The 108,175-nt window shown below is 43.3% G+C and overlaps 2 protein-coding genes, 1 long non-coding RNA gene and 1 pseudogene across 12 annotated transcripts; 2 read left to right on the top strand and 2 right to left on the bottom strand.

Moving 5' to 3' along the window:
* Window positions 1-26,133: 26,133 nt before the first annotated feature.
* Window positions 26,134-26,601, top strand: LOC100429823 (proline-rich protein 13 pseudogene; annotated as a pseudogene).
* Window positions 26,602-26,823: 222 nt separating this feature from the next.
* On the bottom strand, window positions 26,824-49,070 carry LOC114670784 (uncharacterized). Its single transcript, XR_003720517.2, has 4 exons — window positions 48,805-49,070; window positions 45,486-45,683; window positions 27,403-27,526; window positions 26,824-27,137 (listed from the first exon to the last, which is right to left on the bottom strand). It is a non-coding gene; the product is annotated as an uncharacterized LOC114670784 (long non-coding RNA).
* On the top strand, window positions 48,407-75,577 carry PHC1 (polyhomeotic homolog 1). Of its 3 annotated transcripts, none has more exons than XM_015151025.3 (15): window positions 48,407-48,676; window positions 51,484-51,641; window positions 53,938-54,048; window positions 55,204-55,284; window positions 55,811-55,960; window positions 56,891-57,022; window positions 64,298-64,790; window positions 66,415-67,199; window positions 67,727-67,874; window positions 68,132-68,343; window positions 68,993-69,107; window positions 70,736-70,844; window positions 71,056-71,206; window positions 71,656-71,887; window positions 73,422-75,577. In XM_015151025.3, the coding sequence occupies exons 2-15, from the start codon at window positions 51,528-51,530 to the stop codon at window positions 73,574-73,576; spliced, it is 2,988 nt and encodes a 995-aa protein (XP_015006511.1). In that variant the 5' UTR covers window positions 48,407-48,676; window positions 51,484-51,527; the 3' UTR covers window positions 73,577-75,577.
* M6PR (mannose-6-phosphate receptor, cation dependent) lies at window positions 74,470-83,994 on the bottom strand. 8 transcript variants are annotated; one of them, XM_077953597.1, is made up of 9 exons: window positions 83,817-83,994; window positions 81,049-81,157; window positions 80,558-80,737; window positions 79,759-79,925; window positions 79,383-79,471; window positions 77,893-78,002; window positions 77,497-77,627; window positions 76,525-76,651; window positions 74,470-76,049 (listed from the first exon to the last, which is right to left on the bottom strand). In XM_077953597.1, the coding sequence occupies exons 6-9, from the start codon at window positions 77,989-77,991 to the stop codon at window positions 75,927-75,929; spliced, it is 480 nt and encodes a 159-aa protein (XP_077809723.1). In that variant the 5' UTR covers window positions 77,992-78,002; window positions 79,383-79,471; window positions 79,759-79,925; window positions 80,558-80,737; window positions 81,049-81,157; window positions 83,817-83,994; the 3' UTR covers window positions 74,470-75,926. The 8 variants fall into 8 exon arrangements, with proteins under 8 accessions (XP_077809723.1, XP_077809720.1, XP_077809721.1 ...); XM_077953594.1 differs by lacking the exon at window positions 79,383-79,471 and having other exon boundaries at window positions 81,041-81,157; window positions 83,461-83,994; XM_077953595.1 differs by lacking the exon at window positions 79,383-79,471 and having other exon boundaries at window positions 83,461-83,994.
* Window positions 83,995-108,175: the final 24,181 nt, after the last annotated feature.

Below are 108,175 nucleotides of genomic sequence, written 5' to 3'. Positions count from 1 at the left end.
TTAACAAACTGTGCCTCCAACAAAGAACTAATACCAGAATCTATAAGGAACTTAAATCAGCAAGAAAAAAACAAATAATTCCATCAAAACGTGGGCAAAGGGCATGAGCGGACACTTCTCAAAAGAAGAGTACAAGTGGCCAATAAACATATGAAAAAATGCTCAACATCACTAATCATCAGAGAAATGCAAATCAAAACCACAATGAGATACCATCTACACTAGTTAGAATGGCTATTATTAAAGTCAGAAAATAATGGATGTTGGTGAGGTAGCAGAGAAAAGGGAACTCTTAACACACTGTTGGTGGGAATGTAAATTAGTTCAGCCACTGTGGAAAGCAGTTTGGTGTTTTCTCAAAGAATTAAAAATAGAATTACCATTCAACCCAGCAGTCTCACTACTGGGTATATACACAAAGGGAAATACATCTTTCTACCAAAAGGACAAATGCACCTGTACATTTTTCGCAGCACTATCCACAATAGCAAAGACATGGAATCAGCCTAGATGTTCATCAATGGTAGATTAGATAAAGAAAATGTGGTCCATATATTCCATGGAATACTATGTAGTCATAAAAAAGAATGCAATCGGCCCAGTGCGGTGCCTCATACCTGTAAACCCAGCACTTTGGGAGGCCGAGGTGGGTGGATCACCTGAGGTCAGGAGTTTGAGACCAACCTGGCCAACATGGCAAAACCCCATCTCTACTGAAAATACAAAAACCTAGCTGGGCGTGGTGGCAGGTGCCTATAATCCCAGCTACTCGGGAGGCTGAGGCAGGAGAATTGCTTGTACCCAGGAGGTGGAGGTTGCAATGAGCCAAGATCGCGCCATTGCACTTCAGCCTGGACATCAAGAGCAAAACTCTGTATCTAAATAAATAAATAAATAGAATGAAATCATGTCGTTTGCAGCAGCATGGATGCAGCTGGAGACCATTATCCTAAGTGAATTAATGCAGAAACAGAAAACCAAATACTGCATGTTCTCACTTTAAGTGGGAGCTAAACATGTTGTACACATGGACACAAAGATAGGAACAATAAGCACTGGAGATTCCAAAAGGGAGGAGGAAGGAAAGAGGGCAAGCATTGAAACCTACTTTCAGGTACTATGTTCACTATTTGGGCAATGGGATCAGTAGCTCAAACCTCAGCATCACGAAATACACCCATGTAACAAAACCTGCATATTTACACCCTGAATCTAAACCTGCATATGTACCTCGTGAATTTAAAATTAAAAAGGCCAGGCATGGTGGCTCACTCCTGTAATCCCAGCACTCTAATAGGCCAAGGTGAGCGGATCACTTGAGCTCTGAGTTCGAAATCAACCTAGGCAACATAGCAAAACTCCGCCTCTACCAAAAATACAAAAATTAGCCAGGCATGGTGGCGTGTTCCTGTAGTCCCAGCTACTCCGGAGGCTGAGGTGGGAGAATCGCTTGAACCCGGGAGGAGGAGGTTGTAGTGAGCCGAGTTTGCACCACTGCACTCCAACCTGGGTGACAAAGTGAGACCTTGTCTCAAAAATAAATAAATAAACAAATAAATAAATAAATGTGTGTACTGAAGAGAATATTTCCCCAAGCCCAGAGTCACAGTTGCATTAATTGTTCTGTCCTTTTCTCTTACATCCTTGTGTCTGTCCTGGTCCTTCTAGGAGTTCCTATAGTGAGGGCAGATGGGGGAAGACATGCAAAGGAGGTCATTCCCTGGCTTGCCTCTCGGCTATCAAAGGAAGAGAACAGAGGGAACTCTGAAGAAAAGGTAGTTGCCAGGCACGGTGGTTCACACCTCTAATCCCAGCACTTCAGGAGGCTGAGGCGGGTGGATCACTAGAGATCAGGAGTTCAAGATCAGCCTGGCTAACATGGTGAAACACTGTCTCTACTAAACATCCAAAATTAGCTGGGCGTGGTGGCGCGTGCCTGTAATCCCAGCTACTCGGGAGCCTGAAGCAGGAGAATCGCTTGAACCTGGGAGGCGGAGGTTGCAGTGAGCTGGGATTGCTCCGCTGCCCTCCAGCCTGGGCGACAGAGTGAGACCCGGTCTCCAAAAAAAAAAAAAAAAAAAAGAAGGTAGTCATGAAAGCCCCTTCCACTCACTAAAAGCTCCACCCCACGTACATTTTGGGTCTGCAGCACTTACCAGAGCATTCCCTCTTTTGGAATAAAAGGAAATGGTGATCCTCAAGACTTAAGTGGGCCTGGCGCAGTGGCTCACGCCTGTAATCCCAGCACTTTGGGAGGCTGAGGCAGGCGGATCACGAGGTCAGGAGATCAAGACCATCCTGGCTAACACGGTGAAACCTGTCTCTACTAAAAGTACAAAAAAAAATTAGCCGGGCATGGTGGCGAGCGCCTTACTCGGGAGGCTGAGGCAGGAGAATGGCGTGAACCCGGGAGGTGGAGCTTGTATTGAGCGGAGATTGCGCCACTGCACTCCAGCCTGGGTGACAGAGCAACACTCCGTCTCAAAAAAAAAAAAAAAAAAAAAAAGAAGTGGGCAGAATACATGTTAAATGATTAGGAAAACTTTTTATTCTTGTATCTTTGGGATTTCAGATGGGATAAAAAGAATATTCTTATGCTTAAATTATCAACTACGCTGAATAAAAGGATGTTAATGAGAACATGTACATTGTCCAACTCATTGAAATATAAACATTTGTGCATATTTGAGAAGGCAATTGTGAGGATTAGGTGGCATTTAGCATTCAAGTGACACTTGGTATTATAGTACTTATAGTAAATGCTGATACATACATTTATTATATGTCAGGTATTGTACCAGGCCTGGGAATACAAAGATAAATAAAATGAAGTTTCTATCCTCAAGAAACTCACAGCCTAGTGGAGGGAGGAAGGAAACAAACAAGTTAACAGTTATAATACAATGTGACAAAAAAGAATGATAGAAGAAAGCACAAAAAGCTATGGGAGGCCGGGTGCGGTGGCTCACGCCTGTAATCCCAGCACTTTGGGAGGCTGAGGCAGGCAGAACACCTGAGGTCAGGAGTTCGAGACCAGCCTGGCCAACATGGTGAAACCCCGTCTGTAGTAAAAATACAAAAAATTAGCCGAGTGTGGTGGCAGGCGCCTGTAATCCCAGCTAATCGGGAGGCTGAGGCATGAGAATCACTTGAATCTGGGAGGTAGAGGTTGCAGTGAGCAGAGATTGCACCACTGCACTCCAGGAGCCTGGACAACAGAGCAAGACTCTGTCTAAAAAAAAAAAAAAAAAAAAAAAAAAAGAGGTGAGAGAAAGCACAGTATTTCACCCAAGTAATTCAGTGTACTCATGGATTGTGTGTGTGCATGTGTGGGGTGGGTGGAGGGGGTAGTGTGTCTTCAAAGTTAGACTGGGAAACAGAGATTGGATAATGACTTGCTTTTCAGAAAGATCGTTCTAGCAGTAATGTGAAGAATGGGGTGGAGAAGAAGAAAGCCGAGTCCTTGAAACCATTTAGGAGACCGCTACTGTTATCCAGGTAAAAGCTGGTGAACGGGCAGTGGGAGGGAAAGGAGGGGACGTTCAACAGCTACTTAGCTTAGGAGATAGAATCAGGAATGACTTACTGACATCAAAGACAAAATGTACCAGACAATTACAGAGGTGGTTTTATTCGGGCCATTGCAATCGAAAACATGTTCATTAATTAATAACATCTCAGGGAAAAGGAAGGGGATCTGAGGTTTCATAGAGGCAGCGAAACAAAAGAGTCATACATGAATCTTATAAGGAAGGATGGAGATGAGGCTTTCTATGGAATATGTGTGAGCAGGGTGGTTCTTTGCAGTTAGCTGTTTCGTTGGAACACAAAAGGTTGGAGGGTTTTGGAAAACAAAACGATGGGTAAATTTCTTAACTCACCTGTTTTACAGCAGCACAGGGCTCAGGTGGCTCACCAGTGTCGGAGACTAAGTGAATGCAAGACACGAGAGTAAGGGAAGAGGCTGGGAAGACTGCCAGAATTCTAGACGGTGGATTACAGACAGGAGAAACCCTTTTCCTCTACCTGGTGGGTTTAGTATCTGGGGCCTGCAAATGAAACTGAGAAAAGGCAGACGAACGGAAAGGTTATTTCACAAGCACGTGAGAACTTCACAGGGAAGAAGTGAAAACAGGAGAAGCAATTAGGAATGGGGGCTTATATGCCATTTTAACAAAGGACTAGTTGTGGATACATAACAAGACAAAGGAAGTGGGATTTGGGCATCTAGGGGCAGTAAATTATGGGAAGGTAAATATATGGGAGGCACTAATGGAAAATAATGGCTATTTTAGTAAGATTTGTTTATGCAGATTCAGGATGGTGCTGACTTTCTGTCTCTTGTGATATGAGTTATTCTCCTTCTCTTGATATGGGAGAGGGGAAGAGAGACACTTTCCTTCGTAAGGGGAATTTTATACTCTGCTTTTAAGTGTTTCTTAATTGCCTTCCAGCTCAAAATCATACTTATGCCAAAGTGGCACAGTTTGGACTGGCATATTCTGATCCCTTTTAACTGGGTGGATGGTGCCATCCATGCAGGTAGAGAGATATAGAAAGACAGAAAATAGTGTGTTCAGTTTACTATATTAAGTTTGAGAATGTGTAAGGCCTGATGGTGAAGATGTTGAGACAGTGGGATATAAAGGGTCATGTCAACCACTAAAGAAAGAAATCTGAAGATAAAGATGGGCAGTTAGCAGCAAATAGGTAGTGAGAAGCCAAGGGTGTAGAGGACTAGCTAGGGAACAGGAAATGAGAAGAGGAGAGAAGGAAAGGGAGGGCCAACATTTCAACAGCAAAGGAAGAGAAGGGACTTCAGAACCCAGGATCCCACCAATATTTCTTCCCATAACAATGGCTTCTTGAAGGGTTTCCCTTCTCCTACCTCCCCCTTGAATTCCCCTCTTCATCAAGGATTTGGTAGGAAGTGGAAAGGAACCAGTATCAGAAAAGAAGCCCACGTTTTTTTTTTTTCTTTCTAAGAATCCTACCTTAATAAGCAAACTATGTCCCATTTGGAGCACAGAGAACTTTCTATCCTTCTTCCTGTAGCCCTGATTGAAATATTTGTCATATCCCATCTAGACTGTTGCAAAAACCCTGTTGCTGCTCCTTCTATGTCAGAACATTCCTCCACCCCATGTCTATTATTATACTTCACATATTCTCCATGCACATGACTGCCTCCATTCAACTAACCCTTATAATTGTGTCAGGTGATGTACTGCTAGCTATTTAAAATCTGGGCCAGGTGCAGTGGCTCCCACCTGTAGTCCCAGCATTTTGGGGGGCTGAGGAAGGAGGATCGCTTGAGCCCAGGAGTTCAAGACCAGCCTGGACAACATAGCAAGACCCCATCTCATTCTTTTTAAAAAAATCCTAATCTGATTATGTCATTCATTTGTTTAAAACCCTTCAGGAGCTCTTGGGGGTAAAGCTCTATTCCTCTTCATGGCATACCAGACGTTCATGACTGTTTTCTTCCTGCCCCCTCCCCGCCGGCTCCATGTTCAGCCTTTGACCCTCACACCTCAGGAACACCGAACATTGGGTTCCCAATTTCCACTGAAATCTCCGATAACTTTGAAAGACGCTTTCTATCAAGCTTGAAAAGCCTTTCTCTCTTCCGCTTGGAGGACTTCCGCTAGTCCTTCAAGGAATGGCCCCCAAGGTGTGTTTCCTACTCTGGCAAGGCTTCCTCAAGACCTCTGTGCTCCTACAGCACCTGTGATTCCGGCGGAGGATTTACCAAGCTGCGTTACTGTTTTCCGTTGACCCTCCCATCTCCCCCATCAGAATATAAGATCTCTGGAAGCTTCGACCCTGGGCTGGGTACTTCCAACTCCCCCCCACCACACCCCATTATCTGTTCTCTTTATCACTGACAAAAAGTACAATTTTATTTGGAGCAGCAACGTGCCCAACTAAAATCGTCACCTTCTCAGAATCGCTTGCAGTTAGGTTTGGCCATGTGGCAGAATTCCAGCCTACAAAAAGTAACCGGAAGTCCCTGGAAAATATTTCCTTCTTCTTCTTCTCTCTTTTTTTTTTTTTTTTTTAAGATAGAGTTTCACTCTTGTTGCCCAGGCTGGAGTGCAATGGCATGATCTCGGCTCACTGCAACCTTCACCTCCCAGGTTCAAGCGATTCTCCTGCCTCAGCCTCCCAAGTAGCTGGGGCTACAGGTGCCCACCACCACACCCAGCTAATTTTTGTATTTTGAGTAGGGACGGTGTTTCACCATGTTGGCCAGGCTGGTCTCAAACTCCTAACCTAAGGTGATCCACCTGCCTCAGCCTCCTAAAGTGCTGGGATTACAGGCGCTAGCCACCGCGTCCAGCCAGTGTTTCCTGCTTTAATAAAATGACAAAGCCTCATAAAGCTTTTGGTCCTTCCACCTCCTTACTGGAGCAAGGACAAGATACCTGGAGGAAGAGCAGTCATTTTGCAACCACACTGGTAAAAACCACACGCTGAAAGCCGGGCATGGTGGCTCACGCCTGTAATCCCAACACTTTGGGAGGCGGAGATGGAAGGATCACTTGAGATCTGGAGTTCAAGACTCACCTGGGCAACATAGCAAAACCCCGTCTCTACAAAAAATAAAAAATTAGCTGGGCATGGTGGTGTGTTTGTGGTCCCAGCTACTCTGGAGGCCGTAGTGGGAGAATCGCTGTGAGCCCGGGAGGCTGCTGCTGCACTCCAGCCTGGGCGACAAAGCCAAACCCCATCACAAACAAACAAACAAACCAAACAAACAAACCCCCAACACCAAAAAGCCATACACTGAAGGTAAGAGGGCAGAGGGACCAGTAGAGCCCAGCTGCTTGAGGACCTCATAGATTCAGCCTGGATGCGTACCCTTATACATCTTGGATGATCAGTGAGAAAAATTAATGGCTTCCTTTTTTTTTTTCTTTACCTTTTTATTGAAGTATAATAAACAGAAAATCTATATAAGTGTACTTCAATGAATGTTCACAAATCGAAAACACCCGTGTAACCAGCATCCAGAACATTTCCAGCTTTCTTCTTTTTTTATTTATTTAATATATATATATATATATATATATATTTTTTTTTTTTTTTTTTTTGAGACGGAGTCTCGCTCTGTCGCCCAGGCTGGAGTGCAGTGGCCGGATCTCAGCTCACTGCAAGCTCCGCCTCCCGGGTTCACACCATTCTCCTGCCTCAGCCTCCCGAGTAGCTGGGACTACAGGCGCCCGCCACCTCGCCCGGCTAGTTTTTTGTATTTTTTAGTAGAGACGGGGTTTCACCGTGTTAGCCAGGATAGTCTCGATCTCCTGACCTCGTGATCCACCCGTCTCGGCCTCCCAAAGTGCTGGGATTACAGGCTTGAGCCACCGCGCCCGGCCGTATATATATATTTTTAATACAGGTTCTCACTCTGCCACTCAGGCTGGAGTGCGGTGTCACAGTCACAGCTCACTGCAGCTTCAACCTCCCAGTGTCAAGCGATCCTCCTGTATCACTTTCCTGAGTGGTTGGGACCACAGGCTGGTTCCACCAAGCCTGGCTGATTTTGGTATATTTTGTAGAGATAGGGGTTTTGTCACATTGCCCAGGCTGGTCTTGAACTTCTGGGCTCTAGCCATCCACCTGTCTGAGCCTCCCAAAGTGTTAGGATTATAGGCGTGAGCCACCATGCCCAGCCTCCAGCATTCTTGAAGCCCACTCCCCAGTTTTGGTCCAGTCTCCAGGAAAAACCATTATACTGATTTCTAAGAGCATAGATTAGATTTGCCTGTACTTTTTGCCTATAAAAACAGGCATAGGTACAAATTTTTACTTTTATTTCTGGTTTACTTCATGCGACAATATGTTTGTGATATTTATCAATATTGCTGTAATTATAGATTACTCATTCTATTGCTACATAGTATTTCATTGTAAGAATGTGCCTCAATTTATTCATCCATTATATGACTGATGGGTAGTTTGAGTGTTGCTACTGTAAAGCAAAATAAATCTCCCCAAAATCACTAGGTCAAAGGGAAAAGTCAAGATGGGCATTGCATGGGGCAAACCTGCCTCTCATTCTATTCCTAAATAAGATACATACAAAGATTAAAAAAAAAAGAAGAAGAAGAAAGAAAGAAAAAAACGAAGGAAGTTATATACCTCCCTCACAATTTGCCCACCAGGAAATTCCTTGTGGAAAAAGGATAGGCAGAACTCAAAGTCATCCGTCTGCTCTCATGAGACAAATGCATTTCTGATTGCTTCCTTTGTCCTGTTGTTTCACTAAACCAGACTAAGGCATAAGTGACTATTCTTGTAAATTGTGCGTTCAGTGAAAGGCTAATCAGAAACTCAAAAAAAATGCAACGTTTGTCTCTTATCTACCTATGACCTGCAAGCCTCTTCTCCACTTGGAGTTCAGTCCTGCCTTTCCGGACTGAACTAATGTACAACTTACATATATTGATTGATGTCTCATGCCTTCCTGAAATGTATAATTCCAAGCTGTGCCCCAACCACCTTGGGCACGTGTTGTCAGGACCGCCCGAGGCTGTGTCACAGGCATGTCCTTAACCTTAATAAAACTTTCTAAATTGATTGAGACCTGTCTCAGATACCTTTTGGTTTCCATTACTATAAGTAGCACTGCTACGAATATTCTAATACATGCCTTTTCGTGAACATATTATACACCTTTATGTTGGGGACATATCTAGGAGTGTAACTGCTAGATCATAGGGTATATGTGATTTTTGCTTTCGTGGATACTACAAAATCATTTCCCAAAGTGTTTGACCAATTTACACTCTCAATAAGAATGTACAAGATAATTCCAGTTATTCCACACCCTTGGCAACACTTTGGTAGATCCTGAGTTGTTTATTTTAGCCATCATGTTAAGCGTGCACTGGTTAACAGAAGACTGATTTTTAATTGTATTTTCCTGGTAAAATAAAGTTGAATGCTTTTTTAAAAAAGTTTATTGCTCATTTGGATATCCTCTTTTTAAAGAAGCAGTTCTATTAAGATACAATTTACATGCCACACAATTCTCCCATTTAAGGTGTACAACTCTGGGCTGGGCGCGGTGGCTCACGCCTGTAATCCCAGCGCTTTGGGAGGCCGAGGAGGGCAGATCACATGAGGTCAGAAGTTTGAGACCAGCCTGGCCAACAGGGTGAAACCCCACCTCTACTAAGAATACAAATCATCCGGGCGTGGTGGTGTGCGACTGTGAAAATAAAGTGTACAATTCAATGGCTTTTTTTTTTTTTTGAGACAGGGTCTTGCTCTATTACCCAGGCTGGAGTGCAGTGGCGCAATCTCAGCTCACTGCAACCTCCACCTCCCGGGTTCAAGCAATTCTCCTGCCTCAAACTACTAAGTAGCTGGGATTACAGGCATGCATCACCATGCCTGGCTAATTGTTTTGTATTTTTAGTAGAGGCAGGGTCTCACCTTTTTTCCCAGGCTGGCCTCAAACCCTGACCTCAAGTGATCCTCCCACCTTGGCCTCCCAAAGTTCTGGGATTGCAGGCATGAGCCACCGCGCCTGGCCAATTCAATGGTTTTTAATAAATTCACAGATGTGTGCAATCATTACCACAATTTTAGAACATTTTCATTGCCTCAAAAAGAAACTCCATACCTTTTCACTATCATCCTTTATCTCCCCACTCCCTGTGCCCAGCCCCTAAGCAACAAATAACTTTCTATCTATGAATTTTCTTATTCTGAACTTTCAAATGAGTGTAATCATATAATATGTGGACTTTTGGTGGGGTGTGGTAGCTTATACCTATAATCCTAGCATTTTGGGTGGCAGAGGTGGGCGGATCGCTTGAGCCCAGGAGTTTGAGACCAGCATGGGCAACACGATGAAACCCTGCCTATACAAAAAGTGCAAAAATTAGCCAGGCATGGTGGTGGGTACCTGTAGTCCCAGTTACTCAAGAGGCTGAGGTGAGAGGATCACCTGAGCCCAGGAGGTCAAGGCTGTGGCGAGCCATGATCATGTCACTGCACTCCAGCCTGGGTGACAGAGTGAGACCCTGTCTTAAAAAACAACAAAAAGTGTATTTTTGTGACTGGCTTGTTTTCATTTATAAGGTTTTCAAGGTTCACTGAACTTCTAGTATCAATATTTCATTTCTTTTTTTTTTTTTTTCTTGAGACGTAGTTTTGCCCTTGTTGCCCAGGCTGGAGTGCAATGGCGCGATCTCAGCTCACTGCAACCTCCGCCTCCCAGGTTCAAGCGATTCTTCTGCCTCAGCCTCCCTAGTAGCTGGGATTATAGGCATGCGCCACTACACCCGACTAATTTTGTATTTTTAGTAGAGATAGGGTTTCCCCAGGTTGGTCAGGCTGTCTTAAACTCTCGACCTCAGGTGATCTGCCCACCTGGGCCTCCCAAAGTGCTGGGATTATAGGTGTGAGCCACCGTGCCCGGCCCTCTTTCATTTTTTTTATGGTCAGATAATATTCAATTATATGGATATGCCACATTTTGTTTATTCATTAGTCTGTTGATAGACACTTGGATCCACCGTTTTGCTATCACATACATGTATATGTGATATATATATGTGTGTATATATATGTGTGTGTATATATATGTGTGTGTGTGTGTGTATATATGTGTGTGTGTGTGTGTGTGTGTATATATATATATATATTTTTTTTTTTTTTTTTTTTTTTTTTTTTCTGAGACAGAGTCTCACTTTGTTACCCAGGCTGGAGTGCAATGGGTTCAAGCAATTCTCCTGCCTCAGCCTCCCGAGTAGCTGGGACTACAGGCATGTGCCACCACACCTGGCTAATTTTTGTATTTTTAGTAGAGAGGGTATTTGGCAATGTTGGCCACGCTGATCTCAAACTCCGGACCTCAGGTGATCCGCCTGCCTCAGCCTCACAAAGTGAACCACCGCGCCCGACCAGAATTGTTTTTTACCTTTTATTTTAGGTTCGGGGTACATGTGCAGGTTTGTTATATAGGTAAACCTGTGTCACGGGGGTTTGATGTACAGATTATTTCATCATGCAGGTACTAAGCCTAGTACCTAGTCACGTAGAAGTTTTTAAGTGCATGTATGTTCTCATTTCTCTTGGGTGTATATGTAGGAGTAGAACTGTTGAGTTATATGGTGACTCTGTGTTTAATCGTTTGAAAAATTGCTAGACTGTTTTCCAAAGTAACTATACCATTTTACATTTCCACCCACAGTGTATAAGCTGACTCCTCCACATCCACTTTGATACTTGTTACTACCTGTTTTTTTTTTTTAATTTTATTATGATGATTATTTTTTGAGATGGAGTCTTGCTCTGTCACCCACGCTGGAGTGCAGTGGTGCAATCTCGGCTCACTGAAACCTCCGTCTCCCGGGTTCAAGCGATTCTCTCTGCCTCAGCCTCCCGAATAGATGGGATTACAGGCACGCCCCACCATGCCCAACTAATTTTTTGTATTTTTAGTAGAGACGGGGTTTCACAATGTTGGCCAGGTTGGTCTTGAACTCCTGACCTCAGGTGATCTGCCCACTTCGGCCTCCCAAAGTGCTGGGATTATAGGTGTGAGCTACCACACCTGGCCTGTTATTTTTATTTTTAATTTTTGAGACAGAGTCTCATTCTGTCACCCAGGCTGGAGTGCAGTGGCACGATCTCGGCTCACTGCAACCTCTGCCTCCCAGGTTCAAGCAGTTCTCCTGCCTCAGGCTCCCAAGTAGCTGGGACTACAGGTGTGCACCACCATGCCTAGCTAATTTTTGTATTTTTAGTAGAGACTGAGTTTTGCCATGTTAATCAGGCTGGTCTTGAACTCCTGGCCTCAAGTTACCTGCCCGTCTCGGCCTCCCAAAGTGCTGGAATTACAGGCATGACCTACCGCGCCTGGCCCTGTTTTTTTAATTCTAGCCATCTTAGTGGGTGTGAAGGGGTATCTCATTGCGGTTGGATATCCTCTGATGAAAAATGGTTTGTTCAAGGCTTTTGTTTATGATTCTGGATTCACTTTCTTTTGAAATTCTTTTTTGTTTGTTTGTTTTCTTCTTTTTTTAACTATTTTCTTTTTTTTACTTATTTTAGGTTTGGGAGTACACGTGAAGGTTTGTTACATGGGTAAACATGTGTCACAGGGGTTTGTTGTACAGATTATTTAATCACCCAGATATTAAGCCCAGTACCCAATAGTTATCTTTTCTGCTCCTCTTCCTCCTCCCACCCTCCCCCATCAAGTAGACCCCAGTGTCTGTTGTCCCCTTCTTTGTGTTCATAAGTTCTTACCATTTAACTCCCATTTAGAAGTGAGAGTGTGTGGGATTTGGTTTTCTTTTCTTTTCTTTTTTTTTTCTGTTTGAGATGAAGTCTCGCTCTGTTGCCCAAGCTGGAGTGCAGTGGCGTGATCTCGGCTCACCACAACCTCCACTTCTTGGGTTCAAGTAGTTCTCCTGTCTCAGCCTCCCGAGTAGCTGGGACTACAGGCATGTGCCACCATGCCTGTGCGCCACCATGCCTGTGTGCCACCATGCCTGGCTAATTTTTGTATTTTTAGTAGAGACGGGTTTTCACTATGTTGGCCAGGCTGGTGGGATTTGGTTTTCTGTTTCTGCGTTAGTTTGCTGAGTATAATGGTCTCCAGCTTCATCCATGTTCCTGTGAAAGACGTGGTCTCATTCCTTTTTCTGGCTGCTTAGTATTCCATGGTTTATATGTACCACATTTTTTCTGGCTGCTTAGTATTCCATGGTTTATATGCACCACATTTTCTTTATCCAATCTGTCATTGATGGACATTTAGGTTGATTCCATGTCTTTGCTATTGTTAACAGTGCTGCAGTGAACATATTCATGCATGTGTCTTTATGGTAGAATGATTTATATTCCTCTGGGTATACATTCAGTAATGGGATTGCTGGGTTTTGAAATTCTTTACATATATAGATTAGAGGACTTTGTGAGATTTTCAGATTTGCAGAAAGTTCAGAATAAACTTCAGTACTACAAATATCTTCTTCAGTCTATGGGTTGCCTTCTCACTCTTTCAGTAATGTCTTTTGGTGAACAAAAGTTCTTAATTTTAATATAGTTTAAGTGAGTGATTTTATTATTCTATTTAAGAATCTTGCCTGGGTGTGGTGGCTCACGTCTGTAATCCTAGCACTTTGGGAGGCTGAGGTGGGAGGATAACTTGAGGCCAGGAGTTTGAAAGCAGCTGTCTCTACAAAATCAAAATCAAAATCGAGAGAAAGAAATCTTTACTTCAGGGTCAAAAAATGCTTTCCTTATGTTTTCAAATAAAAGCTTTTTTTTTTTTTTTTTTTTTTTTTTTTTTTTTTTTTTTAGAAAAAAGGGTCTCACCCTCTCACTCTGTCACCCAGGTTGGAGTACGGTGGTGCAATCTCAGCTCATTGCAACTTCTGCCTCCTGGGCTCAAGCAATCCTCCCACCTCAGCCTCCTGAATAGCTGGGACCACAGGAGGCACATGCCACTTCGCCCTGCTAATTTTTTCTATTGTTTTGATAGAGTTTGATAGATTGTTGCCCAGACTGGTCTCGAACTCCTGAGCTCAAGCAATCTGCCTGCCTCGGCCGCCCAAAGTGCTGACATCACACTGCACCCAGCTGAAAGCTGTTTTGTTTTAATTTTATCTGATATTGCTTTTTGCACATAGTATGAGCTAGGTCAAGAGACCTTGTTTTCCTACATGGATGTTTTTAATATGGCTCAGATCATCTATTGAAAGACCATCCTTTTCCCACTACATTATAGCATGTTGCTTTTATCATAAATAAGGTAGCCATACATGGGAGAGTTTATTTCTGGATTCTGTTTTGTATCATTGTTTACTTTGCCTATCCGTGCAACAATATCACACACACACACACACACACACACACTAGAGTTTTATTATAGTTCTTGGTCTGGGGTAGTGCAATCCTCTAGGTTTTGTGATTCTTCTTCAAGATAGCCCTAGCTATTCTTGGCATTTTGAATTTCCATATAAATTTAAATCAGTTTGTTAATTTCTTCAAAAAACCTGCTGGGGATTTGGGAGGATTGCTTTGAAGCTGTAGAGTTGAAGATGACTGACATCTTCATAATATTAAGTTTCCAATTTATGAACATGCTCTATCCTTTAAGTATTAAGTCCACCTTCAATTTCTCTCAGCAGTGTTTTGTAGCTTTCAGTGTAGTGGGTGTTGCACATCTTATATTAAATTCATTCCCAGGCCGTTGGTTCTTTTGATGTTATGTAAACAATTTCAGTAATAACATCTAATTTCCTATTTATTTTGTATGTGGACCTTGAATCCAGCAACTTTGCTAAATTTGCTTATTGTCCGGTTTTTTTTCTTAGGTTCTTTTAAATTATCTTGGTACACAATTGTGTGGTCCATGAATAATGACAGCATAGTGGACTTTGTGGCACAGCACCCAGAACCACCCCCTTTCAAGACAGAAGCATTTATTCCTACAGTTCCTGGGACTGTTAACAGCTGACAGCTACCAGTTGTGGCCCCTCTGGACTTTTGCCCATAGCGGCCTATCCCCTGTGATGATGCATTGGTAACTCTCTTCTTCCTCTTCTAAAGACATCAGTCGGGCTGGGCGCGGTGGCTCAAGCCTGTAATCCCAGCACTTTGGGAGGCCGAGACGGGCGGATCACGAGGTCAGGAGATCGAGACCATCCTGGCTAACACAGTGAAACCCCGTCTCTACTAAAAAGTACAAAAAACTAGCCGGGCGAGATAGCAGGCACCTGTAGTCCCAGCTACTCGGGAGGCTGAGGCAGGAGAATGGCGTAAACCCGGGAGGCGGAGCTTGCAGTGAGCCGAGATCCGGCCACTGCACTCCAGCCTGGGCGACAGAGCGAGACTCCGTCTCAAAAAAAAAAAAAAAAAAAAAAAAAGACATCAGTCACATTGGATTACCCACCCTTATGGCTGCATTTCACCTTGATTACCTCTTTAAAGGCTCTCTCTCCAAATATAGTCACATTGGGGGTTATGGCTTCAACATATACATTTGGAGGGCAGGTGTGGTGGCTCACACCTGTAATCCTAGCACTTTGGGAAGCCAAAGCAGGAGGATTGCTTGAGCCCAGGAGCTAGAGATCAGCCTGGGCAACACAGGGAGACTCATCTCTACAAAAAAATAAAAATAAATAAAAAAAAAATTAACTGGGTGTGGTGGTGCATACTTGCAGTCTCAGAAACTTGGGGGCTGAAGTGGGAGGATCACTTAAGCCCAGGAGGTCGAGCCGAGATCACGCTACTGCAGCACTCAAGCCTGGGCAGCAGAGCGAGACCCTGTCTCAAACAAAACAAAATGAAACAAAAAAACAAAACAAAAAAACCCATATACATTTTGGGGAACACATTTCAGTTCATAATAAAATGGAAAAATTAAAAGAAATTAAATTTACAGTTTAAAGTTAGGCTAGAATTGGTGTGAAGTAGCCCCCCCGAAAAAAGAGTTAAGAAAGAATATTAACTGCTCCTCTGTAAGGTCTGTAAAGCATTAACCATCTCTCTCCCCAACATATTTTGTAAGTTCTGTAAGCTCCTGTTTTTCTTGCTGTGCAGCTGCAAAGTCACAAGATAGATAAGCAGCAGTTGCGAGACATGTTTTACCAAGATGTAAGCTGAGTCCTAAGAATGTCACCTGATAATTAACTGCTTTGTTCTCGCTTTTGTAAGCCAGCTTCCTGCATCATATAATTCCCGCCTCAAAGTGCATAAAAGACATTCGTTTTCTTTCTTTGCTGCTCAGACTTTCAAGATGCATGTCCGCTGAGCCAGTGTACACTTAAAATATTCCCCCCTGAACTCCACTTAGCCTCTCCAGCCTCTGATTTCCCACTACAGTAACACATCCCTGAAGAGATTTTGGTTTGAGCAATCAAAAATAATAATTGTGTTTTCTGTGATGCAGACATGAGGAAACATATGGACTCAAACATTTTTTATTACCTACCTCCTAAAATAATTTTTTAAAATAATTTTTTAAAAGCATACATTATTTTGCATATTTTCAGTCAACATCTAATTTTTTTTTTTTTTTAAGACAGGGTCTCTGTCACCGATGCTGGAGTGCAGTGGTGCAATCATGGCTCACTGCAGTCTCAACATCCCAGGCTCAAGCAATCCTCCTGCCTCAGCCCCCTGAGTACCTGAGACTACAGGTGTTTGCCACCACATCAGGCTAATTTTTGTATTTTTTGTAGAGACGAGCTTTCGCCATGTTGCCCAGGCTGGTCTCAAATTCCTGGGCTCAAGCAATTATCCTATGTCAGCCTCCCAAAGTGCTGGAATTACTGGTGTGAACCACCGTGCCTAGCTTTCATCCACTTTTATCAGAGAATTTTATTTAATATGTTTTTATGCTTAAAAGTTTTATTGGTCATCTTATCAAAAGTTTCGCCATAAAAACATGTATTTAACTTCAGATATCAAAGCATTTTTATTGTATAAGGCTCAAATATATTCAAGGCTTCTTGCGGATTGAGGTGACATCACAATTAGACATATTGGATCAAAACAGCATGCATTTTTAAAATAAGAAGTTAAAAAATATCACTTATTTTGTTTTGAGATGGAGTCTTGCTCTGTTGCCCAGGCTGGAGTGCAGTGGTGTGATCTCTGCTCACGGCAACCTCCGCCTCCCGGGTTCAAGCAATTCTCCTGCCTCAGCCTCTCTAGTAGTTGGGATTACAGGTATGCGCCACCACACCCAGTTAATTTTTTGTACTTTTAGTAGAGAGGGTGTTTCACTACATTGGCCAGGCTGGTCTCAAACTCCTGACCTCAAGTGATCATCCCTCCTTGCCTTCCAAAGTGCTGGGATTGCAGGCATGAGCCACTGAGCCTGGCCAAAAAAATTACATATTTTGGTAAATATTAGACATAACAAAAAGTAAAAATTAGAAACACATTTGCTAATTACATGAATGTGGTTGGGATTTTTTCCAATTATCCAATAATATATTAGTGAATACCTTCACAGATAACTATTGCTTATTTCTTTTTTTCTTTTTTTGACACAGAGTCTCGCTCCGTCCCCCAGGCTGGAGTACAGTGGCACAATCTCAGCTCACTGCAATCTCCACCTCCTGGGTTCAAGTGATTCTCCTGCCTCAGCCTCCCTAGTAGCCGGGACTACAGGTGCCTGTCACCACACCTGGCTAATTTTTGTGTTTTTAGTAGAGATGGGGTTTCACCATGGTGGGCAGGCTGATTTTGAACTCCTGATCTCGAACTCCTGATCTCAAGTGATCCACCCACCAAAGTGCTGGGATTACAGGTGTCAGCCACCATGCCTGGCCGATAATTTGCTTATTTCTAGAATGAAACAAGAATCAAGATTAATTGTATTCCAATTTTTAATTTCTTTAGGTATCTTATTTGAGAAATCTCACTCATATAAATAGGAATAGAAGGCATTTAGCTTTAGCAATGCCAGTGAATTTTGTGAACTCTTTCAAGTTATATACCAAAACCTTATGATAATCTTTCATCAAAAACTGATTTATCAGCACTCAACTTGATTAGATGTGCCTTTAATTTGGTTAAAAGAATTATAAATCTTGATTTCCAAAAAGATTTTTCATTAACGTACTTTACACAAAGTGACAATATTTCCAATTATCTTTGGTGGTCAAGAGGTTGTGTGTGTGTGTGTGTGTGTGTGTGTGTGTGTATGTGTGTGCGTGTGTTTACCCTAGAACAACATACCATAGAATGAATGAGAGTGGCAGTAACCTTCTGTAAAGTGAGCAGGGAGAGGGGAAAGAAGATGCTTTGACACGTAGAGAACATTCTTGGCGAAGTGTCAAGATGGAGACTGCATGTGGAAGTCAAAAATCTGGAAATTTCAGCCCGATCCCTGTTGGAAAGGCTTTGTACACCCCAGAGATACATGTACTCCAGTTTGAAAATTGCTGATGTAGTATATATCTGGTGTCAATCAGCCTGTGTTCAAATAACAGCTCTACATCTTGCTAGCTGAATGACTTTGGGTAATTTATTTAATCTAACCATACCTCAGTTTCCTCCTTGGTAAAATGTGAGAGATAATATCTCAAAGAGTGGTAGTAAAGACAAAATTATCTACGTAAAGTACTTAAAACTGACAGGGAGGAAGGGAGGGATTGCAAATTAGCACAAGAAAGCTTTGGGGGTGATACGTTCCATTATCTTGATTATGATGATAGTTTCATGGTTGCATACGTTAATATTCATCAAATTGTACACTAAATATGTGCTGTTAATTGTATACCAATTTTACCTTAGGAATGCTGTTTTAAAACTGGGGGCGGTGGCTCACGCCTGTAATCCCAGCACTTTGGGAGGCTGAGGCAGGCGGATCACTTTGAGGTCAGGAGTTCGAGACCAGCCTGGCGAACATAGCGAAACCCCTACTAAAAATATAAAAATTAGCCTAGCATGGTGGCGCACGCTTGTAATGTCAGCTACTTGGGAGGCCAGAGATTTGCTTGAACCTGGGAGGTGGGGGTGCAGTGAGCCAAGATCACACCACTGCACTCCAGCCTGGGCGACAGAGCGAGACTCCGCCTCAAAAAAAAAAATAGGGACAGGGTTTCACCATGTTGCCCAGACTTTTCTCTGACTCCTGGACTTGACGGGTCCACTGGCCACAGCCTCCTGGGCCACTGTGCCCGGCCTGTTTTAAAAATCTTCATTGGCATTTAATATGTATTCAGTAAATATTAGCTATTATTGTGAAGAGAGATTCTGGACCCTTCTTGCCAGGAGTTAAAATTTCCAGTCTCAATCTAGGTCCCCGCTGTTTCCCCGGGGCCTTTCCTCTCTACAGCTTTCCCCTTTCCCAGCCCCAGGAAAGGTGGAGGCGACACCTTCCGGTCAGAGAGGAGATTACACAATGGTGTCCTGCATTTAAACTTTTTGTTGTTTTAGCATTTATTTTCGAATAGACAATACGTGCCCACGTAAAAATTCAAAGGTCCAAAAAGACACCTTCCACATTTCTTCTCTCCGTTCCCTCCTCCGATGTAACCTATACTATTAGTTTTGCCAAATGTCAGCGCCCTGAAATACCACCCGAAATCTCACAGATAGGCAAAGCTGAGTTTATCCATGTCATAGCAAGGGAGCACACTGCCTTGCGGAACTTTAGCTGCATCTGGGAGGAGAGGGCAAAGGGAGGGTATTTATGAGGTTCTAGGCTGGATTAAGGTGGGTCTTTCAGTGAAGGGTTCAGATTAAGTTTGGGTACGGATCATGATTTAGCAAGGTGAGGGTTTATAAAGGTTTTTTTTAGCATGAATAATCATTTGATAACTGTGTACTGGAAAGCTAAGCAGTTTAAAATACGTTGTCTGGGTATTCCTGAAATGAACAATAACATTATTTAAAAGTTTTATTTTAAAAAGTGTTTTAAACTAAAATATATATATATATATATATAAAGGGCCGGGCGCTGTGGCTCATGCCTGTAATCTCAGGACTTGGGAGGCCGGGGTGGGCGGATTACCTGAGATCGGGAGTTGGAGACCAGCTTGACCAATATGGAGAAACCCCGTCTCTACTAAAAATACAAAATTAGCCGGGTGTGGTGGCACATGCCTGTAATCCCAGCTACTAGGGAAGCTGAGGCAGGAGAATGGCTTGAACCCGGGAGGCGGAGGTTGTGCTGAGCCAAGATCATGCCATTGCACTCTGGCCTGGGCAACAAGAACGAAACTCCGTCTCAAAAAAGAAAAAAAAAAAAGCATAAGAATGATACAATGGACTTTGGGGATTGAGGGGAGAGGGTGGGAAGGGAGAGAGGAATAACAAACCACAAATTGGGTTCAGTGTATACTGCTCGGGTGATGGGTGCACCAAAATCTCACAAATCACCACTAAAGAACTTACTCGTGTAACCAAATACCACCTGTTCCCCAAAAACCTATAGAAATAAAAAGTTTTAAAAAAAATTTTATTTTGTGAGTGCAGGGTATATGGGATACATGAGATATTTTGATACAGGCATGCAATGTGTAATAATCACATCAGGGTAAATGGGATATCCATGACCTCAAGCATTTATCCTTTGTGTTACAAACAATACAATTAGGCCAGGCACAGTGGCTCACGCCTGTAATCCCAGGACTTTGGGAGGCTGAGGTGGGTGGATCATTTAAGGTCAGGAGTTTGAGGCAGCCTGGCCAACATGGTGGCAGAGTGAGACTCTGTTTCAAGAAAAAATAATAATGATACTATTGTACTTTTAGTACTTTTAGTTATTTTTAAATGCACACTAAATTATTATTGTTTAGAGTCACCGTGTTGTGCTATCAAATACTACATTTTATTCATTCTATTTTTTTGTATCCATTAACCATTCCCGCTACAGTTTTTATTTTTGGGGTATGAGCTTCCTGAAATACTAAAGTATTGTTGGTAAAGACAGTGGAATAGCAAAGTCAAGTTAATGTAGACAGTAAAGTGTGTGGGTGTGGCTTGGCTAATTCTCAGTTTCTGGTATATCTTTTCAGAGATATTCTGTGCTTATTCAATTATACATGTATGAATTTTTTTTAAAATCTTTTTATGGCCGGGCGCGGTGGCTCAAGCCTGTAATCCCAGCACTTTGGGAGGCCGAGACGGGCGGATCATGAGGTCAGGAGATCGAGACCATCCTGGCTAATACGGTGAAACCCCGTCTCTACTAAAAAATACAAAAAACTAGCCGGGCGAAGTGGCAGGTGCCTGTAGTCCCAGCTACTTGGGAGGCTCAGGCAGGAGAATGGCGTGAACCCGAGAGGAGGAGCTTGCAGTGAGCTGAGATCCGGCCACTGCACTCCAGCCTGGGTGACAGAGCAAGACTCCGTCTCAAAAAAAAAAAAAAAAAAAAAAAAAAAACTTTTTATTTTTTTTGAGACAGAGTCTTGCTCTGTCACCCAGGCTGGAGTGCAGTGGCGAGATCTCAGCTCACTGCAACCTCCGCCTTCCAGGTTCAAGTGATTCTCCTGCCTCAGCCTCCCAAGTAGGTGGGATTACAGGCGTCCACCACCACACCTGGCTAATTTTTTTGTATTTTTAGTAGAGACGGGATTTCACCATGTTGGCCAGCCTGGTCTGAAACTTCTGACCTCAAGTGATCCTCCCCTCTTGGCCTCCCAAAGTGCTGGAATTACAGGCGTGAGCCACTGCACCCAGCCTACACATATAAATTTAAGAAATGTGATATTTTTCCTTTTACTAGTTGTTGCAGAAATCCAGAAACTGAGTATGAGATATTCCTTATATAATGGCAATCCAACAACATTGCTCTGTGGTGATACGTGATGTACTTTCCCAAAGTATGTATATTTAAGTATTTTGTGTTGAATGGAATGAGTGTTTGAAGTATTGTGTTTTCCCTCTCAGCAATTTATCTAACAGATTATGGTTTTGGCAAAATCTGTGGGGCACATTTTCTTATTCCTGGTTTCCTCTTTTCCATCACAAAGCAGAGTACAGGGCTGAGTGGCAGGGGACAGAAATAATTATTCCATAAGCACTGAAATCTGAAGGCCAGCAGAGGGGCCGTCATTAAATGCAAATCTGTTGGGCACCCACTAAGTGGCAGGCACTGCGCTGGGAACAGGATGAGTGTGAGAGCCACACTCCCTGCCCTTCCCAGGCTCGCAGCTTAGTGAGGGAGAGCAATACTGCTTGGCCTTCATGAGGGGGATGGATGTGACAAAGCACAGTCAGGTTGTGGGAACCTAACCTATCTTTGGCTGAAGTAAGAATTCCCAGAAATGACACTTGAGTTGCAAGCTGAAGAATCAGCAGGAATGAGACAGGTGAGGGGTGGGATGTGGGAGGATTGTTCTAGTAAGGGGAGACAGCCTATGAAACCTTCTCTGGAACTGAGATGACTTTTCTCCGTTTTTCTGGTTTCTGTGTTCAGCCATTCGTTCTGTACATCTTGTGGTCTGCTTTCCAGATAATTCTAAATGTACACAGAGAATTTCCAAGTGAGGAAGTCACCATCCTAAATACAAAAGAATCCATCCTGTACTAAAGTCCCTCCTCAGCGAGAGCCTCTCATGTTAGTGGTCCTAGGGAGACAGGACCCTGTACATTTTTTAGTTCTCAGCAGATGGAGTGAAGACTATTTTCTGCATTCTTGATAAAGTTCAAGAAATGCCCATCACTGGCAGAAAATAGAATTATAATTTCTTAGAATTGGAAGTGTCTTTAGAAATCATGTAATCAGGGCCGGGCGCGGTGGCTCACCCCTGTAATCCCAGCACTTTGGGAGGCCGAGGTGGGCGGATCACGAGGTGAAGCGATTGAGACCATCCTGGCCAACATGGTGAAACCCTGTCTCTAATAAAAATACAAAAATTAGCCAGGTGTGGTGGCCTGCACCTGTAGTACCAGCTACTAGGGAGGCTGAGACAGGAGAATTGCTTGAATCCGGGAGGCGGAGGTTGCAATGAGCCGAGATCGTGCCACTGCACTCCAGTCTGCCAATAGAACAAGACTCCGTCTCAAAAAAAAAAAAAAATTCATGTAATCAGGTCTCTTCAACTGGAAAATGACGAAAATAAGACCCAAAGTGCAGAATTCCTTTCTAAAAATTTTAATTATTTTAAAATTATTATTTTATTTATTTATTTATTTTTGAGATGGAGTTTCACTCTTGTTGCCCAGGCTGGAGTCCAATGGTGTGATCTCAGCTCACTGCAACCTCCACCTCCCGGGTTCAAAAGATTCTCCTGCTTCAGCCTCTTGAGTAGCTGGGATGTGCACGCCACCACACCCAGCTAATTTTTTTGTATTTTTAGTAGAGACAGGGTTTTGCCATGTGGCCAGGCTGGTCTTGAACTCCTGGCCTCAGGTGATCTTCTCGCCTCTGCCTCCCAAAGTCTTGGGATTACAGGCGTGAGCCACTGCGGCCGGCCATATATATATATATTTTTAAGAGACAAGGACTCTCCCTGTCTTCCAGGCTGGAGTGGAGGGTGTGATCATGGCTCACTGTAGCCTCAAACTACTGGCCTCAAGCATTTCTTCCACCTCAGTTTCCCAAAGTGTTAGCATTACTGGGGTGGATCACCTTGTGGTGCTCCGCGGTACAGAATGTTTTATGATATCCAGGAGACCCGAGGGCTACAGCAACTGAACAGGTTGTAATCTTGCAGAAAATCAGATGTGCTGATCAAATGTCTCTCTCCTCATTAGCCTTCGGGGATGTGTGGGAGGTGGGGGCAATTTGAAAGAAAGGATAAGGTAGCTGGGTGCAGCAGCTTGCGCCTGTAAGGCCAGCATTTTGGGAGGCTGAGGTGGGCGGATTGCTTGAGCCCAGGAGTTCCAGACCATCCTAACATGGTGAAATGCTGTCTCTACAAAAAAAATACAAAAATTGCCTGTAATCCCAGCTGCTCGGGAGGCTGAGGCAGGAGAATCGCTTGAACCCAGGAGGTGGAGGTTGCAGTGAGCCGAGATCGCGCCTTTGCACTCCAGCCTGGGTGACAAGAGCAAAACTCTGTCTCAAAAAAAAGTAACCAGGCATGGTGGTTCATGCCTATAGTCCCAGCTACTTGGGAGGCTACGGTGGGAGAATCACCTGAGTTTGGAGAGGATAAGGCTGCAATGAGCCGTGATGGAGCTACTACTCTCCAGCCTGGGTGACAGAGCAAGACTCTGTCTCAAAAAAAGAAAAAAAAAAAGATAAGGTGTCCTAGACATTTTTTTTTTTTAACTGGAAAAATGGTCACTTTACAAACAGAACAGTAGGTTCCATATTGTCTATATTAACAGAGGTGTTATTGTCTGTATTAACATAAGTACAAAAAGACTTCCCAAGAGAGAAATGGGAGTATTAAATTCTTATTTTTGCTGTAACACATTACAACAATCTGAGTAGCTTTAAACAGCACACATTTATGACCTTATGGTTCTGGAGGTTGGAAGTCTGAAATAGGTTTCACAGGGCAGCAGCCAGGGTGCTGGCACGCCCATGCTGCCTCTGGAAGCTTAGGGAAGAATTCTGTTCCTGTCTTTTCTAGTTTTCAGAGCTGCATTCCTTGCTTTCCTTGGCTCATGGCCTCCTGTTTCCTCTTTGAAGGCCACAGCAGAGCATCTGTGAATTTCGATGCCTCCATCAGTACATCACATTGTGTCCCTCTGATCTCCTGCCTCCCTCTTACAAGGATTCCGTGATTACACTGAGCCCATGCAGACAATGCAGGATAATCTCCCACCCATCTCAAGATCCTGAATTTAATCACGTATGCAAAGTTTCTTCTGCCACATAAAGTAACATTAATGGGATTAGGATGTGGACAATATGGGGATGATTATTCAGCCTACCATGATGTCATGGATTTTTTTTTTTTTTCTTTGAAATAGTCGCACTCTGCCGCCTTGGCTGGAGTGCAGTGGCAAGATCTCAGCTCACTGCACACTCCACCTCCCAGGTTCAAGGGATTCTCCTGTCTCAGTCTCCCAAGTAGCTGGGATTACAGATGCTCACCACCATGCCAGGGTAATTTTTGTATTTTTGGTAGAGATGTGTTTCACGATGTTGGCCTGGCTGGTCTCAAATTCCTGACCTCAAATGATCGCCTTCCTCGGTCTCCCCAAGTGCTGGGATTACAGGCATGAGCCACCACGCCTGGCCTGGCATGGATAATTTCAAGGAAAACAATTCATAAACTCAACTTCCAAAGGCACTTTCCCAAAACTGCCCATGGGTGTGAAGAGAGTGAAGCAATCAGGTTGTTTCTTCCTCTTCACCTCCTCTTTCACAATTGCCTCCTCAAGCTTTGCGAAAGAAAGGCTTACCTCCGTCTGGGCTCACGCCTGTAATCCCAGCACTTTGGGAGGCCGAGGCGGGTGGATCACGAGGTCAGGAGTTTGAGACCAGCCTGGTTAACATGGTGAAACTCCATTGTCTACTATAAGTACAAAAATTAGCTGGGCATGGTGGTGCGTGCCTGTAATCCCAGCTACTTGGGAGGCTGAGGCAGGAGAACTGGTTGAACCCAGGAGGTAGAGGTTGCAGTGGGCCGAGATTGCACCACTGCACGCCAGCCTGGGCAACAGAGTGAGACTTTGTCTCAGAAAAAAAAGAAAAAGAAAAAAAAGACTTCTACATGACATCCATTTAATTGAGCTTCATTTCCTTTTTTGTTTAATAATAATTTATCAAAATTTGTATCATTATTGTTTTCATCTAATTATGTACCACTAATAATTGTAATGATTACTGAGTCTGGAATGTACTGTCAAGACACTTCGACCTTTAGGATGACAAATGATTTCTTTTCTTTTTTTTTTTTTTGAGACAGAGTTTCGCTCTTGTTGCCCAGGCTGGAGTGCAATGGCACGATGTCGGCTCACTGCAACCTCTGCCTCCCAGGTTCAAGCAATTCTCCTGCCTCAGCCTCCCAAGTAGCTGGGATTACAGGCATGTGCCACCACGGCCGGCTAATTTTCCTTTTTTTTTTTTTGAGACGGAGTCTTGCTCTGTGGCCCAGGCTGGAGTGCAGTGGTGCAATCTCGGCTCACTGCAACTTCCGCCTCCCGGGTTCACGCCATTCTCCTGCCTCAGCCTCCCGAGTAGCTGGGACTACAGGCGCCCGCCACCACGCACAGCTACTTTTTTGTATTTTTAGTAGAGATGGGGTTTCACAGTGTTATCCAGGATGGTCTCGATCTCCTGACCTCGTGATCTGCCCACCTCAGCTTCCCAAAGTGCTGGGATTACAGGCGTGAGCCACCACGCCTGGCCACAACCGGCTAATTTTCATATTTTTAGTAGAGATGGGGTTTCACCATGTTGGTCAGGATGGTCTCGAACTCCTGACCTCAAGTGATCCGCCCACCTCAGCCTCAGAAAGTGCTGGGATTACAGGTGTGAATCACCGTGCCCGGCCATGATTTCTTTTTTAAAAAACATATTTTATGGGGAGAACTCATCAAGCCCAGGCGGTGGTGGAAAGAGACAGGGTTTCACTATCTTGGCCAGGCTGGTCTCGAACTCCTGACCTCGTGATCCACCCGCCTCGGCCTCCCAAAGTGCTGGGATTACAGGCATGAGCCCCTGCACCCGGCCAGAAAAGAGACATTTCTTATGTGGAAGTCCTGGTAGCTCTCCAGGCTGGAGGACACACCTAAACATGGAATTTCAATGCCGGGCAGCCAGGGCCAAATCCATATCCCCCCAACATCGGGTACCTTGGAGGTTCCAATCCCGCCACCTATCAACCCACCCTTTCCGCCAGGCCCCCGTCCTCCTCCCCCAGGATCTCCCCAGGGCAATCCAGCTTTCCCCCCAGGTAGGCCCCTCATCCTGTGCCGCAGCCAGGGTATCCAGGATGCCAACCCTCGGGTCCCTACCTTCTCTATACCCACCGCCTGCCCCTGGAATGCCTCCTGTGAATCCCTTGGCTCCTGGCATGGTAGGACCAGCAGTGATAGTGGACGAGATGCAGAAGAAAATGAAGAAAGCCCATAAAAAGATGCATAAGCACCACGAGCATGGCAAACATTCCTCCTCTTCCCTCTCTTCTTCCATCAGTGATTCTGACTGAATACAGGCCCTGGACCCTTCTCTCAAGTCTCACCAGTTCTGCTCTCCCATCAAGCTTCAGAGGCCATGTTGTACTGGGAAAAGTAGCCCTTGTGCTCTCCACCCCTACCCCCACCTGAGCCTCGCCCTGCTGTTCAGCCCTGAGCGGCTAGGGAAAATGGGAAGAGGATTGCCATGGCCTGGCCATCTTCTTGCTGCTTGGATAGATCATATAGCTAATGAGTTTAGCAAGGGAACTAGTTTTTGAAGGTGATGAGCTAAATATTGAAGACAAGTTTGAGATCTGTAAAACGTGGTTTTTTACTTCTGCTTATAATACTTGTGATTGGGGAGGTTTGTGGAAATTTAATTATGATGAAAAACCTCTATCTTTTTTGTAATGTTGGCATACTTGGGGAATTTAGCGGCAAATACATTCCCCAGCAGGCCTTTTGTTGGTTGCACTAACTGCAAGGTTGCTGGGAAGTAGAATTCGTTTGGTCCATGAGCTTTGACTGCCGTTTGGGAACCTCACCTCTCCTCCTTCGCCCAATACGCTGTCTCAGGTCCTATTCTCATTCTCCAGCTCTCAGTCCAAATAAAGTTATTTCTCCTGGAAAAAAAAAATGTTATGGATGTAGTTTCAGTTTAGTTTCTAGTTCTGCAGGTCAGAAGTCTGAAATGGGTTTCATTGGGCTGAAAACAAGTTGTTGGCAGGGCTACACCCTCCTTAGGCTCTAGGGGAAAAGGCGATCAATCCAAGCATAAAATAGATCATGATAAAATCTGTGAGAAAAATGGAATGTGAATACTAGATCAAGGAGGAAAAAATGACAAAATTTTAATGCTAAAAATAACACTTTGATGAAAATAAAGACCTTTTTAGCTGCTGTGGTGTCTTGTGACTGTAGTCCCAGAACTTTGGGAGTCTTGAGGTGGGAGGATTGCTTGAGCCCCGGAGTTCAAGACCAGCCTGGACAACATGGCGAGCCACTGCCCAACCTACAAAAACAAACAAGTAAATAAGTACTTTTTCATGTATTTTTAAATTAGGTGATAGCCTCTGGCCTCTGTCTTTTACATGTATTCTACTGAATATATTTATAAGAATGATGTTTAATTTACAAACAATTTTTACAAATCTGCCAGTAATTACATGCTTTGTAACTATTTACATTTGTGATGTCAAATTTTAGATGTCAACTTAAAAATGTATAAGGGGCACATTTAAAGTATTTTATTTTGATAAACACTTTAATATTAAAAAATTAATTTTGCAAATGGTGATTCTCTGAATTCTCATGTTAACTCTTTAAAATTTTATTTCCTTTAGGGGAAATACATTACAAACCACAGAGCTTCATCTTAAAACATAGAGATGCAGGCCGGGCGCGGTGGCTCAAGCCTGTAATCCCAGCACTTTGGGAGGCCGAGGCGGGCGGATCACAAGGTCAGGAGATCGAGACCACAGTGAAACCCCGTCTCTACTAAAAATACAAAAAATTAGCCGGGCGCGGTTGTGGGCGCCTGTAGTCCCAGCTACTCAGGAGGCTGAGGCAGGAGAATGGCGGGAAGCCGGGAGGCGGAGCTTGCAGTGAGCCGAGATCCTGCCACTGCACTCCAGCCTGGGCAACAGCGTGAGACTCCGTCTCAAAAAATAAAAATTAAAAAAAAAAAATAAAATAAAAAAATAAAACATAGAGATGCTGTAGAAATGGATGACATTTACTTAGCTCTCTCTCTTTCCCATTGTGACCACAAAAATGTCAACAAATAGACAAAAGAGCTATACAAATGTCTATGATAAGCAGCAGATTGATCACTCACAGCTATAATTTCTAACTGGGAAGTTTTTTGTTGTTTTGGGTTTTTGTTTTTTGTTTTTGTTTTTTTTTTTTTTGAGACGGAGTCTCGCTCTGTCCCCCAGGCTGGAGTGCAGTGGCCAGATCTCAGCTCACTGCAAGCTCTGCCTCCCGCGTTTACGCCATTCTCCTGCCTCAGTCTCCCGAGTAGCTGAGACTACAGGCGCCCGCCACCTTGCCCGGCTAGTTTTTTGTATTTTTTAGTAGAGACGGGGTTTCACCGGGTTAGCCAGGATGGTCTCGATCTCCTGACCTCGTGATCCGCCCGTCTCGGCCTCCCAAAGTGCGGGGATTACAGGCTTGAGCCACCGCGCCTGGCCTGTTTTGGGTTTTTTAGATTACTTTAGAAAACCATTTATTAAAGGAAGAGTGTTTAAACATTAATTTAGGTTAACATAAAGAGTGTAGCCACTCCCTAGATCTAGGAATAGATTGCCAGTAACCCAGGATTCATATGTACCTATTCGCCATTAAATCCCCTTCCCAGCCCCCAGAGGAAACTACTACATTGACATTAGCAGTAATAATTTCCTTGCTTTACTTTCTGGTTATAATGCCCATGTATGCCTTTCCAAACGTCGAAGTTTAGTTCTGCCTGGCTTTGAACTTGATATAAATGAACAAGTATTTCAGACAGCATGTATTCTTTTGTCTGGGCTTCCATTACTTAATATTAGGTTTTCAAGATTCATATATATTGTTGCCTGTAGCTATACTTCATTCATTTTCACTGTAGTGTCAAATTTTTACCATTGTATGAACAGATGACAATGTAGCCATTTAATTGCTGATAAACAGTTGCTGTTGCGAACATCCTTGTACATGACTCCAAGTGGACACAAGCACAGGTTCATAAGAGTGAGATGACTGGGTCACAAATAGTTGAATCTTAAATTTTACTAGATAATGTCAAATGCTTTTAACTCTTGGCATTATCACATTTTAAAATTTCAGCTAATTTGGAACATGTGTAATGATATTATATTTCATTATGTTTTTATTTGCACTTCTACCTAATTTGATTACTAATAAGGTTGAGGAATTTTTCTACATTTTTGACTATTTGGATATCATATTTTGCTTGAATCCTTTGCCCGTTTTTCTTTTGGGTTCTCTGACTTTTTTCTTTTCTTTTCTTTTTTTTTTTGAGACAGAGTCTCACTCTGTTGCCCAGGCTGGAGTGCAGTGGCGTGATCTCAGCTCACTGCAAACTTTGGGTTCAAGTGATTCTCATGCCTCAGCCTGTAGCTGGGATTACAGGCATGCAGCACCACGCCTGGCTAATTTTTGCATTTTTAGTAGAGATGGGGTTTCACCATGTTGGCCAGGCTGGTCTCGAACTCCTGACCTCAGGTGATCTGCCCACCTTGGCCTCCCAAAATGCTGGGATTACAGGCGTGAGCCATTGCACCTGGCCTAGGAGTTCTTATATATTCTTATATATTTGTGGCTTGCCACAAAGCAAAACTCAAAATGTTTTCCACAGCCACTCTTCCGTTTTAAATTCCTACCAGCAGTATGTGACAGTCCTGATTTCTCCACATCCTCACCAACACTTGTTATCATTTGTCTTTTTGATTCTAGACATCCTAGTTGGTGTAAGGTAGTATCTCATTGTGGTTTTGATTGAAATTTGTGGCTTGCCTTAATGGTGCCTTAATAATTAAATGCTTTCAACTTTAACGCTCAATACAACAATCTTTTCCTTTATTGTTAGTATATTTAATGACTTAAGAACTTCCTTACTCCAAGGTTATGAAGATAGTTTTCTGTATTATCTTTCAGAGGCTTTATTTATTTATTTACACAGATTCTTGTTCTGTCATCCAGGCTGGAGTCTAGTGGCACAATCTTGGCTCACAGCAACCTATGCCTCCTGGGTTCAAGTGATTCTTGTGCCTCAGCCTCCCGACTAGCTGAGACTACAGGTGCAGGCCACCACGCCCAGCTCATTTTTTCTTTTTTTTTTAGTTTTTAGTAGAGACGGGGTTTCACCATGTTGACCAGGCTGGTCTTGAACTCCTGAGCTCAAGTGATCCACCCACCTTGGCCTCCCAAAGTGCTGGAATTATAGGCATGAGCCACTGCGCCTGGCCTGTTTAATCACTTTTATCAATCTAATAAATATCTATCTAATATCTATAATATCACTTTTATCTTTTTTTTTTTTTTTTTTTTTTTTTTTTTGAGCCTGAGTTTTGCTCTTTTCGCCCAGGCTGGAGTGCAATGGCACGATCTTGGCTCACTGCAATCTCTGCCTCCTGGGTCCAACTGATTCTCCTGCCTCGGCCTCTAGAGTAGCTGGGATTACAGGTGCCCGCCACCATGCCCAGCTAGTTATTGTACTTTTAGTAGAGACGAGGTTTCACCATGTTGGCCAGGCTGGTCTCGAACTCCTGACTTCAGGTGATCCGCCCATCTCAGTCTCAGAAAGTGCGGGGATTACAGATGTAAGCCACCATGCCCAGCCCACTTTTATCTATTGATCACCATACATATTAGTTTCTCTCTCCTTTCCATATGCAAAATACCCCACAAAGAGAGACAACCCTCAAATCCTGTCCAGTTACAGGATTAAGCTCAAAGTTCAGAATCTCTAGGTGACATGTGATAGCCCTTATATTTGGGAATGATGCGAGGCAGTGCTTGTACCATGTTCAGACGTGGCTGTTTTTGATCCAGAGACGTACGAACTAAAAAGACAAGGTATCTGTGCCCCATCTCCCACCAATGTACAATGGTTGAATGGGGCCAGGAAAACCCTCCCATTAGGAAAGGGAAATACAAAGCATTCTGTAGAAATTCTAGACAAATGAGCAGATGGTTTCTTACCCTAGGAATGAGGAATTTCCTAATCAGGTTCCAATTTGTCCCCCAGGAAGGGCTCACCAGTTGGTGTTCTCTGTGCCTATCGCTCCACCCTCTGGGAGATCTTCCTTGGTCATATCTAAAGAGGGTTGCCGAGGAGGAAAAAGGTTTTTCCTTTGCTCTATCAGGGTTTTGCTGTGTTGGCCAGGCTGGTCTCTAACTCCTGACCTCAGATGATCCACTCGCCTTGGCCCCCCCCAAAGAGCTGGGATTACAGGCATCAGCCACCACGCCTGTTTTATTTTATAAAATGGCCCCAGGTTTTATTTTATAAGTTTAATGTGGCAAAAGGTGGGGGTGATCCATAGAGAAGAGAAGAGGCAGCGAGGCTTGGGGGTTTTTATGCCATTTAGAGGAAGGACAATAAATGTATAGAGAAGTCACAAGGCAAAGGAAAGGGGTTTCTGACTTTCTGCTTCTAGGAGGTAGTAAATTGTGGGGAGGTAAATATATGGGAAATACTAAGGGGAGATTAGGGCTAGTTAGTAAGGTGTATTCATGTAGACACGTCATCTCTTTCTTGCCATTTCCATCTCTGGGGATAAGAGCTGTTCTTCCCTTTCTGACATGGGAAAGGGGGCGGTCGCCTGCACAAGGAGAATATATGCCCTGTTTTCATATAGGGAGGGCAGGGAGCTTGCCCTGTGTTTGGTTTTTCTCAATTGCTTTCAGCTCAAAATCATTCTTATGCCAGAGTGACATATACTTTCCTGCAGGAAACTGAACTGAATGAGCAGGTTTGACAACTTGTTCATTGCCTGTAGTAGACTAAGTGCTTGGGAGTCATTTTTCAGTCTCAAGTGGTCATACAAAGTTAAACTATAAACTAAGTTCCTCTCAAAGTTAGCTCAACCTACACTCAGGGATTAAGAAGGGCAGCTTGGAGGTTAGAACCAAGATGGAGACTGGGCATGGTGGCTCACATCTATAATTCCAGCACTTTGGGAGACCAACCTGGGAAGATCCCTTGAGCCCAGGAGTTCAAGACCAGCCTGGGCAACATAATGAAACCCCAGCCTCACAAAAAATACAAAAAGATTAGCCAGGTGTGGTGGTGCATGCCTGTACCCCAACTACTAGGGATGCTGAGGTGGAAGGATTGCTTGAACTTGGGAGATAGAGGCTGCAGTGAGCTGAGATCATGCCCTGGACAATAGGGTGAGACCCTGTTTCAAAAACAAAACCAAACCAATTTTTTAAAAATAAGAATTTTAAAAGAAAAAGACAATTATAAAAATTTTAAGGGTTAGACAATAAGTCATCTAACACAGGCTGGGTACAGTGGCTCATGCCTGTAATCCCAGCACTTTGGGAGGCCATATGCCTCCTATTCTACTACTGAGTTCAGGAGTTTGAGACCACCCTGGCCAACGTGGTGAAACCCCGTCTCTACTAAAAATACAAAATTAGTTGGGCACGGTGGCTGGCGCATGCCTATAATCCCAGCTACTCGGGATATGGAGGCAGTGGAATCGCTTGAACCCAGGAGGTGGAGGTTGCAGTGTGCCAAGATTGTGCTATGGCATTCCAGCCTGGGTGACAGAGTAAGACTCCGCCTCACCGGGTGCGGTGGCTCACACCTGTAATCCCAGCACTTTGGGAAACCGAGGTGGGCAGATCACGAGGTCAAGAGATTGAGACCATCCTGGCCAATATGGTGAAACCCTGTCTCTACTAAAAATACAAAATTAGCCAGGCGTGGTGGTGCATGCCTGTAATCCCAGCTACTCAGTAGGCTGAGGCAAGAGAATCACTTGAACCTGGGAGGCAGGGGTTGCGGTGAGCCTAGATTGCGCCATTGCACTTCAGCCTGGGCAACAAGAGTGAAATTCCATCTCAACAGCAAAATAAGAATATGATAGCTCTAGATATCCTCTTATAGGATAATCTCTGAAGTTTATTCTTAGGCCAAAAACTGTGGAGGCTCCTCTGTTTTTTCTCTTTTTCTCACATCCCACATCCACTGTGTCTCTAAATCCGGTTGACTCTAGCTTCAAAATATATTCAGAATCCAACTACTTCTCACCACCTCTATTGTTACTCCTCTGGTCTACTGCAACAGCCTCCTAACATTTACTTGTTTCCATCCTTGTCTCTCAGGCCTATTCTTAACACAGCAACCACAGTGATGATGCTAAAATGTTAAGTCAAATCACATTACTACTACTCTATTCAAATCCTTCCAACAGTTCCCAGTCACAATAAAAGCTGTAAAGGTAAAAAAGTGTGATATCTTTCCTCACCCATCATAAGGGTCATGGCTGGCACTCCCATAATAAAAGAAAGGTGAATAAGAGAAAAGCATAACAAATGTACTTCATCAAAGTTTTAGGTGACGCCAGAGTCTTCAGAAATGAAAACCAAAAGACCCAGAGAAAACTGTGTTTCTGTGCTTGGGTCTGATGCAGAACGGGCAGCGGTGTAGGAATGTGATTGGACAAAAGGGTATGATCTAATGGTAACGGACCAAGCGGGGAAACCCAGCAAGGCCTGTCTGTTCAGATCCTTCTTGGCCTCTCTATGCAGCATTCTTTCCTCCTAGGTTTGGGGCAGGACCCTTTTGGAATGAGGGTCTTCAACGGAGAACATAGAGAGTGACCTTTCTAGGTTTTATGGCTTGTTCGTGGGGAGAGAAGTTCTAGTTTCTGTGATAAACCTTGGGGAAGAGGAAATACGGTTTCTGTGACTCTTCAGGGGACAAAGGAAAGCGAGAGACAGGAGGGCAGGAGGTCAGAGAGACTTTGCTTAGAGGCTTTTTAGTCTCTGAAGTACTCAGCATGCCAAAGTGCCATCCTTTGGGGTATCATTTTCTGAGCTCCAACAAAGCTAAAGTCACTTTTTATAATTGTTATTTGCTCTCTTCCTCCCCCTTCTCCTCTCCCCTTGCACTCCCCACACTTTGTCACAACTCTGACCTTACTTCCAGCTCCTCTCTTCCTGGCTTACTGTATTCGCCCATTTCCACACTGCTAATAAAGACATACCTGAGACTGGGAAGAAAAAGAGGTTTAATTGGACTTACAGGCCGGGCACGGTGGCTCACGCCTGTAATCCCAGCACTTTGGGAGGCCAAGGAGGGCGGATCATGAGGTCAGGAGATCGAGACTATCCTGGCTAACACAGTGAAACCCCGTCTCTACTAAAAATACAAAAAAATTAGCTGGGCGTAGTGGTGGGCGCCTGTAGTTCCAGCTACTCGGGAGGTTGAGGCAGGAGAATGGCGTGAACCCGGGAGGCGGAGCTTGCAGTGAGCTGAGATCGTGCCACTGCACTCCAGCCTGGGCGACAGAGCAAGACTCCGTCTCAAAAAAAAAAAAAAAAAAAAAAAAAAAATTGGACTTACAGCTCCACATGGCTGGGGAGGCCTCGGAATCATGGCGAGAGGCAAAAGGCACTTGGTACATGGCAGCGGAAGAGAAAAATGAGGAATAAGCAAAAGCAGAACCCCTTGATAAACCCATCAGATCTCATGAGACTTATTCACTATCACCAGAATAGCACAGGAAAGACGGGTCCCCATGATTCAATTACCTCCCCCTGGGTCCCTCCCACAACACATGGGAATTCTGGGAGATACAATTCAAGTTGAGATTTGGGTGGGGACACAGCAAAACCCCGTATCATCCTGCCCCAGCCCCTCCAAATCTCATGTCCTCACATTTCAAAACCAATCATGCCTTCCCAACAGTCCCTCAAAGTCTTAACTCATTTCAGTATTAACCCCAAAGTCCACAGTCCAAAGTCTTGTGAGGAAAAGAAAGAGAGATCAGACTGTTACTGTGTCTATATAGAAAGAAGTAGACATAAGAGACTCCATTTTGTTCTGTATTTGAGATGCTGTTAATCTGTAACCCTACCCCCAACCCTGTCCTTGCAAGAGACATGTGCTGTGGTGACTCAAGGTTTAACGGATTTGGGCTGTGCAGGGTGTGCTTTGTTAAACAAGTGACTGAAGGCAGCTTGCTGGTTAAAAGTCATCACCATTCTCTTAATCTCAAGTATCCAGGGACACATACACTGCAGAAGGTCGCAGGGACCTTTGCCTAGGAAAGCTAGGTATTGTCCAAGGTTTCTCCCCATGTGATAGTCTGAAATATGGCCTCGTGGGAAGGGAAAGACCTAATCGTCCCCCAGCCTGATACCTGTGAAGGGTCTGTGCTGAGGAGGACTAGGATAAGAGGAAAGAAGGCCTCTTGGCAGTTGAGATAGAGAAAAGCATCTGTCTTCTGCCCGTCCCTGGGCAATGGAACATCTCCGTGTAAATCCCGATTGTATGTTCTGTTTACTGAGAAAGGAGGAAACCGCCTTAGGGCTGAAGGTGGGACGTGCTAGCGGCAATACTGCTCTTTTTTTGAGACGGAGTCTTGCTCTGTGCCCCAGGCTGGAGTGCAGTGGCGCGATCTCGGCTCACTGCAAGCTCCGCCTCCCGGGTTCACGCCATTCTCCTGCCTCAGCCTCCCAAGTAGCTGGGACTACAGGCGCCCGCCACCTCGCCCGGCTAATTTTTTGTATTTTTTAGTAGAGACGGGGTTTCACCGTGTTAGCCAGGATGGTCTCGATCTCCTGACCTCGTGATCCGCCCGTCTCGGCCTCCCAAAGTGCTGGGATTACAGGCTTGAGCCACCGCGCCCGGCCAATACTGCTCTTTATGCACTAAAAAGGTTTATGGAGATGTTTGCATATGCATATCAAGGCACAGCACTTTTCCTTAAACTTATTCATGTCACAGAGATCTTTATTCATATGTCTTACTGCTGACCTTCTCCCTACGATGATCCTATTATCCTGCCACTTCCCTTTTTCTAAGATGGTAAAGATAATGATCAATAAATACTGACGGAACTCAGAGTCCTCTGTATGCTGAGCGCCAGTCCCCTGGGCCCACTTTTTCTTTCTCTATACTTTGTTTCCGTGTCTCATTTCTTTTCTCAAGTCTCTCGTTCCACCTAACAAGAAACGCTCACAGGTGTGGAGGGGCAGGTCACCCCTTCAAAGTCTTATTTGAGACAAGGCAAGTCCCTTCTGCCTATGAGCCTGTAAAATCAAAAGCGAACTAGTTACTTTCTAGATACAACTGGGATACAGGTATTGGGTAAATACAGCCATTCCAAATGAGAGAAATTGGCCAAAACAAAGGACTTACAGGGCCCATGCAAATCCAAAATCCAGTGGAGCGGTCAAATTTTAAAGCTCCAAAATGGTCTCCTTTGATTCCAGGTCTCACATCCAGGTCATGCTGATGCAAGAGGTGGGTTCTCATGGTCTTGGGCAGCTCCACCCCTGTAGCTTTGCAGGGTACAGCCTCTCTCCTGGCTGCTCTCACAAGCTGGCATTGAGTGTCTGCAACTTTTCCATGCGCATGGCGCAAGCTGTCAGTGGAACTACCATTCTGGGGTCTGGAGGACGGTGGTCCTCTTCTCATAGCTCCACTAGGTGGTACCCCAGTAGGGACTCTGTTGGGGGCTCCAACCTCACATTTCCCTTCTGCACTGCCCTAGCAGAGGTTCTCCATGAGGGCTCTGCCCCTGCAGCAAACTTTTGCCTGGGCATCCAGGCATTTCCATACATCTTCTGAAATCTAGGCGGAGATTCCCAAACCTCAATTTTTTTTTTTTTTTGAGATGGAGTCTGCTCTGTCGCCCAGGCTGGAGTGCAGTGGTACGATCTCAGCTCAGTGCAACCTCCGCCTCCTGGGTTCAAGTGATTCTTCTGTCTCAGCCTCCTGAGTAGCTGGCACTACAGGCACGTGCCACCACACCCAGCTAATTTTTGTATTTTTAGTAGAGACGGGGTTTCATCATGTTGGCCGGGCTGGTCTCAAACTTCTGACCTCAGTTGAGCCACCCGCTTTGACCTCCCAAGTGTTGGGATTACAGGGGTGAGCCACCACACCCAGCCCACACGTGGGAATTCTGGAAGATACAATGCAAGTAGAGATTTGGGTGGGGACACAGCTAAACCATCTCACTCACTCTGGTCCAGGCACACTCTGCTTACTGTTCTGACACACTGGGCACACAATCCTCCGCCTGAAGCAGATACGCACATGCCCCCTCTCTTGTTCCCTTTACATCTTTTCATAAATGCCACTTACTCTGTGAAGTCTTCCTGACCACCCTGTTAAAATTCTAAGCCCCATCTCCCAATTCTCCTGATATTTTTCCATTAAAAAAATTTTCCCACAGCAGTTCTCATCATCTGAATTCCTGTGGATTTTAGATTTTACTGATTTGTTTGTTTTCTCCCCCACTACAAAGTGAACTCCATGAGGGTAAACATTTTGTCTTGGCCGGGCGCAGTGGCTCACGCCTGTAATCCCAGCTCTCAGGGAGGCAGAGGCGGGAGGATAGCTTGAGCCCAGGAGTTCGAGACCTGCCTGGGTAATATAGCGAGACCCCGTTCTCCACCAAAAGGAAAAAAAAAACCAAACCAAAACAAAACATTTTTGTCTGTTTTGTCTACAAATGGCCACTCATGACAGAAAAAAAAGTGACTGTCTTGGGGGGCCCTCAATGTATTTTTGTTGAATATTGAATAAATGGATGACTCAGATGTAGGGGGTGATCTAAAGAGAAGAGTCAAGAATGACTTCAACGTTTCTGCTTGGGCCATTGGGATTGCCACTTTCCAAACCAGGAAAGTCTAAGGGAGGAGCAGGTTTGCTGAATGTGTGATGACTGGCTATCTCCGGTGTCGTCAAGAAAAAGAACTGAGGCCGAGTGCACTGATGGGGCAATCCATTCTCTCGGACTCTGGGAACTCTTAACAGTTTCCTTAGTCAGATTTATATTTGCCACAAATATTCTCTGAAAGTTGCAAAAGGAAGAGGTTACTGTCTTCTTTCAGTTCAATACTGGGCTTGTGTCTTTGATTGATTCCCAACAATTCAGTTACTTCACAAGTCAGAAGAGGCAGAGATTAACTCTTAGCTGCAACTGGCTGCTGTCTGGTGGTGGAAAGGATAATCCTGAAGGTTATGGTTCATGGTCCTATAGGACATAAACCATTTTTGTATCCAACACAGCAATCTTACTAACATTCCTTTGTTAAATTGCCTAGAAACACCCATGCTTCTCAAATGCACTTTGAACTGATTTTGATATCTTATAGATTCTTTCATTAATTAACAAGTTGTATAAAATCTTTGACATGTATTCATTTTATATTTGCATGAGTTATGATTCTAGCTTTTTGAAAATTATATTTTAATATTACTTTTACAGAACTAAAATGCTGCCACTCAAAATGATACCTGAGCACTTACTCATTGATTAGTCCAACCTTGTAACAACATGAATTTCTCTGCTGCCAGCGCACTAATGCAGCTGGCAACTGGCTAAACTTCAGGCAGCAGAGAATGTTTAGTGCTTGCTGCTTTTTGAAAAATTTAAAATAAAGGGCTTCATAATATGCCACCCCAAAATATGTTGTTTTGGTATATTCATTTGAGCTGAAGGTACTGGAGAAATAGCTGATGCAGGAAAAGCTCTCTGATTCTCCCTTTCTACCTGAAAGCAGGTCATACAATTTTCCATGAGAAACGTGCCCTCTGTGTACAAGGAAGAGAACATTCTTATCACCACAGAAAGGGAATTGACACTGAAATAGACCTATACAAACAGTCTTACTAAAATAACCTTTAACTTCCACTGGTTCCCCCTTTATATTTCCTAGTCACTGTCCCACAATTTACTGCCATTACACGAAAAGCCCCTTTGTCTTGTCACACCCCCATAATTTATAATTCTTTGTGTAAAAAGGTATACAGTAGTTCCTTGGTATGTACCGGGTATTGGTTCTAGTTGCCACCCCCTGCATATGCAAAAATCTGAGGATGTTCAAGTCTCTTTTATAAAACGGCATAGTATTTGCATACAAGCTATGCATGTCTTCCTGTATACTTTAAAATTTTTTTGAGAGAGGGTCTTGCTGTCACTCAGGCTGGAATGCAGTGGTGTGATCTTGGCTCACTGCAACTTCTGACTCCTGGGTTCCAGCGGTTCTTGTGCCTCAGCCTGTAACTGGGATTGCAGGCATGCACTATCACACCTGGCTAATTTTTCTATTTTTAGTAGATGCAGGGTTTCACCAGTTGGACAGGCTGGTCTTGAACTCCTGGCCTTAAGCAACCCGCCTGCCTTGGCCTCCCAAAGCGCTGGGATTATAGGCATGAGTCACTGCACCTGGCCCTCCTGTATACTTCAAATCATCTTTAGATCACTTATACCTAATATAATGTAAATGCTGTGTAAGCTGTTGTTATACTGAATTGGTGTTTTATAAATTTGTATATTTGTAGTTTTTCTTTCTTTCTTTTTTTTTTTTTGAGATGGAGTTTCACTCTTGTTGCCCAGGCTGGAGTGCAATGGCGCGATCTTGGCTCACCGCAATCTCCGCTTCACTGCAACCTCCACCTCCCAGGTTCAAGCGATTCCCCTGCCTCAGCCTCCTGAGTAGCTGGAATTACAGGCATGCGCCACCACACCCTGCTAATTTTGTATTTTTAGTACAGATGGGGTTTCTCCATGTTGGTCAGGCTAGTCTCGAATTCCTTACCTCAGGTGATCCGCCTGCCTTGGCCTCCCAAAGTGCTGGGATTACAGGCGTGAGCCACTGCGCCCGGCCTATTTTTTATTTATTTCTAAATATTTTTCATCTGAGGTTTGCTTAATCTATGGATGTGGAACCTGCAGATATGGAGGGCTGATTGCCTCTTTGGGTCTTTTCATTTTTTTTCCTGAGGCAGAGTCTCTCTCTGTCACCCAGGCTGGAATGCAGTGGCGCTGTTAACACTGGAAGGTATGCTGACAATTCTGAAGGCATTTCTATTTTTATTCCGCCAATAATTTTAAAGCTAGCTTATTAAGTTGCACTTTAAGTCACGTGAACTTGAAAATTGCTTAGACTTACTTACTTAATTTATGAGTGCACTTTTACTTACAAGCCAATTTGGTAGACACAACATAAAACAGTAAGTGTACATACAAATAAACACATCTAGACATGCATACCCACACATCAACAAAGATCCAATACTTTGGAACCTCAGCCATGAGATAGCAATACAAGCTTGTGGTTTTACTCCAATCTAATAGAAAATACAAGGAAGGCTCTGTACCAAAATTTCAGATAAAGCAGTCTCCATGGCAGTTTGATATTGAAAGGCTAAGCCTCCCAGTCTCCCTAGACTTCCAGGAGCACTGGGGCCAAACAGTACCAAAGGAGGGCGTCACATGTTAACCAGGCCCCCTGCTTAGAACAGCAGCACAAAAGCCTGGATACATGCAATGTCATCACACTTTCCTATTAGACAGTAAATTTCAGATTCTAAACAATTTTCGGGCCAAGCAGCATTGCAACTGTGAGATAATTTTTTTTTTTTTTTTGAGACCGAGTTTGGCTCTTTCGCCCAGGCTGGAGTACAGTGGTGTGATCTCAGCTCACTGCAACCTCTGCCTCCCAGGTTTGAGCGATTCTCTTGCCTCAGTCTCCTGAGTAGCTGGGACTACAGGCATGCGCCCCTACGCCTGGCTGATTTTTTTGTATTTTTAGTAGAGACAGGGTTTCACTATGTTGGTCAGTCTGATCTCAAACACCTGACATCAAATGATCCGCCTGCCTTGGCCTCCCAAAGTGCTGGGATTACAGGCATGAGCCACCGTGCTCGATCTGCAAGAGAAAATTCTAAGGAGGGTTTAATACTAGACCTTAGAACCTCTGCCAAGAGTGTCCTCTTTGGAGAGTTTGAGGTCCGCAGAATCCACAGAGCATCCTCCTGTAGGGTCCAATCTTGGAGTTCCAGACGTCTCTGGCCTTAGGTGGGTGCATCAAATGCAGGTTTCCCCTCCAAAGCATACTATGGGATTTATAAGAATAGCCAAGAACTGTAATGAGAACTGGATGCCGGGTAAGCCTTTTGTTCCTTAGCCAGTAGAGTACGACATGGGAAGAATTTAGCATATGAAAAGAAGGTTTAAGTTGCCTGAAATATGTGCAAGTTTGCTCTGAACTGCGCAGCAGGTAGAGATCATGGGCCATGCGTGGAAAAGATTAAAAAAAAAAGTCTTCCCCCTTTGGGGCAGGGCAATTCTTCCCATTCCCTCCTCGGCCTTCAGGCAGTACCAGGGAGTGACCCCAGCCAATTGCCCTCAATTTCAAGGAGCTACTAAGAAACAGCCACTGTAAGACTGAAAAAGAAAGAGAAGAAAAAAACATAAATAAATAAAGACCCAGATTCCGTAAGTGATCTGGGCAATGGTGGTTAGGCTTCTCCACTAGGAAACCCCTTAGTTTCACTGGCCACGGCCAGAAACCTGCAGTTGCTTCCAGGTTTAGGCACTGCCCACCAAGGGTCCCAAGTTGGAAAGTCCCAAATCTGCTCCATGGATGGAGCAGGAAGGAAAGGGAGAAAAATGAATCCCAAACTTTGGGCTTACCTCTCCCTCCTGGCTGGTTTGCCAAAACATGTCAACGGTGGAGGATATCCAAGTTCTTCGCGTCTTGAACAAAGAATTGGACAAAATGCACAAACAAACCAAGGAAGGAATGAAGGGTTTTATTGAAAATGAAAGTACACTCCACAGTGTGGGAAAGGGCCTGAGCAGAGGGAGTCAGGCACTGTTACAGAGTTTTTGTGAGTTTAAATACCCTCTACTTGGGGTATGCCCTATGTAAATGAAGAGGATAAAGTAAATGAGGAGGACAAAGTCATTTATGGCATATGCCCTATGGAGAGGATATTTCCTGTTATAGCTTAAGTGTGAATTAGCCTTATGCCCCCTGCCTCCAGACGCTATTTTCCTGCCTCTGTGCAATCTCAGCTCACTGCAACCTCCATTGCCCAGGTTCAGGTGATTCTCCTGCCTCAGCCTCCTGACTAACCTGGATCACAGGCGTGAACAACCACGCCCAGCTAATTTTTGTATTTTTAGTAGAGACAGGGTTTCACCATGTTGCCCAGGCTGGTCTCGAACTCCTGACCTCAGGTGATCCACCCGTCTCGGCTTCCCAATGTGCTGGGATTACAGACATGACCCACTGCGCCCAGCCTTAATCTATATTATCGTGATTCTGGTTCATTGCAACCTCTGCTGCCTCTCGGGTTCTCTGCCTCCCAAGTAGCTGGGATTAGCTAATTTGTCAGTTTAATTCTTAAACCAGCTGCAGAACCTAAGAGAGTAGAAGGAAGTTTTCCTTTCCTGTACTAGGTGTATGTTAATTTTCTGTTGTCACTGGTAGTGATTTGAGACACAACAATAAGCCACAAATTTAGTGGTTTAAAACAACAAAAATGTATTATCTTACAGTTCTGTAGGTCAGAAGTCTGACATGTGGCGGCGGCTAATTCCTCCCAAATCCCAACACTTTGGGAGGTGGAGGCAGGCGGATCACCTAAGGTTAGGATTTTGAAACCAGTCTGATCAACATGGAGAAACCCAGTTTCTACTAAAAATACAAAATAAGCTGGGCCTGGTGGCGCATACCTGTAATGCCAGCTACTCGGGAGACTGAGGCAGGAGAATCGCTTGAACCCAGGAGGCGGAGGTTGCGGTGAGCTGAGATCGTGCCATTGCACTCCAGCCTGGACAACAAGAGGGAAACTCGGTCTCAAAAAAAAAAAAAAGAAAAGAAAAAAAGAAAAAGAAAAAAGGCCAGGCGCGGTGGCTCAGGCCTGTAATCATAGTACTTTGGGAGGCTGAGGCAGGCGGATTGTCTGAGCTCTGGAGGCTGAGGCAGGAGAATCTCTTGAACCCGGGAAGTGGAGGTTGCAGTGAGCAGAGATCGTGCCACTGCACTCCAGCCTGGGCTACAGAGTGAGACTCTGTTTCAAAAAAAAAAACAAAAAACACCTCTACTGAAAATACAAAACTAGGCTGGGTGGGGCATGGTGGCAGGCGCCTGTAATCCCAGCTACTTGGGAAAGTGAGGCATGAGAATTGCTTGAATCTGGGAGGTCAAGGCTGCAGTGAGCTGAGGTCACACCACGGCACTCCAGCCTGGGTGACAGAGTGAGACTCAAAAAAAGTCTCAAAAAGAACATAGTAAAAATTAAAATAAATAAATAAATAAGAAAAAAAAGGAAGTCTGACATGCCTCTCACTGGGTGAAAATCAAGGTGTCAGCAGGGCTGTCTGTGTTCTTTTCTGGAAGCTCTGGGGAGGATCCATTTCCTTGCTTTTTCTGGCTTCTGAAGGCTTCCCACATTACGTGGCTTGTGGCCCCCTTCCAGTGTCAAAGACAGAAATGACAGGTTAAATACTTCTCATATCACATCACTCAACCTGTCTTTCCTGCCTTCCTTGTCTACTTTTAAGGACACTTTTGATTACACTGGGTTTGCCAAGGTAATCCATGATAATCTCCCTATTTTAAGGGCAACTGATTAACAACCTTAATTCCAATTGCAACTTTAATTTTTTTTGCCATGGAGCATAACATATTCAGAGATTTCACAGATGGGGACATCCTTGGTGGGGGGGCATTGTTCTGCTTACCACAGTTTATCAGTAGATGAGAGAGAAAACAGAGAATTTAGGGAAATCATATATACATCTCTATTTTCTGCTGAGACATCTCCACAGTGTCTTTACAGACTGATAACTAGAGCTATTTCTCTAGTTAACAAAGGCAGACTGGGCCTTCCATTTCAGGTATTTACCACAGCAAATGCCAAGCTTCTTTGTGCAAACGTTTATGTGTGTGCTAAGCATTTTAAACAGACCTTTTGCATCACTCTATTTTCACACTGTGAAGGACGTAACGTAGTTATGAGCTTTGAAGATGGACAGACCTGAATTTAAATTCCGACTCCATTACTTATTACCCCTATGAACCTTGAGCAATTTACCTAATCTTCCAGAGGTTTAATTTCCTCATCTGTAAATTAAGGATTAAAAACAGCTAGCAGAAAAGGTTATTGAGTGAGTTGAATACAATAATGCATGTGAGGCCATGAGCAGACGCTCTAAGTATATTTTGAATCGTTTTTCCCTTTAGATGTTTTCCCAGATACCTGGCTCTCTGGGCCTAGGACACATAGTCCCAGAGGGTATAAATCTAGTACTTGGTTCCAACATGGTTTTGCTCCCTAAATACTCAAATAGTAGACAAGAAGATATACCTGAAGCCTGAAGGAGGCAAATGTAGTTTACAAGGAAGGGAATACTCTTTGTCATATAAAATAACAGTAAGTTCACTAAACTAATTAATGCATAAACTCAACTAAAATTGTGAGTTAATAAGGTTGTGATGTAAACTGAATAAAATATAAAGAGTGGTTTGTTCTATTTGGTGATCACAAAAATATATTAGTAAGGAAAATTAATAATAGCTTGTGCTATGTGTCAGGTCCCAATGTGAAGTGCTTTACAAACATCTCATTTATTTCCACCAACTACCAGGTGTTATCCCTGTTTTACTGAAAGCAAACCAAAGTTAAGGAAAGGTGCATAACTTGCCATCATTATAACTGTCTAAACTGATGAAGAGTATGTTATCGTCAAGTCTTACGCTCTTAAGGATGTGGGGGTACATCTATATCTTCTGCGGGCAATGATGGATGGAATATTGGGCTGAACCAATTAGTATGTTAATTTTAAACTTCTCCTTGAAGAAAGGATCTATGGTAGGTATTAGTAGCGAGAGATGAGAGGTATCCTCATATCTTTTAATTTCATATTCTTTTCCTATGAGAGAAGGGCAAGAATCTAGGACATTAATTCAGTTAACTAATATTTATTGGACATTTTCTATTTTCCAGGGATTACGACATATCCCTCTTCTACATTTATCATTTAGACTTCAATTTTCTTCACTGAAAATTGAGGGGCTTAGTTTTAAAGTTCTTTTTTTTTTTCCCCCTTTAAATATCTAAGAGCCTATAAATCCACTCAATCTTCATTTTCTCCCAACTAGACCTAAAGTGGCATGCAGAATTACAGTGAGATACAGGTGGGCTGTATATGGTAGTTCACAGCCACAATTGGTGGTGGGGAGAGTAAAGGTTATGATTTCCTTTTTTCTCTACTTCTTCCTATCCATATTTGCATAAAAACATGGTCACACATTCTTACTTGATTACTTGTAGAAAGACACATTCCAATGATACTAACACCTTTAGGGTAAAGGACATCTCTTCCTTCACAATTTATTGCAGAATGCTGAGTTTACAGGAGAAGCTTGAGGAATGCTTAAGCAATGTTCAGTTGATATGAAAAGTTTTATTAGCTTACCTTCTAGTCTATTTGCTTTAGTTGCTGCCAAACATCGATAGCCTTTCAAATCAGGATCCTTCCTTAGAGAAGTTTGCAGGAGGGCTTCAATTTCCATACACCAGATTAAATGCTTTTCCTTCTCACCTGTTTAGGCTAATGGCCTTCAGTGTTATGCAGAGTAAAGAAATTCTGTAGCCTCCATTCAGAAGAACCATTCTGTTTGAAAAAGAAAAGGCTAATTCCAGCAGAGTCATTAAATGAAAATGAGACACTTCAGAAAAATTCAAAAAAAAAGTTGAGTATTCTTGAGGAAACGCAAATTGTTTTGCTGTTTAGACCGAGATAAGCTCTTCAAAGCCTGTTCTCAAGCTGATTTAGTCTATGAAAATGATTTCTTATGTATGGAGGTTTTCCTATAACTTTACTTTGCTGTTGATAAATTTCTTTTCTTTTTTTTTTTTTTTTGAGACGGAGTCTCGCTCTGTCGCCCAGGCTGGAGTGCAGTGGCGCGATCTCGGCTCACTGCAAGCTCCGCCTCCCGGGTTCACGCCATTCTCCTGCCTCAGCCTCCCGAGTAGCTGGGACTACAGGCGCCCACAACCGCGCCCGGCTAATTTTTTGTATTTTTAGTAGAGACGGGGTTTCACCGTGGTCTCGATCTCCTGACCTTGTGATCCGCCCGCCTCGGCCTCCCAAAGTGCTGGGATTACAGGCGTGAGCCACCGCGCCCGGCCAAATTTCTTTTTTATACTAAATATTTTTTGGTGGAAACTGTTTAGACCTATAACCTTAGAATACTGGCCTGACTTGGAGAAAAATGAACTTGAAAAGAATCCTGTGATATATGGAGCACACACCTTTACATATAAAAATTAAACTACTGGCCCATAATCAATATAGCTTGCCTCATGATAGATTATTCTCTGGCTAAATTTATAACAGGCACTCAACAAAAGTATCCATCGTTTATCCCCTAACATTATGTAGTAGCTGTAGAAGCTAGTGATCAAGTAAGTACGAAAAGAATCTTTAGAGGTGGAATGTAACTGTATGCAGTAGCAGTCAGTAATTCTGCTCCATTTGTAAGGAGGGTGAAATGAGATATGGTCATGTATCCTCTTGGTACACAAGTTCCATAGGCTATTGAAAAACAAGTGTATACCCTCTTATATCTGCATTCCTTATTCTTGGAAGAGCTTATAAATCTTCTTTAGACACTTAACAGTTATAATTCTCCCAGGGAAACTAAGTAAGCACATGAGTCATGTTTCTTGACTTTGATGTTGTATAATCTGAAAATTATCTATAGATGCTTTTTTTTTTCCATTGGTACTAGAAAATTCCGCTTAGGCTCAATCAGTATCCATTTCTAAACTTCTGCAAGAAAAGCTTTAACTCCTTTGACATGCCAAAAATCCAGGTGTGAATTAAACAACGAATGCTTTACTTCGTTTTCACCACTGGTTCTCCAGTCAGAATCTTTTCAATTCATCCTCAGCCAATGCCTGTCATCCACGGCCTGGCAACACACCCTTTCACCTCCTCATACCCCGTGTCTTCACTTTCCCAGTCCTTTGGCTGCCCTCCGGTTTCTTCCCTCACATACCTGTCTGACTAGTTCCCAGAAGCCTGCAGAGATTGTTCTCCGATTTTAATTTGGCTGCCACAAATAAAGAGCTTGGAGTCCAAATACTCCTCTCTCAAAGAAAAATCTAAATGGATATAATTTATAAGCAAAATAATACTTGTTTTTTTCTCTATAAACAAATCATGCATGGGCTTTTAAAGGAGAGAAAGAAGAGTGCATTGACAGAGAAAATAACTGTCTAGGATAGAGGTTAGGAAGACTGAGAGAGCAAGAGAAAAAGCATCAGTCCCAGTTGTTAATCCACGAGGCATCCCCCAGACCCTTCTGTAAAGGTTAATGAAGGCAGTAAGGCAGTTATCTTTGTTTTGTGCACTGATGCAATCCAAGCTTCCATGATTTAGCACATAGTAGGCGCTCTACAAATAGTTATTGAATGCTGAACGATGAGCGAATAATTAAAAACCGGTAAGTTGGTACCATAAATACAATGACAAAGGCTCCCCGATCAAATGTTTAGTGTTCCCAGAAACAGCCCTATTGTTCTACATCTCTATACTCTGGCCTTTTCCCGTTTTTGTCATTCGAACTCATATACATATTTCAATCGAAGCACACACAAATCTCTGAAATGACAAACTTAAGTGTTATCCAAAGGAAGTTATATTAGGTTGCTGCTTTGAAAATGAAGTCAACTCCTAATGGGTTAGCTGTTTCTGCAGCATTCGTTCCCGCCTTCTTGGAGTTGAGGTGGGGGATTAAACAATCAACCTTCTCCCTCCTTTCTCTCATTCTCAAAGTTTTTCTGGCCTTTTCTCTCCTTTCCTTTGCCTCATTTCCTTTCCCAGTCTATCGTTTCTCTAGGGGTCGTAGCTTTGCTGTTTCTCCTTCACTGCCTCTTGGTCCCTTTGATCCTTTCTTTCTATCCCTTATTCCCAGCAGCTCCAGAAAACACCTTCTTTCTCCCCTTCTCACGTCACTTCCCTCCCTTCTCCCATCTCCCTCTCCTCTCCGAGAAGTGCGTTCCCCACTAGAGGCCAGCACTTTGTTAGTGTTCTCCCTCCAACCGGCGAGCAGAACTCGGAGAGAAAGAAGGGGGTAAAAAAGAGGAGAAAGAGAGCGAGAGAGGAAAAAACCCCGGGGCCTGGAGCGCAGAGGCCCGGGAGCTGCGTCGCCATGGCAACGGGCGCCGGCAGGAAACGAGGGACTCGCGGGAGGGAGGGGGCGGAGGGCGCCGAGGGGAGGCGGAGGGACGGGGGAGGGGTCCGGCTGCCCCGGAAGCACCTCCCCGCAGCCCCCTCCTCCAGCCCGGCCCGCAGCCCCCGGCCTGCGGCCCCCACCTCCTCGGCCGGGCAGGAAGTGACAGGCCCGGAGCGAGCTCCGGAGGCCTGGCTGAGCCGCTGCCGGGCCCGCACCCGGAGCGGCGGGAGGGGCGGGGAGCCGCGGCCGCGCCGGGCGCCTCCCACCCCGCCCTCGGCGCCCCCGCCCCTCCAGGAAGGGGAGGAGGCGAGGGGAGCCCGCCGCGGAGGCCGAGCGAGCCCCCAGCCCAGCCTGGCGACTGGGGACCCCGGCACATGAGGTGGACGCCCCCGGGGAGGACTTGGGTGCAGAGCCAGGCGAGAAGGTAACCGGGCGACCGAGGGCCGGGGAGGGGCAGGACCTTTGGGGGCTTGGCTGCGCGGGGATGTTTCCTCAGCCACCTCCATCTGTGTAACGCCCCAGGTACCTCCCCCAGTTGCTTTCCCTGCCTACCTCTGGCGCTGAGCTCTGCGGTCCTTCGGCTCTGCCTGTCCGAGTCTTCTGGCTATTCATTCTGCTGCGCTTCATGCTGTCTGTCCGTCACCCTAGCTGCCTCTGACTGCTCATTTTCTTATTCATTTTTCCTTCTCTGACTTTGGTCCTTCCAGCCGAGCATGCTGTCTAGTTATCTCCCTGCTTTCGTGGTCCGCTGGGTTCTTCAACCTCCAGTTCGTTGACTTCTGCCTGTCTCCCTGCTATCTGTATGCACATGTCCCTGCTCACTTGGGTCAGTTCACTCTGGGCGCACCACTGGATCCACCCCCTTCCCCCGGTGTATTTGATTTCTCTTTGAAACATCATTTTCATCAAGGTTCTATATAGAACCAGGACCCCTGGGCGTCTACTCTCCCTGTTCTCTTGATTATTACCATGTCTTTGGCACAGTCTTCCCTGAACCACCCCCTTCTCCCGTCCCCCTTCCTGTGTCCCATCCTTTCTACATGATAAGAGTTTCGTGCTTAGGGATACTGACTTTCTCCAACTCTCGACCCAATACTAAGTCCACTTCAATGTCCCTTTCTAGCTCCCTTCGGTAGGTCTGTGCGCCTACCCAACCCCATGTATACCCCACATGCTACCTTTTAGGATGACCGTGGCTTAGCTACTTTGGGGACATCTGTGGATCAGCTTCTCACTCTCTTCCAGTTTAATTTTGAAAATTTTGATTCCTGGTGCTGCCGAAACTGCTTGTCTCCATTTTTTGTATTTAATCTTGTAGTCATAGTGTTGATCACAAATGAATACATTTATGTGCCTGGGATCCAGGAATCCTGGTTTTGGTGGCAATTTCCCTCGATTTTATTGAGACTTTTAAGTTGGTCCCTTTACATTTTTATTTCTAGTTCACAATCAAAATAAAATTGTTAATAAGAATTCAGTTTTGGGGAGACGAGGGGTGATACAGTTTGTGAGTATTTTCACATGTGAACGTAGGAATTATGGTCTCTATACCTAGCAAAGGGGTCTCAAGTCTCTGAGTCCAGTGAACTAAATCCAGTAATCTATAAAACTGTGCCGTGCTGCCTCTAATCCTTACCCACTTTTTTTCTTCACATGCTGATAATGAGGATTCATGGGTCTGTATCTGTTTAGTGCTTTGATATTTTGGCAAAAGATGTGGGGAGAAGGTAGACTAGTTGAAGCTGATGTGATTTTTCCTATGTACTTTTTGGGTTATATACATGTTTGCAGTGACATTTGCTAGTCCTAAATGAAACTAAAGATTTGGGGGTGGGATAATGGTGTGATCGGATGGTACTGGGAATGAGATAATAAGAAATATCCTCAGCTTTATTGCCAAGGCCAAGCAGTTTGATTTTATTTACTTTGCTTGTTTGTTTGTTTTGGATGCAATCGCTATGACCAATCCATTCACCCTAATAAAACTGTTGACAACACTTAGCAGAAATTCTGGTTTGATGTTTATATTCCTAAGCCAAATAATATTTTGGTGACCTGATATTGGCCCAGTGCCTCAGAAGTAGAGAAAATAGTGTGAAGCTTAACAAAAGAGAAAAACAAAAAGAATGAGTAAAAACCTTATTGTCATTTAGTGCTGCTTTGGAAGAATATTTCTTCTTCTCATCTCCTGTCTCTTTGCTTGGTTCTTAGCAATGTTTTCATATGTGTCTTTTTGCAAATTTAAGTGTAGTCCCCAGTGGGTAAATTCTGACATTAGTAGACTACAAAGTTGCATCTTACTTTCTTGAAGATTTTCATTGTGTGTATTTCTATGTTGCATACCCCGGAGTCATGTCTTAAAATGATATATTACATTCAGTATGAAGCCGTCTTTGCAGTGAGGAAACAGGTATAAGGAGGAAAACCGACATGCCTGAGGTGTTATTAGTAGCCGGAGCTGGAACCAGGCAGCTATTTGGGCTATGTGGGCTGTAGGTGAGCTCTTCTGCCTCCTAGTATTATGACCTTTCATGACCCACTAAATGTGTCTGTATCTTAAGGTCCTCCTCCATAGAATGAAGATAACGAGTACTCACTATCATAGTGAATGACACTGCCTTAATCAGAGTTTGGTTTGAAGAAGCATGCGTTAGTCTAAAGACTTGATACTTACTAGGGCAACTTCTTTAATCTCAGAAAACCTTATTTCTTAAATTGTAAAATAAGGATAACAGTGTTAACAGCACTGCTATGAGAGAGAGAGTATAGGTGAAGTGCCTAGCCCAGTGAAAGGAGGCAACCAGTGGCTCCCCAGTATATGGTGACTCATTTGGATGATAATGCGATGCAGATGGAGACGAAAATGAGACAGCCAAAAGTTTTAAGTGGGTAGATTTTAAACTGTTAAAAAATGCTATGGGAATGTAAGGTAGCTTTGGTATTGTAAGGTGCCATCTCACATTCTGGCCATTTTACTTAGTGACATCCATGAGGGAATATGTAAAGGCTGTTTCTTTTGAGACTGCATAGCTTCAAAAGATGGTAATATTGGGAAGACATGGTTGCAAGAGTATACTGAAGATTTGGGAGTTTTAAGATGAGAAATCATGGCTTATGGAAGAGGAGGAAGATTCTCAGATACTTAGGGATTTCTTGTGTTCTTGAATAATAACATGAGATAACAGCTTGGGATCAAGATATAAGTTTTAACCTTTTACTGCTTCCATCTAGGTCTTGAGTCAGAGCACCAGCCTTGGGGACCCTGGACCGCTATCATGGAGACTGAGAGCGAGCAGAACTCCAACTCCACCAATGGGAGTTCCAGCTCAGGGGGCAGCTCTCGGCCCCAGATAGCTCAAATGTCACTGTATGAGCGACAAGCAGTGCAGGTGAGGCTCAGCTCTGAGGGGCCGTGGTCTGTGAGTCTTGGCTTGTGGTAGGCAGTGATGCTGGAAAATAATTGTGCTCAGTTCTTTTTCAACAAATTGGGGAGAGTTGGGTTAAATGATGACTAAGCTGTCTTCCAGCCCTGAGAATCTTAGGAGTTTACAAGGTTTGGGCAAGCAAACAGTGAAATCCGGTCTTTCAAATAAGGATTTAAAAAACAACATTCAGTCCATCTAGCTAGATTCTAACTAACCCTTTCTCATCCTGGATTGCCAGGTTTTTAATCTTTGGCCATTCTTGTAAATCCCCTTGAGTAATAGAAGTATCATGGAACTCTTTAGAGATTTATTTTTAAACAAACAGCAAATTCCATGTTTGTATTAATTCTGTTAGGGAATGAGGTCTTTTAGTAAATATTTTGGTTACTAGAATAACTATGCATATCATAAAAATAGTTCCAATTATTGAAGAATAAGAATTCAGTAAAGTCCAGTTAGCACTAAAACCAAACTACTGTTCATTTTATAAATCTGTATTAGCATACTGTAAATATGTAAAAATGCCAATTGGTTGAATTCGTTGAAAATTTTACCTGATGGAATCTTTTAGAAGCCACTATTTATTTTTTCATTATTTCCAACCCATTAGGGCTCTATAACCTTTACTCTCTATCTAAAATATACTTTTACATTTTCTCCTTTTCTTTCTTTTTTTTTTTCTTGAGACAAAGTCTAGCTCTGCTGCCCAAGTTGGAGTGCAGTGGTGCGATCAGGGCTCACTGCAGCCTCAGACTCCCAGTTCTCTCATCTTATCCTCCTGACTAGCTGGGACTATAGGCACATGCCACCATGCCCAGCTTTTTTTCTTGTTTTCTTTACATTAATCGGCATCTTGTTTATTTTCACCCTGTCTAGTCTTTGCTATGGCATGTATTTCCAGCTCCCAATTGGAGAAATAAGTTTGTGTAAATTGCACTGCTTTGCTTTTCTTACATTCTATGGAGAATAAACCATAGAATTACAGTCATGCGTCACTTAATGACAGGAATATGTTCTGAGAAATGTATTGTTAGGCAATTTTGTAATTGTGTGACTGTCATAGAGTGCACGTACACAAACCCAGATTATATAGCCTACTATACACCTAGGTTATATAGTATAGCCTATTGCTAGGTTATATAGTATAGCTCTTGTATATGTGGTCTGCCATTGACCAAATAGTGGTTATGTGGTGCATGACTGTGATTGTTTCTTCCAGTTTTTAAAGGACCATATAGACTTACTGAGGCAGAGGCAGAAGGATTTTTTTTTTTTTTTTTTTGAGATGGAGTTTTGCTCTTGTTGCCCAGGCCGGAGTGCAATGGCGCGATCTCAGCTCATTACAACCTCCGCCTCCCAGGTTCAAGCGATTCTTCTGCCTCAGCCTCCCTAGTAGTTGGGATTACAGTCCCGCCACCATGCTCAGCTAATTTTTTGTATTTTTAGTAGAGGCGGAGTTTTCACCATGTTGGCCAGGCTGGTCTTGAAACTCTTGACCTCAGGTGATCCGCCCTCCTAGGCCTCCCAAAGTGCTGGGATTACAGGCATAAGCCACTGTGCCTGGCTCAGAAGGATCTCTTGAGGCCAGGAGTTCAAGAGCAGCCTGGGTAACATAGCAACACCCCATCTCTAAAAATAAAAAAAATTAGCTAGACATGGCGGTGCATACCTGTAGTCCTAGCTACTTGGGAGGCTGAGGCAGTCAGGAGGATTGTTTGAACTAGGAGTTTGAGGTTACAGTAGACTATGATCACGCCACTGCGCTCCATCCTGGGTGATAGAGCAAGTTGACCTTGCTCTAAAAAAAATGAAGGAAAAGGCTGGGCGTGGTGGCTCATGCCTATAATCTCAGCACTTTGGGAGGCTGAGGCAGGCAGATCACCTGAGGTCAGGAGTTCGAGACCAGCTTGACCCCACATGGAAAAACTCTGTCTCTACTAAAAATCCAAAATAAGCTGGGCACGGTGGCGCATGCCTGTAATCCCAGCTACTTGGGAGGCTGAGGCAGGAGAATCACTTGAACCTGGGAGGCGGAGGTTGCGGTGGTTGCGGTGGATTGCGCCGTTGCACTCCAGCCCTGGGCAACCAGCGAAACTCTGTCTCAAAAAAAAAAAAAAGGAAAATAGCTGTTGAAGATTTAGCCCAAACTCCCATCTCCTCTGGTTTCTGTCCTTCCCATGGCCACACAAATATAGTGATTTACATAGAATAGGAGCTAGGAGTCCATTCTAAATATTTTATCCTCTCTGTCTTTTCCTAGGCTCTGCAGGCACTGCAGCGGCAGCCCAATGCAGCTCAGTATTTCCACCAGTTCATGCTCCAGCAGCAACTCAGTAATGCCCAGCTGCATAGCCTGGCTGCTGTCCAGCAGGTGAGAGGTCAGCAGCCAGCTGGCCCGAGAGGGAGGGGACAGGCACTACAGGTGGGTAGGGGAGATTTTTTGGGGCATATTGCATCCTGTACTAAGCCAGGCTGCAGGCAGCCTCTTCTGCCTCCTGTCTCCTGTGGGAGGATGGATGCATCTTAGCTTCTGGGGTTGCAGTAAGAACTATAAAATCACTTTTTAGATGTAGAGTGGCTATGTTCTAGACCTGCGCTGTCTATAATCTAGACCTACACTATCTAATATCATAGTCACTAGCCACATATCGCTATTGAGTGCTTGAAATGTGGCTAGTCTAAATGGAGACGTCCTATAAGATTTTAGAGTTAGACTACTTAGTACAAAAGTAAAATATCAGTAATTAAAAAATATTAATTGCGTGTGAAGTGATATTTATATTGGGCTAAATAAAATAAATTATGAAAGTTAACTTTTCCTGTTTCACTTTTTAAAAATTTGCATAGTAGTAAATTATATATGTGGTTCACATTGTATTTATATGCGATACCTCTGGACTAGACTTGCATTGACTCATGATATGACCTGACCAAAAGATCTTTTTCCGGCTGGCCACGGTGGCTCACGCCTGTAATCCCAGCACTCTGGGAGGCTGAGGCAGGTGGATCACTTGCAGTCAAGAGTTCAAGACCAGCCTGGTCAATATGGTAAAACCCCCTCTACTAAAAATACAAAAATTAGCTGGGCGTGGTGGTGTGCGCCTGTAATCCTAGCTACTCTGGAGGCTGAGGCAGGAGAATCACTTGAACCTGGCAGGCGGAGGTTGCAGTGAGCCGAGATCATGCCACTGCACTCCAGCCTGGGTGAAAGAGGCGCGACTCCTTCTTAAAAAAAAAAAAAAAAAAAAACCAAAAAAAACACATCTTTTCCACCTAAAAGAGAGTGGGAACTGGAGGGCAAGTTGCCTCTCTGCCCCAGGAGGGTTATGTGGGACTAACTGGTTAGCATATGTGGTAATGTGAGGATTATCGGGCTAGTGAATATACTTTTCTTTACCCTAAAGTGGAATCTCCCTGTTTATAAAGTCAAATCTCTATGTTTTGTGCTTGTGATTTATTACTAGAAGACTGAGAGCTTTTTCCTTCACTGTCTTTGCTACTTCTTGTTTCCCTTCCCCTTTAACAGGCCACAATTGCTGCCAGTCGGCAGGCCAGCTCCCCAAACACCAGCACTACACAGCAGCAGACTACCACCACCCAGGCCTCAGTGAGTACTGCCTCTCCCACTGAGAGGCGTCTCTACCTGGGTCTTTGTCCCTGGGTTAAATTACTTTGTGCCGCTGATCTGAGAGTGTGTATCGAGCCGTCAGTGGATAGTTACTGCTCTTAAGTAGAGAATAGTAGTACAGGGGAAAGTAACCAACATTAATCTGTATTGGAGTCTCTAAAGAGGAAGTCTAAGGAAGAAAGAAAATTCTGGGGAAGAAGAGGAAATAACGAAAGGGACTAATCCCTGAACTCTTCAATGAGAAGTAAAATCTGTTCTGTTTCAATCTTTTGTCTTCTCAACTGTTAACACTAGTGGTTAGAGGCTGTTGGTTTTTTTTCACTTCGGTAATACCCTAAAGTAACCAGGATGACAGTTTTGGATAGGAAGACATTATTCATTTCCCCCGGCTCCATGAAAGTGAAATATTCTGTTCTTGACTGTGTAACTCTGATTTGGTCAGTCATGTACATTTCCTTTTACTTCTCCCAAATCCTTAGTCCTGGTTCCTTTCTATACCACACAGATCAATCTGGCCACCACATCGGCCGCCCAGCTCATCAGCCGATCCCAGAGTGTGAGCTCTCCCAGTGCTACCACCTTGACCCAATCTGTGCTACTGGGGAACACCACCTCCCCACCCCTCAACCAGTCGCAGGCCCAGATGTATCTACGGGTAAGCCACAGATGCAGCCACCATTGCCCCAGGGGCATGATTGTCTGGCCCTGGCAAATAGTTGAGTGAAAGCCGGTTTTATTTTTTTTGTTTGTTTGTTTTTTTTGAGACAGAATCTCACTGTGTCACCTAGGCTGGAGTGCAGTGGCACAATCTCGGCTCACTGCAGCCTCTGCCTCCCGAGTTCCAGTGATTCTCCTGCCTCAGCCTCCCAGGTAGCTGGGATTACAGGCACGCGCCACTACACCTGGTTAATTTTTGTATTTTTAGTAGAGACGGGGTTTCGCCATGTTGGCCAGGCTGGTCTGGAACTCCTGACCTCAGGAGATCCACCTGCCTCGGCCTCCCAAAGTGCTAGGATTACAGGCGTGAGCCACTGCGCCCGGCCAAAAGCCATTTTTTAAAACCATGGTTACCCTGATGTCTTGAGAGAAGCTGGGACCTACTTCCCATACTTTACTTAACCTAGAAGTGATGCTCTCTGTTCACAGGTAGCCTGTAGATTAAATTAAGATATTATGCTAGAAAATACTGGCTTAACATTTGACTAAATTAGTGTTAGATATAGTCAACCTTTAAACCTTTGGCACAAGTATACACATTCTGTGTTATCGCCCAGCCTACTGAGCGATATATATAAGTACTTGTTCTAAAATCCTAATTTTCTCTATTTCTTCGACGTCTGACTCTTTGACATCAATCTGTAGTTTTCTGTGCATTCTAGGTTTTCTTCTGGATGGTTCATCACATGTGGAGAGTATGAGGCTCCTGGGTTGGTGTGGAACAGGCAGGGCTCAGCTGTTTAATATCTTCTGTTTATTTTGTCTTGTGGTCCTTCCTTTCCATCTCTTCTGTCTCTTCTTTCCCTCTTGTCCTCTTTGCTCTTCGTCTTCCTCTCCTTGCCAGCCACAGCTGGGAAACCTATTGCAGGTAAACCGAACCCTGGGTCGGAATGTGCCTCTAGCTTCCCAACTCATCCTGATGCCTAATGGGGCAGTGGCTGCAGTCCAGCAGGAGGTGCCATCTGCTCAGTCTCCTGGAGTTCATGCAGATGCAGATCAGGTTAGTGGCGATGACTTTACCTGTGGGTGGGCACTGGGTAGGATGAAGGGAATGACCATCGACCTGGGTCCATCCTTCTGCTTCATTACACTTTTCAGAATTCTTACTTTTTGTGTTTTGTTTTTCCTTCCCTTAATCACCATAGAAGTTGAATCCCGTATAACCTTTGAGTTAATTTGAGTTAGAAAGACAAGGAGATTTGCCTGAAAATAGTCTTGTGGATTTGGGAAATCTTATTTTCAAGATAGGGTAAATTTCCTTACCATCCTTCAAGTCTCCTGTGAGTCTGTTTTATTTGGAGAGTCTTAATTCTCTCATAGTACTGTCAGAAGAGAAGAGATTGTTGAGAGAATTCTTCTGTTACTTAGATCTAAAGCTGACCTGGCTGAGGAATGACCTTACTGGAGGAATGTTTGGTTGCTTCTGTTTGTAAGTTACTCTAGTTCTCAACTTTCACTCTCCTCTTCCTGTTCACTGTTTTTCCCAGTAAAGGTCTTCCTCACCGTTACTTCCTGTGACTTATTCCCAAAATACATGTATTTTTGAGCCTGAAATTTTAGCTTCTTATGGATGGGACACAACCTCGGATCTTAGGATAATTACTCCATCCTTTTAGTTTATCAGTAAGCTGGTAAATGTTGAGTTCTTCCTGTGTGTACTTTTGGCCCTCCCTGTTTGTGGGTCCCATACCTGCAGGTTCTGCATCTTTGGCTTCCACGTCCGCAGATACAACCAACTGCAGATTGAAGATATTTGGGGAAAAAACCAATTAAAAATAGCAATACAAGAATAAAAAAATACAAGAATACAGCATAGTGTAACTATTTACATAGTACTTACATTGTATTAGATATTATAAGTAATCAAGAGGTGATTTAAAGTATACAGGAAGATGTGCTATGTGCATAGATGATATGCAAACACTGCTCTGTTTTATAAAAGGGAATTGAATGTCTGCAGATTTTGATGTCCATGAGCCTGGAACTAATCCCCTGTGGATACCAAGGAACAATTGTATTAGAAATTTTGCAGGTTTGAAAAAGAAATGTGAGTCAGGTCTTCAAAGAGCTTAGAGAATGAAAGTGCCCTAACTAGGCTGGGTGTGGTAGCTCACTCTTGTAATCTCAGCCCTTTGGGAGGCTGAGGAGGGTGGATCACCTGAGTTCAGGAGTTCAAGACCAGCCTAACCAATATTGTGAAACCCCGTCTCTACTGAAAATACAAAAATTAGCCGGGCTTAGTGGTGGTGTGCCTGTGGTGTGCCTGTAGTTCCAGCTACTTGGGAGGTTGACACAGGAGAATTGCTTGAACCCGGGAGGCAGAGGTTGCAGTGAGCCAAGATCGCGCCACTGCACTCCAGCCTGGGCGACAGAATGAGACTCCATCTCAAAAAGAAAAAAAAAAGTGCTAAACTAAATGGTGCTAACTTTGAGTGAAACATGAGTTTGGAAAAGAATTGGTTACATGACTTTGCAATGCCTTATTGGGATACTTGAGCAGAGTCTTGAAGGGTGAGTGGATTTGATTTGGAGTGAGAAGAAAACTGGAGAGAGAACAGCAAGCGTAAGAGCATAGTCATGTATTTAAATATGAGTATGTGTGGTGGGCGTTGGAATGAGGGAATAAATAAAATAGAATCAACAGGCCTGATGATAGAAGAGGTCATTGCTAGGGTGGAGCATAAAAGCCAAGTAAAGGAGGTTGTAGTTAACTTCATAGGTCACAGGGATCATTGCAGAATAACAGGATGAGGAAAGTATTTAGGAAGAACTGTAGGGAGAAAACTGTTCTAATACTGTTCTAATAGTTCCTGGAGAAGAGAAGTTAGGGAACCTGCTAAGAAACTCTTGGGGTCCTCTAGCTGTAAGGCAAGCCTTTGTTTTAGACTTGGTGATAGCAGTGGGAGCCAAGAATGAGGTTGGTTCCATTTCCATATCCAGTTCTTTGGTTTATCCACTCATTCCTTCATCAGATATTTGAGTGTCAATATGTGGAGGAACAGAGGGCAGTAGTTAAAAATACGCATCCGATGGGTCAGATTCCAGCTCCACTACTTACTGTGTGACCCTGTGCAAATGATCTGACATCTTTCTGTTATCGTTTTTTTCGTCTGTAAAACAGATATTGTAATATACCTACCTCAGGATGTGTTGTGAGGACTAAATGAGTTGCTGTGTTTAACTGCTTGAAGAGTGCCTGGACGTAGTGAGTGTCCAGGAAGAACTGCTATTATTAATGTATCAAACATTCCTTAACCTTGGGTGCCCAAGAAAGTCATAATCACTTCTTTTGTGGAGCTCATAGACCATTGAAACACCAGACATTAAACTAATAGTCACCTGAATGGGGAAATAATTGAGAAAGTACCAAGTGTTCTGAGAATTTAGAAAGGGACTTAATTTAGCTTTGGCATGGGGTGTAGAAGTCAGGGAGGTGACATTTAACTTGGGGTGTGCAGAAGTTAGCCAGATAAGGATGTGAAAGGAGAGTGTTGGAGGCAGGAGAAGAGTGTGTCCAAAGGCCCTGAGGAGGGCAGGAACTTGATTTGTTTGAGGATTTGAAAGTCTTATATTCTTGGAGTTTGGCAAAGTGGGGCTAGATGGGTAGGAAGAACCTTATCTTGCAGGGCTTTGGGGGCTGTGTTTAGGATTTTGGGCTTTTTATAAAAAGCAATTGGAAGCTATAGAAGGATTTTAAATAAGGAAGTGTCATGGAGAGATTTGAATGTATTTTTGTTTTGTTTTGCTTTTTAAATACCATGTTCATTTCCTCTTTGGAGACTAAACAGATATGGTGTGAGTGTGACTGTCAGGAGAATAACTGTTCTAACGGTTTAAGGGAAAGATGATGTTTGTATTGGGGGTAGCAGTGGAGATGGACAGAAACGCATATATTTGAGGATAACTTGGAAGAATCATTGAAGAGGGTAAACTAATTTAATAGATGGGGGAATTAAGGGAGATGCCAGATATGAGATCTGATATAGCAGTGGGGTGGCCGGTGGTGCTGTTTATGAGACGACGAATGTAGAAGTGTATTTAGAGTGAAGTTCAGTTTTGGACATACAGGCTTAGAAGTGCTTATGAGCCATCCATGAGGAGATACTGAGACTGCAGTTTTATTATGTGGTTCTTGAGCTCAGAGAAGAGGTCTGGGTTGGAGATAAACATTTGAGAGTAGTAGACATATAGATGATAATTGAAGTCCCCCATCTACTAAATTAGTTCACCCTCTTCAGTGTTTAAAATTGCCTGGGGAGGCCGGGCGCAGTGGCTCACGCCTATAATCCCAGCACTTTGGGAGGCTGAGGCGGGTGAATCACCTGAGATCAGGAGTTTGAGACCAACTTGGGCAACATAGTCAAACTCGGTCTCTACTAAACATACAAAAAAAATTAGCTGGGCATGGTGGTGTGTGCCCATAGCCCCAGTTACTGGGAGGCTGAGGCAGGAGAATCACTTGAATTTGGAAGTTGGAGGCTGCAGTGAGCCAAGACCGTGCCACTGCACCCAGCCTGGTTAACAGAGGAAGCTCCATCTTAAAAAAAAGGCCCGGCGCTGTGGCTCATGCCTGTAATCCCAGCACTTCGGGAGGCCGAGGCAGGTGGATCACCCGAGGTCAAGAGTCTGAGACCATCCAACCTGATCAACATGGTGAAACCCTGTCTCTACTAAAAATACAAACATTAGCTGGGTGTGTTGGTGCACCCCTGTAATCCCAGCTACTTGGGAGGCTGAGGCAGGAGAATCACTTGAACCTGGGAGGTGGAGGTTGCAGTGAGCTGAGATCATGCCATTGTACTCCAGCCTGGGCAACAAGGGCGAAACTCCATCTTTAAAAAAAAATGTTTGGGGAGATAGTACAGATTGAGGAGAAGAACGTTTAATATGGGGCCCTGAGGTAGGATGAAGCCCCACTTTGGAAAAGCAGTTCAAGATGGATAGAGGGTAATGGGATGGCAGAGGGAATGGGAAAGAGCAGCAGATAGGAAAATCTGGACTGTAGTGTCATGAAGACAAGGGAACGAAATGTTATAAGATGTGCGTGTGTGCATGCGTGCGTGCATGGGCAGGGGGTTTTATTAATAGGGAGGGAGAGTGGTTTCAGTTGAGTTTGGGGGGTGGTGAATCCAAAGTAGTATGATGAGTTTGAGGGGTGTGAATGGCTGGTGGGAATGAATACGGTGACTGTAAATAGCTATTAAGAGTTTATCAGCACCAGGAAAGGAAGGTGGAACCGGGGAGGGGAATGTGCATTTCATACATGGTGATGAGGGAGCCAGTGGAGAAGGAGAAGTGGAAGAGGAGGCAGTGGATCTTATATGCTCCTTGAGATGGCAGGAGGAGATGGGATGTAGAGCACAGAGAAGGATTGATTGCCTTTTGATAGGAAGGAGAGAAGGGAGAGAAGGGAGAAGTGATGAAGTAATGCTCATATAATGGTTTTTGTTTTCTTTGAAGAGGTGAGGAGGAGGAGGAGAAACAGAAGGTAGCCTGAGGTATAGGGAGAGAGTGGGAAAGTTTGAAATAGCCATTATGGAAATGAAGCTGATTGGAAAAACTATATATTAATGATTACCAGATAATATTATATACTAAAGCACCCAATCCTGATGATTCTTGTTAATATCTCTCAAAAGCCATCACCTCTTCTCTACTGCTTCTCCTCCTGCCTGAATTCAGGTTTTAATTATTTGAACCTGTTCTGTACTAGTTTTCTTTCTTTTTTTTTTTTGGAGACAGAGTCTCTCTGCTGCTCAGGCTGGAGTGCTGTGGTGTGATCTCGGCTCACTGTAACTTCTGCCTCCTGAGTTCAAGCGATTCTTGTACCTCAGCCTCCTGAGTAGCTGGATTACAGGCTTGTGCCACTATGCCCGGCTAATGTTTTGTATTTTTAGTTAGAATATGGGGTTTCTCCATGTTGCTCCTGCTGGTCTCGAACTCCGGAGCTCAGGCAGTCTGCCCACCTTGGTCTCCCAGGGTGCTGGAATTACAGTCGTGAGCCACTGCACCAGCATATTGTACTAGTTTTCTAAATGGTCTTCTTGACTTCAGTCTTATCTACTTGTAATTCTTTTCTGCATTACTATCAGGAAACTTTTACTAACTTCTTTTTTTAGAATAAGAAAATATATGTTGTTACTACTAATTTTTTAATTGTACTTCTGGTACACAGAATTTGCTAATATTATAAGCCTTGGGTCATGACACTCTCTCACTGTTGGTCTCGTCATAACCTTTTAAAATTTATTTACTCAGTAACTTTTAATAATGTAATAAGCAGTGTGCAGTTCCATCTATTGCCTTCCCTTACCCATAGTAAGGAGCCTTCTGATTTCTAAGTCCATTCTTCCCTGGGGTCCTTTTTTATATAGTTTTATTGCATCTCTGTATTTCTAAAATGCCCTTTTTATTATAGAAAATTTTAAACATATACAAAAATAGAAAAAGTGTGAATTCCTGTGTACTTACCATCCAGCTTCAACAATTATCAACACATGGCCATTGCATTCAGGCCCTTCTCCGCCTGTGGAGTATTTTGAAGCAAACCCCGGACACCATATATATTTTTTAATTGTATTGAAATGTATAAGGTACTCATGCTGTATGTACACTTTTGGAGAGTGCTTTCTTAGTAACATTGTCATGATCCATTTGTTTTGTTGGAGTCATTGTAGTTTATTAATTGTAGTTTCTACATACTGTTCCATTGTATGAATATACTATAGTTTATTCATCTTCTCTTCTGTAGATGGCCCTTTGGGTTGATTCCAGGTTGTGGTTGCTATGAATAGTGCCACCATGAACATTCCTATACATGCCTCCTGTGGTACATGGCAAGAGTTTCTCTTGTGGAATTTCTGGGTTAGAGAGTGTGTGAATGTTCAACTTTAGGATATGATAACAAATATTTTCTAAAATAGGAAGTGTATTGATTTATACTTCAATCAGAAATGTATAAATGTATAAATGAATGTTTATTTTGATTAATAACCTTTATTGGCTTCCTATAATCCGTTAAGCGGGCATCATTCTTTCCCTTTATCCATATTTTAGAGTACTGACTATGTGCCAGAACTATGAAGGTGCTAGGAATATAACAGTGAATAAGACAGATAAACTTGCTGTTCCCAAACTAAAGTTCAGATTCCTTATTTCAACACACCAGGCCCTTAATGGCCAAGCACCTTTCTACCTCGTTATCCACAGCCTGCCTTCCTAGCTTCGTTTCTTTCCATTCCTTGTAATTTACCCCAAACATAATATTTATAATTTCTAAAAATACAGTCTTTTTAGAAATTATACATATTTTCTATAATATTTAAAAATAATGTCTTTTTTTTTTTTTTCCCCTCCACAGACAGGGTCTCACTCTGTTACCCAGGCTGGAGTGCAGTAGCATGATCTCAGCTCACTGCAATCTCTGCCTCCCAGGCTCAAGTGATCCTTTCACCTTGGCCTCCTGAGTAGCCAGGACTACAAGTGTTTGCCACCATACCTGGCTAATTTTCGGCATTTTTTGTAGAGGCAGTGTTGCCCAGGCTGTTCTCGAACTCCTGAACTCAAGCAATCTGTCCATCTTGGCCTCCCAAAGTGTTGGGATTACAGGCGTGAGTCACAGCGCCTGGTCTAAATAATAATCCTTTTTTGGCTCTGGCCTTGCAAATGCTATTACCAATATCTTTAAACCCCCACCTTCACCATTGCCTACTGAGTGTCAGATCAGCATCACGTGTTTTAGGAAGCCCTTTCTTGATCTCCCTAGTCTTAGTTGCTCTTCCTTCTTTGTACTCCTATGGTACTGGGTGTATATCTATACATCTTATATCGTAAGTGGTAATTTTCTTGTCTTCTGTAGTAGAAAGTCATCATTAAGAGCAGAGACTGTGTCTTTCCTCTGCATTTCCAGTATCCAATGTAGTACCTGAGGCATAGTAGGTTTTTGGGAGGTGCTGAATGGTTGAATGGCGAGGTTTTGGGAGGTGCTGAATGATTGAATGGCGAGCAAAGGGGTAACTGAAGAGAGATTTTGAAGGAATAAATGACCACACTTGATGACACACTTGCTAGTGAGTGAACGTGGCTGAAAAATTAGATATGGTTCCAGAGTTCCTCCCTAGGAGGTAGGAAGGCCTTAAAGTATATTGTAAAGGCAGAGATACGAGCTGAGGTATTCTGTGGAATATGACACAATAGCTATCCTGGCTGCTTTTGAATCTTTGACCTTAATGCCTCCAGTCCTCCTTTTCTCAATCTGTTTTTTCATGTCTTTCAGGTGCAGAACTTGGCAGTAAGGAATCAACAGGCCTCAGCTCAAGGACCTCCAATGCAAGGCTCCACTCAGAAGGCCATTCCTCCGGGAGCCTCCCCTGTCTCTAGCCTCTCCCAGGCCTCTAGCCAGGCCCTAGCGGTGGCACAGGCTTCCTCTGGGGCCACAAGCCAGTCCCTCAACCTTAGTCAAGCTGGTGGAGGCAGTGGGAATAGCATCCCGGGGTCCATGGGTCCAGGTGGAGGTGGCCAGGCACATGGTGGTTTGGGCCAGTTGCCTTCCTCAGGAGTGGGTGGTGGGAGCTGTCCCAGGAAGGGCACAGGAGTGGTGCAGCCCTTGCCTGCAGCCCAAACAGTGACTGTGAGCCAGGGCAGCCAGACAGAGGCAGAAAGTGCAGCAGCCAAGAAGGCAGAAGCAGATGGGAGCGGTCAGCAGAATGTGGGTATGAACCTGACACGGACAGCCACACCTGCGCCCAGCCAGACACTTATTAGCTCAGGTAAATTGTCACTCCTAATGTCATTATTCTCTCAGAATTAATGTGAAATTTTCCTTTTTTTCTTTTTTTGCCTTTTTTTCTTCACCTTTTTGTTTTTTCCCCGCTTCTGTTGGTCCTTGAATAGAGGAAGGAATGGGAATCATATCAGCCTTGAACATATTATTTCAGGGTCGGAGGACAAGTGACAGATACAGATCTTATCTGTTTCTACCAGGCAATAGTCAGCTTACAAGTTGCCCTGTCCGCTTTCTTAGGCTGTTAGTTCTTCAGTTTATCACTCTGTCTATTCATTCATCACATCTTACTGAATTGCTTGCTGTTTTCTAGGAATTACTGGGGATACATTTTTGAAAAGCAGATTCCTTGTCTTCATGTAACTTAGCATTTACTATAAGGGATGAATTCTCTCCTCACTGTTTAATGTGGTTACTTGGTCCAGCGTAGAGCAGATATAGTACAAATGCCTTAGAGCACTTAAGACTAATAGAGAGGTGGGGTGCGGTGGCTCACTCCTGTAATCCCAACACTTTGGAAGGTCAAGGCAGGTGGATCACTTGAGGTCAGAGTTTCAGACTAGCCTGGCCATCATGGTGAAACCCTGTCTCTACTAAAAATACAAAAATTAGCTGGGCATAGTGGTGTACGCCAGTAGTCCCAGCTACTCTGGAGGCTGAAGCAGGAGAATAGCTTGAACCCGGTCGGCAGAGGTTGCAGTGAGCTGGGATCGCACCACTGCGCTCCAGCCTAGGTGACAGGGCAAGACCGATAGTTTATACTTGCTTTCAGACTGCGGGTAAGATGTAGTTAGATGTGTGTATCTTATTTGGTCAAGCTGATTTTTGCCTTTTTTGTTTCTAGCACCTTAGTTGTTGATATACTTAGATAATTTACTCACACAAAAAATTAAAAGTTAGTTATTATTATACTTGGTATTTACATACTCTAGCAGTTATATTTCTAAAGTGCTTTATCACATGCTTTGATCTCTGGACAATCTGGTGCAATATGGAGAAGTAGAGTTTGTCAATCCCAGTTTATAGTGGAGGAAACTTAGGTCAGAGCTGACAGGTGCTGACTCCTAAGACTTAGATAGTGATCTAAGCTGATGGTTTGTAAAATCCAAGTCATTCATGGGAAGATGTTGGTATCTTTAACTCTGTGAATATCTATTTTTTCAGTGAATATTAAGTGCTTCTGAAGTGTCAGGCCCTGAGCTCTGTATTAGGGATGTGAAAATAAATAAAACATTGGATTCAGCCTTTGAGAAACTCCAATCTAATGGAGGAGGGGCTAACCATTCTTCTTTGCTGAGTACAGAGTAAAAGAGTACAATATTTAAGTATGGCAAAGATAAGAGACACAAGAAATTACTGAGGCTCTGAAATGATTGAGCAAGGGAGTTCTTTCTCTGGGATCTTTAAGACTAGTGGTAGTTGATAATGTCTGATTCAGTGGAAAGAGTATGGATGAAGTGATGTCCAAGTTTCATACTGACTAGATTTATTTTCACCGCATAATTCCAAAGCTAGGTATACCTTGGAAAAATGATTTTACTTTTAATTTAGAATGGTTATTATTCTCTGCTCTTTTTTCTCTTTATTCTGTTCTGGGATTGTTCCTACAGCCACCTACACACAAATCCAGCCCCATTCACTGATTCAGCAACAGCAACAGATCCACCTCCAGCAGAAACAGGTGGTGATCCAGCAGCAGATTGCCATCCACCACCAGCAGCAGTTCCAGCATCGTCAGTCTCAGCTCCTTCACACAGCTACACACCTCCAGTTGGCGCAGCAGCAGCAGCAACAACAGCAGCAGCAGCAACAGCAGCAGCCGCAAGCCACCACTCTCACTGCCCCTCAGCCACCACAGGTCCCACCTACTCAGCAGGTCCCACCTTCGCAGTCCCAGCAGCAAGCCCAAACCCTGGTCGTTCAGCCCATGCTTCAGTCTTCACCCTTGTCTCTTCCACCTGATGCAGCCCCTAAGCCACCAATTCCCATCCAATCCAAACCACCTGTAGCACCTATCAAGCCACCTCAGTTAGGGACTGCTAAGATGTCAGCTACCCAGCAACCACCACCCCATATCCCAGTGCAAGTTGTAGGCACTCGACAGCCAGGTACAGCCCAGGCACAGGCTTTGGGGTTGGCACAGCTGGCAGCTGCTGTACCTACTTCCCGGGGGATGCCAGGTCCAGTGCAGTCTGGTCAGGCCCATTTGGCCTCCTCGCCACCTTCATCCCAGGCTCCTGGTGCACTGCAGGAGTGCCCTCCCACATTGGCCCCTGGGATGACCCTTGCTCCTGTGCAGGGGACAGCACATGTGGTGAAGGGTGGGGCTACCACCTCCTCACCTGTTGTAGCCCAGGTCCCTGCTGCCTTCTATATGCAGTCTGTGCACTTGCCGGTGAGTGATGTCTGATGGTTTTGAGGGCACTATTATGCATGAGAGTGGACCTGGGGCTGAGTGGAAATAGAGCTTAATTTAATAGGGGAATAAAGAGTTAAGAGGGTTAATACTGGTATTTATCTGCTTTTTCTGTAAGAGAGTGACACATTAATATGTATAATATCTGAACTTTATACTCCTAAATTTGTTACTGATACTATTCTGGGTTTTGGGTATGTAATAAGTTAGATCAAGATAGCCTTAACCAAATCAGTCCTTGAAAAAACAACAGTTCTTGGTTGGTCTGCATGAATATAGGGTCTCAAGACCTAGGTCAGGACTAAATCATGTTACATTTTCTTTTGTCCTGATGTAAAGTTATTAGGAATGACCAGGAATTTTAGTGTACCATGGGAAGTAGATAAATTGGCAAATCTGGAACTAAGAAAATTTTCTTTGAAAGAGATTATTTATGGTAATAATTTTGGTTCCTTGTTATCCTTCATTTGTACATCTTTGTTTCTTTCCTCTTCTTTACTCTATAGGGTAAACCCCAAACATTGCCTGTCAAACGCAAGGCTGACTCTGAGGAGGAGAGAGATGATGTCTCCACGTTGGGTTCAATGCTTCCTGCCAAGGCATCTCCAGTAGCAGAGAGCCCAAAAGTCATGGATGAGAAGAGCAGTCTTGGAGGTGAGTAACTGACTTCTAAAATGCTGTTGTAGTGCACACAGAGTAGAGAAATGTTCTGAGTGAGCTAAAAGATAAATCTGGTTGAGTAGAAAATGGACCAGAAGTTGGTGGACAAATGAATAGATCCAAAAACAGGGAATCCAGGGTGAATTGTCAAGGGTAAACATAGATTATTATGGAAGATCATGCCGGCTCAACTAATAGATGGATCAATATTTCATCTCATGTCTATTGCTTAATCTGTGTTTATTTTCCAGAAAAAGCTGAATCAGTGGCTAATATGAATGCTAATACCCCAGGCAGTGAACTAGTAGCCTTGACCCCTGCCCCATCAGTACCGCCTCCTACACTAGCCATGGTGTCTAGACAGATGGGTGACTCAAAACCCCCACAGGCCATCGTGAAGCCCCAGATTCTCACCCACATCATTGAAGGCTTTGTTATCCAGGAAGGAGCAGAACCTTTCCCGGTGAGGGCAGGGCCACAAGGTGGGACTTTGAAGTGGGGACTTGGTTTGATTGTTGTCTTTTCAAACTCCAGTAAAAATAAAAGGCACAGAACTATTTAATTAAAGAATGGTTCAGTTACGCTGTTTATTTAGTTATAAAGAAGGAAAGGAAAAGGAGTGTGTGAAGCATAAAATGAAAATGTTAGGAAGAGGAGAAAAAAAGGAAGAAAGTAACCTTTAAAACTGTACTGTTTAGTTAGATTAACTAGTTTGTTTTATAATGAATAGAACAGTAGTGAGGTTAAGGAGCTTTCCTAGGGTTTGTAGAACCAGGACTAGAACTGAGGTGTCTTGACTCCTAGGGCATTTTCAGCGCCATAGGAAGGAAGAGGACAAAATAGGGAGCCGGTGTAGGAACCTGTTCTCCATTGGCTTATCTGGAAAGACAAGCCAGTTACTACTTTTTTTTTTCATTTCCAAACTATTGTATAGAGACCAGTTACCACTCTTAAATGATTAACATATTGAAAGTGATTCTCTCTGAACCAGACTTGGTCTTTAACTCAGAGATCCAAGCAAAGACATAATATTGATTGGGAAATGTTGGGGAAAGCTATAGAGAAGCAGAAAGGGATCAGGCTAACTTAATTCTAAATGTTTTCTGGGACAGGTGGGTTGTTCTCAGTTACTGAAGGAGTCTGAGAAGCCACTACAGACTGGCCTTCCGACAGGGCTGACTGAGAATCAGTCAGGTGGCCCTTTGGGAGTAGACAGCCCCTCTGCCGGTGAGTATTTATTTAGAGACCCATTTAGGGGAAGGAGGCTTGTGGAGATGTGTTTGAGGACTCAGTGTAAAATAGTAGTTACCTGTTTATTTAAAGTAGAAATAAGGCCTGGCATGGTGGCTCATGCCTATAATCCCAGCACTTTGGGAGACCAAGGCAGGCACGTCACCTGAGATCAGGAGTTCGAGACCAGTCTGGCCAACTTAGTGAAACCCTGTCTCTACTACAAATACAAAAATTAGCCTGGTGTGGCAGCGGGCGCCTATAGTCCCAGCTACTCAGGAGGCTGAGGCAGGAGAATCACTTGAACCTGGGAGGTGGAGGTTGCAGTGAAGTGAGCCAAGATCGCGCCACTGCACTCCAGCCTGGGCGACAGAGCGAGACTCTGTCTCAAAAAAAAAAAAAAAAGTAGGGATAAAATGAAGTCCGTCTACACATAGAAGCCATATTATATATCAGAGTATGTAGAATCACAGAAAAGGAGTTATATAAGGTTAGGGGAATTTATCCAGCTAAAGTAACCTTTTGAATTGTTATTATTTTTTTTGAGATGGAGTTTTGCCCTTGTTGCCCAGGCTGGAGTGCAATGGTGTGATCTTGGCTCACTGCAACCACCGCCTTCTGGGTTCAAGCGATTCTCCTGCCTCAGCCTCCTAAGTAACTGGGATTACAGGCATGCTCCACCACACCCGACTAATTTTTGTGTTTTTAGTAGAGATGGGGTTTCTGCGTGTTGGTCAGGCTAGTTTCCAACTCCCCACCTCAGGTGATCTGCCCGCCTCGGCCTCCCGAAGTGCTGGGATTGCAGGCGTGAGCCACCGCGCCCAGCCCCTGAATTATTCTTTACTCTATAGATGTATTTTTTGGCCGAGTGTGATGACTCTCACCTATAATTCCAGCACTTTGGGAGGCCAAGACCGGTGGATTTCTTGAGCTCAGGAGTTTGAGACCAGCCTGAGCAACATAGTGAAACCTTCTCTCTACAAAAAAATATAAAAATTAACTGGGCATTGTGGCACGTGCCTGTAGTCCCAGCTACTTGGGAGGCCAAGGTGGGAGGATCGCTTGAGCCCGGGAGGTGGAGGTTGCAGCGATCCCTATAGTGCCACGGCAGTCCAGCCCGGATGACAGAGTGAGACCTGGTCTCAAAAAAATTTTTTTTTCAAAAGATGATCTAAAATAGGACGTTTATGTCTTTAATTTCCAGTTCTCCTTATTCTAGATTTTATAATCTGTCTTAAGGACTCTTATTTACATTTTCCCCCTGCTTTTGGAAATCCTTGTGGTAGATGGATCTTATATCTTCCTAGGCATTAGTAATTAGTTCCTCTTTCCTCAGAAGTTGAATCATATCTGAAATCTAAGAGTGTGAATTAGGATAAAATTAGTAAGACATCTAAAATGGAAAGAGTTTGGCTTAAGATTAGGAAGATGTCATAAAGTTCTCAAGGGACACGTCTTCATGGTTTTAGATTTTGAACTTTGTGTTTTAGGGATTCTCAACTAGGTTGTGTAGGTTTTTGGGGGTAAACCCTGAGAATAATTTTAGAATCCAGCTCTGAGCCTAATGATTGCTTGAGGGGCAGCAGAAACCCATGGTGACTGTCCAGCAATGCCTTGTTTTTTAGAGTTAGATAAGAAGGCGAATCTCCTGAAGTGCGAGTACTGTGGGAAGTACGCCCCCGCAGAGCAGTTTCGTGGCTCTAAGAGGTTCTGCTCCATGACTTGCGCTAAGAGGTACTCTGGGCACCCTCCTCCTTGCCCTCAGCACTGATATCTCCATCTAATGTTACACCCCTTCCCCAGGATCGTCTCATAGCTGATATTTTATGTCTGCCTCCTTGCTTTTATTCCCTTCCCCAAATCAGCTCATAAGCAGCAATTCACATTTAGAGCAGGGTAGTCTTCTGTGGCACTATTGACATCCTGTATGTGCCCTGTCCTGTAGGTACAATGTGAGCTGTAGCCATCAGTTCCGGCTGAAGAGGAAAAAAATGAAAGAGTTTCAAGAAGCCAACTACGCTCGCGTTCGCAGGCGTGGACCCCGCCGCAGCTCCTCTGACATTGCCCGTGCCAAGATTCAGGGCAAGTGCCACCGGGTGAGCTGCTTGTTGCAGAGCCAGATGCCTTTAAAGTGGGTCTTTTTTCTTTCCCTACAGGGCAATTCATTTGCCCAGGTAAGAGGGTGTGAGGTGAGAACTCTGGTTTCACATTGATTGCATTACTCCAAATTCCAAGAGACCCTGACCCCCTTTGTGTCTGGACCTCTTACCTAACTACTGGTTCATATATCCATTAATCCTTACACTGTACTTGAGTAGAGAAAATAGATCAATTGTTAGGTCATGGGGAGAATCAAGGAGGTGATACAGTTTCTATTTAAAAGACACTTGAGAGTAGATTTTGGGCATTTGCAAATAAAGTGCTGCTTATTTCATATGTGGTAAGATTAGTTTTTCTTCTACGCCCAATCCAGGGTGGTTTGGGAAGAGAGAGAGGGGAATAAACCTTTGACACTGACCTCACTGGTTTGCTATTTTCCCTATAGGGTCAAGAAGACTCTAGCCGAGGTTCAGATAATTCCAGTTATGATGAAGCACTCTCTCCAACATCTCCTGGGCCTTTATCAGTAAGAGCTGCGCATGGAGAACGTGATCTGGGGAATCCCAATACAGCTCCACCTACACCAGAATTACATGGCATCAACCCTGTGTTCCTGTCCAGTAATCCCAGCCGTTGGAGTGTAGAGGAGGTGTACGAGTTTATTGCTTCTCTCCAAGGTACTGACCCTCTCTTCAACAGAACCCAGGTTGTTTTCCTTACATCATCCCGCAGGGGCCTTGATAAGAGGGGAAGTAATTGACTTTAAAGCAGTGGGAGCTTGAATGCTAATATAGCGGCTCTACTCCTAATATTTATTCAAGTTGACTTCCTAATTTTTTTCTGGGTTGACATTATCTTCTATAGTGTCAGTAATTTTACAGTGTTTGATTCTCATATTTCATGATGTAGCTGCATTTCTCACTAAATTTTTGGATAAAATATTTTTTATGTGTAATTATGATACCTACCATGGAGAAAATTTTTTTTTCAGTGGAGCAGGGTATTAGAAACTGAGTGGCTATTGTTGCCCCACTCTTCAAAGAGGGCTTGTTTGCTAGTCTTTTTTGTTTGTTTGTTTGTTTTTTGAGACGGAGTCTAGCTCTGTTGCCCAGGCTGGAGTGCAATGGCCGGATCTCAGCTCACTGCAAGCCCCGCCTCCTGGGTTTAGGCCATTCTCCTGCCTCAGCCTCCCGAGTAGCAGGGAGTACAGGCGCCCGCCACCTCGCCCGGCTAATTTTTTTTTTGTATTTTAGTAGAGACAGGGTTTCACCGTGTTAGCCAGGATGGTCTCGATCTCCTGAACTCGTGATCCGCCCGTCTTGGCCTCCCAAAGTGCTGGGATTACAGGCTTGAGCCACCGCGCCCGGCCTGTTTGTTTGTTTTTTAAACAGAGGCAGGGTTTCCCTATGTTGTCCAGGCTGGTCTTGGAGTCCTGGGCTCAAGAGATCCTTTTGCCTTGGCCTCCCAAAGTGCTGAGATTATAGGTGTGAGCCACCGCACTCAGCCTATATGCTATTCTTGACAAAGAGTTTTCTCCAGAAATGAAAATTACCCTACCCTTCTTGCTATTTGTCTCAATTCTGGGCCCTTAAACAAAAAGATCACAAAGAATCTTTTTGCCAGTATAAAAGAAAACATGCTTTTTTGTTCTCTCGCTTTCTCCCATCTCCACGCTATTTGAATGAAGTTATTTCTGTGGTTGAACAATTTAGTTGCTTTTCCTTTCTTGGTCTTGGACCTTGGCTTTGTTGTTGTTGTCGTTTTGAGACAGTCTTACTCTGCCACCGAGGCTGGAGTGCTGTGGCATGAATTTTGGCACACTGCAACCTCTGCATCCTGGGCTCAAATGATCCTCCTGCTTCAGTTTCCCAAGTAGCTGGGACTATAGGCATGCACCACCATGCCCAGCTAACTTTTGTGTTTATAGAGTCAAGGTTTTGCCATGTTGCCCAGGATGGTCAACTCCTGGGCTCAAGGGATCTGCCTACCCTGGTCTCCCAAAATGCTGGGATTACAGGTGTGAGCCTCTGCCATTTTTTAAATAGCCAGTTCTTTCTAATTTCATTTTCCTTTTAAAGCTTGCCATCTGACTTCGTATTACTGAATTTAGGACAAGTACTTTGGAATTAATCATTGCTAGACCTCAGTTTCATTTAGTTTCCCTCCTCCTATCATCCGGCACTACCTACGTATTCTCACCATTTCTTCTAGGCTGCCAAGAGATTGCGGAGGAATTTCGCTCACAGGAGATTGATGGACAGGCCCTTTTATTACTTAAAGAAGAACATCTTATGAGTGCCATGAACATCAAGCTGGGCCCTGCCCTCAAGATCTGCGCCAAGATAAATGTCCTCAAGGAGACCTAAGGTGGCCCTGTTGCACAAACCAGCCTAAGGCAGACACTCCCCACTGTCCAGGTTATAACCTGGTACCAGCAGAGATTTTGCAGGGAAGAAAGAGCTGTTCCAATCATGTAACCTTCTGTAGGGGATTACTGAGACAGGGAAGAGAAGTGCAAGAATTGGTTGCTGGTGCTACATGGCGGCAGCTTTGACATTTTCTCTGGGTTCTACTTTATTTTGTAAAATCTTTACAATTCTCACCATTTCCACCTACCTTAATCCAATCTTTATAAAAGAGGCAGTCTAGAGAACTAGGACTGCTCAGCCTTATCCTGGAATGGAGCATTTAGCCCAGGTCTTAATCCTCCAAGAGGAGGAATACATAGTATGGTAAGGCAAGGAACTGGGTGGAATGTTAGGTTGCCTGCCCAATGGGAGAGGTAGGGTTTTTCTAGCTTGTGTGACACAAGTAGCAAAATCTGGTACGCCCTCTGCCAGTGTAGCTGTGGCTCAGAGTTTTCTCTTTGTTGTCACTTACTCCCTTGTGATTGAATCTTTTCTCCCGGCAGGATCCCCAGCCAGTGTAGAGACTTGATTGGCATCTTTCTTATGCTGCAGGGACTAAAAGTATTTGGGGCATATGTGGCTGCTCATTCTTTCTGCATCCCACTGTTCCCCTCCAATTTGTTATTTTGTACCCTATTTTTCAGTTCCAACTCTGCTCTGTCCTATAGCTGTATAAAACCAGAGTGCGTGGGGCTAAGGTCAGGAGTATAAGTACCTGCCTTAGGCACTATTCCTTATACAACAAAAATATTAAATATTTTTTTCCTCAGTAAAAGGATGAAAATTGGTTTCAGTTGTCTTACTCTATTCCAGTCTTTGCCCACGTTCACACAAATGACTAGGCCAATATGTTTTGTTTGTTTTTTTAATCATTACGAGTTTTTGTACAAAAAGTGATGTTTTTTTTTTCTTCATTTTAAAACACCAGGGTGTGGGGGGGAGGGATGCAAACAAATAACAAAAAAGATGCTTTTGTAACATTATTTTCCCTGTTTAGAAAGAAAAAATCACTCCAATAGTATTGAAAAGTCCAAAGATGAAATAGTTTCATTTTCTTTTCCTAAGGCTTAGAAAAGGCCCCCTGCCTATTGATTCCATTCCTCTTTTGTGTCCAGTGGAGCCATATTACTCTTCAGTGGCCCAGGGGTTCACTATTACAGAAAGATCAGTCCAGGTTTCTGGGCACATGGCCTAAACAGGAACATGGAAGCATCGGAGGATTAAAAACCTTTCCCCACAGAAATGTGGGCAAGAAGACACTTCCCTGAGCCAGCAGAAGGGACAGGTGCAGCAGCATTCCACACCCAGCGCAGAGGACAGCAGAGCCCTCGATGTCCCACTTCTGCTTCCATTCCCTTTCCAGAAGATTGAAAAAAAGGTCAAAACCACATGCCTGTGGAGAAAGTGCGACACGTTTAGAAATACTGGTATAGGGAACCAGGAGTAAGAAAAGCTTTACCAGCTTTTACTACAAATGGAAGAAAGACATCAGGATCCCACCACCGCAAGGTAAAGTGACTTCCCTTTTCTGGAACCCCTGTGGCACAGGAGTTCCAATTTTCCTTTCCAGTGGACTGGATTTCTGGATAGGCATTTTGGCTGTATATGGACAGATAAGACCACAATCCATGGCCCAATCCCAGCTATACAGTTACCCCAATTTCCACAAATGATGTGATGGTACCGTATAATCCTGTAAAGGGAAATTTCACATTTTTCCTGTCCTAATCCCAGAGGTGGGAGAAGCAAGTCTAGAACATCTCCAGGCTCAGACTAAATGAGAGTACTTGGACTGCAACCAAGTAATCACTGCAAAGTAGTTCCAAGCAGCAAGAAATACCAGATTCTCATGGAGACTACTATAGGGTACAGAATAACAACATGAAAGCAATCAAACCTGTATAAATAATGTTTCTTGGCATTTTTTTTTTTAATTAAAGAAATCCAGTGTCTCAAAAACTTGTGAAAATGTGTTTAAAAAACAAAGGGCCAGTGAGCCTGCCACACCATTTTGCCCATATGCCTGTTGTACCTTGTGATGTCAAGAGACAATGCAAAAGCCTGTTTTCACAGGCCCTATTAATATTAAGTCTGACTTACAACTGTACCTCGCTAGAGAAAAAACAGAAAATAAGGAACAAAGGGAAGGCAGTTTTACTAGTGAGAAGATGCAAATCAAAAGCAAACTGGAAAGCAAGAGCAATAGTAAGGGTGAGATGAGAGACTGGAGTTGAGACTGCTTGAGAAATCTGGCTGTGTAGCTTTGGTTTGGGGGACTGAGGAAGAGGCTGGACATATAAAGTGCAATCTACATTGGTAATAAATGGTCATCCCTTTCTTCTGACTCCTCCCCCAGCTGGTCATCCCCCACACCACGATATGCTGCAGGCACATTTCGAGGTTTAGAACGGCAGACAAAGTCACAGCCATCCTGTAGGGGAGAAAAAAAATAATAATAATTTGGAGCATCCAACTTTAGGTTATGAGAAAAATGTACTTATGGTCTAGGAATGTGGCAAGAATTGGTTTTCTACAGGGATAATGAGAAAACCTAAAAGGTGTGACAATCAGCCTAAATTCAATTTGGGACAACAGGAGAAAAAGTTTCTTCTTAGGCCTCCCCTTCTTCCCACCCAGGCCCACTTAAAAGCTAAATCAGATTTAGAAGAGCCCACCTGGTCATCAACAGTGTTGCTCTTTCAGCAATTTCTTACCAAGGCCAGAAACGGATGCTATGCCACTTACTACTTTGTACTAGGGCAACCATCTTGTTTACTGGGACTTTTGTGGTTTTAGCACTCCATGTCCTGTGTCCCAGGAACCCCCTCAGTGTGAGCAGACCAGGATGGTTGGTCACCCAGCCTTGTTTGCAGGCTACAAATTCAACCAGCTGCCCTGTTACTTACTGCTACCAGATTTCCAAGATCCTGCCAGAAGGCTAAGTGAGGAAACTGCTCCATTCCTTTGGCTCCCACCACCAGTCGCTGGTATAGGAACCCCCCAACAACATAAACAGCAACCAGTGACGCAAACCTGTAGAGAAAGAAGTCTATACTTAAGAACTGAGAACTAGTAAAACTCAGGATAACCTCTATATTTATCGTTAGCTGTTTCCTAAGATACATTCCCTGAAAAGGAAAAATGAGTAGTGACACTAAATGAAAAAGGGGGCTGGTAGCTCTTAGAAAACCAATTAGAGTGCTGTCAGTCCAAGAGAAACAAAGGCCCAAAGTGTGACAGGGTGTGATTCTATGGCCAAGAATAATCACCGTTAAGTATATGATTCCATTTCTCTAAAAGTTCTGATAATCGAATGAAATAATATAAAAATTGCCTAGTCCTCCAGCAGGGGAAAAAAGCACCTCCAAATGCAAATCTATACCGGCAACTAAACATTAAATCTCATTTAAAAAAAACTTGCATAGTCAGTTTTTTTTTTTTTTTTTGAGATGCAGTTTTGCCCTTGTTGCCCAGGCTGGAGTACAACGGTGCGACCTCAGCTCACGGCAACCTCCACCTCGCAGGTTCAAGTGATTCTACTGCCTCAGCCTACCAAGTAGCTGGGATTATAGGCATGTGCCACTGTGCTGGCTAATTTTGTATTTTTAGTAGAGACAGGGTTTCACCATGTAGGTCAGGCTGGTCTCAAACTCCTGACCTTAGGTGATCCGCCTGCCTTGGCTTCCCAAAGTGCTGGGATTACAGGTGTGAGCCACTGTGACCTGGCAGAATTATTTTATAGCCAGAAGATTTAAAAAGTCATCCCCATCAATTACAGTATAATATACACATGTACAATTTGTGCTTATGTACCACCATATAGTTACTGATCTTAAAAACAAAAGGAAAGAAGGTCTGTTCTGATAAGGCATACTCACGTGACAAGTAAGATAGAACCCACACTGAGGTGGGAGATCTCTGGGGAACAGGCCAGGCTGCTATCCATCTCAAAGAGGTAGAAACAATCTTGGACTTTGCCCCGCTCCTCAGACACAGGGTTAAAATTGTCCTGATGATGAGACGGCATAACACATTTAGGTGGTAAAGTGTTTTGACTCCTATGCAACAAAATAAAAAACCCCCAAAATACCTGCTCCTTCCTAGTTCAGCAGCCTATTTTCCATGGAAGATGCGTGTCTGACACAGAGAGAAACTGAGCTGCTAGTATTCTCATGTCCATTCCAATGTATTGTGTCCCCTCTGGATATTCTCCCCCACCTCACGTCAGTCCTTTCAATCTCCTCCCCCGCCTTATACAACCCAGGGTGCCTCACCGCTAGGGTGTGTCGATTGCAGGAGATCATCACCACTGCACGACGCTGCTCCTTGCCACAGTGGTTGTCATATTCATCACCCCCTTTATAGATCAGCATGATCCAATTACCTGAGGAGGGACAAGGAAAATGGAGCTATGGCGTGGGGGAAAAGCAGAGGCAGATCTGGGTGGTATGGCAGAGTGGAATTGAGTAATTCATTGCAATTGGTTACAAGTAAACAAGCCTCATCAGTATGAACTCGGTACACCAGAAATGCCAAGCTAAACTTGTTTGCTTACAAAGACTTGTGTTCCCTTAAGACAGCAATCAGATATTCATTTAAGAATAATCGTAGGCCGAGACGGGCGGATCACGAGGTCAGGAGATCGAGACCATCTTGGCTAACACGGTGAAACCCCGTCTCTACTAAAAAATACAAAAAACTAGCTGGGCGAGGTGGCGGGCGACTGTAGTCCCAGCTACTCGGGTGGCTGAGGCAGGAGAATGGCGGGAACCCGGGAGGCAGAGCTTGCAGTAGCTGAGATCCGGCCACTGCACTCCAGCCTGGGTGGCAGAGCAAGACTCCATCTCAAAAAAAAAAAAAAAAAAAAAAGAATAATCTTAATTTTTAACATTAAAGGTAGGCAGCTGACAATGCAAAAGCAATTATGATCCATACCTTAACACTGATTCATTTTCTGAATATCTTCTAAAAGCGAAAAAAGAGGTTCCATACAATGGCTGAGCAGCAGGGGTAAGCCCATCTAAGATTTCAACTTAGCCCCAGATAAATTCAAAGCAGATATTTAAGATTGGAATGTATATCTCCTCTTTAGTATTTACTGTGTTCAGTTATTTTGCAAAATATCATTTGATTCAATAATTGTGAGGTGAATGCTCCTCGTTTTGCATATGAGAAAATAAAGTCAAAAGGTGATATGACTTTCCAGTCACAGGATTAGGAAATAGGAGGAGAACCTAGTCACATAACCCCTAGCCCCAAATCCTTTTGTTATTTTTTTATTGTATTATTTACCAGGAGTAAATAGCTACTCTGTATAACTTAGTTATTTATCTGTATGGGAGGGAATTGGACCATAGGTGCTTACATGGTCCTCTCCAGCAATGCGACTTTTAAGAAATACCACCACCATAGCACAAAAGTCAGTGGGTAAAGTTTTGCAGACTGAGTAGTTTGCAAAAAAAGTTTGAGCTCTTAAAATTTAACTGGTCAACTTTTGATTAATTTGATGAAAAGTGGTGGTGGTTGGCATTTTTAAGTCTAGTGTGAAACTCATTAAAAGTATTTGGGTGAATAAAAGAACTCTAGGCTATAGAATTCTGGCTAGAGTTGGCTGGGAGCGGTGGTTCATGCCTGTAATCCCAGCACCTTGGGAGGCCGAGGTGGGCAGATCAGGAGGTCAAGAGATCAAGACCATCGTGGCCAACATTGTGAAACCCCGTCTCTGCTAAATATACAAAAATTAGCTGGGCGTGATGGCACACACCTGTAGTCCCAGCTACTCGGGAGGCTGAGGCTGGAGAATTGCTTGAACCCAAGAGGCCGAGGTTGCAGATTGTGCCACTGCACTCCAGGCTGGGTGACAGAGAGAGACTCCATCTCAAAACAACAACAACAACAAATTCTGGCTAGTCTTCATTTTGCATAAGTTTTTCAGTAATTGTAATGCACAACTGTCCTGAGCTGTGACTTACAGAGGAGCTGTGGAATTAGGCATCCTGTGGTCTAGTACAGTCTCAGGGGTGCCGAACCACACATACGATATACCGAAGAGACTGGAAAGGGCCACGACATACAGGATTGTCAGAGGGATTGGTTGGGATCAATTAGTTAATCAAGAGTAGGAAGGGGAGCGTTCTTACTTCCGTTGAAGATGTGAGTCTCGTTGAGTCTCCCTACCACTGTCTCCTTCCCATTACTTTTGTTGATTTGCACCAGGCCTGCCCCAGAAGTGTGGTTGCCAGCTTCCCGGCACACCCTGAAGATGTAGATGTATGTGTCTGAACCCTGGCCCACAGTGCTCTCAAAGCTGTCAAGAGAAGTGGGAAGAAAGAAGAGGAGAGTTACCAGCTATCAGCCTCAGGAATAAGAGCATCCTTTTCCTTTAATTAAAACAAAACAAACAACATGCTCGAATTACTTGAGGTCATGGCTGAGTGAATATTTGTTTAATTTTAAGATATTCATAACCTTGACAGACCATCCTTATTGCTGATGATGAATTATTAAAATACACCACCCAAGATAGCTCAGTATTCTAGTTATTTTTAGAATGCCTGTTAGTAACCATGTTCCAATGAATAAGGGCCCATGTTCATGGGATAGTCTCATTTCTTAGGGACCAACTTCAGATTTATATAACTGAAGATCCCTGACACTTACAATGACGTGTCAGCCTAAATATGTTTATCCGATATTTCTAAAGTCCTATTATAACGTAGGTATCAAATAATGCTTAAATTTCTACAAGCTAGTCTCTTGGATCCAGTCTTGGAAGTAGCTACTCTTCCGTGAAAGATGAGAAAACTGCACACGGCAACTAAAAGCTGGGCTGAGAATTTGCTCTATATCATAAAAGAGAGCACGTTATCAAATAAAATCAGTAAGAAAAGACCTTAACATAAATATTTTCTCAAGCTCTTTAAGGTTCTTCTCATTTACCTTTTATTAAACAGTGGTTTCAGCCTCTTCACTAGAGCCAATTCTTTCTCTGACTCTTTACCCTTTTCTCCTACCAAGTCGCAAGTTTTTTCTTCTGCCTGCCAGGATTCTCTCACTGCCACGGCCAGAAGTAACAGCAGTAGCAGTCCAGTCCTCCAGCAGTTGTAGAAAGGGAACATCCTTTGGGAGAGAGAGTGTGTTGGGGAGGGCAGGTAGGATCAGGAGAGGGGGAAAGAAACAAAGCGTATGAATGTGTAATAAATGGATGGTATTTTGACTATCCAGAAAGTACACGATTCTCTGGCATATGCAACACATAGTACATTTTAATATCTGTAACAAGAGCACCTGCAGCAGAAAACTCATTTATATTTAACTTTTAGTCTAATGTATAGGTGAGTCTTTCAGAACAAACTACAAGGTTGAGAAGAGGGAAATGAAGAAAACTTAGAATGATGACAGCTTGGACGGAGCCATCCTTGCCTCCTTGCCTCTTTACTGTTTGATGGCTTGATGAAGTCTTTTGAAACCTCTTCGGCCTCTACAGGTCACAAGTCTCGAGGGTTTCTAGACTTCCAGTAAGTACAGTTGTCTTTTACGCTACAAATCAATGACAACAAATTGGGAATCACCAAGCCATTTTACAATAGAGTAAATTCAATTCACCTGCTGCTTGTACTGCTCTAGGAATGAAAACACAAGCTCTCTTTCCCAAACTTACTAGGTTGGTGCAAAGGTGACTGTGGTTTTGGCAAAAAAAAACCCCACCAAAACCTAACATTTTGTTTTCTCTAATCCATCCTCATATCCAGTACAGACTGATTTACCCTTGCAAAACACTTCACTCTGATATCTGTTAATGATCCCTCAGGCCATCGCTACTTGTTTATTCCAACAGTATCACAGGCAGTTTCCTGATTTAACTCTTCTAAACTTTTCTCACTTACAATAAAATGCTGCAAATCTGGGCTTTGGTATGAATATTCTTTAAAGTTCTCTAGTTCTTTTTCATGCTGGTCCACTTACTCCACCGCATTTTTGAAATATAAAACTTGAAACAAGCAGAATTTTCATGGGTACTAATGAGTTTGAAGATGGGAAAATGGAAGCTCCAACCTTGACCCTGAATGCACTTTCCCCATTTCCCTAAACAAAGTAACATCTGACCTTCTATTTCCCACATCCCACTAAAGCAACAAATTCCGGGAAATTGTCTACCTGACTTCCTGTACCCCAAACATCAATTCACTACTGTAATATTATGGTAGTTGCCATAGAATAATCATAGCTAGCCAAGAGGTCCAAGGCCCTTATAACACATTTAATGCACTGAAACCACACAACAGCAGGCAACAATAGACTACTGCCTTGGGCCAGGTGCTGTTCAAAGCACTTAACATATATTAAATAACTAATTAATCCTCACAACCTTATGAGTAAATACAATTATTGTTGCTATTTTACCAATAAGAAAACCGAGACACAGCTAGTGGAATTAGCCAGAGAGTCTGGCTCCAGAGTTCATGGTCTGTCATTACATGTATATTTCCACTATGCACATAATAATTTTTTGGAGATGAGAGTAGGCAACCAAAACTGTGGGTTCTTTTTTTTTCCTCCTAAGAAGTGAAGGGGAAGTGATTCCTCACAGTTGACTGAATAGGTGGTGAAATAAAGAACTTAGACCTCCAACTCCCACCACCTTCCCTAAGTTAACCCACTGCTCAACACACAACTTGACCAGCTGACTCACTAAAAAGAAATTGGAGGCTCCTTTTTCTAGACTAACTTAGCCTGCCATTTTCCTTTACAGTCAGTCTCTCAGGACCTAATTAAAAACTGACAGTTGATGATTTCTTTTCCTAAACTAGAACAAGGAATCTCACAAAATTAGGAAGGAATGAAAAGTTAAACACCTCAGCCATTAGCTGAGTTGAACTATCTTTTATTTGCTTATTATTAAAAAAGTTAGGGTAATAAATTGATACTGTATTCTTCTTTCCTGCTTAAGGCTTGGCTTTAAATTTAAGCTGCTTCTCTTTGATTCAGTGGCATAATGCGCTAAATGTTTTACCTAGATTATGTTCATTAATCTTCACAACCCAGAAAAATAGGTGTAATTTTTCATACTTTAAAACGAGAAAACTGACGCTTTACAGAATTAAATTACTTGCTGTACATTACACAGATATTTTATGTGTGTGAAGTTACTGGGGCAATTTAGACGATTCGTGGCATAAAGATAACTGCTGGAAAACTTACAAACATAGGAGTGCAACAATCAGGCAGAGAACGAAATAGAAGGGTTGGGTAGTCCCCTTTTAATATGCTACAGTTAGATTCTCAAGGTACAAGAGTTTGTCTATATACTTTGGAAATAAGGAGCAGGATTTTATGATCTTGAAAAATCTCTTTCAATTTTCTTATTCTCTAACGACACATCTATTCCATTTGGCAATGCTAAAAATTATCCTTTATTAGGGTGGCCAATGACTAAGCCAGCAATTGGGAAGCAGCTTACACCACTGGGCCTCTGTAGCACTCACTTCCCCATCTGGTAAGACAGCCATGGCCATTTTTCCAGTGGAATTTCTACTGTCTTCCCGCTGGCTCCTTTCTGATGTAGCAGTCCTTATCCCTTTTTCTCCAGCAGCCTACAGTTTTAGAAAAGCAGCCCCAATTGGCTGAAAGGCCTAATGCTTAAAGAACTCAAGAGAGAAGGAGCCTCAGAGAAGTAGCGGCTTTGTCCCAAGAGCGGAAGCTCCCCACGAGGAACACATGATAATCCGTCCATCAGCCATTCTTATCCATATCACAGTCGCATCCCCCTCAAACCTCTCCCAGGGTGCTAGAAATTCTCGCTCTGTCCAGTGTCCCGACTTTCCAAGTGCTTGGAGCCATACCTTCTCCAAATGATGCCACTTGACCTCCCACCGTGATGCAGGCCAAAATTCCTCCTACAAATAAATCCACGAACACCTCCAACGGACTCCATACTTGGGGTTATCTTCCTTTCCCTGCTTTCCAAGTATCGTAAATCCCCTCTCTGGTTTTGGAAGTCCTTTCTCCCTCACACCTTTCGGAACTCCGTGACTCTCCGCCCCCACGCCTCCGCCTCTATTCTACTCTTAGGGCTCCTCAGCCAGATCTTTGGCTAGAACCATGGTCAAGGGAGCCATTGCGATCCCGGCTCCTGTCATAGACGCTTAAGTGTGAGCGCACCCCAGCCCGCCTCCTCCTCCACGCCCCTCACACTCACGTGTCGCGGGGAACTGGAGCAGCCAAAGCTCAGAATCCCCCGTGAATACCCGTCTGGGGATGGGAGACGGGGCCAGCTAGGGGCCGGCCGCAGACCCCGGTCCCAGAGCTAGTTTCAGAGGCCAGCGTTCCCCCTAGCGCCTGGATGTGCCCCACTCCGGGAACCGGAAACAGGAAGCGCCAAGAGGCCGCTGGGCAACCGCTCCTCCCACCAGACCCCGCAGCATGTGACCAAAGAACAATTTCGCCCCTTTCCCCTTCCCGGTCTCCCTGGGATTTTAGCTCCGCCCTCGTTCCATCAGCTCCAATCACTATCGAGGTTGTCTAGTTTCGCCTTTTCTGGTTGCCTTTCTTCCAATGGGGTCCCAAAGTCCCGCTTCCAGGGCCTCTCGGCTTGCGCGCCCCGGTCACGCGGGGTCACGCGCCGGACCGCTCCCGGGTAGGGTCCGAGTGAAGAAAGTGCGAGGGGCAGGTGGCGGAAGCGGAAGTTACGCAGGCAGCTCGCCCTCGGGCTCGGCGGGAGTTGTAGTTCTCACGCTAGGTCTCCTCCGAGCGCTTTCCTAGACCGTTCGCCGCCTGAGAGGGACGCTGTTCCGCCGCGTGCAAACTTCAAATCTAGACTCCACTGTCGACTCCTAGACGAGAGTAGTGCAGCGACGGGGCCATGTGCGTCCTGGCTTTCTTAACGACATCACTCCTATGTATTTCCTTTTCCCAGTTGAGTACCTTGGGGTGAATTATTATTGTTACTGTTACCTCTGTCGTTGCTTACTGCCTCGTGGTATTTTACTTGATAAGCATGCTCTGCAACCACCTCTGTTCGCCAGAGGTTACTTCTGCAAAGTAGGAAGAAACGAGCAACACGATGGTAATCTTTGTGCCTTTGCTAAGATCTTTAGCAGGTTCCTTGTGTCTTACTAGCCACTTGTTGAAGTCCTGCTCGTTCTTAAACTCTGTTCAAACGTTATTTCTCCTGTAACTTCCTGCATTCACTCTCTTCAGAATTAACCATTTCTTCCTGTGGACCCCCGCTTGTGGCTTGTAGCTGGCTTTAGCATGTTTTCATTCCGCTTCCACTCTTACGTTGCTTTTATGTGTGGCTCTACGCAGATGCCTGGATTTTTTATTCTTACCCCTCTCATTAGAACTACTACAGTGTTTTGAGTCTAATAATAATAAAAGAGAACGGATGCATATCTCGGTGGTGCACGGCACTTTTGTAAGTGCTTTAAGCGATAGTTAATTCACTTGGTCTTCACACCAACCTTATGAGGAAGTATGTTATCCCAAGTTTACAGATGAGTAAATTAAAGCAGATAGAAGCTAAGTAACACCGTGGGTCCCACAGCTATTAAGTTATCGAGCCAGTATTTAAATAGTCTCCATAATCAATGCTTTCAAGCACTACGCTGTACCTACTGTATGCCATTCTGCATTTCTTCGTTTGTTAGTAACACATTCAGTTCAGGCTAGGTAGTAATTATATCTGGGTTGGATGTTGCCCCAATAAATAAAATTGAAATATTTTTTTCTTTCTGAAAATAAAAGTAATTTGTGATCAGATAACACAGAAAACAATAAAACAAAAACACATAAACTCACCAGGAGGGTGTGTATTTCCTTCATGAATATATGTTGTTTCCTTTTTTCAAAAATTTAATGTATCAGTCCCACACTGTGGCTCATGCCCGTAATCCCAGCACTTTGGGATTCCGAGGCAGGAGGATCACTTTAGGTCAGGAATTCAAGACTAGCCTAGGCAACATAGCGAGACCCCTTCTCTTAAAAAAAAAAAATTAGCTGGATGTGATGGTGCACAGCTGTAGTCCCAGCTGCTTGGGAGCCTGAGGCTGGAAGATTGCTTGAGCCTGGGAGTTGGAGGCTGCAGTGAGCTTTGATCCTGCCACTACCCTCCAGCCTTGGTGAAAGAGTGAGAACCTATCTCAAAAATATATGTATGTATCAAATATTTTTCCATATCCTTAACTTCACAAATAAACTTTTTAATAGCATAATATTTAGTTCTATGCATTGCTACTTAACCAATGACATTAATGTTGAGCATATAAGTTATTTCTACAGACTCGCTTTTATCAAGTAACTCAACACAGCTTTACTGCGCAATTACTATGTGCCAAAACTACATAATATATAATATAGGTCTTGGGGATACAGCAGAGAAGAAAGACAAAAATCCCTGTTACAATCCATTCTAGAACTGATGTTCCTTTGTTGGTTAATTCAAGTTTTGATTTCAGAAATCTTGCCTCTTGGTGACTGCCTAGAGTAGCATTGGGCTGGAGGGGAGAAAGTGTTCATGTTAGAAATGGGGAATGGGCCAGAAATGCAGTTGAGTAGGTTGACTAACTTGTCTGCTGTCAGAGTGGAAGCAGGGGTAGTTTCCCTTTCCAACCACAGGCAAACAACCTGGGTCACTTCCTTGCTTCTCAGACCTCAGCGCCCTTTCTGGGTGCTTTCTGTGTTAGAATTCTCATCCCTGGGAACTGAGCTCAAGGTTCTTGCTGGGACAAAAATTGAAATGAGCAGGGTTTTTTTGTTGTTGTTGTTGTTTGCATTTCTGGCCTGCCTCCTTTCTAGCCTCATTATTAACCAGCACACTCCCCACAATAAACCTACACCCACACTGCCTTCTCCCACACAAGGTAAATTGTTCACTTTGTTTAGAAAGAAGTTTTAGGATTGTTGTCCTGAATCAAATGGGAAGGATGCCTCCTGTTCCGTATAATCATAGAAAGGAAGGTAACTATTGGTCCTAGAACCTCAGCTTCCCATGTAGCTGGGACCACAGGTGCAAGCCACCATGCCCAGCTAATTTTTGTATTTTTTGTAGAGACTGGGTCTCACATTTTTACCCAGGCTTGTCTTGAACTCCTAAACTCAAACAATCTGCCTTCCTCAGCCTCCCAAAGTGCTGGGATTACAGGTGTGAGCCACTGAGCCCGGCTCAGATTCTGTTCAAAATGATCATGTTTACCATATTTCAAGGACTAAATATAATTTTTGGTAACTTTCAATTTTAATATAATTTATCATTTATAGAGAAGATGAAAGGATAGTACAAAGAACTCTGCTACAAGCTTTACGTAAATTCATCTCTTTCCCCTCCATATACATTAGTTTATTTTGAACAAGTGGAGAGTAAACTTCCATTACCACTAAATATGTCAGTGTGTATTTCCTAGAAGCAAGGACATCCTCTTATCAAAATCAGGAACTACAGTATTAATACAATATTATCAAATCTATAGTCTGTATTCAATATTTTATCACGTGTTTAAATAGATGCTCTGTATAATTACTTCCCATTTCCCAACAATCACAGGAGCCAAGCCAGAGTCACACATTGTAATTAGTTGTCACTGATCTTACTTGACTTTGAAATTTTGATAGGTACTGGCTACTTGTTTTGTAGAATGTCTTTCATTTTGGTTTTGTCTGATATATCTGATGTAGGACTTTTCTCGGTCACTTTGCCAACCAAGGACCCCTCCATAGCTAGTGACACCACCCCCCACCCCCAGGCCTCACTTGACCCACTGCCTGTGTTACAGTTTGTACCTGCGTTCGGTGGTTCCTGAACTCTTGTCCCACATCCAAGAAGAATGAGGATATGCTGACAATTTGAAGGATGAGAAGGATGGAGAAGAATTTTATTGAGCAATGGAACAGCTCTCAGTGGAGAGGGGATGCTGTAGGTGGAGGTGGTCCCCCACCCCTGCAGTCAGGTGGTTTCTCACCCATTGTGGCTGGATCTGGGCTTTTATGGATTCAGAATGGGAAGTGTGTGCTGGTTTGTGAGTATGCAAAAAAAGTTAAAGTGAAGACACCACTCAAAGGTGGGCACAACAGTGTAGAAAACCAATTAGGAAAGGGTAGGTCTATGTAAAATGGGTGAAAGGTGGGGATCAATCAGAGAAAAACGTGCCAAATGGGAAGACAGGTTCTTAATCCGGTCCATGGATTTGACTTGTAGCTTGGCTTTCAGGCCTTAAACTGTCTTCAGCTTGGAGATGGGGTTTCACTGGGAATCTGCCTAGCCTTTTGTCTGCCTCCTGCCACTATCATTTCTTAATGATTATATTTAAGTGTGCATTTTTTTTGGATAGAAATGCAAGAGAAGTAATACATTTTTATATCAATCAGGGTCCATTCAGAAACAGATATCATATTCGTGATTTTAACAGGAAAAATTTAAAGAATTGTTTTCTAGTAAAAGATGATCAGTTACTAAAAGAGGACTCTATGATACAGAAGAATCAGCTACAAAAAGGAGCTGTTATTTCTAGGGATGAAGAAGAGTTAATAAAGGAGTTACTTAAGTTAAAGGAAATGCTCCCTTCCCCAACTGCAAGATTAGAGATTCAGATCTCTGAGGCAAGGGTGTGTTTCCTACCACAGGAACATGCAGCCCACCCACTGATGAGGCTGAGAAGTTGCTGGAGGGTGTGGGCCTCTGTTGAGCAGCCAGTGGGAATCTTTTAATGGTGGCTCCTTTATGCTTTTGACATGTCCATATCATTTTTTGAGGAATTCTTTACTTTCAGACACATAAGATGTTCCATGTTTATCTTGTAGCATTCAGCATGAACGGACCTGGAGGACATCATGCGGAGTGAAATAAGCCACACGCAGAAAGAAAAATACGATATAATATCTGTTGTATGTAGAGTCTTAAAAACAAAAATCACCATAGAAACAGAGTAAGAGGATGGTTACCGGGGCGGGGTAGGGGAAATGGGAAGATATAGGTCAAAAGGTACAAAGTTGCAGTTAGATTCTAATGTGTAACATGAGGACTGTAGTTAATATTGTGTTGTATACTGGTACTTTGCCAGGAGAGTAGATTTTAGGTACTCTTACCACCAAAAATAAATAAATAAAGGAAACTACATGAGATGATGAATATGTTACTTTGCGTGACTGTAGTAATCACTTCACTATGTATATGTATATCAATCAAAATATCTTGTATGCCTCAAATGTATATTTTAGAAAAGTTTTATAGTTCTCTTACCCTTATCCTAGAATCAGTCATTTCACCGAGGGGTCCTGGTTCTTTTAGTGGAAAATGGTATTGAGAAACCAAGATGTGATTATGAGTTGTGTTTGTTGCTACTTGTGTGTCACTGCTTCAGTGTCAGTAGACAGAGCTAGGAAATTGTATATTTCCAAGAGTGAACCAAGTTCCCACTATATTCATTGTATGTATACATTTATTCACGTATAAGAAAACACAGGAAGTGATTTTTTAACTGATAAGTGGTTTTTTAACTATACGATGTGTGAAGCAAGCCTACTAGTAAGAGTTCCATATTTGTTTAAAGTTCTGTTTTCTCTTGTTAAGGCAAAATATATAAATCATGAAATGTACAACTCTTAAGGATACAATTCAATTAATTTCTACAAATGCATCATAACTGTTACCCCTCTGTAATAAAAAAATTTAGAAGATTTTCATCATCCAAGAAAATTTCCTCATGCTCCTTTTCAGTCATTTTCTCCTTGTCCTAGAGGCAACTATTGCTCTGATTTTTTTTTTTTTTTTTTTTTTTTTTTTTTTTTTTGAGCTAGAGTCTCTATCACTCAGGCTGGAGTGCGATGGTGCAAACATGGCTCACTACAGCCTCGACCACCCAGGCTCAAATGATCCTCCCAGTTGGCCTGTGGAGTAGCTGGGACCACAGGAGTGTGCCACCATGCTAGGTTAATTTTTTTTATTTTTTGTAGAGATGAGGTTTCCTTATTTTGCCCAAGCTGGTCTTGAGTTCCTGGGTTCAAGTAATCTTTCCATCTCAGCCTCCCGAAGTGCTGAGATTACAGGCATGAGCCACCAAGCCTGGTCTTTTGAAGTTTTCTTTTTTTTTTTTTTTAAATTATAGATTAATTTTGCCTATTTTAGAACTTAGTATAAATGAACAGATACTGATAGTGGTGGGAAGCAGACAAATTCCTAGGCAGATTTGGGTGGGTCCCTGGTGAAAACCAACCTTCGAGTCAAAGACAGCCTGAAACCTGAAAACTCACCTGCCAGTTCTGGGTAGAATCCAAGACCCAAGTGAGAACTCCCGCAATGCCTTTTAGCCAGTCAAATGGTGCTTTTTCCAGGCTGCCTATGGACCAATCAGCACACACTCCCCTATTCTGAGCCCATAAAAACTCCCAGACTCTGCTACACAGTGGGACTACCCACCTTTGGGTCCCCTCTCTGCTGAGAGCTCTTCTGTTGCCCAATAAACGTCCTCTCTGCCTTGGTCACTCTGCAGTTGTCACTGTAACCTCATTCTTCTTGAACGCAGGACAAGAACTCAAGGACCTTTCGAACAGTGGGTGCAAAAGAAGCTGCAAAGCTGTAGCCCTCCTGCCCATTCCTGGCACCAGGTGGCCACCCCACGTTATGGGAAGTGGTGGTGGGGCCAGGCCAGCCCAGGAGCCTCAGGCTGGTGGGACTGAACAAGCTGGGACGTGCCCCCGTTCAGCAAAGCTTGTGGACGGCAGGAATGAATGAACTGTAACACACAAATGAACTGAGACTCCTGTGGGGTGCAGACCTTGGGATTCCCCGAGCCAGAGCTGTAACATGCTGTGACACCCCCCACCACATTTTTTTTTCTTTTTATTTTGAGACAGAGTCTCACTGTATCACCCAGGCTGGAGTGCAGTGGTGTGATCGTGGCTCACTGCAACCTCTGCCTCCCAGGTTCAAGTGATTCCCCTGCCTCAGCCTCCTGAGTAACTGAGATTACAGGTTCCTGCCACCACATCTGGCTAATTTTTTGTATTTTTAGTAGAGACAGGGTTTCGCCATGTTGGCCCAGCTGGTCTTGAACTCCTGACCTCAAGTGATTCTCCCACCTCAGGCTCCCAAAGTGTGGGGATTTCAGGCATGAGCCACTGCACCTGGCCTTTGAGGTTCCACAGTTGCTGGTGTCTCTGAGTTTTTTGGGCGCCACTGCGTTCCCTTCGTTCATACGCCAGTGCCCAAGGTAGAAGCTGCTTGCAGTATACCTGATCCAGCCACAGCTTCACATGAAGCTGGTGCCTGGAGGTGATGCCCTGCTGTAGCAGCTAGCGTGCCTGGCTTGCCCTTGGTAGGTGTGAGATCTAGGCCAGTAGCGCTAGCCAAGAACCAAGCACAGCCTGCCAAGCCCAGTGGGTGGAGTCAGCCCAGTGGTCACGAGTGAATTTTTTTTTTTTATTATACTTTAAGTTCTAGGGTACATGTTACGTATGTATACATGTGCCATGTTGGTGTGCTGCACCCATTAACTCGTCTTTTACATTAGGTATATCTCCTAATGCTATCCCTCCCCCCTCCTGCCTCCCCACAATAGGACCCGGTGTGTGATGTTTGCCTTCCTGTGTCCAAGTGATCTCATTGTTCAGTTCCCACCTATGAGTGAGAACATGCGGTATTTGGTTTTCTGTTCTTGCAATAGTTTGTTGAGAATGATGGTTTCCAGCTGCATCCATGTCCCTACAAAGGACACGAACTCATCCTTTTTTATGGCTGCATAGTATTCCATGGTGTATATGTGCCACATTTTCTTAATCCAGTCTGTCACTGATGGACATTTGGGTTGATTCCAAGTCTTTGCTATTGTGAATACGAGTGAATCTTGATCTTGAGCAGGGGACCCCCAGCCATGAAGGTCTCTGTGGAGCAACACCAAAAAATCCTGTGTCAATAACATGTTCCTTTTGCATTTGTTTGATTTCTTTCACTGTAGTATCTGTGAAATTGTATGTATCAGTAGTAGGTTTTGTTTTGTGTTTTGGTGGGGTAGTATTACATTTTATGAATACAATAGCCCTCCCTTCTCCTCAGGGGACATGTTCCAAGGCCCCTGGTGTGGACAGCATCTAACCCAGTTGCCTTCAATGAGAATATGTTTCTGTTCATATCTTCCACCCACAAATTTAATGCCTTTTCCATCTTAACTAAGCACTTATCATGGCCCATGGCAGTAACTTTTGCAGTTTGAGTTGCAACAGCAAAACTAGCACATGTTTCTTTTCCCTTCTTCACAATTTAACAGATAGAGGATTTATTCTTACCATAGAATATATATATATATATATATATATCTTTTTTAGTAAGTTAAGAACCTTCACCTTTTTATTTAAAGGAAGCACTTTACACTTCTCTTTGGCATGTCTGCATAGCCAGCATTACTACTCTTGCACTTTGTAGACATTATTTAGTACAATAAGAGTTACTTGCACTGCTATACTGTGGCAGTCAATCTGATAACTGAGAGGGACGCTAATGGGCAGGGAGTGTCCACAGCGTGTTTCCACTGGACGAAGGGGTGATTCATGTCCCAGGTAAGATGGAGCAGGACAGTGCAAGATTTTATCACAGTACTCAGAACATGCAATTTAAAACTTATAAGTAGTTTATTTCTGAAATTTTTCATCTGGTATTTTCAGACCTTGGCTGACCACTGGTAACTGAAGTTGTAGAAAGCAAAACTGCAGATAAGGGTGGTGAACTATTGTATTTCTCATCTTATTCATTCCTCTTTTGATGGGCATTTGGGTTCTATCTGTATTTTCTTCTAAGAAGCCTTATAGTTTTATGTTTATGTCTGTAATTTATTTTAAAAAATTTTTAGAGACAGGCTGTTTTTGCTATAGTGCCCAGGCTGGTCTCAAACTCCTGGCCTCAAGCAATTCTCCCAACATGGCCTCCCAAAGTGTTGGGATTACAAGCATGAACCAGTGTGCCTGGCCTATGATCTATTTTGAATTAGTTTTTGTATATGGTTGAGGTAGGACTGAGGTTCCTTTTTTCCCCCATATGGATATATAATGACTTCCTATAACATTATTTGACTATTTTTCCTCCCTTAATTGCTTCAGAGCTTTGTTGAGAATCAATTGAATGTATAAATGTAGTTCTATTTCTGGACTTAATTCTGTTTAATTGATATCTTTATTATTATGCTAATAACACACTCCTGATTCTTCTAGTTTTATATTAAGTCTTGAAGAAAGGTATAAGTCTTTCTTGTCTTTTCAAGATTGTTTTGGCTATTCTAGGTCCTTTGCATTTCCATATACACTTGAGAAGCAACCTGTTAATTTCTGTTAGAAAATCCTGCTGGGCAAGGCATAGTGGCTCACACATGTAATCTCAGCGCTTTGGGAGGTTGAGATGGGAGGATCACTTGGGCTCAGGAGTTCAAACCAGCTTGGGCAACATGGTGAGACTCTGTCTCTACAAAAAAACCTAAAAATTAGCTGAGTGTGATGGCATGTGCCTATGGTCCCAGCTACCTGAGAGGCTAAAGTGGGAGGATCGCTTGAGCCCAGGTCAAGGCTTCAGAGAACTGTGGTCTCCAGCCTGGGCAACAGAGTGATACCCTGTATCAAAAAAAAAAAAAAAAAAAAAAAAAAAAAAGAAAGAAAGAAAGAAAAAAATCCTGCTGGGGTTACAATTGGGGTTGATATGAATCTGTAGATAAATTTGGGGAAAATTGACATCTTTATGTTGAGTCTTATAATTCATGAATGTGAAACCACCTTTGCAGAACCATAAGTAATGAGAGAAGTCTAATATGGTTGACTCCATCTTGCTTCTAACCTCTCCGGTTACATTGTTTTTTTGTTCATTCTAATGTGGGGGCCAAGATAACTGTAAGAGGAATTTAGTTTACAGTTAAAGCCACATTCATAAGACAAAGTTAAAATTATGGTAGGGGCTTGAACTTTGCTAAAGAATAGGCATAGTTGAACGATGACCCGCCACTGCTTAGCTTGTTTTTGTTGTATAAGTTGCTTACTGCCCCAGAGTCATGTATCTGGGGTCGCAGGATTTAGAGCTTCTCCAACTACTCCTGTAGGTAATATTACTATTGTAAAACCTAAAGAACTGGTCTTTGAGACATTTTTCAGATTTAGCATTTCAGGATACCAAGAGGTGCCACCTGGTCCTGAGACCCCTTCCCAGGAAATGACTTGCCTGCGTGAGTACAGTTTTAGACACCCCTGCAGTTTCATCCCCAGCCAATCAGTTGTTTCAGTTCTCCAGCCCCCTGCCTGCCAAAGTAGTAGTTAAAAAACCCAAACCTCTGAACTCTTGTGGGGATAGGTTTGAAAAGTGTCTGTCGTTCTCCTCACTTGGCTGGCCCTGCAATTATTAAACTCTTTGCTGCAACACCTGCTATTCTCATTGTTTTTTTCAGGGTGGCAGGCAAGAAGAACCCCTCGGGCTATGACAAATAGGGTACAACTCTATTTATGTAAGCCTTAATTTTTTTCAGCAGTGTTTTAACAGTTTTCAGTGTAGAGGACTTACATGTCTTTTGTTACATTTGTCCTGAAGTACCTTATTTTTTGATGCTTTTATAAATGAGGTTATCATGAAAAATTTATTTCATGAATGTTTACTGGTAGTATGTAGAAACACAATTGGTTTTTGTATTTGTAACTGTATTCTGTTACCTTGCTACTTATTCTGGAAGTTGCTTTTTGGATTTGTTAGGATTTTATATAGAGACAATAAATTTATCTGCTAGTTTAATATCTATTTTCAGACTTCTGGATTCTAGTCATGATGGTATAACTGGGACTGGATTTATTCTTCTATCTTAAACAACTGGCAGACTGGGAAAACATATGGAACAATGGCTTTTTGATACTGGACAACAGATAACACAAGACAGCGATTCCTGAGAGGAGGGCAATAAGTTAGGCGAACCCCACAATTCCCACTGCTTAATGCGTGGGGAGACTATCCAAGGTGCAGTGCAGGAAGGGGGAACCCAAACAGAGCCTGGAAGTTTCACTGAGCTTCAGAGGGGGAGAGAGTGTGGAGTTTGAGAAGACTAAGGCAGCTCAGATTTGTGGGTCAGAGTACCAGAGAAAAGAGAGATGCACAAAGAGTGAGCTCTAGATAACTACAGAGGAATCCTCTCAAGCCTTTGGTTGAGTTCTGAGCTGAACCACTTCAAAGCAGTAGGCAGAACAACTCCTAGATCTCACACAGGGCTACGAATAGTGTTTTCACCTGCCAGAGTGGAAAGATGTTCTCAGTATATGGGATTTTTCAGTAAAGTTCTGAGAAGACTTTTCACTCCCTTGTGTGTTCAAATTAGTTCTAGACTTGTATAAAGCCCTGGTAAAGCTTTAATATGGTAGGAAGCATGGGTCCATGGATTGCTTACATTTTTACATGTCTTGCAAGCAGAGGCACTAACTCACCTTTTGTTCCAGACGGTCTTTTCAAGGATATTGGAATAATGAACAGCCTTAGAATACAGAAATACTGTCTCCTTCTGGGAACAAGGACAGATTTGTTTATTGTCCAGTGTAATGAAGGTCATGTGTCCTTCTGGGACAAAATATAGTACTGCTTGTAGCACATTATAAAAATTCAGATTCCCTAAGCTCAAGGGAGATTCCCTAAGGTCTCCCTTCATTTGACTCACTCAATGTTTTGTGATAGTTAGGTTATTTGAGGGGACAAGGTGTAGGAGATGGCAAAGATGAGAAAAAGAAAATTTCTACCCTAATTATGAAAGATACCAAAAGTGTCATCTCCTTTCATTCCTGTACCAACTCAGCAAGTTAGGTTTCATCATTATTTCCATTTTACCTAAGGAAACGGAGGTTCACAGACATTAAACTGCTCAAGCTGTGATGCAGACCCACTGGTTGCACAGCATCCATCTGGCCTTTTCCACATTGCTGCTTTGAGACTTGGGAGGCAAGAAAAACCAATGCAAACAGGAATCTCATGTTCCTTGCCACACTGTAAATAGTAATGTCCTTTGCCTTTGAGCCAGGAGTTTTGTGTCTTTAGCTAATATTTGTGAAACTTGGTAGGTTAACGTGTTTGCTCAGAAGTAGCATAAAACCTCTGATTCTTCACAGTTCTAGATAAAAAGCAGGCCTCAAAAGGATCAAACTGATAACAGGTAACTGTGTCCCATAAAAAAAGATGGCAATTTTTATTTATTTATTTATTTATTTATTTATTTATTTATTTATTTAGTTTTGGAGATGGAGTTTCACTCTTGTTGCCCAGACTGGAGTGCAATGGTGTGATCTCAGCTCACTGAAACCTCTGTCTCGTAGGTTCAAGTGACTGTCCTGCCTCAGCCTCCTGAGTAACTGGGGTTACAGGCACCCACCACCATGCTTGGCTGATGGGTTTTTTTTTTTTTTTTTTTTTTAGTAGAGACACAGTTTCACCATGTTGGCCAGGCTGGTCTTGAACTCCTGACCTCAGGTGATCCGTCCACCTCGGCCTCCCAAACTGAGAATACAGGCGTGAGCTACCGCCCCCGGCAGCAATTTTTAAAATAACACAACAATATCTGGCACTCTGCTGTCTGGCATCCAGGTAAAAATTGTCACACAGGCCAGGTGTGGTGGCTCTCGTCTGTAATCCCAGCACACTGAGTGTCCAAAGTGGGAGGATCACATGAGGCCAAGAGTTTGAGACCAACCTGGGTAACATAGGAAGACCCCATCTCTACAAAAAATGTAAAAATTAGCCGTGCATGGTGGTATGCACCTGTAGTCCCAACTACTCAGGAGGATGAGGTGGGAGAATTGTTGGAGGCCAGCGAGGTGGAGGTTACAGTGAGCTATGATCCTGCCATTGCACTCCAACCCATGCAACAGAGTGAGACCCCATCTCTTGCCAGGCTTGCTAAGAAGGAGGTAAATGTGATCCATTATAAGGAGAAAAAAAATTAATAGAAAGAGACCCAGAAATGACAAAGCTGATAGAATTATCAGCAAGGATGATAGATCAGGTATTATAAATACACTCCATATGTTCAGAGAATAGAGGAAAATTGAACACGGTGAAGAGAAAAATGATACTAGAAATGAGAAGTATAATATCTTAAATGATAAGATGAATATATAATAGATGGGATCAACAATGATTAGAAACTGCCGAAGGAAAGATTAGCTCACCTGAAAACATATTATCAGAAAATATCCAAAATAAACACATGGAGGCCAGGAGTGGTGGCTCACACCTGTAATCCCAGAACTTTGGGAGGCTGAGGTGAATGGATCACTTGAGCCCAGGAGTTCAAGATCAGCCTGGGCAACGTGGCAAAACCCCATCTCTACCAAAAGAAAATACTCAAATTAGCTGGGCGTGGTGTTGAACACCTGTAGTCCCAGCTACTCAGGGGGCTGAGGTGGGAGGATAGCTTGAGCCCAGGAGGCGGAGGTTGCAGTGAACCGAAATCACACCACTGCACTCCAGCCTGGGCGACAGAGCCAGACCCTGTCTCCACCACCCCCCTCCCCCCCACCAAAAAAAAGTAAAGGAAACAAACAAAGTAAACACACAGGGGAAAAAGAAGATACCTCTCCCAACCCTGAAAAGATCAGAACCTCAGTGACCTGTGGTACTATGTCCATCAATCTAACATGTATAATTAGGGTTTCAGAAAGAGGACAGATTTGGCCCAATTTTTTCCAAATGAGATGAAAACGAAAAACTTATAGATCAAAGATGCTCAATAGATATTAGGCAGAGGAAACATGAAAAATTATATATATACCAAGCTACATTATTAAGCTACTGAAAGTCAATGATAAAGAGAACATCTTAAAAGCAGCCAGAGAAAAAATACACAATGGCATAGTTTCTTTGCATCAGAAGCTATGCAAGCTGGAAAAAGTTAGATATATTTAAAACACCGGGGTGAGTATGGAAAACCCTGTCAACGTAGCGTTCCATGCATTCAAAAATACCTTTCAGAAATGAAGGCAAACTCAAGTTTTTTCACATGAACACATGCTGAGAGAATTCATTGCAAACAGACCACTAAGAGATATATTAAAGGATTTTTTCCTTTTTTTTGAGACGGAGTCTTGCTCCAGCTCAGGCTGGAGTGCAGTGGCGTGATCTCGGCTCACTGCAACCTCTGCCACCCGGGTCCCGGTTCAAGCAATTTTCCTGCCTCAGTCTCCCGAGTAGCTGGGATTACAGGCACGTGCCACCATGCCCAGCTAATTTTTGTATTTTTAGTAGAGACAGGGTTTCACTGTGTTGGCCAGGATGGTCTTGAGCTCCTGACCTCGTGATCCGCCCGTCTCGGCCTCCCGAAGTGCTGGGATTACAGATGTGAGCCACTGCACCCGGCCGATTTTAAAGGAATTTCTTCTGCATGAAGGAAAATAGCACCAAGGGAAAAGTTAGGTTTATACAAGGTAATGTAGAACATTTAGAAATGTTAAATATGTGTATTTAGTGTAAAATACACCTGTTCAAAAATTTTTTTATTATACTTTAAGTTCTAGGGTACATGTGCACAATGTGCAGGTTTGTTACATATGTATACATGTGCCATGTTGGTGTGCTGCACCCATCAACTCATCATTTACATTAGATATTTCTCCTAATGCTGTTCCTCCCCACTCCCCCCACCCCACGACAGGCCCTGGTGTGTGATGTTCCCCTTCCTGTGTCCAAGTGTTCTCATTGTTCATTTCCCACCTGTGAGTGAGAACATGCGTACGCCTGTTCAAATTTTTAAAGATATCTCTGAAAAAGTAATAACTAGGCTGAACCACATGACTGACACCTGTAATCCTAGCACTTTGGGAGGCTGAGGCAGGAGGATCACTTGAGCCCAGGAGTTTGAGACCAGCCCTGGCAACATAGCAAGACTCCGTCTCTACAAAAAATTAAAAAATTAGCCAGGCATGGTAGTGCGCGCTTGCAGTCTTAGCTACTTGAACGCTGAGATAGGAGAATTTCTTGAGCCTAGCAGTTCAAGGCTCAATATATGGAACAATGGTTCCATGTATTTTCTGCACTCCAGCCTGGCCAACAGAGCTGAACCTTGTCTCAACAAACAAAAGAAGAAAAATTATTTATTTTGCAATTTATAACAATAGAAGTAAAATGTATGAAAACGGCCAGGGAAAGGGAGAAGGTATACTATTGTAACGTTCACTTCATATACATGAAGTAGTATAGTATTATTTGACAGCAGAATGTGATTAAAGATGTACAATGGAGAACCTAGAGCAATCATAACAGAAAGAAAGAAAAGAAGGAAGGAAGGGAGAAAAGAAAGAAAAATGAAGGAAAGGGAAGGAAGGAGGAGAGAGGGAATAAATAAAGAAAGGGAAAGATAAATAATAAGCAATAGTGAAGATAAAGTAGAATCATGAAAGATACTCTGTTTAAAAAAAGATAAGAAGAAAGAAAAATGAACAGAAAATAAATGGAACATACAGAAGATAAAAAGCAAGGTAGTAGATATAAACTCACCTAAAATGATAATCACATTATCTAAATGGCCAAAATTCTCCAATTAAAAGGGGTTATCAGATTAGATTTTTAAAAAGGTCCAAGTGTATGCTATCTAAAACAAACAAACAACAGCAACAACAACAAAAATACACACTGAGATAATAGAAAAATCTATACCATGCAAAGAGAGTTGGAGTGCCTGTCTTAATTAGACAAAGTAGATTTCAGAACAAGAAATATTACTAAGCCTTGCTCTAGAGTGACAATTTTATAAGGGATAAGGAGTGACAATTTTATAAGGATAAAAGGGTCAGATAATCAGGAGAACATGTGTTTGCCTCTAATAACACAGCTTCAATATACATAAAGCAAAATCTAAGAGAACTTGAGAGAAAAAGACAGATCCAAAATTATAATTGGAGGTTTTAACACCCCCATCCCACGTAATTAACAGAAAATCTGTGGTGATATAGCAGCTTTGAGCAGCATATCAGTTAAACTGTTTAATTGACATTAATATAGCATTTAATCCAACAAATTAATAGTGTACATTCTTTTCCAGTGCACACAGGCTTTTACCAAGATAGCACATATTCTGGCCATAAAACAAGTTTTAATACATTTAAAAGGATTGAAATCATGCAAAGTATATTTGACAAAAATAGAATTAAACTAGACATCATTAATAAAATAATACCTGGAAAAATCCCCAAGTATTTGAAAATTAACAGTTTTTGTATAACCCATGGATCAAAGAAGAAATAATAAATTAAATGACCAATATTTTGAATTGAACAAAAATGAAAACATTATCAACATCAAGGGATGCATCTAAAGCAGTGCTTACAGGGAAATTCATAACATTAAAATTTTAGCATTATGCTAAAATTTATAGCATTATTATTTTTTATTTCCACAGGGTGAGGTTTATCCTCAACAAAACTGTCCTCTCCCATCTCCAGCCTCGGACAGGGTAGGACAGGCGGGGGCTAAGATGTGGCTCCAGTGGCTGAGGGGCCTCTGAGAAACAAGTAAGGGCCCTGGGTTTCCAGGCAAAACCATGTCTGGCTCCTCCAGCCAGGCTGAGTCCCCTGTGCCTCCCTGCCCAGGCCTTGGGAAAGAGGAGGGTGCGCTGGCTCCTGGCTAGTTCCAAAGTGGAGTGTGAAAATAGTGAGATGTTTACATGCAGTAGCCAGTCCAGGGTGGTACTCACACCTCTTTCTGGAAGTTGACATTGGGTGGTTCTGTGGGCTCCCGGGCTGTTGCTTAGTGCAGTCAGCTATTCTTGGGGGTTGTGGGGGAAGAGCCCAGTGTGATGGATTTGAGGGCATTCCAGCTCTGAGGTCGCAGTCTTCTCCTTGGCAGTGGGCTGGCTACAGTAGCAGGTGAAAGTGTGGAACTTCGGGTGGAGTGCTCTTATTTTAGTTAAAAAAAAAAAAGTCTCAAATCAATGATCTAAGCTTTCACATTGAGGAATGAGAGGAAGAGGAGCAAATTACACTTAAAGTAAACAAAAGGAAGAATCTAATAGAGGCACAAAGCATCAATGGAATAGAAAATAGAAAACAGAGAAAATGAAGCCAAAATCTAGTTTTTAAAAAGTGATCAATAAAATTGATAAAATGTTGACAAACTGATTAGGGGAAAGGCACACATTTCCAGTATCAGGAATCAGAGAGGTAAAATCACTATAGATTCTAAGCCATGAAAAGGATACTAAGGGCTGGGCATGGTGGGGCTCATGCCTGTAATCTCAACACTTTGGGAGGCCAAGGTGGGTGGATTGCTTGAGCCCAGGAGTTTGAGACCAAACTGGGCAACATGGTGAAACCCCATCTCTACACAAAATGCCAAAGTTAGCCAGGTATGGTGGTGCATGCCTGTGGTCCCAGCTACTCTGGAGGCTGAGGTGGGAGGATTGCCTGAGCCTGGGAGGTTGAGGCTGCAGTGAGCTGTGATTGTGCCACTCTCCACCAGTTTGGGCCACAGAGGGAGACCTTGTCTCAAAAAAAAAAAAAAAAGATAATAAGTGGTCGGTAAAGTCTGGCCTGTGTGCCTAATCTGGCTTGCCATCTCTTTTGTGAGTAAAGCTTTATTGGAATACAGACACAACTATTTACATTTTATCTATGGCTGAGTAGTTATGGGAGGCCACATTGCCAGAAAAGCCTGAAATATTTACTATGTGGCTTCTTACAGAAAAAGTTTGCTGACCCCTGACTTAGTTGAAAAGAACAAATTCATTGACAGACACTAACTATCAAAGTCACTCAAGGAAACATAGATAGCCTATATATTCCCCTGTCCCCTGAAAAAATTGATTTATAGTTAAAGTTTTCCCACAATGAAAGCTTTGGGCCCAGATGGCTTCACTGGTAAATTCCACTTCTTCCTTTTCATCTTTTATTTATTTACTTTTCGGCTTCACTGGTAAATTCCACTTCTTCCTTTTCATCTTTTATTTATTTACTTTTCTCTAGGATTTCAGTACAGTGTTCCATAGAGTTGCTGAAATAAGACATCCTTGCCTTGTTCTTAATCTTACTGAGATAACATTCAATATTTTACCTTAAGTGTGTTAGGTTAGTTGTAGGTTTTATGTAGAAGCCATTATCAGATTGAGAAAGTTTCCTTCTGTTCCTTTGCAGACCTTATTTATTCTGAATGGGTGTTGAATTTTTTTTTTTCATGCTTCTTTCTGCTTCAGTTCACGTGATCTATATCTTTTTTCTTTTTCATTATGTTAATATGGCAAAGCACATTGACTGCTTTTAGAATGTTAAACCCACATTGTACATTTCTGGGATAAACTGTATTTTGTCATGATGATTTATTTATTTTATATTTTTATAGATATTTTGTTAAAGATTTTCATGTCTATAATCTTGAAGGCTGAGTGTCTGTAATTTTCTTTTCTTGCAATTTTTTGTCAGGTTTGGTATCAGAGTCATAATGGCCTCCTAAACCAAATTGGGAGAGTGTACTTATATTTCCTATTTTTTGAAGGAGCCATGTTATTTATTTCTTAAAGTTTAATATAGTATGCTATTGAAGTCACCTGAGCATGAAGTTTTCTTTGTGTGTAAGTTTGTATTAACCAATTCCCTTTTTTTAGTGGTAACAGAGCTATTCAAAAATTTATTGCTTTTTGTGTCAGTTTGTTAAATTCTGTGTTTTTAAAGAATTTGTCTACTTAATCTAACTCGTTAAATTTATTGACATAAAGATATAATATTACCTTATTATACTTTTGATGTCTTTAAAATCTTTAGCAATATAGCCTCTCCATTCTTAATACTGGTAATTTGTGTTTTTTTCTCTTTGTTATTTTTATTTATTTATTTATTTATTTATTTATTTATTTATTTATTGAGACTGATTCTTGCTCTGTTGCCCAGGCTGGAGTGCAGCAACTCACAGCAACACCCCCCATACCCTGCCCACAACCCCCAGGTTCAAGCGATTCTCCTACCTCAGCTTCCCAAGTAGCTGGGATTACAGACACATGCCACCACACCTGGCTAATTTTTGCATTTTCAGTAGAGATGGGGTTTCATTATGTTGGCCAGGCTGGTCTCGAACTCCTGACCTCAGGTGATCCGCCTGTCTTGGCCTCCCAAAGTGCTGGGATTACAGGCATGAGCCACCATGCCCGGTCTTTTTTTTCTCTTTGTTTCTTGATCAGTTTTTTAAAAATGTGTGTTATCATTTTCATTTTTATTTTGTCCTTGTCAAACAGTTTACATATTTTTCCAGCGTTATTGAGATATAATTGACAACTAAAATTGTACATATTTAAGGTATACAACTTGATGTTTTGATATATGTGTACATTGAGAAATGTTACAATCAAGGTAACACACTCATCACATTTTTTTTTTTGTAATGAGAACACTTAAAATCTACTTTCTTAGCACATTTTAAGGATACAATACAGATTGTTAACTGTAGTCACATGGCTGTACATTAGATCTCCAGAACTTACTCATCCTGTGTAACTGAAACTTTGTACCCTTTGACCAACATTCTCCATTTCCCCCTCCCTCCAGCTTCTAGTAGCCACCATTTTACTATTTGCTTCTGTTAGTTTGACTATTTTATTTACTTACTTATATATTTATGGTGATGGGGCCTTGCTATGTCACCCAGGCTGGAGTACAGTGGTGTGATCATAGCTCACTGTAGCCTTGACCTCCCAGGCTTAAGTGATCCTCCCATACCAGCCTCCTGGGTAGCTGGTACCACAGGCATGCACCACCACGCCCAAATAACTAAAAAATTGGTTTTTTGTAGAGAAAGGGACTCCCTGTGTTGCCCAGATTGGTTGTGAACTTCTGGGCTTATGTGATCCTCCTGCCTTGGCTTTCCAAGGTGCTGGTGTGTCCGTAATTGGTGGGTTCTTGGTCTCATTGACTTTAAGAATGAAGCCGCGGACCCTGGCGGTGAGTGTTACAGTTCTTAAAGCTGGGTGCATCCGGAGTTTGTTCCTTCAGATGTTCAGATGTGTCTGGAGCTTCTTCCTTCTGGTGGGTTCATGGTCTGGCTGGCTTCAGGAGTGAAGCTGCAGACCTTCGGGTGAGTGTTACGGCTCATAAAGGCAGCCTGGACCCAAAGAGGGAGCAGCAGCAAGATTTATTGCAAAGAGGAAAAGAACAAAGCTCCCACAGTGTGGAAGGGGACCCGGTTGACACTGGCTGGGGCAGCAGCCTGCTTTTGTTCCCTTATCTGGCCCCACCCACATCCTGCTGATTGGTCCGTTTTACAGAGAGCTAATTGGTCCACTTTACAGAGAGCTGATTGGATTGTTTTGACAGAGTGCTGATTGGTGCATTTACAATCCTTGAGCTAGACACAAGAGTGCCAGACATAAAAGTTCTCCAAGTCCCCACTAGATTAGCTAGATACAGAGTACCAATTGGTGTATTTACAAACCTTGAGCTAGACACAGAGTACTGATTGGTGTATTTACAAACCCTGAGCTGGACACAGAGTGCTGATTGGTGTGTTTACAATCCTTGAGCTAGACACAGAGTGCTAGACATAAAAGTTCTCTAAGTTCCCACTAGGTTAGCTAAATACAGAGTACCAGTTGGTGTATTTACAAACCTTGAGCTAGACACAGAGTACTGATTGATGTATTTACAAACCCTGAACTAGACACAGAGTGCTGATTGGTGCGTTTACAATCCCTTAGCTAGACATAAAAGATCCCCAAGTCCCCACAAGACTCAGGAGCCCAGCTGGCCTCACCCAGTGGATCCCACATCTGGGCTGTAGGTGGAGCTGCCCGCCAGTCCTGAGCTGCACCTGCACTCCTCAACCCTTGGGCGGTGGATAGGACCGGGCGTCACTGAGCAGGGGGCAGCGCCGTGCGGGGTGGGAGGGGAGGGGGGGGAGGGGAGGGGGGGAGGGGAGGGGGGAGGGGGGAGAGGGAGGGGTACTCAGATGTGGTGGGCTGCAGGTCCTGAGCCCTGCCCCGCCAGGCAGCTAAAAATCTGAGAGCAGCGCGGGAGGGCCGGTGCTGCTGTGGGACCCGGGGCAACCTCCACAGCTGCTGGCCCGTGCTAAGCCCCTCACTGCCCTGGGCTGGCAGTGCCGGCCTGCCCCTGAGCCCGAGCCCGCCCCAGCGGGAGCTCCCACTGGCCTGCGAGCGCCGCCCTGCTTCCCGCTGGTGCCTCTTCCTCCGCACCTCCCAGAGGGAGGCTGCTCTGGCCTCAGCCAGCCCAGAGAGGGGCTCCCACGGTGCCGTGGCAGGCTGAAGGGCTCCTCAAGTGCTGCCAGAGTGGATGCCCAGGCCGAGGAGGCACTGAGAGTGAGGGCTGCTAGCACATTGTCACCTCTCACTGGGATGACAGGCATGAGCCACCACACTTGGTTGAGTTTGACTACTTTAAATACCACATATAAGTGAGATTACACAGTATTTGCCTTCCTGTGTCTGACTTATTTTACTTATCATAATGTCCTCCAGTTTCAGCATGTTATCACAAATGGCAAGATTTCCTTTTTAAAGGCTGAATAATATTCCATTGTGTATATATAATATATATATACTTTTTATCCATTCATCTACTGACAAATGTTTAGATTATTTTGCATATTTTAGCTATTGAGGATAGTACTTCAATAAACAGGTGAGTGCAGATATCTCTTTGAGATACTGATTTCATTTCCTTTGGATATATACCCAGAAGTACAATGGCTGGATCATATGGTATTCCACTTGGAATTTTTTGTGATGTCTCCATACTGTTTTTCAAAATTAGTGTACCAATTTACATTCCCACTAACAGCATACAAGGCTTTCCTTTTCTACACGTCCTCTCCAACACTTATTTTTTGTCTTTTTGATAATAACCATTCTAGCAGGTGTGAGGTGATATCCCATGGTGGTTTTGACTTCTGTTTCCTTGATGACTGGGGATGTTAAGTATGTTTCCATAAACCTGTTGGTTATTCATATTTCTTCTTTTGAGAAATGTTCATTAATATCCTTTGAAGGCCGGGCATGGTGGCTCATGCCTGTAATCCCAGCACTTTGGGAGGCCAAGGTGGGCGGATCACAAGCTCAGGAGATCAAGACCATCCTGGCTAACACGGTGAAACCCCATCTCTACTAAAAATACCAAAAATTAGCCGGGTGTGGTGGCGGGCGCCTGTAGTCCCAGCTACTCAGGAGGCTGAGGCGAGAGAATGGCGAGAGCCTGGGAGGCGGAGCTTGCAGTGAGCCAAGATCACGCCACTGCACTCCAGCCTGGGCGACAGAGCGAGATTTCGTCCCCACCCCCCCCCAAAAAGATCCTTTTACCACTTTTTTGAGATAACAATTTTATTTCTATGGGCTACACACACACACACACACACACGGGGAATTGCTGTATTTTATGGTAATTCCCTTTGACCGTTTTTAATCTCTTTTTTTTTTTTTTTTGCTGTTATGTTGTATGGAGCCAGGTGCAGTATCATGCTACTTGGGAGGCTGAAGTTGGAGGATTGCCTGAGGCAAGTAGTTTGAGACCAGCCTGGTTAACATAGTGAGACCTCTCTTTAAAAATGAAAAAAATTTTGTATCAGCTATTTATATATTTTGGATATTAACCCCCTTATCAGATATACGGTTTACAAATATTTTCTTCCATTCTATAGAATGTCTTTTCACTCTGTCAATTGTTCCCTTTGCAGTGCAGAAGCTTTTTAGTTTGATGTAATATCATTTGTCTATTTTTACTTTTGTTGTCTGTGCTTTTGGTGTTACATCCGAAGACTCATTGCCCAGGCCAATGTCAAGAAGATTTCACCTCTTTTTTCTTAGAGTAGTTTTACAGTTTCAGGCCTTATGTTTAAGTCTTTAATCCATTTTAAGTTGAATTTTTATGTGGTGTGAGTTAAGTCCAGTTTCATTCTTCTGCATGTAGATACCTGGTTTTTCCCACACCATTTATTGAAGAAAGTATTCTTTGCCTTTTGTATGCTTTTAGCAACCTTGTCAAAGATCATTTAACTGTAAATACATGGATTTGTTGCTGGGCTCCTTATTCTCATCCATTGGTTTATGTGTCTATTGTCATGTCAGTATGATACTATTTTTATTGCTGTAACTTTCTGATATGAATTCAGGAAGTGTGATGCTTCCAGCTTTTCTCTTCTTGCTCAAAATTACTTTGGCTATTTGGGGTCTTTTGTGATTCCATATAAATTTAAGGATTATTATTATTATTCTATAAAGAATGCCACTGGTGGCTGGGTGCAGTGGCTCACACCTGTAATCCCAGCACTTTGGGAGGCCCAGGTGGGCGGATCACCTGAGGTCAGGAGTTTGAGACCAGCCTGGCCAAGATGGTGAAATCCCATCTCTACTAAAAATAAAAAAATTATCTGGGCATGGTGGTGCACACCTGTAATCCCAGCTGGGATGAGGGAGGCTGGGATTTGGGAGGCTGAGACAGGAGAATCACTTGAACCCAGGAGGCAGAGGTTGCAGTGAGCTGAGATCATGCCATTGCACTCCAGCCTGGGTGACAGAGCAAGACTCTGTCTCAAAAAAAAAAAAAAAGAATGCCATTGGGACTCTGATAAAGATTACATTTAATCTGTAGATCATTTGGGTAGTGCTGTGGTTTGAATGTGTCCCCTCAAATTAATATGTTGAAACTTAATTGCCAATATGATAGTATTAAGATGTAGGACCTTTAGGAGGTGAATGTGGGAACTTCAGGAGGTGATTGGGTCAGGAGGGCTTTGCCCTCATGAATGGAATTCCTGACCTTATAAAAAGGCTGGAGGAAACCATGTAGACCCCTTTTGCCCTTCTGCCTTCTGCCCATATGAGAACAGGTGTTTATTTGCTCTGGTGGGCATAGCAACAAGGTGCCATCTTGGAAGCAGAGACCAGGCCTTCATCAGACATTGAACCTGTGCCTTGATCTTGGACTTCCAGAGAATATGACAAATAAAATTACCCAGTCTGAGGTATTTTGTTATAGAAGCACAAATGGAGTAAGACATAGTATGGATATTTTAACAGTAATAATTCTTCCAATCCATTAACATGGGATATCTTTCCATTTATCTGTGTCTTATTTAATTTCCTTCATTAATGTTTTATAATACTCAGTGTGTAAGTCTTTCAGTTCAACTCTTTGGCTAAGTTTGTTTCTAAGTATTTTGTTCTTTTTCTTGCTATTATAAATGGCATTAATTTAAAATTTTCCTTTTCAGATCGTTCTTTGTGTATAGAAACATGAATGATTTTTGTATGTTGATTTTGTATCCTGCAACCTTACTAGTTCTAATACTTTTTTTTGTTGAGTCTTTTGGTTTTCTATATATACATATAATCATGTCTACTGCAAATATAGATAGTTTTACTTCTTTCTTTTTAATTTGGATGCCTTTATTTCATTTTCTTCTCTAATTGCTCTGGCTAGGATATCCACACTATGTTGAATGGAAATAGTGAGAATCGCATCTTTTCCTTTAACCAGATCTTCCAGGCAAAACTCTCAGTTTTTTTCTGCATTGATTGGGATGTTAGCTGTGGGCTTCTTCTATATGTTTTTTATTATATTGAGGTACATTCTCTCTATACTCATTTCTTGAAA

Source organism: Macaca mulatta, chromosome 11 (genome assembly GCF_049350105.2).
Source record: "Macaca mulatta isolate MMU2019108-1 chromosome 11, T2T-MMU8v2.0, whole genome shotgun sequence".
Lineage (NCBI taxonomy): Eukaryota > Metazoa > Chordata > Mammalia > Primates > Cercopithecidae > Macaca > Macaca mulatta.
Note: the sequence above shows the minus strand (reverse complement) of the source record. Positions and strands in the feature narration are given on the sequence as shown.

Excerpts from the sequence above, each read along its gene's own strand:
- M6PR (XM_015151036.3), bottom strand. The coding sequence starts at position 83,552 with ATGGAGTCCGTTGGAGGTGTTCGTGGATTTATTTGTAGGAGGAATTTT. Across the intron at positions 76,652-77,496 it reads GGTTCTATCTTACTTGTCAC|GTTTGCGTCACTGGTTGCTG; the intron begins GTGAGTATGCCT and ends CTTTCTCTACAG. Across the intron at positions 76,050-76,524 it reads ATCTTGGAAATCTGGTAGCA|GATGGCTGTGACTTTGTCTG; the intron begins GTAAGTAACAGG and ends TCTCCCCTACAG.
- PHC1 (XM_015151025.3), top strand. The coding sequence starts at position 51,528 with ATGGAGACTGAGAGCGAGCAGAACTCCAACTCCACCAATGGGAGTTCC. Across the intron at positions 55,285-55,810 it reads CTACCACCACCCAGGCCTCA|ATCAATCTGGCCACCACATC; the intron begins GTGAGTACTGCC and ends TATACCACACAG. Across the intron at positions 70,845-71,055 it reads TCCATGACTTGCGCTAAGAG|GTACAATGTGAGCTGTAGCC; the intron begins GTACTCTGGGCA and ends CCTGTCCTGTAG.